The following is a 122,358-nucleotide window of genomic DNA, read 5'->3' as shown; positions in this document are numbered from 1 at the left end:
AGTTCTATGCAATCAGAACACTCTAATTGCTTAATCATACGCAACGGTGGTGCGGTGCAAGTCGTCTTCGAGAGAATTTGGGAACTGAAAAACGTAATAAAATGGGTAGGCCTATGCGGAATATAAAATATTTGAAGATTCCTCACGGTCTTGAATTTTATATTTTTCACAGATCTTCTGTCTCATAAAAAATTACATTTTAAGGTACAAGGAAAAAACAATGTATTGACGATATCACATTTAAGGTCTCAAACAACAAATTCAGCTAGTTGAAAATGACTATCGCCAATCACAAGGATAAATTGAGGGGAGAAAATCTTCGGAAATCCAGTTTTCCAAAATTTAAATCTCATGCTCATAGAATTTGTGCAACGTTTGCATCTTCATAAATATGAAAGCAGCTATTTCCAGTAATGATACTTTTAGAAAGCAGCTATTTCGTGTAATGATACTTTTAGAAAGCAGCTATTTCCAGTAATGATACTTTTAGAAAGCAGCTATTTCCAGTAATGATACTTTTAGAAAGCAGCTATTTCCAGTAATGATACTTTTAGAAAGCAGCTATTTCCAGTGATGATACTTTTAGAAAGCAGATATTTCCAGTAATGATACTTTTAGAAAGCAGCTATTTCCAGTAATGATACTTTTAGAAAGCAGCTATTTCCAGTAATGATACTTTTAGAAAGCAGCTATTTCCAGTAATGATACTTTTAGAAAGCAGCTATTTTCAGTAATGATACTTTTAGAAAGCAGCTATTTCCAGTAATGATACTTTTAGAAAGCAGCTATTTCCAGTAATGATACTTTTAGAAAGCAGCTATTTTCAGTAATGATACTTTTAGAAAGAGCAGTGTCCGAAAAAGATCAATAGGTTAACACCGCAGTTCAATTTTAAGAATAACTGAATAACTATGTCAAAATGTCTTAACCCAATTATGATGAACTGTTATTGAAACAATTGTATTTTCATGCATGGCAGTTTAATTTTAATATCGTAAAATCAAATACTAAAATTTCTGTATTTTTCTAGTTAAAAAATATTATTCACTGCCAAAATGTTTTTCTTTTAGTTTTTGGCCCGCTCTTTAAAAAGTTTGCCCATCACTGCTCTAGACTAACAATAATAAATCTGTGCGATTAGAAATATTTTTTACCAATTGTTTTTGTTTAGCGCAATTTCATGCGTTATGGTTTCAATACGCTATGATCCTAATCCTATCATTTTTCTGGATCAGTTGGGAAATGCGGTATGTGGAGGGTAGGAAAGAAAGGGGGTATCTCTGTTAATGCTACTGTGATGGCCTTTTAAATGCATTTTTAAAAACAAAGTTATACAAATCGTATTCGAAATCGAGTTTCGATCCTCCTCAAGCCAAGACACTAATCGCTGTGCCAGCGAAGTGCTTATGAAATTAGAGGTTTTATAGTTAACTTTTGTTAGCTTTAAATTTTAAAGCGGTGTTTTACAAAGTATAAAGGGGGCTAATTCAACTTATACCACCACATCTGTCAAGTACAATTTCTTTACGTTGTTTGACACGAAACAAAATAATTAATTACCAATAGTTAATTGGCTTTGTTGCGTTTATGCGTTTCATTACTTTGGTTTAAAACTAGAATTATAAATTGTGCCGGAGTACCCTTTTCCTTATATATCTTTAGCATTTTTCAGTTCTCTTTTTAAATTAAACTGACATTATTTTGCTATAATTTTAATTGTGCCTGATAGAGAAAAAAAATTCTGCACAAAAAATACGGATAGTTGGGATAAAACCCGATTGAGGCTATAAAAAGAAAAGACCTGGAACAAGCGCCTGAACAAGAAATAATTGTGCGAAATTTCAGCTCGATACGAGATTGTGTGTGGGAGAAATAATGGGTACAATTTTTTTTTACCAGACAAACAGACAGACAGAGTGAGTTGATAAAAGCTTCGGAAAAAGTAATACACATTAGAAAATATAATTGTCTTTGAATCAGACAGGAAAACCAGCAGACAGAGTGAGTTGATATAAGCTTAAAGCTTTGTAAAAACACAAAGCGCTTACTAAAAAAAAAATAAAATAAAAAATGAGTAAGCCTACATCTAAAAATTTTCACAAGTTTTCTCGTTGAAAAAGAATTTTCATTTATTAAATAAATAACAATTTATAAGATATACAAACGCTACGTCTATTTTTAAGTATCCTCTCCCGTGATTTGGTCTAATTTAAAACAGAATCTAGATCTAAGTTTAGGGCAGTTTAGGCTATACAATTTTTATTGTTTTGTTAGCCCATTATAAGTGCGTCATAAAGTATGCTTCTTGAACCTTCATTCTCAATGATCAGATAAAAGTCCTTTGTTACCCACAATAATAATAGCATTCTTTTTTGGTCCATAAAGTGGAAGAGAATACAGTTGAATACATTATCGCGAAAGCTTTGCTACAGTAAATTGTCTCTTTTTTTCCTTGGGCAAAAAAAAACAACAACAAACCTGAATGCCTGTTAGGAATATCTTTTTTTTTTTCAATATTGTTTCAAACGTGATTAGTCTAGTTATCTGGTAATTACAGACTAGGCAACACTGTGAATATGCTGAGAATCATTGTACCCAGACATTTAACGACTTTAGCACTGTGGAGCCGCGCCTTGCCAATCACTGCTATTGTTTGGTCTTGTCACCAGAAGTTGAAATGTAATGCACTCATTCAAGCATTGAGACATAGAATCTAGTTACTGAATCCAATTGACTGGCAGTAGTGGCAATCGTTAATGTGTCTACGCTAATCACAGGTAATGCACACACTTGCTCTCTATATTTTCTAAGTTTTGTTTTCTTTTTTTCCTATTGATTTTAAAGAAATTTAGGTAGACTTAAAATTATTGTACAGTAGGAGCTATGTATGAAGTTTTTTTTTAACTTTAAATTTAAGAATAGGCAAAGAGACTATTGAAATCTCATTGTTACTAGAGTTAAACCAAAATAAATATAATATATTGGCCAGGTGTATGTCCTAAACCCAAATAGATTTCTCTGCCCGACACTAGATCTATACATATTGGGCTATGTATTGCATAATTATGTTTACTTTGCCTATATCCGGTGCAAAATCAGCTGTAAAAACAAGAAGTGAATTTTCAAATTGCTTTTATTATCAGCAGGCTTGATTAAGACGTTTTTTATAAGTTCTTGCTCTGATGTTATGTGTTATATTTTTCAAAATGTAGTCTACATGTAGGCCTAAACTAACATTTAGTTAGGTAAAACTGGATGGTATGTTTTGTTTAATATTTTCAAACGTTACTTAAACGATAAAGACTATTAGGCCTATAAAACATCCAGGCCTTAACCTCCTGCAGGATGGCAGCCAGGGGATCATGGCAGGGGATGGCAGCCAGGGGATCATGGCAGGGGATGGCAGCCAGAGGATCATGGCAGGGGATGGCAGCCAGGGGATCATGGCAGGGGATGGCAGCCAGGGGATCATGGCAGGGGATGGCAGCCAGGGGATCATGGCAGGGGATTATGGCAGAGGATGGCAGCCAGGGGATCTTGGAAGGGGATGGTAGCCAGCGGATCATGGCAGGGGATGGCAGCCAGGGGATCATGGCAGGGGATGGCAGCCAGGGGATCATGGCAGGGGATCATGGCAGAGGATGGCAGCCAGGGGATCTTGGCAGGGGATGGCAGCCAGAGGATCATGGCAGGGGATGGCAGCCAGAGGATCATGGCAGGGGATGGCAGCCAGGGGATCATGGCAGGGGATGGCAGCCAGGGGATCATGGCAGGGGATCATGGCAGATGATGGCAGCCAGGGGATCTTGGCAGGGGATGGCAGCCAGAGGATCATGGCAGGGGATGGCAGCCAGGGGATCATGGCAGGGGATGGCAGCCAGGGGATCATGGCAGGGGATGGCAGCCAGGGGATCATGGCAGGGGATGGCAGCCAGGGGATCATGGCAGGGGATGGCAGCCAGGGGATCATGGCAGGGGATCATGGCAGAGGATGGCAGCCAGGGGATCTTGGAAGGGGATGGTAGCCAGCGGATCATGGCAGGGGATGGCAGCCAGGGGATCATGGCAGGGGATGGCAGCCAGGGAATCATGGCAGGGGATCATGGCAGGGGATCATGGCAGGGGATGGCAGCCAGGGGATCATGGCAGGGGATGGCAGCCAGGGGATCATGGCAGGGGATGGCAGCCAGGGGATCATGGCAGGGAATGGCAGAAAGGGGATCATGGCAGGGGATGTGGCAGGGTTCGAGATCGGGAGCTTAGTGAAGACAATTCTTTAACTCATAATACACGACCAGGTAGCCCCATGGGGGGGGGGGGAGCATGTACTCGCACGATCTCAATTTAGCTCTTAATACCCATTGATCGTCGCTAAGTATAAAATTGAAAATAGGTACATGCATGATTGATATATAGAGTTCCAGTAAGAATGGGAAATAAACACACGGTATTAGAGTGTAAGGTGCCTAATCTGAATCTGTAGAGTTTGTACTGATCAGAAGATTGATTGCGTGTTTCGGAACGCGTAGTATTACTCTTAAGTTCGTAGTAACAGACTTACAAATCAAGACATTTACAATAAAGTAAATCAGCAGGTGTAGTATCAAATAGGAATGTTTATTTCAGAAAGGGAACAGTCTAGTCTCAGTCACTATAACAAAGATGTTGCTCCTATGAAAGCCTAGCCTCAACTGTCTACCTATAATTAATCTACAGTCTCGCTTTGAATTAATGTCGTCACAATTGCGCGTTCAGTAGTGCGTCTCTGCCAAAGTATAAGATGTAATATCTCTATCTCATGTAACACACACTAATTAATTCAATATTGACATATTTCAATTTGGATAGGCGGCCAATAATTCATGAAGGTTTAATGGGCACGACTTGCCCTGAATAAAATAGGCTTCCATATGTGCCCAAACCGTAATCACAACTATTGTTACTCCGACCTTATATTGTTCTAGAACACGAATAGGGATATTTTGTGCTTATAACGATCTAGTCTTTAAGGTGTTTATAGCGTGTTTGGAAAGCAGGGTTAGCAGAAATACCACGTAACTTTTTTTTTCTAAAGCCGCCATTTATTTTTAGCGGCCCCCGAAAGGGGAATAGACGCTATTAGTTTTGTGTGGTTTGTCTGTCAGTCCGTCCGTCCGCCACGTTTAGATCTCGTAAACTGGAAAAGATTTTGTAAATCCGACATCATGATATTTAAGACCATTCAAAGTTCTGATGCAACGGCTATTTTTTTCTTTTCTGAAAACGAAAAAAATAATTATTAAAATCAACAATGCAAGCAGTTTTTTTTTTTTTTTCATAAAAATACACCATTTTTACAACTATTCACTATTAGGCCTAATAGTAGGAAACACGGGAGGCTAGTTAGTTAGTAAGGAAGAAGAATGTTTACCATACTTACAACACCTTTATGCTAACGGTTTTAGATTTTTTGAAACATTGTTTTTTTTTTTTTTACTATTGTATTGCTAAGTTTAGTAAGTTCTGTCATATTAACTACTACATTTACAAAAAAACAACATGTTTACTTAATTATCTAAAGGAATTTTTTTTTTACGAAATGTTTTTTTTTTCCTTGCCTCTTTGAAGAACAGAATGACCCTTTACAAAACAATTAGATCAATTAGATAATCATTACATGACATCAGTTAGGCCAGGTTCATGTTAGACTCCACCTTCACTTTCACCTATCCCTTGGTCTGTGGACCGCTGGGGCACCACACAAGATCCGTCAACCTTCTTTCTCCATTCTTCTCTGTCATATGTAATAGACTTTCATTCTGATGTTCTTTCTGAAAATATTGAAACCTGCCTTTTTACCTACCTGGGTGGACCACTTCGGGGACCGATTTTGAGTTTGTGTCTCCACACAAACTGTCTTTGTAACCTTGTTTTTTTTTATTTGCAAGTAGGCTATTAAAAACTATTGGGTTATGAAAATAGGCCTATATGTATATAAAAAAAATATTTCTGTTATGTTAAATAAATAGCCCTTTTTAAACATGTAGTACTAATTCTATGATTGAGGGGCGTATATACGACAATAAGCGCGATCTCATAAGTTGAACACTTTAAAAAATTCAAGATTGCTGAAATCAAATACAGGCCTACGACCTAACAACATTTCGACATGTACTTCACATGTAGCCTGCACGGATCTACAGTAGGCCTACAGCTAATTATTGTGCACCTATCATGGTTTATTGATAGCCCTGTGTTATATTATTTTTTTTTACAATGTGTTTGTGCTGGTGTGTTTATTGTTAGGGAGGATTTTTTATATATTGTTTTTAGGTAACTATTAAGCCAGCATGATAATACTATTTCTGAGCTTTGTGAAATAGGCATTGTAGGCTAAATACGCTATCAGGCTAATAATGAGGAGTCCATGCTTTGTAAAATACAATACTTCTTAGACATTCCCCCCTCTTCTTTGATTCCTTTCCACCTTTTTTTTCTCCTGTAGCGATTAGTCTCTATAAATAGAGGTAGGCCTTCAGTGTATAGATACTACTTGACTAATCGACCAAAACAAGAATGTATGTTATATGTTTAGTTTAAAAGGCTCTCGAGGCCCAGGCTATAGCTGTAAAAGTGTCTGTAATTTAATCTATATTTTTATCAGCAAAGATTCTGTAATCTTCTTAGGTATGGTAACTAACCGACTTAGCTGAACCGCAGTTGTTAGAATAGCATCAACGTTGTATGAAAGAAAAAGTACAAAAAACATTTTTAACAAGTTTTATCTAAAGTTATTGACAAATTAAAGGTGCAATTCTTGTCTTTTGAGACCAAGTTTCATGCTTTCTATGTTTTGAAATGTGTTCATATTTTCAAGCTCTGACTCTTTAGAGTGTTAATGTTTTAAGTTTCTGTCGTTTTTTTATTTTTACCATTCAATCCGAAACTTTCGAGCTAATATTTCGCCTGCAACTATAATGCAGAATGATATATTACGTGAACAGTGTCCCTTGCAGTCAAGACTAAGACGTCTTTAGTGATCCTTATTGGAAATTTGTTGTGATTAAAAGGGCTCTTTTTTTTTCTCGATTAAAAACAACAACACAATACAAAAGAGAATAAACACAACACACAGAAAAGTTTATTGAGTGGCTACACACAGAAGTCTTGATCTTTTAAACGTTCCCTAGTTAACGAGTAACGCTGATACATTCAGACAGAGTTAGGAACAAAGGAATTTTTGTACCTTTCGGTTCTTATCTTAACGGACAGAAGACTCCCCTTCGCAACGACTTGACGCAGTTATAATGGAGCGGGTGGCGTGGTCTTCCGAAATTTGTGAGACTTCGTTCTGAAAACGTTTGATTCCAAGATGAATAGGCCTATAATAGACGGTTATTTAAAAAAGTTTACCAAGTCTTTCTTGTATCGAATAATATTAACAAGAAAGATGCTCAAAGAATAGGTTCACAAATTCGATGATTACCAGGACATGAACTAGGGACGACACATTTAAATTGTTGCTGGAAAAAGTTTTGAAAGAAGAAGGAGGGGTACGCTGAAGGTGATGAGAGAGATGAACTCCAATTGGTGACAAGGCAGGGAGACCTAGGTCTCCCGTAGTGCCCTGGTAAGGAACTCTGCTGTTTGGCGTAGTGCCTCATAGCTTCCATACAAACATAGTGAACCACTGGATACGTCTTCAGGCAGCTCGCGGAGCTGCGGACACTCTAGCAAGACGTGCGCCACCGTCTCTTCTGATTCCCCGCAGTGTCGGCAACGGGCATCAAAATTTGGCAGGAACCGGGCGAAGTACGCACCTATGGGGCAGTGTCCCGTACGCCACTGCGCTATTGTTGTTTGTTCCGACCTTTTTAGCCTCCACCACGGGTCCTCTCGATTTGGGCGACGCATGTGCTGCCAGACTCCCCTGGCAGTGTTGGGAAGGTGATGGGAAGATTTCTATAAAGGAATAACGTGGCAGATTAGGATTTCGGGAACTAGAAAGGAAAAAAAACAACATTTTATTACTGCAAAAAATTAAATAAAGTAGGCCCCCTATTGATTAAATTAGCTAGTCGCTGAACTAATAGGCTAGTTACTGTTTTCAAAAGAGATTTTAAGAGATACCTCAAAAGCGTTTCACAACTCTAAAAAGGGACATATAGGTCTAGTTACTGTCAAGAAAGTTATTGGGAGGTTGAGCGGTATATTAATGTTGAAATGAAGAAATGAATGAGCTGATTGATTCCTAAATCATTTTTTTCTGGATGAGAAGAACAAACAGATAACAAATATGCCCTTACTGGTTAGGTGTATATTCACAATAATATGTAGATTGAACTATAATAAGAGTCGGCATGACAATATTTACTATCGGCTAGCCATAGATCTGTACAAGGATCAAATTTCGTTTTACCGTCTGAATCATATGGGTCAGGATATTTCTCTGAACGTTGAGATTGTTGACCTTCCCTCCCCGCCCCAACCACACCAACCTTGACCCTTGTCTTTTTTAAAAAATAATCCACTTTAAATTAGTAGGCCTATGTAGCCACTGGGATATTTTTCTTCGTCTTCTTCTTCCTTCCCATTTTTTATGTTGGACAGTTCAGACGAGTATTACTATAGCTGAAATGAACTGTTCAGACGAGTAGGCCTATTCCTTAGCTGAAATAAACTGTTCAGACGAGTATTACTATAGCTGAAATGAACTGTTCAGACGAGTAATCCTATAGCTGAAATGAACTGTTCAGATAAGTAATCCTAAAGCTGAAATGAAATGTTCAGACGAGTAATCCTATAGCTGAAATGAGCTGTTCTGACGAGTATTACTATAGCTGAAATGAACTGTTCAGACGAGTATTCCTATAGCTAAAATGAAATGTTCAGACGAGTATTCCTATAGCTGAAATGAACTACGCAGTTTCAAGACAGGCAGCTCTTCATATAGTTTTTCTATAGGAGGGTATTGGGGCCAGTGTCTTGTACGGCCTCTCGATAGAGTATGTAGCTATAAAGGACATGCTAAACTTTCTCTGGTGACTTTCCACTAAGGATAATCTCACTAGTCCTAATTTTTAGCTTCCGGAACATGTGTTGTCTCCTTCTGTTGTGCCCGGTTCTGAGTCGACAGAAATGTATGTTGGTCGTGTCGGGATAGCTTGTCCTAGTTGTGGTCTAATGACCAGGAGGAACACGTATTCGTAGCACACTTTTTTTTCAAACACACATACACGCATTGCTACGCAAGCACACATACACAACTAGACATTGAGTGACTTCCTTACGTTTTGTTTTGAATGGCGACGTCATTTGAAGTCTATACAAAAATTATATTATGGAATACTGACAAAAGTGTTATTATTGGTATTGATACATTTGGTAGCAAGGGGCTGCTGTTATTAATTGTGTACAGAATGTCTTTCTTTAAAGCACAAGTGCAGCGGATATTTAAGGGTACTGAGGTTGAAACAACGTGTATTGGAGGAGCTAGAAAAAAAACCTCACAAGTTTATTAACTTCAAAAAAGCTATAAAATAATATTTTGAAATGTAACAAAGTGTCATTAACTTTTAAGGCCTGCTGTTCAAACTCAGAACCATTGTGATGGCAGTGCATACAACTCGGCCTAGCAGCCTTACCTTATGGCGTGGCAGCCGCGTTACACCTATTTCTAGTTTTCTTTATTTAGTCTTTATTTTATTGTATTTTTAATGGTCTTAGAAAATTGAATGAAACAATTTGCAGTCAGCACGTAGGCCTAATCATTGCAAAATTTTAGTAGCAAAATTTTCTTAAATCTTCTTTTTAGAAGTAAGGTCTATATCATATAAGATAAGAAATCGTCAAATTTATGCAGTTCTGTTTCGATCTCACCTTTCAGTGACCAGCGACGACTAATGTCTTTGTAGCAGACGGGTACTATGGCAGTCACTCAATGGGAGTCCATTTAGTTGGGCAGTATAAATAGTTTTTTTTCAAGAGCAATAATCAAAGTAACTATTTTTGATAACACCTGACGTAATACACTTTATATTGATAGATGTGATGAAAATATGTATGTTCATTTTGCACTAACATCAAATGATTTTTCCTATTTAAACAAAAAAAAATGTTTCGTCTAACTGTCTTTCTTAGTCATTTGTTTTAAGCCATGTGTGAAATACACCGTGAAACATTATTGTTAGAAATATTTGTTTCATAGCATTCTTGAACAATCTATTTCACCATCTTAAACCTGTACAGCTTTAAGAATGTTTTTCCAAAAGTATATCTTTTGTGTTTCTCGAACTTAAGAGTACATATGTGTCAAAACCGATGTCACTATTTAAGTATGGACCAGGACCGGCCTTTGGCATGGGCAAACTAAGTAGCCGTCTAGGGCCTCCAATTGGTTGGGACCTCGCACATGAAAAAAAAAATGTGAGAAAAATTGCGAAACCTGGATGAAATCTCCAAGATAGCAGAGATCTACGTCTGTTGGCCTAGCTGTAAGAAGTGTCTAATTTAGCTCAATGTTTATTCGTGAATGTTAAGATCTACTTATTAGACTATCTATGTTAGAAGAACTCTGTTGTTTCCTATTGGTAATTATGTCAAAATGTTATAATGTTAGTCTGGTGCTACAAAGTGCAAACGAAAAACGGACAATGCAAAGACGTGCTTTATTAAATTTTGTTACTCGTCGGCATTGATTGCTTCAACCAAACAATTGAAATTGCGGTATTTTATTTGTATGGAGTTTATTTTTATTTTTCTATTTTATTTGGGGCCACCAAATTCATTTCTCATAGGGCCTCTCATTACCCAAGGCCGGCTCTGCTTGGACTCGTAAATATAATTTAATTGATGCATTCTAATATTATTAAACAGCCGTTCATAAAATTCACAAATGCCAAATATCTATTTGTGTAGGGCTGCAATAATATATTCTACATTTTTGGAAACAAGATCTAATTGGCTACGCAGTCTTTTTTTTTTTTAATAAGCCTGGCCTTAACTGCTTTCTACACTGTAGGCTACTATTGTGAGTTAAGTCTGCCTAAATCTGTCAAAAAGGAATTTTAAAAATACTTAAATGTTATTTCTAATCTATGAATTAGAAGACTAAGGCTATAATAAATAGACTTTTATATAAAAAAAAATAATTGTATTTTCCTTTTTTTTTTTTTTACAAAAAATAAATTTAGACAAAATATCATTTGATTGATTCTCCGCTTTGTCAATGTTTCTCAACCCGGCCTCGAACTTCGAAGCACTTAATATTCGATACCGATTTAGTATTGATCTGTAACGCAGCCCTGATCGAACTCGTGCTGCAAGTAGGCCTATAATATACTGCAACACAGAGAAACACAAAATCCTGTTAATTACATTGACCTCACCTGGATTACTGTGGACAACAAATAGTGTTTTTATTGAGTTCTCCACATCCTGTACAATACAGCGGCTCTCAAATTGCATTAAAAAATCAACACCACTGTAACGACCGATATTTGTCATCTGTGTTTCAGTTTACTAAATACATCGAGACAAAATATTGCATCAAAATATAAATCTGGTGAGCTGAACTTAAATAAACGTTTAGCTGTCGAAGGGTCTGATAAAGGCCTGATATGTTCTAAATTGAATAAAAAAAATATAGGACACCAATGGAGTCTTTAAACTTAGATTGTTACCTAAGATGGGTGTTAGAGAGTAATGGACGTATTTTAAGTATTTTTGCCTGTTTCACAGACCTCTATTAAACTTTAGATATGCCTGCATTTAGGTCGAAAGGAAGCTTTGTTTATTGACTATGCACAGTATACAGCTATTTTGTGCGTCACAACAAATGACGAAACATGAATTTAGATAAATCGATAAATCAAATGTTAAGTTTCTCATTGGGTTGGTTTACATGTAGCTCATCTGTCTGCATTTTTGGGGGTCCAAAAGATGTAGTTTTAGTTTTTATTGACCCCCAATCAGCGGGATCCGATAAAAGTAAACATTTGTCAAAACGATATTAAAGATCATAATTGGCAATAAACATGCAAAGATGTGGGGTTTTTTTTTATCAATAGTCATTTCTTAAATAGCCTACGTTAAAAACACAAAATTACTCGATTGTTTACAATTGTTCAAACTTAGGCACTTCTCTGTTGTGTAATGACATTGCAAAAACTCATGTCATGCCCAAAGTTCGCATTTAATGAAGGTGTTGACATTTTACCATGTAGTCCAAGAGTTGCCATTCCATCCTTTAATCAGGAAAAAAAATTCATTCAGCACAGAAATAGAATAGCTAGAAATCGCACCACTTATATAAGACTTGTTATTCCATCTTTCAACAGGAAACTAATCTCAATTCTGCACAAAAATAAACCTAGCACCCAATGCTATTGACTTGAGGAGGATGATGGATTACACTAGATTTAGGACGCATAAAGACTATTTTCATAAAGATCGTGCGTACTTCGACCCTAACAAATATGGTGAAATGAATTGTTTTTGTAAAAATCATACTGTACAGAGAGGGTTTAGCTCAACGTAATGTGCCTGTTGAATTGAAACTGTTTAATTATTTCTCTGATTTCTTTGTGCTGCGTTTCTTCTGTAACTATAATGCCGAATTGGATTTACTTATAGGCAACACAAGCTTAGCCAGAAAAATGGTTTCATGGACATTTTCAATCATTTTGAAGAAAAAAAGCAAAAGAAAAAATGCCTTATGCTGGTTACCAGGGGCCCTGCGGTCGCAGAGGGGCCCTGCACTTTCAAAAGGCCCCGCGCTAATTCTAGGTGTAAATTATTAAATTAAACCATTATGACTTTTACATATAATAAAAGGGTTTCCGCGGCCTCCTGTTTTTCTAGAGCCTTCTGGAAATCTCCTGTAATTGCAAAATATACGAAAAAGTCTTGAAAATATCCAGAAATTATAAAAATCTCCAAAGAACTCATAAAATCTCTTGAAAAATAGACAAAATTGTCAAATTTGGGGTGCCAATCCTACGCGCGATTAAAAAAACGGCATTGTCAGCTTTCATTTCATAAAAATTATTGCAAAGACGAATTTATTTTCTAATACAAAATCTTAATTTTGATATTATGCTTATCCCTACCCACACTGGGCCCCGCGCAATCCGTTTCGCATAGGGCCTCGCAATTGTTATGGCCTGCCCTGTCCCCAAGGGCATATATCTCAAATAGCTCAGGAAAGGAAACACACTGAAAGGCGTGCGTTTTACAGGGTGAAGTTTATAATTACGTTAGGTTGAGTTCACAAATCGAAAGACTACATTTTTCTTTAGCACCTTATTATCTCCCCAAAAGTAGATGTGTCAATCGCATTTAGGCTGCTTAGGGTCTATTGGTTTCTGCATTTTAATTGTAAGAACGTAATTTATCACCAAATGTAAGAGTCTAGATAGTGCAAGCTAGATCTAAGATAAAAGCCTTTCCCTGGACAAAGAGTCATAAAAGGGATAATTACTCTACTTTTCAATTGATGATGACACTTCGACGAGTCAGATCTAAGCGTTGCAGGCTATACTCTTTGTTTTAAATAGCCTGCACTAAAATGTGAAAATAAATAACCATATAATAATTTTCCGAACATTCTAAGTGACACTTATAAAACAGTAAACAAGTAAGCTAACATTAACTATTACTTTTTTTCCTCTTAAGATTTAACTGTCACCAAAACTTCCAACACACCTGAGGTTATAGCTCAAAGCAGTTCTAGTCTTGAGACAACAGCTTTATATGAAACGGTCAATGGATCAGAAAGCAATGTTTACACAATAGACTACAAAACAGTTGTTAAAAAAAAAAAAGATGGCTGTTAGAAATGGTAGTTCCCCTTTTCAAGAGGCTATCATCAGAGATCCAGTGCCTACACTGAGGCTGACTCATAAAGCAAAGAATGTCTCAAAAGACATCAAGTTAACTCTCGCCAACAAGTTTATACAAGCTATTATGTCAGGAAATCAAACGAAGGTGAGAGTATGGCGTGTTAACAACCACATTTCTAAATAGACTTTGTTCAGTTTTCAGATTTTAAAAAATGGGAAAGAGATTTAGAAAAATGAGAACAAAATCAACATTATTCAGCATAGTCTATCTAGCATTTTAAAATTTGTCATGTTTATAGCATGCTCAGTGCCTTATGGTCCAATCTCATTTGTGGACCAGTGTGGAGAGCAGGTATGGGAGGTTTCCATGCTGACTTTAGACACAACTCTGCTCGAGTCGGGATTCGAACTCGAGCCCCCTTTTTAAGTGGCCACGCCGTAGCCAGGTAGTTTTAGCCTTTCAGCCAAACATCTCATATTTTGACCTACACATTTTTTTTTATAGAAAATAATTGTTATAGATACTTTAAATGCAGGCCTAATATAGATACTGAATAATTAATAGAATTATATTAAAAAATGGAACGTTTAAAACTAATTGCAATAGACCCTACATGCTTATATTTCTAATAAACAAGATATATAAGCTATGTATGTTTGTCTATTTTAAATGGATTATGATATATTTATTTTAAATGGTGCTAATTGAGAGGGGAGGTAACTTATTCGCATTTTGAAAACAATTTTTTTTTAGATTCATGAACTGTTCTTAAATAAATGTGCAAGCATTTATCACTGAATACGATTATGTAACAGATTCAAATCTTGATATGGTTGATAAGGGTTTCTTTTTTAACAATATGAAAGACTTTGGCTGCGTCACATCTCTGTTGAGACGTTTTCATTATTGGTGAAAAATGAAGGCGTCTGCAGATGTGTTGGATGCACAGTAGAGCACACCACTACTTTGTAGACTGCTGCTCATACAAATTCAACTTTACAGGACTCACAAACCTTAATAGCACCCGAAAGGAAAAATATTTTTTTAAACAGATGTTTAAACATACTTTCCCCTTTTATTTAAACCACTTTCCTACTCTATTCGAACATAAAATCTTTTTTTTTCTTCGTTTAAATTCACGGCTTATTTGCCATTGTCTAGATCCAGCGCTTTCTAGACCGAGGAGTGCAGATCAATACTAAAAACGATTACGGCTTTGGAGCTCTTGTGGCCGCTCTACATATAGAGGATGAGAAAATAAGGAACCGCATCTTTCACTTTCTGCTGGACAACGGAGCATCTTACACCGCTAGAGATGATCAACACGACAGATCTGTTTTGCTCTGGGGTTGCGTTCTGGGACGAAATGAACAGGTAAGAACCAAATCCTTGTCTTTCTTTAGTTGACTATATTGAAGGACTATATTGTGCTTTAAAAATATTAAAGACCAACTGAAGAGGTTTTGGGGTCAGACGCGGAAACTGGTGTTATACTTTTTTTTAGATTCATAATGCTTAAAAAAACATACATACGAAATTTTAGACATATATTCTTTGTAATTATTTAGATATAAGCAATTTAATGTGAGTTTTAGGGACTATTAAATTTCACAATCTCGAAGCCATTCGAGATCAGTATTTCCCAGACAACCAAGGTCGATGACGTAGTTTAAGGGAAATTAGGTCAAATTTTTCAGTTTATGGCTTAGCGTATTTCCCTATTCCTTTTTACAGGAATGCTAGTTTCTAAAAACAAAGGCGACTAAAACACGCCAATTTATAAAAAGTGGATGTTAGAGTTGGGGAAATTAGGTCAAATCACGCAATTTATGGCTTTGCATGTTAGATCTACTGTTTGTCGGCTTATTCTTGATCTAGTCAAGCGAACAGCGTTTCAGCCCACGCAGTACCGCGAGCCTCAGTTCACATGTTTCGTTTTAGTCAAGTTACGCAATTTATGGCTTATGTTACTGCTTCAGGCTTATTCTAGTTCTAGATCTACTGCTTTTGATCAAGAGCAGAGTTCTTTTCTCAGATCATTAATGATGTATGAAGTAGACCTAAATTTAGATCTAAATCCAATTAGATGAAGTCTAGATCTAGTAATAGTAGTATTGGATATTTAGAGATAAGACCTATCTATTTAGACTGATCCGATCGAGGTGCTGGGCCTAGACCTAGAAAAACAAAGTTTAAAATTATATACTCTATCTATACACTTAATAGTGATTATTAACCTATAGTCGTCCCTAAATAGGCCCAATATGGGAAAAAAACAATTATTACAATGTGAATGTTGAGCTCATTCAATGTAGTTATTGTAGTATACGATTATATTTAGTTTGAATCTAGAGTCACAACCCCGTACAACACTAGGCAAATAGCTTTAACTTAAACCATAACTTAGACTTAAAAGTAGTCTGATTTAGATCTACTAGTAAAAAAAGTACTAGATCTAAATTTCTAAAAACTAATCTATAAGGCAAAAATTAGACCTAGATCTACCAATTCTATAATATTAATAATATACGAAATATGGATTTTATTACACTCTTATTTAAATATATTCGTACCGTATATTCGGTCCTATATACTTACATAGTTCTATAAATAAATATCTAAAAATTAAAGTTTTTATTTATCTCACGCTTGACTCATTTGTTGATTGGAATAGAATCATTAGATTATTAGATAGTTAAGTTAGCAAGTTAATCTGTAACTGTAGGTAACAAAGTTTTAAATTGTGTTTAGACTATAAATGAAAGAGATTATCCTACTGGAGAAGGAGTTGTCCTTTTTTTCTTTTCTCTGGGAAGTCAGGGAAGTGGAAAATAAATTATAGTATCAATATAATGTTAAGTAATGCATATAGGCTACTGTTGATGTAATTATGCAACTCATTTTATTAAATTTTAGTAACCCAATTATTGTCAGTTAATCACTGAATATATATATTTTTTTTATTGTTATTAAAAAATGCAGAGCTATTCATAATTTAAAGTGTTTAATAAATAAGGCTGGCAGTCGAGTCGAAAGATTAATGAGAAATGCAGTATTTTCCATGGCTACGCAGCCCAGCTGCAAACTAGATATTTTGCCGCGTCCAGCAAAGACATAACCATATTCAGCTGGTGGTCAATTTAAATGTTCTTTACGATGTCTACGTCTTCCCTCATCAGTGGATTTTCTTTTGGCCTCTAATATGTATTCCACGTTGCAATTTGTAATAAATAGCATCATTCGAAGAATGAGATCCAACTTATTTTTTAAAAATGTAACCCCTTTACAGATCAAGTCATCATTGCAATGGACATTCAGATCTGCATTAACCTAAAAATGATCAAAATTTGAATAGGTTTCGAAACGAAGAAAGTTGTGTGGTTTGCATTCCGAACTGTCTTCTCTGTGGTCTCAGGTTCAAACATTGACCACTGCCATTAACTAACATTCTGCTGGAGTTTTGGGCTATGACTTAATAATATTAAATCCTGATTCGAAACTTTGTCTAAACCTAGCAAGTGAAAAGGAACATACTAAAATAATGTTGTGTGTATAATGAAGAACTCTATTAAAATGTGATTTTGTATTTACATTTATTGGTATTTATTAGATAAAATAAAATTGTAGAATGTTTCTGTGATTTGTTTCACAGGGAATATTGTATTTCCAAAATGATGAAAGATCCATCTAGTAAACTTGTCTGTATGCCACATGTCATATATGTTTTCTGTAAAATAGATTTTAAAAAATTTATTAAAAAATTTAGTGACTAGTAAAAGTGTTAGAAGGCCTAGCTAGAATTAGAGATATAGAAAATAATATAGATAGATCTAACCATTTAGTTTTGTTATAATAACAATTATAATAGACTAATAGTGTATACTAGTAAAACTAGTACTATTAGACTTAGTATAGTCTAAGTATAGTATACCTAGACCTAGTCCTAGATGATCTACTAGTACTTGATGATACTAGAGACTACTACTAGTATACTAGCTAGAGAGTAGAGTAGACTAGATCTAGATGTAGATCTTATAGATCTAGATTTAGATACCAGAAAAAATAGATCTAAACTAGTGACTAGTCCTATTATTATAATCTATCTATAATTATATTAATTCAATAGTCTGCTCTAGAATTGAAGCTGATTTTCAAATCTCGTTATTTTTTACACTTTCAAATTACTTTTTCTAATATAAATACGCTTTTCTAAAACCTCAAATTTTTAGGAACTAACTTTGATGCTATCTACTATCTAAATCAATCGCTATCTCAATTTCGAAAAAAACCTCTTCAGTTGGTCTTTAAGGTTTTGAGCTCAGTTGTGTCAGAACGAAATCTATCAAATTACAAACCTTGCCTTTCAATAGCTTGTATATACATTTTTAAAAGCAGGGATATGATTTGTTCATGGGCCAATTTTGTCTTGCGAATAGAGCTTCGCTTTGTTCAACTTTAAAATTAGTTTATTAATCTATACGCTTATAATTCACACTTCTAGCAGATTTCCGAAAGAACACTGCTAAAATATACAATTGTTAATTAAGATCTAGGTTCACAGTCAGCAATATACAAACAACAACCATTAGTGTCATGGCGGAGAATGATACTTTATTATATTGAACGCGTGCACCTTTGCGCACCATATCAACATCCCCTTTTCTTTAAAAAAAATATTTAAAAAAAATAAAACATTTCGGGGAGTATCATAGAAAAAAAAAATAAAACAAAACCACAACATAAACAACTAAACATAACATACATATATACGCTTCAATGAATATGAAACATATCACATTTAAAAATAAACATTCAATAGTTCATTAAGACACATAGTCATTGAATCTTGTCGGTTTCTTCAACTGATCCCTTGGTCGCAGGGAATGATGAGTTGATGAGTGGCGAATGTGTTGATTATGAGTTCTATTGTCCTGTAAGTTGTCATCAGTATCGGGAAATATATCTTCTTCTGTTTCTCTGTTCGGGTTAATATGTACCCTGTTTCTTTGGTATACTGCACCATTGTCACCTCGAATAATGTAAGCTCTCTGGTTGACTTGAGACTGGATTCTTCCACGTCTCCATGTAGGGTCATTAGGAGATTGGAAATAGACCAGTTCTCAGCTGACTTAAATTTCTTGACTTCTTATCATAAGACGTTTTTACACTCATCTGACGTTTTTCTTTCCTTCTCATAATGTTCTCTTGACATGTAGAAATCTTAATGTTACTCTTTTTGTTTGGTATCAGTGTTCGAGTCATCCGACCAAAAAACATCTGAACTGGGCTTAGATTTGTGTCTTGCCTTGGAGTATTTCTAAATTCCAGAAGAGCTTCATAAGCATCTGACTTTGATTCTCTAGATTTATTCATTATGTTCTTCAAAATTTTAACTGCTGACTCAGCCTTTCCATTGGATTGATTGTGTCCTGGAGAAGATTTCAAATGAGTCACTCCCCATTCCATCATAAATTTGGAAAAATATTCCGATGTGAACTGAGGTCCGCTATCAGATATACAGACTTTGGGCACCCCATATCTTGCAAATAAAACTTTCAGTTTCTTTATAATTGCGTGTGTTGTTTTCAACTGCATGTTTTCTACCTCTATGAAATTTGAATAATAGTCCACTATAACTAGATATTGTTGGTCACACATTTGGAATAAATAAATTCCAATCTTGTCCCACGGATTAGAACCTATTTCGTGCTGTATTAATTCTTCTCTCTGATTTGCTGGTTTATTTTTCTGACAAATATAACATGAGTTGGCTATTTCCTTTATTCGAGCTGATAATCCAGGCCAGAAAACTGTTCCTTTTGCTCTTCTTTTCATTGAGTCTACTCCCAGATGTGCTGCGTGGAGTTTTTCTTCTATTTCCTTGCGAAGTGATATCGGTATGATTAATTGTTCTCCTTTCAAAAAGAGTCCGTCTTCGTATGTTAACATGTCTCTTAGTGAAAATATTGTTTGAGTTCAGGTAAACTATTATGTTTGTCTGGCCATCCATTTAGGATATACTGAATAAGTGTTTGCATTGTTCTATCTTTCTCTGTCTCAATTCTGACTTTCTCCAGCACTGCATCTGGTATTGCCAGTCCGACTGTATTGACACAAACATCAGGGATATCACTCTTTTCCTCTGATGGGTCTCTACTCAAAGTATCAGCTATGAACAAATTTTTGCCTTTGACATATTGAAACTGGATGTCGTAACGATAAAAACGCATCATTAGACTTTGTAGCCTTCTCGGAGCAGAACTGAGTGGTTTTTTAAGGATGTTTTTCAGTGGTTTATGGTCATTCTGAACTATAACTGTCCTGCCATACGTATACTGGTCAAAACGTTCCAAACCAACAACCACTGCTAACAATTCTTTTTCAATCTGTGCCCATCTTTTCTGAGTATCAGTTAATGATCTAGAAGCATATGCTATTGGACTGCCATCTTGTAATAACGCTGCTCCCAACCCATTTTGGCTGCTATCTGCTTGTAATGTAAGCTCTTTGTTAGGGTCAAAATATATCAATGTGCCATGAGTCGATATTTTCTGTTTTATTTTGTTGAAAGCTCGTGTGCATTGATCAGACCAAACAAATGGTGTGTTCTTTCTGATCAACTCTGTTATGGGCTGTAAATCTGTCGACAAGTCTGGAACAAATCTTGCAAGATATTGAACCATGTCATAGAATCTTCGGACCGATGAAATATCTTTTAGAGCATTCAAACTCAAAATGGCAGGTACTTTGTTCGGGTCTGATTTTATTCCTGCTTCTGTAATAATATGACCCAAAAAATTAATCTCATCTGTTCTAAAAACAGAGTTTTCGTGGTTCAGTTTAATCTTCTTTTCTTGACATCTCTTCATCAGCTCTCTTAGGTTAATATCATGATTTCTGAGTGCCTCTACTTTCGTTCTTCCTCTTCCTACCACTATAATATCATCAACGTAATTGAAACAGCCTTTCAGTCCTTCTAGTGCTAAATTTAATCTTCTCTGAAAAAATTCTGAACTCACTTTCAGACCAAAATGTAATCGTTTCCATTTGTATCTACCAAAAGGGGTTATCATTGCTGTCAAATTAGATGACGCTGTGTCTAGTCTGACATGCCAGAAAGCTTCTTGCACATCCAATTTGCTGAATATTTTGGCATCGTTCAAATCTGCCAATATGTCATCTAAAGTAGCAAGATTATAGAATTCCCTTAGTAAAACTTTATTCAGGGCTTGTGGATCTATGCAGATCCTAATTTTTCCATTAGCTTTTTCCACAATTGCCATCTGACTCACCCACTCTGTAGGCTCTATCACTGGTTCTATGATTCCTCTCTGCACTAGGGTCTTTAACTCCTCCTTAACTCTTTCTTGTAAAGCAATAGGGATCTTTCTACACGGCAGAACCTTGGGCTTAATGCTGCTATCAATCTTTAAAGACACTTCTCCTAAGTCACCCAAATCATCAGTAAACTTTGGATTACAGTCTTCTTCTTGGTTATTCACTAATGATGCTATGAACCTATCTTTATTGACTTTGATTAACTTCATTCTTGTTAAAGTTTCATGACCTAGAAGGCATGCTAGATTATTTGATACAACTATATATTCCACCTCAAATGTTTCGTTTGTTTTCTTATTTCTCGTCGTTAGAGTGGCTTTCCCTATGGGTCTCATTTCAGTCTTATTCCACATTAGTAATCTTTGCGTTGCCTTTTCTATCTGATTCTTATTTACGTATTTTTCCTGGATGGTGTTTACATCAGCTCCACTATCTCGTATGCTCTGCAAATATCTCTGCACCTTTCCAATGTGAGACTACTATCTTGTAACAATTTCATTTTGAGGTAATCAAGCTATCTTCCAGGCGTTCAAAACTACACTATTGTGCTAGTCTTCTCAGATTTGTTATGTACTTTTTAATGTCCTCGCCTTCTTGCTGTTCACGAGTATTGAAAACATAGCGCTCATAAGTTTCATTTGTTTTTCCAATGCAAAAACTTTCAAATTTGTTCACTATTTCTTCCATCTTTCATTCTTTTCCCTTCTCAATTTCAAGACCTTCATATATGTCCATCGCTTTTGTCCCTATAATTGTTAGAAAGGTGGCCTTTCTGACCTCCTCTGATTCTTCCGACAATTTAGTGGCTAACCCGGGCAGCTCCGGTGAAACTTTTGCCAAATAGCGGCCATGTTTCCCTCTACCTCGAGCGGCTCGGGTACAGGAAGGAAATTTCTAGCTGCCATTGCACGGCGTAGCCTTGAATTGTTGCCCATTTATTATTGCAAACAATAAACCTTTATATAGGCCTACTGATTAATGATTACTTCTGATCATTAATACACCGCTGCCACCATGTTAATTAAGATCTAGGTTCACAGTCAGCAAAAAACAAACAACAACCATTAGTGTCATGGCGGAGAATGATACTTTATTATATTGAACGCTTGCACCTTTGCGCACCATATCAACAACAAGCGTACTTTGTTTTAAAAAATCCATGATTGAATACTATCAATTTAACGTCACTGAGAATCCCTAAACAAGCTTAGACCATGGAACTATACTAATGGAACACCAGCTTCGAGTTTTTTACAAAGACAAAGAGAGTCGAAGTGCCGTCGCGCATCTTTTTCGCGCACCATACCATTTTGAAAAATCGATGAGGATGCCAAAGAAGAAATTTACTCCGAGAGCCACTTGGATTGACCTTCATTGAGAGTAAAACTTCCCCACACTATATTTTATTAGATCTGTAAAAACTTTATCCATTTTCTGACTATCTGATAAAATAGATACAATTTCCCTGAATAAGAGATCGTCACAAAAGTGTTGTTTTTTTTCGATCACCCTATAAAATGCCACTTATTTTCCAAAAAATAGAATCTAAATTCCGAAAATACAATCTTTCAGTGTTTCTGTGTTTGGTTTATTTACACTAAATCTGGATGAAGACCTGTCTACCGTTCCGCCAAATGCGTATTTGTTACGATATACCTACTAAATTGCACGAAATAAAAATAGGAGGCCTAATACAGTTTTGACACTCCAAGCTACGCATTTCTAATCGTTTTTTTTTTTTTTTTATTATCGAAAGGACTAGGCTATAGGCATACACGTCTCGTGAGAAACAAAGAAAAAGTTAATCTTGGTAGCCTAAATAAAATGACAAAAAAAAAAAAAAAAAAAAAACCAACAAAACAACTATAGCCTAATCTAAAATGAAATAGATCTAGAGCTAGATTTTCTTGGACGAATGATATAAAATAAGTATAAATAATAAGTCATATGAATCTGATAGATCTAAAACAAATACTGATAGAGTCTTTCATTAATTAATTATTAGAATTACTTGACTACCTACTGGGTATTTTTATCGCCAAAATACAATGTATTTTATGTGCATTTATTAAAAACAACAACCAAAAATTAAGCGTTTGACGCAACTAGATCTAATATTAGTAATATATAGATTCTAGTTCTAGATCCAGAAAGCTACTTCTCTAATTCAGTTTTCTAGTTTAATTCTAGTTAGATCTAGATTCTAGATGTCTAGACCAGTAGATCTAAATCTAGCCAGGGTTTTTGTCATGGAATAGATTTATAAAACTTCAGCCACCTACTGATCACGATATGACAGATAGGCCTACGCTCTCTACTACTAGAGTCGCTAGACTCATCTACATCTAGTACTAGTAGATCACTACATTTGGGTCATTTGACTAGATGATTACTAGATCACAGTAAAATTCAATGTGTACTTCCGACTTTAGCTCAACAAACAAGTCTACTCCAAAGTATAGATCTACTAGTAAAGTCACAAAGTGTAAAGGATCATTATATATTCACATAAAAAAATTATAGGCCTAAAATGAATCGAATAATCAGTCACTAATTTGACTAATCAGTAATCTAAATTGTTTTTTTTTTTTAAATGGCAAGTGTTATTGATGACTTCTGACTTGTAAACCAGTTGCAGAGATTCTAGTTTTTATTTTGATGACATGTTACGATATATCAATGATATTTAGATAAACCTAGTGGAACAGACAGAAGGACCATTTAATATAAGGCAAAGAAGTAAGATGTTTATAATCCATCAAACTCACAGAGGACTTGTGTCATTTGTGACGGCATTTCATGCATTTACAGAAGCTACAAACTATTCTACAAAAATGATAGGCTTGTCTTTGATTCCGAAGACTTATGAGGAATGCTATGTTTCCAGTGGCTACTCAGCCCCAGCTGTGACCTACATATTATGCCACACTGAGCACAGGCATAACCATTGTCATCCTGTGGTAGAATCAGTTTTTTTTTTCTTTTTGCCGTCTACCCTCGGCAATTAATTTTCATTGGTGTATACCACACCTTTGTAAGTGACCTCCAGCTGTCTCGCTCTGAAGCTGTATGCAACCAGGTGCTCTCTTATTCTATGTCACTTAAAGCAAGTTGGCGCCTAAGCTTGTCTTTAAAGCATTTCTGTGGTACCTCTTTATGTGCATACGACATGTTAGGCAAATAGGTTTTGCCTATCGGAAGGCCATTTCGGAATATATATAGGTGTTTAAAATGAAACTCCAAACATCTGGACTTCCAGTAACCAAGAAAATAAGCTTAGGATTCAAAGAGACGACACTGGCATTTCAGCTAAGACAATCAGTAAAATTAATAGCAACTTTAATTGCAGTCCACCAAACAAGATAAAAAGAAACAAGTGTGGCTTCAATAGCATTGATGATATTTAGTTTACTTTTATCTCATTTACTAGTATTACTATTTCATTGACTAAGGTTTTTTATTGTCAAATATGCATAAGTACATGTACTGGTTCCTGCAATTTGATGAAAAATAATAATTAAATTGTATGTAGTCTATATACAAATGTTTATAAGAGATCACAGCTTAGCTTAATTTACTTAATTTCAAAACTATGATTTTGTGTTCTGACTCTACTCTAAATAAATTATATTTTATTTTAAGAATGCAAAGTCGGAAATTCTGTTCTGATGAAAAAAAAATTATTAAAATAAAGTAGATGTTTATGGTTTCTTTGTATTTATTTTTAAATTATTTATTCATTAAAAATTAATTGTTCATTAACATTTACTTGAAGTAAAGATCAAAAACACAAATTCAATTCATGCAGATCACAGCCCATCACTTAAATGTATTTACTGTCAATTCTACACACTATTCATTTCAAAATGTTGCTTTAAATTGTTATATGACACAATCAAAGTACTGGTACCTCACATTGATGTAGGCCTAAAGCACCTGAAATAATGACAAATTTTCATTCAATAACTTGTACTGTCATTTATTATCAGACGTGTTAAAACTAATGACCTGTATCATCATCATTGGCCTCCTTCAATCGTAGAAATAGAAAGACTAAGGTTTCATCTCAGAGCACACTTCCTCATGTGGCTGTGGAGCCCTATTTTGGAGAGACACTCCCGTCCACAGATAGCACAGGTTAAGGTGGTTTTTGCTTCGGTGGTAGAGGAGCTGGCCGTTTTTCGGATTGTATGTTTTTCTTCCTGAGCTGAGACCTATGTACTTTCACTGTCCATAGCTTTCTTGGTCACTGTCTCTCCATCTGTTGCGGTCTAAAGCTATGTCTTCCCAATTGTCAGTATTGATGTTCACTGATTTGAGGTCACGTTTTATTACATCTATGTAATGGAAGTGGGGGCGACCAGTTTTTCTTGTGTCAATAGTGTGTTAAAACTAATGACCTGTGTATATAATTTATTAAGCAGGAGCATCAACAAATCTTGAACAATAATTGTCTACAGAAAAACTTTATTCTTATCCAAACAATATACATTTACAATGTATTTAGGCAAGTTAATTTATATTTATACAAATCTATATGGCCTAAAGATTATAGCATATTTCGATGTGTGAATACCAAGTTACATTATTACATGAAAATAGTATACTCATTTTAAAATATTCTGGGTAATAAAAATAAAAAACTAATGATACAATAAAATTGAAGCATTAGTCAAAAAAAGAAAAATTTCACTCAAGATCTACGTGAACTCTGCTTGAAAATTAATTAATTAATTAATTTTGAAATTAATTTAAAAAAAAAATTATGGTTCTTTAGTCAATGGAATGATAGCATCAATTATTTAACAATTTCATGATTATCCATTCATTTCAATATACTTATAACTGAAAAATAATTCATAAGGTTTAGATACAACCATTTGAAATAATGATTATAATTTTTTTCTTAATTTGCTTAATTCAAATCTAATATAAACAAGATTTCCTCTGTCAAGAAACTTATGAGGGAACAACATGCATGTTCTTCTCAGTAAGTTTTGCAAAGGGAATTAAGAATATTTAATTGATGTTGCTTTTTTTTTTGCCAACATTTTAAACCTTTGCACCAGTTTTTAGTTTTAAGGAGAATGCACCATATTTTATATGTTTACTTTTGTTAGATTCTTATTTTAATTTAAAAAAAGTAAAATTTCCCTTACCACTCATCCACTGCACTCCCTCTTGTTTTAATGGGGCTCAGATTAATAGTTTTCAAGTACAATATCAAACAGATTTAAAGAAATACTAAATCCAAACCTGTTGGCTGAATGACAGGATATACATAAATATGTATACAGCTTACAGTATAATAGATATATCTTAAATTAAAATTGGTCCAAGACTTTTATTTTGCAACATGATGGGATTTTCCTTTCTGGTGGTGCTATGCAGGAGTCCAAGAATCTCATCTTTTCTCATAACAGAAAGTTATCTAGTTATAAAAATAAATAAAAGGATTTAAAAAAAAATTAAAAAATATGTGTGACATATGTGTTGACCATGCTAAACGTATATATGTTATTAATTATAGTTATATAATTTTGCCATTCTAAAAATAGTCTGTACCTAAAAGGAGCTACTGCGTTAATGTGTAGACATGGCCCTGACCTTAATAGTTATGAATTATTACTATAGGTGAAGGCAGATGTTCAGTTAATTTTATGCACATTGAACTAATCTAAAAGCAACTATAACATATATTATGATTTACATTTTCATGGAAAACTAGTTTTTTCAAAAATACAAGTACTTCAGCTTATGAGAAAAGTACATGGGAAAAATTGCAGTACCTTACCTTTAAGAGGTGCAACCAATCATTGACTTTTCAGGAATGCATGCCTTTTTCTTGCATTTCCAAACATAACTGTAATTATACAATTAGGCATATTGGTTAATTTCTTTTGAAAACATTACAATTAAAAAATAATATTATTAAATTGAAAACGTTGTATCAAACATACAAATTATCAGACAATTTTGCCTAATTTCATCTAACAGTTTATTGTAAAGGAATGGCCTGCACAACAGCCAAGGTATATTAGGCATTCATGAAAGATGAATGTGCTTAAGAGTGTTATAAATAAAAAAATAAAAAAGTTAGAGAAAAATGTTAAATTCCATCCCAGATATTTGGATGTTGCTTGACCATGAAAATCACACAATTCATAAAACATCTATTAGATAACTAAAATAAAAATTGTATAGTAGTACTTACATTAAATATTGAATGGATGCCCAGAGAGTAGAAATAGTATAAGTATGATCCTTGAGCCATTCTGGTACATCATCAGAACTGGTTGCCATGGTTCTACTTGTTAATAACTGAAACATTACAAACATTTTTTTTTTATTTATAATTTATCACAGAGTCAGACTAGAATAGAAATGTTGCCAGGAAAAATACCAATGGTTAGAATACACCTGATGCTACTTTTGTAGCCTTATTACTGGTTAAAATGCACCAAAACTTCATTAATTAAATCTGATAAGAAACATATATGTATCACACAAGTCCAAGTTTATCAGAGTGTCAGCAAATAATTAACTAGATATGTGAGTTTTATATTAAAGTACTGAATTTCAGGGGATAGATCCAACTTGACACCACATCATTTATTATTTCATGAACTCATGGGTCTGGGTATGGCATGGAATATGGGGTGTAGGCAAGGCATGGATTATAAATTGTCTTGTATAGATTAGATTGGGTAAAACTGCCAATCGAAGGTAACTTTTACTGATAGATCTGGATCAATTATAAATTTATGGGACCTAGGCCTGCATAAATTTTATCTTTTATTTATATATTTTATGTACATATATAACTAGTCTAGAATCTATAATTATATCTTAATAAAAATTTTTGTAGATAGATGTCATATAATATCTAACATATTAAGTATAGATCAGTAGATTTAGAATTTTAGCTAGTGGAATATTTTTATATCATAATCTGAACTGGATCTATATATCTAGAATTTAGATCAGTAGATTTAGTATTTTAGGTAGTAAAAACTTGTATACTCTAAATCTAAACTGGATCTAGATCTAATTATTCTAGAAGCTTAGATCTAGAAGACTAGTTCAACTAGTTGTCAAGATTTGACTACACTATGGGTCACTATGGCTAATGCACTAGCTTAGTAGGCCTACTAGATAGATCAAGAGACAGAGTGCTAATAGACTCGTCTTGCCTCGTTGGGCCTCTCAAATCAGCTATAGACTTTAGAGACAATTTAGGAAGGAGAATATCGATCCAATTCAAAGATCTACAATCTACATGTTGTTAGAGTCTAGCTAGAGATGCTAGATCTAGTCTAGAAGGCTTATCAATAAAAAATAAACTCTATCATTTCTAAAGTTTGTAAAATTATATGTACATCTAATCTATCTATTTATAATATAATAAAAATCTATGTCTACTTTTTAAATATTTAAAATGATATGGCTGGTGATATTAATTATTTTAATTGAGACATTGACATACTGTCACATACAAAGTAACAACAAAATAATTAGATCTTATACTAACTCATAGACTCATACCATATTGTATTAAACCTTCGAGTTTACGTTCCACTACCTTGACTTGACTATATTGACTAAATAAAGGGCACTATGATTATAGATGTAGATTATTATCTATGAACTATGATGATGATGATGTTTATCAACTGGTAGATCTATAAGTAGTATCGTCACTTTAAGTATAATCAGTATAACCACTGCATTCGTTTCATTCACTGTCTGTATCAATAATCGTGTGAATGACTGAATGTGATGTGAAAGTGAAGTCTAGATTTAGAATAATTTAGATAGAATTGATAGATTATAGATCTACTATTAAAAAGTATTAACTATACTAACTATAGTGTCTATACTATAGTATAGCCAGTATGACTCGTATGAGTATACTCATATACTGTAAAAGTGTATAATAGTAAGTATAGCTATAGACAGACTAGATCATAGATGATCGATAGATCTAGACTCTAGACTAGAGTGACTAGATTTGACTAGATTGTGACTAGATCTATATTATTCTATAAATAATTAAATATTCATACTGACAATTATTGATCTCATGTATGGTCTAGATCTAGATCTAGATAAAATAGAGTGGATCTCATGACTGTCTATATTAGATCTATTGATTTTTTTTTTTAAACGTTAAATAAATCTAGACTTTAGTCTTTAACTTTAGTCTAGGCCTAGGTGTTGTAGATCTATATTATTCTAGATTATACAAGAGATCTAGATCAATATAAGTTCGGTTTTTTAAAAATTCGCATTCGAAATTTTAAATACCCAGATTTAAGTATTTATATACCCTTATTGGTAGGTCCGAGTTAATCATTTATTAGATCTATTAAAGCATGTCTATATAAAAGATTATTATTTAAAAAATATATTATTATATAAAAGATATAGTTATGAATATTTACTTTAAAAAATTAAAGAAAATGAATTTTTCACTTTTGCCAATTAACACTCTGGCTAGCAAAAAGGATGACTCCTCAATACTGTGAAAAGACGATAACTGCATGAGTTGGTTTGGAATTGTATTTTGTAAGACTAATTTTCAAAACATATCCTTCATGAGAGAGAACGAAAAAAGGTTGTCAAAAAAAAAGCTGGCTGGACTACGCAAATAATGGACCAGCCTCTCTCTCTTGATATCTTGTTAAGAACATTGGTGACCGGGAAAAGTGGATGGTTTGGTTGCGCGGGACAAATGATAAAAATGACATGTACATAAAAAAAATCCAGATTTTGTGTAAAATACCCAAATGAGGAAGTACTGGAAACACCTATTTTAATGAAGTGGCCTTAAAAAAAAATCTTTTGTGACGATCCATTATTCAGGGAAATTGTATCTATTTTATCAGATAGTCAGAAAATGGATAAAGTTTTTACAGATCTAATAAAATATAGTGTGGGGAAGTTTTACTCTCAATGAAGGTCAATCCAAGTGGCTCTCGGAGTAAATTTCTTCTTTGGCATCCTCATCGATTTTTCAAATTGGTATGGTGCGCGAAAAAAGATGCGCGACGGCACTTCGACTCTCTTTGTCTTTGTAAAAAACTCGAAGCTGGTGTTCCATTAGTATAGTTCCATGCTTAGACTAAGTAGTTTTTTAACAAGCTGAGACTAAGTTGTTTAAAGTGTTAGAACCAATTCGACTTAGTAACACGCACGGTTGTCTATTTCATCTTTTCTATTTTGTCGAATGTTTATCACGTTATTTGCTTTCTAATGTATAGGCCTACTACAATAAAACTTTTATTGTTGGATTTTAAAGTAGGCCTAAAAACAATCTTTAACTCAATGAGTGCGGAGCGTCTATCCCATAGACGGTCTGTCTGCCCTAAACGCACGGAACGTTCTTACCCTACCTTTGTTTCGTTGCATTTTTAAATTAAAATTTTTAACTAACAACAGTGGAACTATTTTTACTTTATAAAAGAGTTCTTCATCCTTTGTTTACATAGAAATTAGAAGCTTTTGGCTTTATTTAGACATTTATTTATTACTTTTTTTACAATGTAAAAAAACGTCGCCATGACTACGCTAGTTCAAGACACACCCACAATGTTGACTACCAAAGAGACTTTATAATTATTCTAAAATTTATCACAAATAAATAGTAATAATGAAGAATTTGATCTAGATATATAGATTAGATTCAGGTAGGTCTAAATTTAGCGTATTTATATCTATATTATTAGTATTTAGATCTATATCTATTATTGTCAGTAGGCTAGGTGTAGTCTGTAGATCGAGATTGACTAGATCTAAGCTTTTATCTCTAGACTTGGACTCTAGATCTAGATATATCTTTAGATCTAAGCTTCTGGTAAATAAAAAGAAAGGAAATGGTAGATCTACATCAAATAACCATCCACTGTGGGCATTTTTTCCCCATTTTCTTTTTTTTTTAGTATTGTTTATCTGTAAAAATCTACAACATCATGGCTATGCTTTTCCAAGACACACCCACAATGTTTACTACTGAAGAAGCTTTATTATTGTTTTATTTATACTTCTATGAATTGTAATAATGAAGATCTTGATCAAGATTTAGCATAGGATGAAGCAGACTTGGACATTATTAGCATTTAGATTTAGATCTAGATCTAGTATTGCCTTATACGCTTAGGCTTTAGCCTTAGACTAGGGCTAGGTCTTGAATGTAGATCAAGGTTGACTAGATCTATGCTTTTATCTTTACACCTTTGTAGATTCCTATAGATCTAACCCTTAGATAAATGAAAACAACAGAAATGGCAGATCTAAATCCAATATTCATCCACCATGCTGGGCCTTTTCTTGGTATATTTTCTAGCAATTTTTTTTAGTATTATTTTTTGGTAAAAATCATCACCATCACTATACTGGTTCAAGTTGCACTCCAATAGGTTTACTACTAAATAAAAGTAAAATATAAAACTATTCTAAATCCATAATTTATCACAAAGGAACAGTAATAATGATCTATTCGATGTCTAAATCTTAGGTAAAATGAATTAGGATTTTTATTGTCCTTCATCTAGTTAGAGATTTAGGCTTTGATCTCTCGCTAGCCTATGTCTTGCACTGGTCTAGTATTAGAATGAAAGATGTTCTATGCAAATAAAAAGAAGACAAATCTAGATCTATATCCCATTGATTCAAATGTACATAATATTTGAGTGCATTTGGTTGATAGATTTAGTACTGGTATCTATTGTTATTGGTAGTAATGAAAAGCGCAATAATTTTCACTTTTTTTCTGACTAAAAAACCAGGTAAAAATAATAATATAATCAATGATTCATCATCTTTTATTGACTGTTTTATCACATTTCTTTTTGAAAATATCACAAAGGAACAGTAATAATGATCTATTCGATGTCTAAATCTTAGGTAAAATGAATTAGGATTTTTATTGTCCTTCATCTAGTTAGAGATTTAGGCTTTGATCTCTCGCTAGCCTATGTCTTGCACTGGTCTAGTATTAGAATGAAAGATGTTCTATGCAAATAAAAAGAAGACAAATCTAGATCTATATCCCATTGATTCAAATGTACATAATATTTGAGTGCATTTGGTTGATAGATTTAGTACTGGTATCTATTGTTATTGGTAGTAATGAAAAGCGCAATAATTTTAACTTTTTTTCTGACTAAAAAACAAGGTAAAAATAATAATATAATCAATGATTCATCATCTTTTATTGACTGTTTTATCACATTTCTTTTTGAAAATGCTGTAAATAGTCTAAATATGCTGTTTCAACAGTAATACAAAGAACAAAATCTAAATTTAGGTCTCAAAAGTTCTAAAGTTGGCATCCATTTTTTTTTCTGAGTGTCATATTATTTAGATTATAATTTGTATCTTATATTTAAATAGAAAGATGTTTACATTTTCACATTCTCCATTCATTTACCTTTACTTTGATACCAAATATGTTACTATAGCATCATTGGTACTTAAACAATAAATTTTTGTTTTAGCCATGTTTGGAACATTTTCTTATTTTTTTAAAAAAAGTAGCATTTTTTTTAAAACAAAACACAGCAGTCAATGAGTTAATCCAGAGCTGATAAGAAACGACAGGCCCCTATCAAGTCGAGTGTCATAAATAGCATAGCTTTAAAATCAATGTGACTTTTGTAAAATTGATCTAAATGATTTATAGTGTCTCTTCATAGATATTTCATCATTAATTTAAAAATGGTAACATTTTAAATCAGAGTTACATCGTTAGGGTACCAACTGACCCGTTAAAATTAATTGACTTTTGGTGTTCTTGTGATAATTATTACGTAATATTCACAAATGTAACTATTTACATTCATATTGGTTACATTTGCAGGTTCGAGTCTTGTTGGAAGAAGCTGGTGGAGATATGAACTTAATGGACAAAGACAAAGACGGCAACACAGCGTTGCATCATGCAGTTCTCACGGGGAATCTTCCTTTAGTAGAGCTATTAACCCTTTTCCATAATCGTTTTGGCGTTTCTGTAGATGTCGAGGACAATCTGGGATCAACCGCATATCTTCTTGCTAGAAGACTGGGCTACAAAGATATTGCTCAGCACCTACACCGAAAAGGAATGGCGTCTTTAGGTCACAGCGATTCCTTGTTTCGAACTCCGCGAGAATGGTCCCAAATCGGAAAATTTGAACGGAAAAAGGCTGCAGCATTTAGACTTGAGGACATGATGAATGCAGCCAGAGTGCAAGGAAAGCCGACGTTACACCCAAAACGTAGATCAATGCAACGAAGTTGTTGTTCTCTTCCAGCATTGAATGAAGAGCTACACAGAGACTTGTCAGAAATAAGCCAAGTCCAGCCTGTACAAAAACATGATTTAATCTCTAACCATTTTTCTTCCAGAAAAGACAGACACGTGAATACTTCAAAACTTCAAAACCGCATTGATTCTCCCGAGACAACGCATTGCATTGTCACAAAAAATACCGCTGAAGTAGATGCAAACAAAATAAAACCAAAAGAACTTGCGAACATTGTTAGACCAGATAACAAAACAGAAATGCAACGACATTCATTATTGGTAAATAACAAACCACCTTGGCAAGCTAAAACTGCAGAAGCGCTATCTTTACTAGAGCAGACATCATTTACAAAAGGTCGAGTCGCTAGCCATTTTCACCCCAGCGAAGTGGATAAAAACAAAATGACAGAATACAGGCACATCTTAGGAAGTATTGGTGTCATTATGAACCTTTTGTCAGAGCAAAACACACAATCCTTTAGAAAGTCTGTGAAAATAATCAGAGCAGAGCCGCCAGAGATCGAGGCCAAGAAAGTGTCTTCTTTTGCCGCTTTATTTGGTAGTAAAAAGGGCACACAAGCGAAGAGGTCTTTATTATCGAGTAGATCTCCAAGTAGGAAAAATAAAGAGTTTAGACGAGACAAGAAAAAATAATAGGTTGTTGTTGGCAATGTGCAAGTAAAACTAGAGAGATGCTGTAAATTTTTAATATAATGCCAAGTTCAACTAAAATATATTTGTATATGTAATAGCATTCTGATAAATTATGCTCCAAAGAATTGTTTTTGTTATAATAAGGAAGTCTTTTTATATTTTCTTGCTTATTGTAGTTCCTTGGAGAAATTTAAATCCTCGTATAGAAAACGCTCTAGCAACGGGACAACTGTGATCAGAGTAAGCATACCAAATGACATACTCCATAATGCTCACGTAGGTCATATTATCAATTCTTTTGATGCCGGTCATGTCAGTGACTTTGATACGCTAGACAATGAGATGCTGATTTCTGCCACTTTGGTTTTTTCAAGATCTGTTCTAACGTGGCTCGGGTCCAGACCAAACGTTCCCTAACTGTCGCAGAAGTTTAATTGACAGTGTCATGAAGATCAATATTGAGGTTTGGTTTATCCCAAGGCTGGGTGCTTGACCCAATACTGTTTACCATTTACACCTAAGTCAGAATACCGGAATTTCATACCATTTTTCGCCAATGACTCAAAAGTTGTACGATTTCTCACCTCAGTTACCACCTCAGTATCGCTTCTGTCAAACCAAAGTAGATGATAATAAACCCAATATGAACGAAGAAACCCTACAAATGAGTTGGGAGTCTAGTTTCACTTCTCCTCACGAATTGCCAGTTCCCTTTGTAGATACACTTCGTTATCAGGAGTTCGCCAGTTCCCTTTGTAGATACACACTTCGTTATCAGGAGTTCGCCAGTTCCCTTTGTAGATACACACTTCGTTATCAGGAGTTCGCCAGTTCCCTTTGTAGATACACACTTCGTTATCGGGAGTTCGCTCTTGACGGTCTACACGAAGCTCAGCAATGCAAGGGTCTCAATCTGCAACTGTAAAGATTAGGTCGTATCCGACTATATTGGTATATTTAGTCAACAAAGAAGTTCTGTTCATACGTTCTCAACGTGACCCCCAACAACATGAGCTAGCTGGTACATCTGCCGCCCAAAGTGGTCAGCTGCAATGAATTTAGGACTGCGTAAACAGGTTAAGACTGGATCAAGTGGCCCCGTTAAATCAAGTTTTCATTCTTTCCGGTCTAGAAATGTGTGGGTAAAAGTCACATTCTTGTTATGGAGTGTGTGTGTTTCTATGTTGACGGTGGGAAGAAGTGATTCTGAGTTTAGACAGACGACCCCAGCACGTGAAACTGAAAAGACGTGTTATTGTAGTGAGTTAGATTTTGTTTAAAATACCATTTTATATTATTACTAACCCTTACTCTATTTATTGCATTTCTTCAAAAGTTTATTCTGTCTGTATTTTACTAAAAGTTCTATTTAGTTTTGTTCACCAAAAAAGTTATTCAAGTTCAAGCGTTACAAATGAAAATATAATATGCATGCATCGATTTTGTTGTCTACCAGCAGTTTGGTGCTACAAGTCATAATGATTCTATCAAAAAGATAATATAAGCTAGCGGTACTTTGCATTCTGTTATTTATTGAAGATTTGTTGGCTTTTAACACACAAATACAAAAGCAATAGTTCAAACATTGAAAACTGAATATAATTAAATAAAGAAGAAAAAAATCACTACACCCAAAAAAACTCGTGAAAATATTTTTGTACAAAAAAAAGAAAAATTGTTGATAATTGATAAAATGACAAAGCATTAGCAGTTCAAAGTGTTGACCAAAACCTCATGTGGTGTGATGAAGATAAGCTCACCAGTTCAGTGGGCACATATTATGCAAGGTGCAGAGGAGCCAAGTTATCCCATCTCCTTCATGTATCTTAGTCTCAGGGACTAATCACTTTAGTTCTCATCTACCATATCTAGTTCTCATCTACCATTTCTAGTTCTCATCTACCATATCTAGTTCTCATCTACCATATCTAGTTCTCATCTACCATATCTAGTTCTCATCTACCATATCTAGTTCTCATCTACCATTTCTAGTTCTCATCTACCATATCTAGTTCTCATCTACCATTTCTAGTTTTCATCTACCATATCTAGTTCTCATCTACCATTTCTAGTTCTCATCTACCATTTCTAGTTCTCATCTACCATTTCTAGTTCTCATCTACCATATCTAGTTCTGATCTACCATATCTATTTTACTTTTAGACTCAGAAGTAATGGAAATGGGGAAAATACAAAATATGCATCGATGCAATGATGATAAAAAAAAAAATACAAGTGAAATTTAAAAATGGAAAAAAAAAAAGACTTTTCCAACTTATAATAGAAGATTTTTGAAATAGAAATGACTTTGGAGGAAAATGGATTCAATAAACAGATCATTTATCTTAACTTAACTAAATAGAAAAAAAAGGTGGTAAAACTAAAAAGAAACAAAATAGTTTCTGGTTTCTATCAATACATTTATTTAGCACCAATATATTTTAATAGTACCAGGTATATCATATACTTTCATATCTATTAACCTTTATATTACTCAGCAGGTTTTTTAAAAATTCTGCATGAGCATAAAAATTGTAACCACACACTTGAGTTGATGCGTTACAATCATAACAAAAGATAATGCCAATATGTAAAACTGTGATTATGTATTACAGTTACAATAATATTGTTTGAAAAAAATATACAAATCACAAAAGGCATACAAAATGATGTTTGAGCAAAAGAAACTTTTTTTTTTCAAAAAAATATAAACTTAAACAATATTTTTTCTCTTTCATGTAAATTCTGTATCTGGAGAAAAAAAATCTTTCTACAGAAATTCATGAATATGATACATTGAAATGGATGTCTTTGTGAGTTAAATATGACAAAATGAAATAAAGTCCATTTTAAATACCAGACATGTAGAGGATTTAAAAGGAAACTAAAGATAATCACATAATATATAAAATGTTTTTAGAATTCAATACTTTAAAGATAAACTCAAATTACAAGTAAAATAAAGTTTCACACTGTTTACATATCACAATAAGAATATACACAAGTTTTTAATAGTTCTTTATAGTTCCATTTTCAATATTAACTGTATTTACAATACATTTACTCAGCAACCAAAATGTTTTTTTAGATTCATTTATTTTTAATATCAATATTAACCATTATTCTCTAAAAATATTTCTAGAATGAACAAAATAAAAGACAATGAGACCAGTTGGTCAAGTAACTAGACTTTATGAACTGGAAAGAAAAAATTTGGCATAAGGTTTAAACTTAAGGGAGGCAAATCTAGCATTTAAAAAAAAAAATTCTACCATTCCTACCCCACATTCCCTTATTTTATTTCTTTTTTGTTTGTTTGTTTGTATCACACTGAATAAAGAACAATATTTCTATGATTGAGGCAACTGTTAAAAGAAGTGTGTGTGTACACTTCTACTAACTACAAGGCACACAGAAGAGCTGACTACACATCAGTTCAGTTATGCACACATCAGTTCAAGGATGAATTACTGGTCAACATAAACGGAGACTGGAAAAGTGAGCAGGAAGAAACAGGCAACAAATAACATCAAAAGCTTTGAATTATTCCTACAAACATGAATTTACAACATGCAGCCCACATATTATATCAACTATGTTATCATTGATTTTCTGATTCAAGTGACCTGGTCCTTGTTAGAATTTGCATTGATTAGAACATTTCTTTATTCTTTACTATGGAGAAAAATGTTTGTTTTTTTTAAATTTCTTTGTATCTTTCTGAATATTTTATTAGATAGTTTTATTATTGTTTGTACTTATACATACATATATTATAGTTTACTATTAAATATTGTTTACAAAGTAACGTGAAAAGGTAAAGAAAAAAGGTTTTACATTAGAATTAATTCAACTAAACCTTTTTCATGTAAATTTTCTTAAAGCTGGAAATCCACTTTGCCAACTTCTGTACTGATCTGTGGGCAATCATTGTACATTGCAAATATGAAAGAAAATTTAATGAAATTTTTTTTTGGCCACTTTTATTTTAAGAAAAACAAAATGTAAGATGAAAGACAAGTATATCACTTGGTGGACCAAAACTGTATAAAGTTTCTGTCAAAGAAAAAAAAAATCAACAACACAAAACTTAACAAATCCAAAGTTAATTTCTAATATTACCAATTCTTAGATCATTTAGGTCATTCCTTGGGGTAAACCCCTCAAATAAAAAAAAAAGTCAAGGAAACAGCAACAACAACAATACCAATAACTTAAATATTGCACAAATAAAAAAAAACTTTACATATCATAAAAGAAAGACATCAATTTAGTAAATATACAAATCAAGTGCAACTCTATTTCAAAGGAAGGAATCAAAAAAGGGAGTTATAACAAAAAAAAAAAAAAAAAAAAAAGTGTGTTAAAAATTAAAATAATAGAAGTTTCTTTACTAACTATTTTTTTTTCCAATTAAAATATCAGTCCCCATTGTTGATATTTGAAAATTATACTCATAAACTTACAAAGTTGAATTAAAGAACATTAGAAGCTGTCTTATATAAAAAGGCATAAAACCAACAACAACAAAATGTAGTAAGCAATTGAAAAGTTTGTAAACATTGAATATAGACTACCCGAATATAAATTATTACCATGAAGAATAGACTACCAAATATCATGTCATGATTCAAGAATATACTTAGAGGTAGATGCATATAAATTTAAAAAAAAAAAAATGTTCACATTCACCTCTTTTTCTTCTCTTTCTTCACCTATGAATGGCCAGAACTCAGCTTTAGCAAATACTTACAAGATTGTTATTTTTTTTTTTTTAGCTCCTGTAGATGTCTTTTAAATCAGAAGAATGGAGAAATATTTGGGCATATTTTTACAACACTCCAAATAAACAAGTCAAGGATTTAATGAGGATGATAAGGCTGCCTAAGAAGCTAATTGTAATGCTTCATCCATTATATAATCATAACCCATTACATCTCAAATCCTTGAGCTTCATTTCAATTGAATATCTTATGTATAGGGCATAAAATCTCGCTTATATCAAGATCTTTGTGTGTGTATAAAGAAAAAAAAATCAAATAATAGGTATTGTGCTTTGAAACAAACATTGCACTTTAAAGCACCAGTACCACCCATAAAGATGTCTATTCTAAATAATGAAGTTCCTGATTCGAAAGATGAGTATGATATCTTTGACAATGTGTTTGAAGATTGCTATGATTTCTCATTCTTGCTTTGAATAGCTTATTATATTCAAAGTCTTGGCAGATTAAACCAAGGCCAACTTTGATCTACAACTATACTGTGCTTTATTGTTGATGCTTATCTTGTACTATTAGTGGACTTTTATATTGTGTTTTGTTGTTGATTATAAAACATTGACTAAAAGTAAACAACAATGGACATTTCATACAAAGGGTTCATGAATTGGCCTTGAACTGGTTTTTAACAGTCAAATTGGACAATAATCATTCCACCAAAAATTTAACATAAAATTGATGAGATTAGATGTTCTATAATAAAAAATTAAGTAGACAGCTCACAAAATTTTTTTTAAATGTTGACCAGCATCCTACATTTATTGTAAAAACAAAGACTATCAGGCACAAAGAAAAGTTTTGCTGTTGAAAGCTTGTATACTGGTACAGATACTTAAAACATCAAGAGTGATTAATTTTGTGTCTTTGTGACAATATTTTGCTTTTCCATAAAAGGTTTGAAAAACAGAACTGCTATCCTAATTAAAACTATTACATGTGAGTCCAAATTTAGTACATAAGAATAAAATAAGATGCATGTCACTCAAACGCACTCTGTAGGAGACATCACTGCACACTAAAAACAAATTATAATAATGATGGTATCTTTTGATATAGAAAGTGACCATCAAATGCAGATTTTTCTAGTATTTTGAGCCACACAAGGCATTATTTCCAGTAGAATCTCTTAAATTTAATACCATAGTATTACAAAGAAATGGAATTTTGATAATAGAGAACTGAACAAAATACAACTGAAAAAGCTGTACAAATACACTGTAAAAACTTTGGATGCAAACACTAATTGACAATAAGTTTTAACTGATGTCTGTCAAGTAAGATAATAAGAGAATGAGTCCTAGATCTGCTTTGTTTGGGGACTTATCTTTGGTAACCCCTACAAATAGAAATCAATACCAGGTATTTAATAAAGCATATGGTCATTTTGAATTTTGTATACATAAAAAAGGAGATCCCATGGATGTTGAAATAACAGTTTAACAATAAACATTTTAGACAAAATAAAACTGTGCTATAAAATACACAAATACTCATTCCAAGAATTGTAAAATATAACAATATATATATGTATATAGAGATAGATATTAAAACTATAAAAAATGTATAAGGCAAACTTAATACTAAGACAAGCACTAAAACATTATCTTCGGTTGCATTCATATCGCAAATGCTGCTTACTTATGGCTACCTTCATCCAATGAGAATCTAAAAGAGTTCTAGGAAGCTTATCCCAGAGTAAAACATATTCTTCTTTTGTCTGAGGGTTCCAGGACAAAACCAGAATTTCATCATGAAATTTCGGAGCTGCAAGTTGCAGAATGAAGAAGCAACCATGATGGTTAACAACCCTGAAATGACGATGGTCAAAAGATTTTAGGACATGTATGATTATTGGGGTCTTCTCTTCTGAGAGGGTCAATATATTTCCATTAGGACTGAATATGTAAACAGTGTCATCAACTGTAAGAGCTTGACTTCCAACAGTGATAGTTGGGATATTACTGTACAAGCAGGATGTATTCGTCTTTGTATTAAAGCTATGAAATACTGTGGGCTTGGAGTGAATGTCATTATCTACATAGTCATAGCAATTCTCACTTCCACCAAACATGAAAATAACATCCCCATAAGATGCAGCTGATATCTTTCCAGCAGGGTGAGCTATTTCTCCAACAGTAGTGATTTCATTAGTTGCAGGATCATACCTCTCAACCGTTACTGGGTTCTTGGCTGAGTTTTTTGTATACCCCCCAAGGATATAGATGTAATCTCCAAGAGACAGCATGACATGAAAATATCTAGGTTCTATCAGATCACTACAATTTTCCCATTTGTTCTGCTCTGTAACAAATTTTACCATTTTTGTTTGTTCATCTGACCCTCCAGAAACATAGATGTCCCCTTGATGAACGCAAGCTGCTTTAGCATTGGAAAAATAAGGGAATTTGGCCAAGAAATACAATTTTTTACTATGTAAAGTAAAACAAAACACTTCCTGTCGCCTACCATCTACCATCACTAAAGCATGCTCTTTCCTGAGTTTGAATATACAAGGATTAAGTTCAAGTCCCAAAAAATTTGAATTCTGATTAGCTTTCACAACTTTCTGGATAAATTCCAGGCAGGTTTTATTTGATTGTACACATAGGCTTTTCTGACATGTTCTATTCACAAAATCTGTTTCCATTAATGGCAAGCGTAAAAATTTGAAAATTTCCAGCACATGTTTATTGCCTCTTTCCAAATCATAATCTAACCAGGTAGTAACCATTTCTAATACATCTTCTTCCTTCTCTACATTTAAATGATCAGCATCAATATATCTGATCAGTTCATCTTTATTCAACTCTAAAAAATCTCTTGATTTTTTTAACTCTGGGAAATTTTCTGTCATAAACCAAAAAGCTTTTTCTTCAAGCAATGGACTGTTGTATGATAAAGCCAATTTCCAATTTATGATACAGTTTTGAATACAAATATCATTGGCTAAAAACTTTTCACAAATTAGTTGCAAAGCCTCTATTTGGTACATGGATGAGATCTGAAGGAGATCCACGACAGAGTCGTAGGTCAACTCAATGTTGCCAGTATATAAGAATTCTAAGACTTTTTCAAAATGAGTAGGTGAAATTCCTTTCAGGGTAATTACCTTCTCATGGCTCTCCTTCATTCCGGAACTGAACATGGCACAGAAATAAGTGGACATGGCTGCCAGCACTGTGCGATGACAAGGAAAATTACAGTCTCCAACTACAAGGATTGTATCAATATGCTCTGTCGATGATTTTAATTTAGAAAGACCTCCACAAAGATAGCGATGGTGAATTTTTTTGTGCGAGTCCATTTTCAATTATCATATATATTTGTTTTATCCACACACAAAAAAGTTATTATCTTACTTAAGAATGTACAAAGTTCAAGTAACTAAGTAAAAGATTTGAAAACAATCCTTAGATTGACAATTGTAGAGTTTCATCTGATCATTTTGAATAATTTTGTTCATGTTCCTCCGATAAAATAATGACTATAATAATAAATTATATATATGACCAATAGCAGAGGTACTGTACCGATAAGAAACAAATGATGTGGACTTGTGCATTTCTGTAATCACTTTATCAGCTCTTCCAGTATCTGCAAAGTAGAAAATGTCAAAAATACTAGTTAAAAGAAAACCCTTAAATTTTTTTTTAAAAGACCTCTAAGGTTATCTTATATAATACAGATGTTACTTTGAAATAGAAGATGATTACGCCCTACACGTCATGCAGGTTAAAATGAAAAAAAAAAAATATAAATCTTCTCATATTCAGTACACTGAGTGAGTCCTCACTTAACGATGGGTCTGATTAACGAGGGGAATTTAATAAATAATCATTTCTGTATAATACCGATATATGACCACATTTTAAAGATATGACGGATGGCAGAGTGATAATTTCTTGTGGTACATGGAGCAGTGGCAGCACAGTGGTGTGATGTGTATGATAAGCTGGGCTGACACAGCTCATCTCGGCAATGCAATTGCTCTTTCTCACACTTTGTTAGTTTTTTTTTTCTAAATTTTACTATCAAAAGTATCCCATCAACATGGCTGACAAAAAGGTACAACTCCTACAAGCTCTTCCGCTAAGAAACTCAGAAACTTGCTTTTAGCATGGATTTCCTCATTCAGCCAGTTCAAACATACTTATAGAGAAATTGACAGAGCAAAGATTACTGTGGGATATATGGAAGTGTAAGAGCTGAATAAGCAAGAAAATGCCCTTTGGTCTCCATATCATAAAGATCAAGGCACTTAGCATCTTTGCCATGCCAAAAGCACGTAAGGGAGAAGAGTGTACCGAAACATTCAGAGCAAGCAAAGGTTAGTTCTATTGCTTTCAACGCTGATACAGTCTACACAACATTCATGGTAAAGCAGCAAGTGCCAATATGGAGGTAGCTGGGGAATTTTATTATGTGCTGGATGAGATAATTGAGCAAGGCGCCTATCGACCAGAACAAATTTTCGACCATGACAGACAGGTTTGTTCTAGAAAAAAAATGGTTAAAAGAACATACACTCATAAAGAAGCTGCCAACATGCCTAGTTTCAAGGCCTTTAAAGATCATGCGACATTAATGTTAGGCAGACGTGGCAGGGCATAAATTGAGACCTTTTTCTAAATACAATGGTTTAATATAATAATTTATACACCTAGAATTAGCGCGGGTCTAATGAAAGTGCGGGGCCCACTTCGGTTGCATAAGTGCGGAGCCCACTGTGGTCACATAAGGCCGGCCCTGCAAAATAGCAGCGTATGCTAGTAATGCTACGCCACTGGTTGACTAGTTAATTATATTTAGAATAAGATTATTTATTAAATTTTATAAAAGACAAACTTAAACTTACTGAAGTGAAGTTACTTCAATGCTTGACATCTTCCTTAGTCAGAGCCAGAGAAGTGTCTTAAGTTCTCATACCCAGCACCAGACTGTTGCTTACACTTTTAAACCTTTACAAAGTCTAGATTATATTTTATATTATCATAGTTATGATAGTAGATTTAATCTAACTTGATTTATTCTAAGTCAGCAGCCGGGCTAGAGGCTAGATAGATTGATTCTAGATCTAGAAGTAGAATCTAGATCTAGATCTAGTAAGTAAGTATGAACAAGTATCTAGTCAGACAAGTCTATGAGTCACAGTATTATGAGTATGAGTATGACTATGAGTACTATGACATGTCACATAGCCATAGTGGCATAGAGTATCATACTAAGTAATTACTATGAGTATGAGTACGAGTCTAACTAAGTCTATGTGATTGTGACTATCACTATGTCAAAAACTATGTCTAGATCTAGAAATCGAGTTCGTAGGCCTAACTAGGTAGTCACATGCCCATGGTAGATCTAAAATCTATATCACTCTAGATTTAGATCTATTATTATCTATTAACATTATGATATATAGAATCTAGACTCTTTATTACTATAGAATAGATGAAGTCACTTTGATCAAATAATTATGTAAACAAAAAGTGTTAAAAGGGGATGCCACTCTATTTCAAAGTTGAAATAAAACTGCAAATTTGAACTCGGAAAAAAAATGTAAATAAAAAAAAAAAGAAACTATACAATGGAATAATCATATCATCTGTGCTCTGTACAAAGTGTATAGAATCTATAAGACTTGTAAGAAGAAACTATACAATGGAATAATCATATCATCTGTGCTCTGTACAAAGTGTATAGAATCTATAAGACTTGTAAGACTATATAAATGCCTAAACCTGATCTTACCATATATTTATAATTTATATACTCTATTAGTTACTATTAGTCTATACAGACACAGTCTTGCAACCCTAACTCTTGCTAGATTTATACTACTAATACTAGACTAGATCTGGATCTAGCTAGTAGAAGCTAGTCCTACCTCTACTCTCTCTAGTAAACTCTAGTTAGATCTACATCTAGTAGATCTATCAATCTATGAATTCTATGTAATATGTAATATACTGACTAGGTAATGAGTATATGAATATGATATATCATATATTATAATATTAAATATATAATATAGCCTAAAATAGGTAATATATGAGTGTTTCTCCATTACTGGTGACAAATAGGTACTGGGTCACTAAAAAGTCTATAACTCAAAAACTTCTTATTAAAATATCACAATTTTCTTTTCATTTCACTTAGAAATGGTTTATCTATAAATTGTGATATTTTTAGCTTGAAAGGTGGATTGTGGAATTTTAAAATTGTAGAAAATGTGTGAAATAGTGCACAAAATGGCATCTTTTGATGTAACATGGAATACCAGGCTTAGGTTGAAGTAATATTCTACTAAAAGCAAAGATTATTCAACAGACATTTTTGCTGAAATAGGTTAACAATATAATGTTATTGCATTATCTATTCTATATCTTTTTATTTTATAGTTACTTTGGTATTACTTAGATGTTGCCATAAAAAATGCGTCACAGGTGCATCACATATATGGTGTCCCACTTAACTTGAAATTTTAAACCTTTATCAATAGTAGACAAAGTAAAGGATTCTGCTCCCAATTGTTTCTCTGTTACTAAAAGCATCTATGATTAATTTACACAGTGTAATTTTTCTTTAAAACTGTAAAAATTTATATAATTTGAGTAAAATAGGTCTTGGTGTCCCAGGTGAAGCACCCCAAACGCTCTTAACAAAAAGAACAATATTTTTTTAAACAAAGTTATTAATGAGATGGGAATTACTTAATGGTATCTCTGATACTGCTTAGTACACAATAAACTCCATTTTCTTGGGAAAAGGCTACATAGTAATTAACAGGAGACATTAATAGACATGGTGTCCCACATTTTTTCATTGTAGCACCCGAAACGCCTCATGTTGAATGATACCAGAAAATCTCAGAGATCTAGATATAAGTAGTTTTCTCACCAAAGTTTTGAATTATAATGAGAATTAAGCTTATTATTCTCAAGTTTGATCTAAAATACACATAGAATACTATTTTTTAATCTAAGTTAATGTAAACCTTATTGTTTTATCATTGTCTGTGGTGCTTCACGGGACACTAAACACGTCTTGATCTAGATATATATAGGTCTTGTGTAGATTTAAATCTACTCTATATTTCAATTTATATGTAAATCTAGTTTTGGGTCTTGTTCTTGGTGCATTGAAAGTCATAAAGCTGCTTTAGTCTATGATTAGGTCATGTTTGAGGCAGTTATGTCTAATATATTTTTAAATGATTATTGAACACACACACACAAAGGTCTAGTACATTCATTTATGGTTATAGAAAATTATTTTGTGAATCATTGATAAAAGAATAATTGGTTATGTATTTACAGACTTTAAAAAAATTGTATTTCAGCATGTATTAACAAAAAAAAACATATATTTCATATTGGTGTCCCGTTGTAGCACCCGCAACATCTTGTGATATAATAGTTATGTTATAATAAATGCTTGAATTATTGTTGAGATATTGCAGCATATAATAGCCTATATATTTAGCTACAATGCAAGTATAGCATAAATTCTATTTTCTTATAAAAAATTTATTTTAAAAACTTTTACCAGTAGTGTTACAGGTGCTACGGTGTCCCATTTTTTAAATTGAGCGCAAACATAACGTAAGTGCTAAAGAACTACAATTTCTCTATCTAGCTGCTTAATACAATAGAAACATTCAAATTATGCTAAGAAAGCAAACAAATTAACAGTTAGTTGTACTTTAATCATCAAATGTGTCCCAGTGATGCACCTGAAATGCAATAGTGGGTACCCCTTTTACCAGCACTGCTGAGGAAATGTATGTATTCCAATTCATTTTCTATTGATAAATTCTTAAAGTACAATGGGTGAAGAAATGAATACACTTAAAATGAAACCAAAATCTTCCATTTTAATTTTTGACCTAATGTGACACTTTTTGATACCAGTACTGGAGAAACACTCATATATAGAATTAGTAGAATTCTAGAGTCGTCTAGACTCTAGACCCTAGCAGTAGCTTAGTAGCTAGGTTAACTAGGTAGAATTACTTGAATTAGTTATTACTAACTAATACTTTAAGTAGATTCTAGATCTAAATCTAATAATAAATATTTTAATATAAGTTAATTTAATAACTTATAAAATAAGGCTTGTCTCATGACTCATGTCTGTGTCTTCAAGTCCGAATATTAATAATTAAATAATGAAGAATGCAGTATTTCCCGTGGCTACGCAGTCCCAGCTGTGACCTACATATTTTGCCACATCATCATCCAGGGCAAGCATAACCATTCCATTGTGATTGTCCACCGGTGGTCGATTAAGATTTTCTTTTCATGTCTGTCCTCGACAGCGGATTTTCTTTTGGTCTCAAATGTGCAGCCTTTGTGAGTGACCTCCAGCTGTCTCATTCTGAGGCCGCATGCAACCAGGTGCTCTCTTATATGTCAGCTAAAGCTAAGTCAAGTTTGCACCTAAGCTGGTCTTTTAAGCGTTTCCATGGGGCACCTGTTATACGTCTACCATCTTTAGCTCTCCAAAAAAGACTGCCTTTGGCATACCTTCGTCTCCCATATGAGATACATGCCCTGCCCAGCGTAACTGTCGAACCATAGTTAATACACTGTTAGTTATTAAGATTAAGAGTAACATAAAAAACTAAAGCAAATAAATTCCACTTATATTATTTATGGTAAACCAGTAACTTAGACTAAAAACGCTATATAAAAGAAATTTCTATAAATCAAATAACATTTAAATTAAAATGTTATTTAACCTTGGTTAGGCCAATAATTTTTAATAGATTATGCATCCTCTAAATTTAGAAAGCCTTCAGGAGAGAAGACTCAAAAGTAAAGTAGCAATTATACAAAAACAAAATATAATGAAATACTCAGAAAGACACAAAGGTAAAGGCACATTCCTTGTTCCATATGCTAGAATAAATTTGTACAAATACTCCTTCTTCCTTAGTGCTATTAGAGCATGGAATGGGTAACTAGAGCCAGCCAGGAAAAAAAAAAAAGGTACATGGTCAGCCATCAACTCCTGATTAGCCTATTCTATTTTATTACAATAAAAGCTTATCCTTACAACTGTACTTCAGTGGAAGCACTACTTGTACAGTTGGTACTTAGAAGATAATTTTTTGATGGTGCAAAAAATTGGCTAGACGTTGTCTGCTCAGAATCCAGGAGGTTGCAAGTGAACCACCTTGCACCCCCCTGCAGGCGCCCATGTTTCTCAGTCTAAGTGTGAAAATGATTCTTTCTCTTGCTGTTTTTTAGGAGTCATTTAACTACTTATTGGGATAAAAATATGCTATATAATAAATAGAAGTGTGAATCATTGAGTTTGGAATAGACTATTTGGAATAGCAATTAAAATTAAGCAATTAAATTCTCCACACTGTTGTCAATTATATATGTTTTATACATTGTAATTTTCCTTGTTCAGTGCACTCATATAAAAGTGTTAAATATTTTTTTTCTTGTAACAGTATTGTAAATGAAAGGGAAGGGGTTAAAAACACTGGTATCGATGAAGAATCATTATTGCATCATCTATGATTTTATTAGGGCATGTAAATGGAACCTTTATAAAATATTCTATTGGTGTTCAGTTTAGAAAATGTGTTGTTGTTTTTTACATCTCCATATATTATAAAACATCCATCCCAGTGGCACTACAGCCCATGGAGGGCCCTAGCCTGCTCTAGAACATCTTTCCATTCTGATCGATCTTGGGCTTTCCATCTCCATGCCATGCCTGGGCTCTTAGCTGTTGTAGATCTGCCTCTACATCATCAAGCCACCATGCTCACTGTCGCAAAACAAAAGTCATGTTCATTTGCAGGCATAGGTCATTTTCCATTGTGATCTGTCCGGTTTTTCTTGTGTTTTATCTTTCATAACAATATTTATTTATATTTAGTTAAAGATTTAAAGTAATAAGAAATCCTTTGTTACCAACATATTTTCACTACCGTGAGTCCCCACTTAATGACATTGTTAAGAACTAGAAACTCTTTGTTAAGCATGTTTCATTGACCACAAAAACTAGCTTTTTTGTGCATTTTTAAAATTTATTCTATGGTTTTCTTTCTTTTATATTTATAACCATTCACCAGTGAACCATGTCCTTGAAAATCACCAATTTATATGTTATGGGATGTTCTAGTTTACAGATCAAAATAAAAAAAGAATTTGCAGAGTTTTTAACCAGTAGGAAGTTTAGGTTATTTTTTATTTTTCATAAAGATTAGAATTTTTTTTTGGTATGTGGGTTGGTAGTTAATTTGTATCGTTATTATAAATTAAAGTTAAAAGCTTTAAATGTATTTAGCTGAGTGGCATAAACAGCTAGGCTACCTATCAAGGGGGCTCAAATTAGAATCCCAACTTGAGCTATAAGTTGTTTTTCCTGAGAACACGAAGTCAGCATGGAAACCTTCTCTTAACTAACACCCCCCTCCCCCATGGCAATACCACAAAAGAGATTGGACCATACTGCACTGTGCATGCAATAGCATGAAAGATGCACTATACAAAAGGAATATTCAAAAATCATGGTCAAGACATTCCCTCAAATCTGATGGTGATATTAGTTGAAACATATATACCTGTCACTTGGGAGCAAAAAATAATTGCAACTTTTTTAACCTAAGGTTATCAAAGTTACCTTTTTGAAACAAACCAAAAAAAAAACTGACATTAGTAATTTTATATACACCTTATCTTTATTTCATTATTTTTTTGTAGTTCCCATTAGGAAATAACAACTAAAAATGAGTAACCTTGATGTCTCAGGTGTCTCTGGAATTGAAACTGAAACAGGTAATAAAACTTGCAGTGGTTGATACGATTTGTTACCTATTAATGTTATAGCATTGGCCAAATCAATTTAGAGCCATAACAATGACATTTTGATTATTCTAGGCTCTGTATCACCTCACTATTACTCTGGGTGTGATACTGAGTATATAAGTCATTTACATTCTTTGATTACCTTGGATTCTGGGTCAAAATAGCAGATGCTTCTGCATTATCCATTGCAGTTTGATTAGCTAAGAAATGTTGAAATGCTAGCCAAATTATAGACTTTGTGGCCAGCATTTCTCAGTATAAGCAAAGATGACACTTGGCGCAAGATTGCATAGTTTCCAGTACCGTACCATATTTTCATGCATACATCTTGCATACACTACAATCCACACATGTTTATACTCTGCACAAATGACAAAATAAGTAAAAACAAAATCATACAACCTGCACCCTTATATACCCCACATGTGAAGAGTTAATTTATGACCCAAGAGTTGCTGCCAACATACTTCACCTATTGGAAGAAGACAGTGGCTTCATTAACCAAAGCAAGGACAGTGACATTTGTGAGACTGGAGACTGGCAATTGAGTGCGGATGTATTGCATGCATTGTAGTCTATATGTTGCTTACTTACTAGTCACCATTGATTACTGGTATATTAAATATTCTCTGCCATATTGGTACTATTTGTTTTCTTGATGTTTATAATCAGATGTTCATAAAGCTTTTTAATGGACATTTCACAACCACACAGCGAACTATAGGAGGTATAAAGGCCCACCAGTATGTCCATAGTTTCCATTATGCTATGTTTATGAGTAAAATATATTTTGCAAACCCCACACAGCTATCATTGGATTATATAAATTTGCATAACCTGTGGGTTATATGTACGAAAATATGGTATCTCACTAATAGGTAGATAGTTGCTATAGATTACTTGTGACTTGGTCTACTAGTTTAAAGTAAATATCTGGGACCCTCTTAAGGGAGTGAAACAATAAAAATGCTGGATGTTCTGCAGATGAATAGGTAGGCTAGCTTTATTCATAAGTCAAGTTAACTGCATCAGAATAGGACATTCATTATGCTTGTTCCCAACTTACAAGATACTGATTCAGGAAAGTCACTGGTTCTTAACCTGTTTGGAAACATACAAGCACACTAACCAGGGCTTTTTAATGGGAAACTTTAAGACTCTCAAGCCATCAGTCAAAAAAGCCCAAATTATTATATTGTCTATTGAGTGTTTCTATTTTCACTATTTGCTATAGTGTGGGACAATACCTTGCTGACTACCCAACCTGTGTGATGACCACTCTGCTATTCGGTAGTGAAACATGACCTACTCTCAGAAGGAAAAAAAAGCTGAATATCTTCCACTGCCTATGCTTAAGGCAGATTTTTAAAATAACGTGGCAAATTAAAAAAAAAAAATCAATGAGGAAGTTCTGCGAAGAGCAGGGTGCCAGGACAACCACATTGTTATGAGCAGTAAATGCCTTGGCTGGCTTGGTTATGTTCACTGAATGCCACAAGGTCGACTCCCACCAGACATTCTGTATGGTGATCTACTGGTCACCCACATTGAAGGTATTCTGATGTATGCAAACACCACATGAAGCTCTTCAAAATTAACACTAACAGATAAGAAAAAGAGACACTGGATATATCCACATGGACTCCTGGACTGCAGATGGCATACACACTAGAAGTAGAAAGAAGGGTGAAAGTGCAAAAGAACCTGGTGATTACAGATTCTATGCCTAACCTATGGCGCAGATGTATATCAAGTATTGACCTCTTTAGTCACATGAGAAGTTGCAAAGGGAAAAGACAGATATGTACAATGCCACACACAGTTGCTTCATGCAGATGTAAACTTTATCTCTCTATCAACAGTGTGTTTCCTGTCCAATTTTTAATAGTGTGCTGGTGCAGGGCAGAATTACAACAATATTAATTAAATGTGAAATGATTTATATTTATAACAGTGTTAATAAGTAATTTCTTTCTAATAATATTTTCAGCCTTTCATAAATCTGGCTCTAGCACTGACTTAAACCCAATGAGTAATGAGATTTTCCCAAGCATGTCACAGTTTTCAGCGGCTAGTGATGAATTCAAGACCATCGGAGCTACAAACTATTTCCGGGGCTATGATTGGTCAATGGCTGAGTTACTTCAAAAGCTTCCCAGCAGACAATTAGGTTTGAAATTTTAAATTTAGTATTAAGTCTTTTAAAAAAAAAAGTAATTTTTGTAATTCTTTTGTCACTAAAGAGTATTAAAAAAAAAATGTATACCTCTGTTAAAAAATGGAAGTGTAGTTAAGATTATGCTTGGTTATGTATTATACCTTACCAGAGTTAAATAAAGTAAAGCTGATGTATATAATAACCCCCTTTATTTGCTGCCTAGCTGAGGCTGGATAGACATTAGTTCAGAAAAACTATAGGATTTTTGTCAAGGTTTCTGATACCGGTATCCCTTAAAAATTCCAATGTTTAAGAATCTTTTCAGCCAAACACTATATATAACAACAAGACTTAATGAAAGTAATTAGCAAACAAAGCTGTACATTGTTTATACACTTTAAAAAAACTCTTTTAGAAAACGTTGCTGACTTGGCAGCAAGAACATTGCTTCGAAAGAAAAGTTTGAAACCTCATCGTATGACTCTGAGATTGAGCAGAGAAGACAGCCTAGAGGATGACATTATGGGCTCCCTTGATCAAGATCTGCAGTCTGCTACTGACCTGAGTGGGTACCTGGACAGTGCTGTCAGAACATTTCCTACCACACTAAGCAAAAAGAGAAACATCAAGTAAGGAAATGGTGGCAATGCTAAAACTGTGAATACAAGAGTTGTTTTTTTAATACAACTTTTTCTTTTCATTTTTTTTTCTGATGCTTTTATGCTTTTTGTCCAGCAAATCATTAGGTTTTACAGTTTGCTTGCATTGTTTGTTTTCCCCCTTATTCCATAATGCTAATACTAAAAGTTTTTTTAATGCTATATCCTAGCCCAAACATCCCCTAGGACTGTGGGGGATGGTAGTGGATAGGGTATAAACTAAGGGTCACCAAGAGGACAGTCCAGAGCACATAGCACTCAACCAGGCAGCCATCATCAGATAATGTTGATTGTACCAGAGTCACATTTTTTAAATGTCACCTTTCATATGCAGAGGTTCCATATATTGAGGTTTTCTTCACATTATAATGTGTTTGCAAAAATTATTTCTTTATAATACAACTATGACTAGCTTTATTTACATTAGTTTTGTTTCAGACACAGTATATTGGTGAAAGTGAAGAAACCTGAAAGAGGATTGCCTTTATTAAAATACAGACTTAACAAAGTAACTATTCATTTCAAACATAAACACTTATTTCCTTACAATGATGGGAAAGAGATTTACAATTAAGGCCTTTTGAATTCTTTGCTAGACTACAACATTTTTTTTTTGTTTCAGGTCTCAAAGTATTTTACATTAAAATGGAGACAGTTCAAAAGGTTACTAGATTTGTGGCGCTCACATCTACTGATAATTGAAGGGAGCTTTGGAACTAGTGTTGTCTCTTATTTTATTTTCCTAAAGTGGGTGCTCCTTATCAATGTCCCAGTTTTTTTGTTCACATTTACCTTGCTAGTAATTCCTGCTCTTCTCTATAGCTGGTATGGTTCTCAGAAATTGGAGGATGATGTGTCTTTCTCTTTTTTGGATCTCTTTACTGGATGTGTAAGTAATCCCTCTTTTTTTTTTACATTATTAAACAAAAATAATTTGTTAGTGAAATGATCGTAACAATTTTCTTTTCTTTGTCTTCTATGTTGGGGTTAAAAAAGGCTACTAGTTTTATACTTACTTACTTTATTACTTAGGTCCTCCTGCGCTGTTCGGCGCATTGGGCAGCAAGCTGTCTCCACAAAGATCTGTCACACACAATGTCTGAAGCCTCCTCCCACATTGTGTGCACTGTTTTGCGGTCCTTCATGAAAGTGTGGCACCAAGTTAGACTAAGACTAAGACTGCTTTATTGATCCTTACAGAAATTTGTTGTGATTACAAGGACTCGTTTCTCACATAAAGACAACATAACAGAAAAATACACATAAATACAACAGACAACATAAAGAATTCATTCAGCGACTACACACAGATATCTTGGTGCATTTCATGCTTTCCTCATATTGGCCTCTATGTCATCGCAACTCTTAGCATACATAGTTCATTTTGTCGGAGAACATGTCCCGCAAACCTCATGCGACACTCTGTCACAACCTCACTAAGTGTTTGACTCCCAGTTCGGCATAGGATTTCCTTGTTTGAGACCCGATCTATATAACTGACTCCCAAAATCTGTCTTAGACATTTTTGTTGAGCCACATTTAGTCTTTTCTCAATTTAGGCAGATGACTTCCATGTCTGACATGCATATGTTGCTTTTGGGATGACGATTGTGTTAAGAAGGTGTATTTATGATTACATTCTATTTTTATTTAATTATTCTTTTAGGGTTATCTGGAAAACTCCATCATGTATTATGGATTCTACACAAACCAAACAATGGAATTAGTACCAGGCCATTCCTATGAGATGAAATATGTCTACCTGTTTACTTGTGCTGGTTATTATATATTGTGTCTTATTATTTTAGGATACAGGTAAACAACATGTATGGTTTTTTTTGTGTGTGAACTACTTCACAAAGTACTTGTTTTACTCAGCCTCAGTTTAATTTGTACACTTTGATTAGAAAGTTTATCAAGTGTTTCTATATAGAAATTATTGCTTTAAATTTCAGCTATCTCAGGTCTTATAGAATCTACTACATTGAGGCTGGTGGACCAACTATCAACTGTTACTTCAATATGTTTGTCAGCGGCTGGGACTATGGCATTACAAGCAATGAGGCTAGCCTGCTGAAACACAAGAGCCTGTACAATGAATTTAAGGTCTACTGTCTTTATATTTCCTCACTATTTCTGTTGACTACTTTCCTTTTCCTTTTTTTTTTACAAAGCTTATATCAAATCTGTCTGTCTGTTTGTCTGGTAAAAAGTTTGTGTATGTTATTTCCAAGACACCCAATCTCGGATCAAGCTGAGCACAATTATTTCTTTTACTTGACAACACAATAATCAATTTTAAAAAATTAACCAATTAGTTGATTAACTATAGGTAATTAATTATTTCATTTGGTATCTTGAACAAAGGAAAGAAATTGTACTTGACTGAATTGGTATGACTGAATTTATGTCCCCCTTTAAAGTAAGTTTGAAACAAACAATAGACAATTATACAATCTTCTATTTACATAAGCACCTCACTAGCAGAGTGGTTAGTATGCCAGCTTGAGGAAGTTTGAGCCATGAGTTTGAATTCAAGTCGTTCCCCCTTTTTTTATAAATGCTTTTAAAAAGCAATTATTGTAAGATTCACCCAGATATCCTTTTCTTCCCCCCATTTTTCCAACTGGTTCAGACAAGTGTTAGGATCATAGCATACTGAGAAATCTAAAAGCATGAATTAACTCTAAACAGAAACAATTGGTAAAAATATTTTGAATCGCAGATTTATTGTTGTTGGTCTAGATCTATTACAAATTTAATTACATGATGATCCAGACTAATTGCCACAACTACACTTTGTATAAACTTTTTTCTAAAGTGTTTTTTTATGTTTTTCTTGTTTTTTTTTTTTTTTTAAGTGTAAGTTGCACTTTATCAGGAGATTAAGCTATTACACCCTTAATAAATAGCAGCATTATTTCTGAATAAGTTTAGACAATTTAAAAAGTGGGGATATGTCTTCTAGAGAAAAAAATGTGACTAGCTGCTTGGCTGTGGAAGAGGTAGGGGATAGAAAAAATTGAGTAGTGTGGACTGATTACATATTTAAGTGGATCAAAATAAGAATTAAATACTATTTTTGAGACTTTCTATAATTGAGATTATCATAAGCTGTGTACATATATTTATTAAAAAACACTGTTCTAATCAATAAAACTTTTTTTCTTTCCATTTGCATAATGAATAATTAAAAAGATACTTGCATAGTGCCTTGGTTTTCGTATGAAAAATAATACTGATAATACATTGCAAATCTAGATATTCAGATAATACACTAGTAATAATACTGACTTGCCAAGAAAGCTATAGGCATTCAAGTAAGTACATTAGTAATTGATAATATTGACCTGTCCTAGTAACTGTAGCAATGCAAGTAATACACTGATAATTGATATGATGTTTGAAGATAATGATTATCTGTTGAGATATAAACTTCTCTTCCTCCTGCTTGTAGGAAAACTTGTACAGTCATCATAAAAAGAAGTCATTCAGAGACAAAGATGAACTCACAAAGCTCTGGTTGATACGAACCTTGACGTGGCTACTTGTGATTGTGATGTTAACATTGAGTGGATATATCACTTACTTTGTCTCCACTGAACTGTCCATTACAAATAAGCTGGCTGAAGAATCAGTGAGGATTCTCTTAATGTTCAACTCAAGTTTAGCCTTTGATTTTAATCACCTGCTAATATTTTCCATACGATACTTCTTTCCTCTCTTTATCTAATTGTGCTGAATGCTGTTATAGATCTACTTAAAACTGGGAAGCAAATTATTTGTCCTTCTTTATTCGCTTTCTTGGCATTAGTAAATCTGTTTTCAAAAATAAAATTTTTACGCATAGTAATCTAATTAACAAAATAAATATATTTAATAAATTTGTAATTGTAATAGTTAAGTCATGAACTCTTGAAACTCCAGGCCAACAGAAGCTCCTGTCAGCCTGTTTGAACAATTGATCCCTCTAGGAGAGATTCAAGCAGATTTAAATAGATCACGTCTCTGTTTCCAGTGGTTCTTATCCCAAGTCTCTCGGGACTAGTGATGGGCCAAAGGCCAAGCCATAGAACGCTCTTAGAAGAGCATTATGTGGATTGTGACTGGGATGTTGGGGCTCTCTTTCAATCTCTGCCAGTGCAATGAACACAGCCCTTAGGCGTCTCAATGGGAGTCTTGTTTTTCTTCGTTATTGGCCTAGTCATTTCTATCCGGTTGCCACTTTGAGGCTGGGTAGCATAGCCTGGGACTTTTTTAACATCTTCTTTCTTTCATTTTGGTGCTGAACTAAATATGTCAATAATATTGAATTTTTAATCTTTTTTTTAGAAAAGTTATTCAACTTTGAAAACTCTGGCAATGCCCATTGTTTTGTCTTCAATTCAACAATTATTCCCCTTGGTTTTTTCTTTTCTTGAATCATATGAGGAGTACAGCTCGCCTAAAAAGCAACTTTATGTACACATGTTTAGGTAAGTATAATCTATCTTCTTGACATCCATACTGGATAATACCAAGAAATTAAGTTTAATTATTTAGATTAAATCTGTGACAGTCACTAGAGTTGAGACTAGGTTTTTTGAAACTGTAGGCCAATGGAAGGTCCTCTCTTTTGGCCTGAAATGAAAGCAATCTTTCTGTCTGCAAAGATTTATAGCACAAGCAAATTAGTTTCTCCCTTTTTTTCCAGAGGTCAAAATCATAAGGCACTACTGTTAGAGGCAAAGTCGAATGCTAGCACCTAGTAAAGTAAAGTTCCCTTTTCAGACCTTGTGGTCTATAGGGCAGATGGTGTAAAGATCATATGTTTCTGTGGCCTACGGTTAACTAGGGTGTCATGTGGCCAGCACAACGACCAACCGCCTTTACTTTTCCCCAACTGATGTCAGGTACCCATTAGAGCTGGGTGGACTCAGAGGCGCCCGAAGATCCCGAAATTAAAAATCCCAGTCTTCACCAGGATTCGAACCCCGGTCTCCGGTTCGGAAGCCAAGCCCTTTACCGCTCAGCCACCGCGCCTCCCTAGCACCTAGGGAGACCATTTAATTTTCCTTCTGTACCACATGAAACAACTCCACTGGTGCATCCAAACAGATTCTCTAGAGGCCTATTGACCTCTGATCTCTTTAAAATAATTGTGTTCAAGTCAGTTAAATTGGTTAATACTATGACAAATATTAATTCATAACTCTTCACAAGACACATTTTTTGTCATTGAAATTTAGAATTAGCAACTTTGTCCCTCTTTGAAAGCAGTAATACAAAAGTTAATGAAAGTTAATTAAGAATTTATAGCTAGCAGTAAATGAAAAGTTCATAGCAACATTGATTTAACAGTTGTAATAAAGGAACATAATTTTGTGGTTATGAAGCAGTGATTTTTATTTTATATCAGGGCAATGGCTTTTAAAGGAACAATGCTTGCAGTGCTTGTTTATTTTTGGTTTGCAGTAGCAAGTTCAAATATAGAGGTAATGAATTTTTTTTTTCTGTTGTGGATACTACACATTCAATTTTTAGTGGCCCCCAAAAGGGGAGTAGACGCTGTTAGTTTTGTGTGGTCTGTCGGTCCGTCCGTCCATCTGTCCATCCATCCCTCCCGTTTAGATCTCAGAAACTAGAAGAGAAAATGAAATTCTGACATCATGATATTTTATATCATTCAAAGTTCTGATGCAATGGCTACTTTTTCCTTTCCGAATGTGAACCATTTAATTTTAAATTTTATATTTTTATATTATTTTTATATCTTCTATTAATTTTGCAAATTTTCTATATCTTACTTTTAATTTGCCTTGCTATGCCCCAAACAGCACAGGAAGACCTAAGTCTGAGTTTAAGTAAGTACCTTTAATTTCGTTTAAAGAACTTATAACACTTTTTTTCAAGATTTCTGGCATAGCATTGTAGAATGAATAGGACTTCTTTTTGATTATATCATCTTTTGAACAATTTGCAAAGTCCAATTTTGTGAAAATTATAACTTGTATTATTTTTTTAGCTTTTATTAATTTTGCAAATATTCAGGCTTATTTTAATTTTGTGAAAATTTTAGCTTTATATTAATTTTCTGAAAATGTCAGGTTACCATATTGCATTTTTGCAGATATCCAAACCCTCATTCATGACAAATTTTCCCTTTTTAGATACAGGGTTCGTATAGCGCTCCTAAAAACTCCTAAAATCTCCTAAAAAATGAAAAGTCTCCTAAAATCCTAAAATTCTCCTAAAAATTGCTGAAAGTCTCCTAAAATTTTGTCCATTCTCCTAAAATTTTTACCCAATATTTTTTTAAAATATAATTTTGCTTATTTCTTGCTAAAATGCGGGGAAAAAAACAACAACAGCGTAACTAGGCATTCTGATCGCATGGCCTTACAGGCTGGCTGTGTTAATGAGCTGACCAGTGACGCTTCTGCACCGCCTTTCACCCACTTGTGAAGCGCGACCTCGTGATTGAAGATGGCGTTGGTTTAAGCAAGCATTTCACCTGGCAGTATTTTTCTGAAGTCAGCGTAGAAATGTTTGTTTCCATTTATTGTTACCACTAAAGAGGCGCTAGATCTAGTCTGTAGTGACTATTACCAGACTAATTAAGTAATTTGTAGGCTACACCCCTCCGGGCCCTCCCTCACCTAAAATCTTCTTGTTGTAAGAGTGACTTCGCGTGGAAAGTCGGTAAATCTTCTAGATCTAGCTAGTATCTAGTAATAGTATCTAGATTTAGATTTAGATCTAAGTTAGATCTAGTGAAGATAATTCTCACCTTAGTCAATTTAATGATTTCGATACATCTAATATCTAGATTACTCTAGAAATACGCGTCTAGACTCTAGATCTACGGTATATCCAGTGAAGATAATTCGCATACTGCCGCGAAAAGTCAGCAAACTTTAGTGACTTAGATCTAGACTCTAGATCTACGGTATATTCAGTGAGGATAATTCGCACACAGCCGCGAAAAGTCCGCGAATTTTAGTGACATATCTAGATTCTAGATTTACTCGAAATCGCTAGAATCTAGTGAAGATAATTCTCACACAGTCGTGAAAAGTCCGCAAAATTTACTGACTTAAAGTCCGCGAATTTTAGCGAATTAACTTTAGAGTCTATATCTTCTGTAAATTTAGTGAAGATAATATTCACACAGCAGTGAAAAGTCTGCGAATTTTCGTGACTTTGATCTAGACTCTAGATTTACGTTAAATCACTAGAATATATAGATTATAGGCCCTGCCACCCTATATTTGTTTCTCTCACAGCCCTGAAAAGTCAGCGAATTTTAGTGACTTAGATCTAGAGTCTAGATCTACTGTAGATTTAACGAAAATAATTCTCATACAACTGTGAAAAGTCCGTAAACATTATTTCACTCGTAAAAGCCAGGGAAACTATATGGTTAAAAAAGATTCTGCTAGGAAAAAAAATGCGAATAGGTCTAATACCCCCCCCCCCCCCCAATCCAAAAGCCATTTTTTAGTAAGCAAATGTCAACTAAACATTCAAATAGGCCAATATTGCCCTATATATTACTGGCTCTGTTTATGAGAAGGATTTAAGTTAGTTAATAAAAGAATAAAACATTACCTCAAATGCACACCATGACTCTAGTATCTATAAGATAGGCCTACACATAGGAACTAATAATGTACATTTTCATCACAGAGAATACACATTATGAAGGCATCTCTAAGAATGTTTCTTATTTAAAAAAATGGAAAAGCAACCATTTGTAATGTTTTTAAATAAATCTTTGAAAAAAAAATGGTTGTTTGAGGTTTTGGGATGTCAGTCAAGTTGTTACTTGATTAAAAGATAACTTTCATTACATTTTCTGTGGACATACCACAGCTGATAACATTGTTTCTGTGGCATATTGGCAAGATATTTATTATTTTTAAAATCAAATAACAATAGGCCTAATTGATTTGATAAATGCTTAGTTTTGTGTATGTTTTACTATGTATCACACAAGTGGATAGGAAAAACACACACACATCATACATTTCATCCTTAAAAAACCTCCTAAAATCTCCTAAAATTTTGTCATGGAAAGTACTACTAACCCTGTAGATACCCCCATAATCTAAATTAATTTTCTAGTTTTTTTTTAGCAGTTGTACCACTTGCCTTTCTTATAAATACTAACTTTTAGAAAATGGATCTAGTATGCTGCTATGGGTAAATTATTAAGGTCAGATGTAGTAGCGACCATTATCTTACAAATGGCAAGAGTCGCTTAATATACGTAATATTTCAATTTAATTTTGAGCGAATTAATGTAATGAAGTTTAGGGGTATACAAATTTGTTAAGAATTGTTTGCTGTTTTGTATTAACAGTTCCATAGTTATTCATATTCCAGCTGTTTCATTTTTCAGCAAGATATGTCACCAACTTTTGCAGGGAAGGTGAAAACAGATTAATATTTTATTTGATAACATTTTGTTAAGCCTTTCTGTTAACTCTGTTTACATTTTCAGAGACCCAAAAAATAAATTGAATATTATTGTTCTTGGGTTTTGTTCTTGTTTTTTTTTTTTAGTAATACATTTTTTTATTTATCATTCAAAAAGTATTAAAAGTAATTAAGATTTCTATAATTTCATGTTAGAAAATCAGAATGACTTCCCTAGTGCTAATAGGGCATGGAATGGGTTGCCTGAACCAGCCAGAAAAACCAATGACTTGGCAGAATTTAAGTCATTGGTTAACATGCATGACTAGATGCATGACGCATAGGACGTAATCATCTTCTTTTTTGAAGTAACGTCTGTATTTTATAAGATAAGAAGATAAGATAGTAGTATTTTTAAATTGATAAAACGAAATATGTTCAAGCTTGAATTTACTTAACTACAATTTTGAAAAAAAAAATTTAAAAAATATACATCTGTTCTTTTTATTTTACAAGTGTTGGGAAACTTTTGTAGGAGAAGAAATCTACAGACTGGTTATTGTTGATTTGATCTTCGTATTGGGTTATTCTTTCTTCATGGAATTTATGAGAAAGTAAGTTTCATGTTTTGTCCCACTATGCATAGTATTAAACTGTAAAAGATTCTATCAAGGAACAAGAAAACTTGTTCCCTGATAGCACTTTCGATATCTGCAATGTACAAATACCAATACATAATTATGATCTAATCTCTGTTGTGGGCATTCTAAGAGCATCACAATACTGTTTCACTGCTATTATGCTATTATAAAATTTGAATTTTTCACTGCTATTATAGAGTTTAAATGTTTCACCACTAATATCAAGTTTTAATATTTCACTGCTATTATAAAATTTTAATGTTTTACTGCTCTATAACAGTTGAGTTTTTTTTACTGCTATTATACTGTTTTAATATTTCACCACTTTTATAAAGTTTGAATGTTTTATTACTATTATAAAGTTTGAATGTTTTACTGCTATTATAAAGTTTGACTGTTTATCCACTATTATAAAATTTGAATGTTTTACTTCTATTAAAAAAAATTATAAAGTTTAAATGTCTCACCACTAATATAAAGTTGTAATGTTTCACTGCTATTATAAAGTTTGAATGTTTGACTGCTCATATAAAATTTGAATGTTTTACTGCTATTATAATGGTTGAATTTTTTACTTCTATTAATATTTCACCACTATTATAAAGTTAGAATGTTTTACTCTATTATAAAGATTGAATGTTTTACCTCTATTGTAAAGTTTAAATGTTTTGCTGCTATTGCTGTTTATTGAAACCTGCTTTTTATCTGTCAGAGCGGACCACTTCGGGGATCGATTTTCAGTTTGCTTTGTCACTTGCCACACAAACTGTCTTTGTAACCTCGTCATAACTTCATTTCAAAATTTACTAGCTTCTTATAACTTTCTTGCTTATTATAACTTATCAAATTATGTGATTGTTTAAAAAATATTTTTCAACCTCTATTAAATTTTAAACAAAGTAATGGCTGCCTGGTCATGTGGTATGTGCTCTGGATTGTCATCTTTCAAGAGATTTGGGCTAGGATGTAAGGAATATCTGAAATTAATCAATCAATTATTGTTAATTATACATTTTGTTTGATACAAAAAGGGAAATAGCTTCTACATTATTGTGAGATATAGTTTTAAGTTCTTCACCTTAGAAACATTTTGTTTAAAAAAAATGTTTTTTATATTTTGCTTGTTTCTTCTAAACTTTCACATTTTTCATGTGAGATTTCATCCAGTGACTAACCTCATAAGCCAGAACACAGACCTGTGACATGACAGCCCGCTATAACGATAAATGGTCTTTATAATAAAATGACTAACCAAGATGGATCTTAAGATGTAAAATGTCTTTCACTTCAAATACCTTTCTTTAAAATCTCTTCTTGTTGTGTCTAAGTTCACTCTCTAATTCTTAGCATATTATTTCATTAATTGGAATGAGTTTTAAATATTAAGGGTCATTCATTCAAGCAGTTTAAGACTAAAAAAAAAGCCACTGAGAATCCAAAATGGAGATTTAAAGTTAACAATTTACATGCAATATAAATCAGTGAGCCCTTTTGCGTTCTATTGGCTTACATTTTTTTAGAATGGGGAGAGGGATTAATATGATGTATGACACAGTGTTTGGTAAACAATGATTAATATGATGTATGACACAGTGTTTGGTAAACAATGATTAATATGATGTATGACACAGTGTTTGGTAAACAATGATTAATATGATGTATGACACAGTGTTTGGTAAACAATGATTAATATGATGTATGACACAGTGTTTGGTAAACAATGATTAATATGATGTATGACACAGTGTTTGGTAAACAATGATTAATATGATGTATGACACAGTGTTTGGTAAACAATGATTAATATGATGTATGACACAGTGTTTGGTAAACAATGATTAATATGATGTATGACACAGTGTTTGAAAAACAATGATTAATATGATGTATGACACAGTGTTTGGTAAACAATGATTAATATGATGTATGACACAGTGTTTGGTAAACAATGATTAATATGATGTATGACACAGTGTTTGGTAAACAATGATTAATATGATGTATGACACAGTGTTTGGTAAAAAATGATTAATATGATGTATGACACAGTGTTTGGTAAACAATGATTAATATGATGTATGACACAGTGTTTGGTAAACAATGCGCTGCTACTTTATTCTATTTCTTATTTAATATTTCTAGAATTTGTTCACAACGTTGGGAACGGATAAAAAAGGCAGAGTTTGCTATAGCTCAGCACACACTGGAATTAATTTACTCTCAGTCTTTGTGTTGGTGAGTACCTGTTTTACAAATATCAAAATACAATAAACATACAAATAGATAACCCAGCCAGACCTAATAGGAAAAAAAGGGCGCTTGGGCGACAAGGTCTTCATCAGCTACAAAACAAACAAAAAAGACAATGAACACAAAATACCTTTCTGATGTGGTCTATCAAGGGAGAAAAGAAATGAGCTGAGCTGGTGTAAAGGCATGGGAAATTGGAATGGGGGTGATGTCTCACTAAGATTTATATTTTAGATATATGAGCTTAACTTGAGGATTTGCTTCAGAAACTTGACTAATTCAGCTACAATTCTAATCATTTTACTTTACTAACCCATGTTTCCTTCTTTTTTTTTTTTTTGTGTGTGTTTTTTGTGTTTTTTTTTTAGCTGTTGTTTTAATTGAAAGGAAAAATTAAATAAAAGTTATTGTAGCTTTGTAACAAGAATGGTTATTAGTATAGGCCTACATTTATTCTTTTTTTTTTTCATTTTGATTGTATTCCGAAGGAATTTAAAATTAATTGCCAATTCTCCTGCACAATATCAAATAATGCTAGAAACACTATGGCTATTTTTTTAAATTATACTAATAAATAATAAGTTATTGGCTTTTGTTGGTCCTTCTATGTATCAAATATTCAAATGATGCTAGTAAAAATTGTTGGAATCCTAAAAATATTTTTTAAAATGTTTTTTTTTCAAAATTTTAGATTCCTTAATAAAAGAAAATACATTGGCTGTAATTCTTGATTAAGTTTGACTTCTAACATTTCTTTATCTTTCCACTAGGCTTGGTTTATTTTTTGCACCTTTACTGCCCCTTGTAGTAATTATGAAACTTGTTCTCATTTTTTATGTTAAACGGGTGAGTTGTGCTTTTTGGTACTTGTTTGTTTTTACAACGCTTATATCAACTCACTCTGTATTTCTATAGTCTGCCTGGTAAAAAGATGAAATTAACAATTATTTCTTTTACCTGACAACACAAGAATAAAAAAAAAAAATTAATCAATTAGTTAATTATCTATAGGTAATTAATTAATTTGTTTGGTATCTTGAACAAGGGAAAGATTTTGTTCTTGACTGAAGTTGTGGTAAGCTGAATTAGTCCCCTTTATAGCCCCTCCCCTTTAAAGTAAGTTTGAAACAAACAAAAGATAATTATACAATCTTCTATTTACATAAGCACTTCACCAGCAGAGAGGTTAGTATGTCAGCTTGAGGAGGCTTGAACCATGAGTTTGAATTCAAGTCGTTCCACTATTTTTTAATAAATGCTTTTAAAAAGCGATTATGCCAGATATCCCCTTCTTTCTCCCCCATTTTCTCAACTGGTCCAGATATTGATAGGATCATAGCATATTGAGAAAGCTAAAAGCATAAATTAGCTCTAAACAGAAACAATTGGTAAAAATATTTTGAATTGCACACATTTATTGTTGTTGGTCTAGATCAATTACAAATTTAATTACATGAGTGATCCAGACTAATTGATACAATTACACTTTGTGTAAGCTTTGTTGTTTTTTTTAAAGTATTTTTTATGTTGTTCTTGGTTTTAATTCCTTTTTTTTTTTAAATAGATATACTTTTAAAAAGTATGGTACAAATTTAAGATTTGATTAGGCCTGAAATTTTTGATTGTTTCTATCTGTACTGTTAGTTTAGTTTGATGAACAACTGCACACCTTCAGTGAAATCTTGTCGAGATTCAAGGGCACATACTATCTTTGTTGGCTATTTATTTATTTTTTTCCTTCTTTGCTGCTTAGCTGTTGGATACAGTATAGTTCTGTAAGTAACATTGTGTATAATTGACCTTGACCTTATGTTTAATGTTATAGGCAAAATCTGTTTTCATGCAAAGTAGGGAAATAAATTTGCTATTTCTTACTTTTGCTATGCATTGTATTTTAGCATTCTAACCTACTTCAGGTAAAGAATAAAATGTTTTGCCTACAAAAACATTTATAAATAAGACTTTATTTAAATGAAAAATGAAAGCAAAGTATGCCTTACATATAGACTAAGTAGGAAATAACTTGAGTACTAAATTATTCTTATACATATGTTAACATTAAAATAGATATGATAATATATTAACTATATTAACCATATATTTTAAATTTATGTCTTTATTTATGCAACAAATGGTCTTCTTCTGTCCTGGTTAAACACTGATGATAATAAGGCCTTGTCATTCTAGAAGAATAGATTTTATTAATCTATTTTCCTAGTTACCATAAACGAAGCCAATTACTGCAATACAAGAATCCTTGTCTTCACATTTCTCTGAAAGAAGTTTTCCAATGCTCTTTAAGTGCTCGATGTCCTGAAGCTGGAATCCATGAAACATTATGTAATCCCTTACACAGGCATAAGAAGGAGGTTTTTAAAAGTGCTGTTTGACTGTTTGATGAGCTTTTGTGAGCTCACTGCTTTATATCTAGACATGTATCATATTCTGACGGCTCTAACACTTTCTTAGTCCTAACTGTGATGTTGCAGATTCCGACAATAGGGTAGAATCATTATTAAACATGTCTTTTTTTTTTTCTTTTTTTTTAAGTTGATTCAATTTTAGCAAATTAATTTTTTTTTATATAAATCTAGCATCAAACCTAGTAATGTTTGTGGCCCCTATCAAAATTATTCTGCAATTTATGAAGTTATCAACACAGATATAATTAGCAGATGGAGGAATGATAGCCCAGCTTTCGATGAGATATCCCAAGTGGTAAATTCCCCTGGATTTGTTGCAGGAGTCTTAATATTTATGTTGTAAGTTGTCATTATTTCAGATGTTTGCTCTTTACCAGTAGAAAATTAAGCATGAAATTTAGAAATTTAAGATTGTAAGTGAAAAAAAATAAATTTTAAATACAAAGAATCTACTTCAAAAAATGTGTTGTTTGTTTGGCTTTTTTGTAGTAGCTTAAATTTTAAGGAAGAACGTTTTAAACTATAGATTTTTCCATAGTGTCTTTACAAATTATAACCTTAAGACCAATGTTTGTATTTATAGCATTACTAGGTTGTCCACAGCAGCACTTGCAAAACTCAAAACCCTATGGAAAGACAAAATCATACCTCTCGACACTAAAATTAAACTGAAACACTCCCTGGTCATGGCCACATTTTTGTATGTTTGCAAATTTCGGATGCTGACTACAGAACTAGAGAGGAGGATGCTAGCAAATGAATTGAGATGCTACAGAAAAATTTTAGGTATCACATACAAAGACCGCATCACAAACAAAGAGATTAGAAACAGGATTAATATAGTAATCGGACCCTATGAAGACCTGCTACCTACTGTTAAAAACACAAACTAAAATTCTTTGGCCATATTACAAGGTCCTCAGGGCTTGCAAAGACCTTCGTTCATGGAACAGTACAAGGAAAAAGAATAAGAGGCAAACAGAGAAAGCGATGGGAAGACAACACTAAAGAATGGACAGTCTAGCAAAAGACAGAGATGAATGGAGAAAGACCGTCAACAGATCTTGTATGGTATATCAAGGGTCCAACAGACAACCAGTCTGATTCCTGACATGTGGCACAGATATTGGGTCCAGAGTAACTGTTATCACTGACATGTTTAGGCAAGCATCTGGTGCCTAAACCAGTAAACTTTTGTCAGGAAGGGCTTGTTAGATAGCTACCTGGCTAGCAGAAGAAAAACTCCAAATCCAAATTTCTGCTGCTTTACAGCTATACCAAACATGGGAAAGGCTTCGGGAGTCAACACAAGGAAAAATCATTAGGCAGCTTCCAGCACAAAGTGCTACATCCTGGCAGAACCTGCAAATCCCTGATCCAAAACTGTATTGGGTACTTGCCGTTCCTTTGTACACATCACCTTTGTGGATAGTTGGGGAACTGCTGCATGAGTGACATCATTCCAATCATAAGTAATGCCCAGGCTTTCAACTCATGTTTATGAATAAAGCAGATCAACAGAACTGAGATCATTTATACCTAAGAGAAAATAGTATTTATATGATTGCAAGATATCCCAAGTGTTTTCTATCTTTCTGAGGTGTAAGCATCAATTATAAATTTAGTGTTATTTTATTGGAATGTGACCAAAAATTATACCTTTGGCATTATGAAAATAATTAAATTTTAATATACTAGGATTTGTCAAAGTGAAATGATGTGTTTTCTTTTTATTCATTATTTGATCATCATTTTCAGTATGGTATTATATTACACTAGAACTATAAGTATTAGTCACAGAGCTATGGTGGAACAATTACAGTTGCAGCTCATTTCTGTAAGTCTGTAATAAAATTATTTTGTAACCATACAAATTATTTTATTTTTAGTGAATCAATTTTTATTTTTAATTTAACAACAATAATAATAAAAATAATAAACAAAAAAAGATATATTTGTAAAAATAATTATAACAATAATATCTTTTCTAGAAATTGTTTTTTTTTTCTAAATATCTTTTTTTTTAATGATTGAACAGGAAGGGAAAGATAAAAAGTTTTTAATGAATTTACTAAATCAAGTAAAAATTAGGGGACATAAACAAGGCATTCTTCATCCAGGTCCAGTACTGCAAAAGGCTTTGGCTGACTACTCTGGACCAGCAAGTAAGATTGTGTATTGAAATTACACTAACTGTTTGCATTGTGGTGTGAACGGGTAGTGTACTCTATAATTTCAAGAAACATATATCTTACTCTAAAGATAATAGTTGTGGGGGTTGTGCTGTAAAGCCCTTTGAAGCTGATTTAAGCATTTTGAGTCTCCATCATGTTGGTTAGTTTGTTGTGGCTTTTTCCAAAATTTATGAGATTTATGAGTCTGATGGGGACAATAGTTAACGAAATGTAAAGTCAGTCAGTTTGTCTTTGTGCTGACCACTTAACACTCTTGTACATAGAAAGAGGTGAACTCTAGTATCACCCATCTCATGAACCTCTAATTTTGAGTAATTTAAAAGGTAATGGAACTTAATATTCAGGTTGCAACTGGGTTTGCATAGTCATGTGAAACACTGCAATCTACCTTAATCGTAGAATTGAAGACATTGCCATTATTATTATAATGGAACTTGTTTGTAAAAAATATTTTTGATCTGTATTCATTTTTTTCTCTTTAAATAAATATGTTAAAACAGATTAAAAAAAACTATATAAAAACAAGTGATAATAACTTATCTTTTATTTAAAAGTGCTAAACTAAATTCAGAAATGAAAAAAAGTATTTTAAAATGTATTTAGTAAAGTAAAAGTTAAGTACACTTTTCAGACTTTGGGATCTATAATGCAGATGATGTAAAAGGTCATCTGTTTTTATGGTCAACAGTTAAAAAGAGTACCATGTGGCCAGCACAATGACCAACCACCTTTACTTTCCCCAACCAATGTCAGGTACCAATTTAGAGTTGGATGGACTCAGGGACATCCGAAAAATCCCAAAATTGAAAATCCCAGTCTTCACTGAGATTCAAACCCAGCAGAACCCCTCAGTTCAGAAGCGAAGCGCTTTACCACTCAACCGCCATACCCCTTAAAATTATTTAATATTTGATTTATCATCATCTCCCGTTATTAATCTTTCAGATATGGATTAAAAAAAAAGGGCATTTTACAAGGTTTTTCTTTGTCTTCAAAAGTACCTTTGAGTTTTAAACGTTATGCACTATCATTGTTGTAAACATCTAGCTTTAAAGACTACAATGTTGCTTTGATGGTTTTAGAGTGTCAATTGTTCTGGTAATTCTGGTAAAAGCACATTTTAATACAATTCCATCTCTATTACTTTTAGATTTCCACCAATTATTTTATCTAAATGTACCTTGAACTTTAGGGGCGAAGAAAAAAAAAAACTTAATTTTTGGAGATAAAGATTTTTATTTTCAAAATGCATAATTTCTCCTTATGTGTCCATTAAAAATCCTTCTAAAAATATTTTCAGTATCTTTGTAGTAGTTTCTGAAACTTACTGTTGTCATACAACTAACTCAAGACCCTGGGGCCTGATTGTCCATTTAATATTGATTGTAATTCAGCATTCAATTACAGTTCTTCTGTATTTTGAATAATTATCAACTCTTTGTAGATGTTTAAATTTGTGTTCTACTGGAAATTGTGATTATGTGGATAGGTCAGAAAGATTCTAAAATTGTGTTTCATTTTTTTTTAACAGCTGCCAGTGATGCCCATGGTAAGACTATAATTTCTTTTCTGGTCTCAATGTATTCTGTTTAACTCTTTGACTACTTAAGGTTTAAGTTCAGTTCTAGACCTTTAATCATTTCAAGAAATTTAAATGATTCTTATTTTCATTTTCTTATTGTATTTTTTCTTACTTCTATTTTCTTTCTGTTTAGTTTAGTTTACACAGTACTTGATGTTAGAAGCAAGCAGTATCTAAAGCTCACTGGCAATATTTTTTCCAGTCAACACCATTTGTTTCTAATTTGATTTGATCTATTTTCCCCCAATCCCATCAAAGTGATTATGCATAGACCTGGTTTCATTTACTTATTTCAGATTTCAGACAACTTTATAATTTTAAAAATTTCCACAGCATGACTTGCCCTCCAGACTCTTTTTCTCTTGTGTTTGGTCTTATTGTTATTGTATGTCTTTGCTGCTAGCATAGTCTGTATAAAATGCTCATAATAAATGTGTAATTGTGGTGATTATGTTTGTATATAGGATTGTAAACAGCAGTTGATACAACCTGGGTTATAAGATTCAAGGAATTCTATGTTTATTTATTATTTTACTATTTTTCATTGGTCCATTGGTTGAGACAGAGTGACAGCGCTTGAGTTTTGTTATTGTTGACAGGGGACCGGGGTTTTGTGATAGCATAGTAGGAGCCATTATAAGGCAGTTTTGATAGTTAATGTATATTTAGGAATTCAGCTTTTGTTGGCGTTATCTACAGTTATAATTTATTCCTATTGCTTTATTAAATATTTCTTATTTCTAATGCATCCCTGGTGTTTTTTGAAGTATTGTACACGTAATGTATCCATGTCAAAGTCATAGGCTAGGAGTTCACAACAGTAATACATTTTACTGCATAATTTTTTGCTTATAGTGGCTATAGTGTTACTAAGAGTTTGGTTTGGAAACCAAAAAAAAATAAAAAAAATTGTAGCTTGATTCTTGTAAATTATTTAAATTTGTCAAAGCTATATTTTCAACATGTTGCAAAAAAATATTTTATCTCCTGGTAACGAAATTAAAGATTTCTTTCAATCTTCCTATATCAGTGCAGTTCAAGTGCTTTACTGCCTTGTGGTTAAATCTGTGAGAAACACTGACACTGCTTGTATCTATTGGTCCAAATTATAATATTGGGCTAGTGCTTAAACCACTGATCATGATCAGAGTAAAACTCTAATGATTTCTAGCATTACAAAATACTAATGACATGCAAAAAAAGTCCAAGTTTGATATTTAAAACAATATCTATCCATTTTATACACCTTTTGTTGTTTTGGTGTAAATAGTAATACATTTCATTGCTCCTTTACTTAGCAGTTTAATCAACATTTGGTAAGTTTTATATCTGAAATACCTAAAAAGTCAATCTGCATGAATATATGCTATGCTTGTAACAGTACTCACATTATTAAACAAAGTTGGTTTTCTTTTTTCAAGAACTACTTACAGACTTTTATTTTTTCCTTTCTTTGTTAATTCATCATAATGGCTTTTCCTTTTATTTACTTTGTCACTGAGAATCTATTGTCTATGCATGGTATTTGATTTATATGTAGTATTTATATGCATGTGTTAGAAGTAATTTTGATCTATTGTAACATAAACATGAACATCCATCTGGTGTTTGGCTATTGCAACCCTTTTTTGGTTAAGGCCACCTAGCAAGAATTACTTGATGTTTGTTGAAATGTGCATCGATAGTTTTTCCATGTTTAGGTCATATGAAAGTGTATTAATAATTAGATGAATTTGCAACCATCAGTCTTATGAAGAGATAATTTACTAAAAAAAAGCATGGTTACAAATGAAGATTATGTTACACACACACACACTTGTAAGCTGGTCAGTAGTGCTCATGTAATAATCATAAGTTTTTACAAAGCCTATATCAACTCTGTCTGGTAAAATGTTTGTACACATTATTTCTCTGACACCCAATCTCATATCAAGCTGAAATGTTTCACAATCATTTCTTTTACATGCCAACACAAGAATCACTAAAAAAAAACAACAATTAGTTAATTTAGTATTGATAATTAATCATTTTGTTTGGTATCTTGAGGGAAAGAAATTTTACTTGACTGATTAAGTGGTATAAGTTGAATTAGTCCCTTTATTGTTTGTAGAAAGAAAATAATAATTAGCTATAAAAAATATTTTCATAAGCAGCTCAATGGCACAGTGGTTACCATATTGGCTTGAGGAGGCCTTAGCCATTGGAATTCAGGTTGCTCACTTTTTTTTTTTATAATGCATTTAAAAGTGATCACCCAGATACCCACTTCTTTCTTGCCCCTACTCTTTTCCATCTGGTCTAGACAAGTGATATAATTATAGCATATTGAGAAAGCTAAAAGCATGAAATTGCACTAAAAAAAAATTGGTAAAAATATTCCTAACTGCACAGATTTATTATTGTTACTCTAGAATAGATCTATTACAAATTTAATTACATGATTGATCAAAACTAATTTAATTACATGATTGATCAAAACTAATTGCTACAACTATATATAAGCTTTGTTTATTTTTTTTAACTATTTTTTTTACTTTGCTTGTTATGCAGTACTTACATCATATAAATTATATATATATATATATATATGCAATCTATAGGGCAGATGGGCAGATGATGAATAGTTCATCTGTTTCTGTGGCCCATGGTTAATGAGGGTGTCATGTGGCCAGCACAACAACCAACCACCTTTACTTTTTGCCAACATATGTCAGGTACCCATTAGAGCTGGTGCCCAAAGATCCTGAAATATATATATATGTGTGTATGTAAATACTATATGCAAAATAATTTTTTGTAAATAGTAGGACTTGCTATCTGATGACCATAAGTAATTGTTATAAACATAATTTAAATAAAGGACATAATGAAATCTCATTTTTGGTAGTTGTATGGGTGAAAATACTGTGTGAAACTTTTTTTTTTCCATCTTGCTCTAAAAGGAGTTTATTTACACACAGACAAATTCACATAACAAAAAAAAGTGCTGTTGAAGTTTTATGTCTTTGTATTTGAAAATATCATGCCCTTCCCTTGAACCTTCTTTGTTTAACAACAGTGGCTGCCTTTAAGCTCATATGAAAACACTAAATTACTTTATCTTTTTCTCCCTTTTTTTTATATCTGGCTAATGAATTTTTCATTAATACTTTATACTAAACGCACATTATGATTTGTAACACATAATATTTTGAATGAAGCTAAAATGGAATCAAAGAATATATAAAAATATATTACTTGTTTTTCTTTGGCTTGCTGTTCAATTCTCTGTGTTTTATTGTTGACTGCTAATGATCAAAAAATTATGTGAGATTTGTATATTAATTAAATATTAATATTTGTTAATAAATAATAATGCTTGAAAATCATCAATGGTTTCAAATCTGGTTTTGAATATTTTAGGAATGATTGAAGAAATAGTACAATGAAGTAATTTACTAAATAAATTATAGAGTTGTTTTAGTTTATTACACTAGATTCATTGTTTATTAAATATATTCATGCTAGATGGTAATTGCCTTAATTAACTTTATTCTCAATCATTCGAGTGAACTTATTAAAGTTACAGATTAGTTTCCAGATTCAATATATATATATATATTTATAGTATGTTTACTTTGTTTCAGGAGGTAAGGTGTTTATCCGCATGGTTGCTGACAGCATATTGGGCTCACCATTACCCACTGGTAGGAGTTCACCATGACAGCAGTATTAAAATGTTTACATGACTGATATATAATAATTAGTTGTAGGTGACTGATTAAAAGTTGTCCTCAGTGACTGATATGTAAATGTTCTCATTAGGAATTATTTTTATTAGTATGTATTGACCTAAATCAAAATTATTGAAACTGAAATTAATTTTTGTTTTTAATTTGGCTATTATATTTATTGTCATATGAAAAAGTTCAAGACATGTAACATGACTTTTTCAAATGGTTTTGTTTATCTACATATAAAACCAGTCTGATGCTTATTATTTCTGAAATGATCCATTTTTCTCCCACTAGTTACATTCCATGTTCAGCATTCTCTTATTTTTGACACATTACTTTCAATGTTAAGTTTGGGCTTGGTCAGTTAATACTTCCTCTTCCTTGAATGTTGTACGTGTCACCTTTGACCTTGGCCTTCATGAATGGCAGTGTTCTTATCTTCTTAGAACTTGTCAAGATCATTGTATATGTATATATTGTTAGGTTTAAGAGTTTAAAGATACTCATTGATTATTCAGTTGTGCCCCCCCCCAGTTTACAGCCAGCTTTTCTGGACACTTAAGTCCACCAGTTCACTATTTGAGTTCAACATGAATGAAGTAATCTATATTTATAATTCTCATCATGGCTCAAGTCACACTAGAGTTACCCCACGAAAAAAAAAAGAGGGGGAGGGGAGAACAAGTAGTATTCAGCCATCAATAAATAGCGGGCTGGGCTTAACCATTGTGACCAAGAAGTCATGGAAAGATCACTCTTTTAATTATTTCTACCCCATGTAACTTAAGCGTCAAAAAAAAAGAAAAACAGGGGGAGGGGGGAGAGAGGATTACTCTATATTCACCCATTACTTAATAGCACGGCTCCACCATCTATGCGAAACAGATTTCATGGGGCCAAATTTGGGTAGGGATACGAATAATACGTGAAAATTAAGAGTTTGTATTAGAAAATAAATTTGTCTTTGCATTTTATTCATTTTTTTACTATGTACAGAATTACTTTACGAGTCTTGCTTGTAGCGAAATCATACATTATATCATCAAAATTCTATTTCCTACATAGATCATGCTTAATAGCATGAATTACAATATTGAATGACAATGAAAATGTTTGTCTATATATTTCTGGAGATTTGTATGAGTTTTCAATAGATTTTAATAATTTTCAGAGATTTCCAGGACTTTTAAAAAAATATATTCTGCAATTTCAGGAGATTTCCAGGAGCTCCTGGTAAATCAGGAGGCCACGGGAAATCTGTTAAAAGTTATAAAATGGTTTAATTTAATAATTTACACCTAGAATTAGCACAGTCGCATATGTTTTAGTGGCCTAAGGCCGGCCATGCAAAATAGCAGGGTATGCTACGCCGTGGGTCGACCAGTAATGTAATAAATTAAGTGTAACTGAAAACAATTCACAGAAATCATAAAAGAACTTTAAACAGTAGTTCTAAGCTTCTCTCCCTTTCTCTGTTCTTCTACACACTTCCGGTGTCCAATTACTAATTGCACACATTTTCCATAAGCAAAAATCATGTAATCATTTTGATAAGTCTGCACAGTACAATAAAAGGGGAAGTTATACATTAATTCAAAAATGTTAATCAGGGGGATATAACAGGTTTATATATAGAGAGAGAATTACATATGTAGAGAGAAAGACAGAGAGTTACAATCAGTTAGCCTTGTTGTTTTATTTTGGTTAAAATAATGATTGTTTTCAGACATTTTTGAAAGAGAATCATATCAGCTACATTTTTTTTACTATCTTCAATGTTTCTCTGACTAGACCAGTGATGCCCAACCAAATTTGACCTATGGGCCATTTTTTTTCCAACACTCATATTGCGGGCCACATGACCGAAAAGGTACAAAAACTAGACTAAATTGACCTGAAACTATTTTTATTAGTAACCTGTGGATCTAGTACTTACCTTAGTTAATGGGATATTTGAATCTTAACTTTTTTACGCATCAAAAAATGACCTCATTTCTCTTCTTCAAATGTGAGCAACATTGTAGCTAGCTTTACCACCAACTTTTTTTCTTGTCTCTGGTAAATATTCTAATAAATCCTCCTATCTTCAGGCATAGTTTAACGATCTTTTATTCCCAACTCAAATAAATAAGTCGTCTCATTTGTTTTATAACGCAGTTTATATGTTGTTGTTTTTTTAAAACAGCCAGACTTTCTTTATAAAACAATATATTTTGGTCTATTATCGTGTTCCTCTAAAAGTAAAGATTTGTTCACTTTTCTTGGTAGATCCTAAATTCAGAGTCCCATTTCATAAATGCACAAATGTTAAATGTCATGGAATCCTTCAGAGAAAAGTTGGGGCCCTAACAAGGGTGAAGATACATTTTTCAAGTTGTTTTTTTCAACCTTTTGTGCTAACGTTTCGGCAGGCCAGATGGAACCATGTCTGGCCCACGGGCCGTACTTTGGGCATCACTGGACTAGACTATAGAAGTCCACACAAAACAATTTTTTTTTAATGAGTCCAAAGCACTGCTGAATGATTCATTGTTCAGCGATCTTACACATGTGTTACACTTGATAGATTGTACAGTGTTTAAGTGTTGTTTTTATAGTAAAATATTTTTTGTTAATGGGTATCACAGTAATTTACAGCATTCACCTTGTAATCATAAACTTTGTAATGATTTTCACTTAACTTTTTCTTTAGACTAGTCAGCACAATGTAATTCATTAATATGTTTAACTAATTGTTCAAGTGGATCCTTGCATCTAGTTGGCAATCCCTTTTTCTATTTACTGACCTCAAATAGTTCTACAAGTATTTAATTTTATACAGAAGTCACTTGAAACTCTGATTTGTATTTTTCTGTGCGCATAGGATGTAAATCTTGTAATCAGAGATCAGCCCAGGAATACAATTAAGATGGTGGTATTCTAGTCTGATATTACAATGACTGATAAACACAAAATGTGTTTAGCAGTTATCTGGGTACTGACTGAACATAAAGCAATCTCTGAACTAGTCAATATGTTTTTTAACAGCATTTATCAATGCTAGTCTACTTATCTACTTGATATTACTATTGTTAATTTACAGTTTGGCTACTCTATTGGTAGTTTATTTATATAGATATATATGGATATATACCCACTGAAATATATTTATTTACTTACTAAAGCTCCAGTTGTATGCCTTTTGTATATGGTATATTTTCACATATACATTTGTTTTACTGTTTTCATTTTTTTCTAAGTTTATTATATTTTTGACTGCAGCAAACTGTTTTTTTTTTACATGCAATGCTAAAAAAAATGTTTTTTTCTGTTTATGTTTACAAATGAAATGATCCAAGAAAATGCACTTGTTATTTTCAAACCTCAATTTGTAACACATCCTCTTTTAAAAATCAAAAAACAACAAAATGAGTAAAACTGAATTGGAGAAATGTTGAAATGTATTCTCATCTTCCACAATTAAAATTGTATCCTACCAAAAAAGATTCTACTTTTAAATTTATTTATTCATACTTGTTTTAAAAACTTTTCAGCTGGGTGAGTTTAATTTGCTTACCAAACATTTACATTTATGGAAATGTTATATTAAGTGAAATTTCATCAAACTTGTATAGAAAGAAAAAGTTGATTACCTGTTCATTCACAATCTTCAACTCAATATTAATTGGACTCAGGATTGTACCAGTTGTAAAATTGATGACAAAAAAAATAATATTTTTTACAGTAGAGAGTATGCAAAATTAATTTTTTTTTAAATATTTTTTTGATGTATAAAACAAAGATTATTATGTCCTAGTTCAGACCTGCAAGGAATGGTGCTGATAAGTTTTGAACTTGGGACCATTGTGATGACTGTCAGGAGTGTTTCATGTGACAACAAAGTGATCAAATTTTTAAACCATTCTACTTTGTAATTAATGTAAAATGTTATGTGATTTTATTTTTGTTAGAAATAAATATTTATTATGAAGTTGGTAAATAAAAAGTCAACACAATCTTGAAAGTCAAGAAATGGAAATATACATGGATAACAAAAAGTTTAATATTTATACATTACAAAAAAACTTTTTTTTTACATAATTAGTTTATCATAGCTGGAAAGCACACTGAATTCAACATATTAAAATCACTATGCGATATTGAAAATGACAATATTTGTATTGGTCATGAATTTATTAAGTGTTGAATATTGCTCTGAAACATGATGGATTATAGTTTACATTGTTCTAAGGTTCTGCTGTTGTCACTCTCCTGTTTTACAGGCCTGGGATTCAGGTTGACGTGTTATACATATTGTGATATTTGAGGCATTGCATGAAAAAGCCAGTCTTGATATAAAAATATACATGCATTGGGAACACATGAAGGTCATTATATTTAAAATTTCCATAAATCATAAATAATTTATAATGTTAAAAAATTAGTATTATGAAATCCCACACAAATTCCTATTTCTTCTTCACATATTATCTATGTAAAATAATGGAGTAGCAATCCTTCACTAATCATGGCATCACAGAACAGGGATATGAGAAATTCTCCATAGTTGCGTGGCCTCCATTTGATTTATAGGATTGCTAGACCAGATGTCCAAGGCACAATGTATACAGTGTGACCTAGTAATGGTCACATACAATGTGGAACCTTAAGACAGGACTTGGGGGTGAGAAAAATCCTTCTCAGTGGTCAATGGGATAAAGGGACACAGTGCTCCAATTCCATAATAGATGTTTTCCAACAATAATAAAACACTGTCTGATTTTAGTTGGTATATCATTGAAAAAAAACTCCTTTTAGTAATTTGTGTAGTAAGTACTCTTGAAAATTTCATATCAGGCCAATTTTTCTCATTGAATCTTTACATTTCCACCAGATTTTACTGTTAGTGCTGAGGGTCAGAATGATTAGATCCTGGAACTTGCTGATAAGAATACACTATTAGCTATGAATACTAATAAGTAGTTTTATGACATTAACAATGGAACAAAAAAAAATCACATAGTTGGACATTCCATTTACAATAATAACTAAAGAAAAATCTGGAAATTATTAAAATTCCATTGCGTTTTTGTACCTTCATGATTTCTTTCAAAAATGAGATAGTGTTTGGTATTTAAATTTTTTTTCAGGTTAAAGAAAATGCATATAATCTTTAAGGCACCTTTTTTATTTTAATTGGTCAAGCTCAAAACAAGGTCAATATTTTTAAATTAATCTCTTACAATTAAACTGTAAAAAGAAAATACTCTTATGATGCACATCTTTAAAAAATACTTAGTTAATATTTATGATGGTATAATTATGTAATGCTTTTTTTGGTGATTAAATAATAATAATAAAGTTACAAGTGATCTTGAACAAATGAGCAGCTTGTTAGCAGCAGTATGGTATTAATGTTTCAACAAACATTCAACAACATACATAATAAGTCTGGATTACAATAATACATTTAACATTGGAAACATTAACAAAGGTATGTTTGTTACTGAACAGTCATCTATCTATTCGTTTTATTATAATTATTTTGAGTACAAAATATTCAATTATTATAGATGTTTGCCTGTCATGCTAGCATCTATTATGGCTAAGCTGTACATTTAAAACAAAATATAATGACTTGATCATTACGAGCCTAATGAATACATATAATATATATACAATTTAAAATAATATTAGTAAAGAAAAAAAAGCAGACTAAAAATTATATTTTTACAAGTTAACTACACTAATATAAATTTACAGAATAGATTTTAAATGACAACTCTGTTGAAAAAAACAACAATATATGTTACTTTTGGCACCATCCTAGCTTGAATAAAGATTCTGAAAAAAAAAGTTTATTATATTCTATTAGCTTACAATACATGCACTAATGAACATGCATGCTAAATTATAATAATTAAGATGTTGTTTTTACAATTCATATGCATTAACTTGCAAATAGGTCATGGGTGGAACCATAGATATAGAAAATAGCTCTAATGATTTTCCTAGAAATTTTACTATATTCTGTATATCTTTGGGGAAAAAATAATAATAGACCACAATTGTGAAAACTGACCATTATAATTTTTCAAAATATAGTCATCATAAAATTAAATTTGGCTAACATATTTTTATTTTGAACATGTCAGTGAGAAATCCAGCAAATATTCAGTAAAGAGTTGAATAAATAGACATTTTTCTTATGCAGAAATCATTAGCTGTTCTGCTATAATTAGTTTTTGACAATATACGTATGAATATAATGCTTGTACTAGGCAATATCAATACTGTATTTATAACTAGATCAAGTATTCTATTCTAGACAATTCTTTCTTTTTTTTTTTTTTTTTACCAAACTAGAATTTTCTATACTCTGACTAAATTTATACATTATTTGCATAGCCAGGTTTTTTTTTTTTTTTTGAGGGGTGGGGGGGGGGGATAAAAAATAAGTTTTCTTTTTTTTAATCTTTCATTAGTTAACGGTATTAAGAGTGAGTGAAGTCATCGCTTTTACAAAACATGATCCAATTCATAAAAGAGAAGTTGTCTTTTGAACACAACTTTTTTTTTTTTTTTTTTAAAGTATTTTGCTTTGATAAAAAGATGGTTTGAAGATGAGAGACTATACTTAAATATTGACCATCTGATGACATTCTCAAGGCATGAATTGTAACTTTTAAGTAAAGATGACAACATAACTATTCATGATATTGTGAAACTCAACTTAAAATTTATTTTTGTTTAAATTCTAGGCCCAGTATTATATTTTTATGATGGATGGTTACATAAATAAAAAGAAACAACAGTGGTTGAACATTAATTATTTATAAATATGGATGAAATCAATATTTACAATCATACAAATATTAATTAATTGTCCTTTAAAATAATCACCTGAGTTTTGACTTTTCTTGGTGTTTCATGCAACACCGAACTACAGTCTTCTGTAATGGGAGTCAAACTGCTTGGACAGATAAATGTCAAAAGTATAGATCAGATATATTTAAATAAAAAAGGGAATTAACTAGATTGAAAGAAAATGATACATTTATATTTGTATTTATGTTTAACTTCAGTCCGAGGAAGGTGGATGTTTTTTTTTCCTCATGTGTCTCCCTTGTTCAAATGTTCTGTGTGTTCACCTGTTTTTCTCATGTGTTATTAGTGTGTTGGTAGTCATGATATAAAAGAAAGTTAACAGTTATACCAAATTAAATTCAAATCCAATATATGATAGTTTTTAGTTCAACACTTTTTTTTACAGAACTAAAATAATGGTCCATTTTGTTTATGGCTAATAATTAAGATGTGAGGCAAATATTTTAGTGATTGCCAGCCATAACCTAAAAGGAATCACTCTTCCAATTCTTAGAATAATTTTTTTTGGCAATAGCTAACATTATGTAAATGTCCAAACAGTATGTATAGAAATTAGTGCCATTATCATAATCAACATGTATCTATGTCACATCTAAGCAGATTATTACTTACCTATTTTCAATTTCATTTATCTGGTAAAAGGTACTTTTAGGATTTCTCACTTCTTGTAGGCAGACATTTAGAAAGTCAGCACACTGATCAAAGTGGTTGTCTTCTGCTAGCTGGCCAGCTGTTTTACCTTTGTTGTCTTTCTGAGTGATGGATGCCCTGTTGGCTACTAGCCATTTGATACATTCTAAGTGGCCACTTAAACAAAAACAAAATTAACATTCGAAATCATGCAATATAACAATATTTTTAAATAAACATTTTTGTTATATTTAATATATATTTCTCAAAATTTAAAGTTGGTTTTAGAGCTTTTCTTAAAAATTAGTATTTAAAAATGTATAATATATAATGCTGATGTTATGGATACATTAAGAAAAAAATTTTTATTTCAATCACCAACATTGTTCATTATGAACAGCTAGATAAATAAATAATTAATCAAATTTATTAAGTCTATTGTTTTTTAACTTTTTACTTTTTAGAAGCTAAATGAAGAGCAGACTGTTTGTCTAATGTCACACTTGTTATGGAACAGCCCATTGCTTGCAGAACCTAAAAGAAACCAAGAAAAATCAATCAATAATTAAAAAAAAACAACATATATATATATATATATATATATGTGTGTGTGTGTGTTACTGCAACAATTTTACATAGCCAAACCACTTTAATTTTGTGGAATCTACAGGTCAAGGGTCATCAAAAGTTATGGCCAATGAAACATGTCCCAAATCATTATCGTAGACCTACAGGAGCTTACAAGGAGCTCTTTTGTTTTTGTGTAAGATTGTTCTCTTGGTGCAGACATATTTCCAGAGCAGAACTCTGGTGTAGATTTTTAGGTAGCTTAAGAAAGAGCAGTATGTTAATTATGAAATTGTTGATTTATAGAGTAGTTTGACTGTGTTCATAGTTGGTACAAACTGAATTACAACTGTATGTGGACAATAAAATGGCCAATTAATGATCATTATATATAATATGGTGCAAAATGCAATTTTATTTGTATTTGTTAAAAAAGATGTGACAATGCTAAATTAGATTGAAAACTATAGTCATTATCTATAATATTATCTTATATGCTAATATTTATTAAACTAGAAAATTTTTATTTTTTAAGTATATGTGTTTTGATTACACATTTGTCCTTAATAATTAATTGATATATTATTTCTTGTAAATAAGCATAAGAATAGTAAATCATAAATTTAACTCAAGTTGTTTCATTATTTTGTTTGTGACTGTATGTATAATGCAGCCCAGAACATGACAAATTAGAAATCATCATTTATTGGTTATTTCGTTATACATAAGATTTTGACATTTCTTTAGAAATGAAGATTATTACATGCTAGCTTGAACCTCCTGAAGGATGTCAGGGGATGAAAGCAAGCAGTGTTCGAACTCAGGACATCTGATGACAGTCTGAAGTGCATACTACACCATCAGGCAGCCATATTAAAGACTACTTGTTCGCAAGATGTCATTGTTAGAAGTGGAAATGGATATAAACACTCCACTACCTATAAAATGCTTCCTAATGGCATGTGTCTCATAGCCCCTGACAACCAGTCCAACTCCTGGCCTTCATGTGTGGCTCAGATATTGAGTCCAGCAGAACTGTTTTCACCAACAGGAGAAGGTGCAAAGGTGAGACCCCCTAAGCCAGTAAGCTTTGAGCAGGAGGTACTTGTTAGCCATGGATGGCTACTCACCAAGGAGGAAAAATCTGGATTCCAACCTCTACTGCTTGCAGCTATACCCAATAATGAGGAAGACTTTGAGAGTCAACCCTAAGGAAAATTCAGTGCTACATCCTGGCAGAGCCTGAGATGCTGCTGAATCTAACCTGTATCAGCACTTGCTGTTCCTTTGGATACATCAGCTGCGTGGAAAGGGATGTAACTGATGTGTGGTCAACATCGTTTCAACCACAGCTAATACCAAGGCATTCATCTCATTTTCATGAGATGATTGATAGTCCCTTCGCAACTGAAGGAGCCATATGTAATAAAGACTTCTATACATAATAAATATTTTAAAAAATATTAAAATTGTTACTAAACTGACAGTTTCTGTTTAGGGATAAATTTAATACATTAGTAAAGCAGTTGATATATCTTAGGGGGGAAGAATTTTTATTTTTAAGATTTTACTTCAGATGATAAAAAAAACTATACCAATGCATTGTTCCCATTGAACACTTTTCATATGAATTGCAAATGTAAGTATTCAACATTGATAATTAGTACTTCTATTTCTTATTTGGTCAATTTCTGTCAATATATGTTGTTTTTTTTGTAAAAATTTTTTTTGTGTTTCACAGAAATTAGTGCCATTCTATATTTCTTACCATCATTGAATTCATATGACCATGCATAGCTGCAATATGCATAGCATTATAGCCAGTAGGTGTCACTGCATTGATATCAGCATCACTTGTTACTAGCCATCGTAATATATCAATATTCCCCCTGGCAGCTGCTAAGTGTATTGGTGTCCATCCATTTCCATCCCTAAAACTTGAAACAGAAAATGATTGTCAGATACTTATGTTTTACCAATGTCTGTACATTTAAACATAATTTTATATAGTCACATTAGTAATAAATATGTTTTGATTGTTAAATTATCTAAAAAATTAAAGTAATAAAATCTTTTTCTTTTTGTGAATAAAGTTTAAATCCATGGCTTCTCAAAAGAAAGTGTTCCCTAGTTAAAATGTTTGTTTTCTTTTTTAAACAAAACTCTAATTGACACAATAAATAGCCAATAAGTCTCATATAAATCTTGACCAGAGCGAAATCCTTAATATGCAATGACTTTCTGTTCTAAAAATAGGTTAAAATAAATATACTTATACTTAACTCTTTCATCTCATTGAAACTGTTAATCAGATCTTTAACTCTCTCCAAGTCCCCAGCACGTACTGCATCATGTATACCTTTACCTTGAAGCATTGTGAGCTCCATAGCCCTACCTCTCTCCAACTGATGCTTTTTTTCAGTTTCATTTTCAGATGATGCATCCTGGTAGTTTGATGTAAATCAAAAGCTTGCTGTCAGAGTCACTCATTTTATCACAGCATTAACTAGCATTATTTTATTATTATTTATTTATTTTATTTTAGCTATTTCCCCATCCTATCCCCAACTTCGTCGCCCGCTCCACCTTTTCCTCTCCATGCTAGACTCAGCCGACCACCTTGGGACAACTAGACCAAGGCTTTAACTTACCTCCCCTTGATTGGGGAAAGATAAACACACAGTCTCTTTGGTCTTACCCACCGGATGTCTGACGATTGCAGTTGACACCACCTTGGGCCTTGGGTGGAATGCAAGTCACTCTTTCTTCCCCCCCCCCCCCTTCTACGTCTCTCTTTGATCAAAGAGATTATTCGGGTCAACACGCCTCGTGACACTTCAAGGTGCGACTCTTGTCGAATTCACCCATGTGTAAGATAATTCTTAGCCTAGGACATTTCCTGTTTCCGCCCGTCTCTCCCAGGCCTTTATAAAGTAGATTAAATCAAGCCAGACTCTCTCATAGTTCTCATTCTAGCTGAGCAATCGAGTCTGGACTATTTCATTTATTCTTACTCTTAGAGGAATACCTGGTGGTAAGCCGAACTTAATCACAAGTTCTCTCTTAATTACTTTGTGCATATTTCTCACTGGATTTTATCATGTGTATTTTATTATTTCATTTATATTTAATTAGTGCATTGTGTGTTTCTCACTGTCATAAGTAGAAAACATAAACATGTCATATGTATATATTTGTGTACTGCATTAATCTATTAATGCTACATTGCTCAATTGATCGTTGATGCAACCAAGTATATATTTGTACATCTTATTTTATTTCCTTTATCTCGGCTGACCGCCTTGATAATTTTACTAGCGCACTAATACTGCGCTTAGAGAAGATATATGAATTATCTCCCCTTTACTCATTTTACTCTAATGAGAGTTGCGCCCCTTGAACGGATGCTCTCCCCATTCAAGCTCGCTCCATTGTTCTCGGCAGACGGTCGTATGTAAACAAACCGTCATGGTCGCTGACCACCGCCCATTTCTCCCCCCCTCCCTTTTTCTCTTCCAACTTGTGTTGCTTATTTTAGATTATTATTTCCCCCTTTATGTACATTCTATATTGCTACTATCAGCCATCTATTTTCCAAATCCCATTTGTCATCATCTCCCTATTGTGCTCAAAAACAATTTTACCAATCTGACGAATGCACCTCAGATGAGGGCATCAATAAGATGCATGACAGACATGTCCTAACTTGCCTTTATTTATCCACAGCCTCCCTCAGGTGTCTGCCTATTTATCGGATCAATTGCCTATGTGCTTAGTGCTATTCAGCACTGCACTTGTCTACTCGACACTACTCAACTATTTGTTTGGATCTATTGCCTTTGTACTTAGTGCTATTCAGCACTGCACACTGGCCTATTTGCTATTGAGTATCATCTCCCACCTACGTGGATCTACTCAGCTCTACTACTTGGCGCTATCGGCTCTACTTGCCCGCCTATTCGACAGCCCACCTGTCAACTTATTAGGTGCGACGTCCCTATAGACCCAGAGTCTGTGTGAGACGTCATAGCTACGCCAAACCCTCCGCAACTCACTGGACTTATCCTGTTCACTACACTGCCCATGGCAAATCAGCTCTGCCCGCAGTACCCTTGTGCCCACGGTAGCCGGCCACCCGCCCTACTGTGCCCACTACAGATATCAGAACTGTGGATTGAGACTCCACAAGAACTGTAACACCGGCGTCCCTCTACCCGCTAGAGTGCCACCTCCAGCTGCAGAACCTCAAGCCAGGATCACAGCCAGCTGCGACATCAACAGGACAACCAGCTAAGTTCAGAAGACAAAGTGACATACTCTCTTATTAAGTGCAAGAGTGATGATTAAATATAGTATAGATTAGAGATAGATGCAACCCCCCCCCCCTTTATTCCTCTATGTAAATATTTATGTAAATAAATATTCTTCATTTTTAACTTTGTATCTTTCTTTCATTGCTTGTCTTGTTGCATGCCTACTCCCGATTTATATGCTGATGGGTTGGTGTGTGATAGTTTCAAAAATAATCATCCCCTAGACATTAAACACGCCAAACACACGTCACTTTCGCTAACCTATCACAATACCATTAGCTAATCAATTTATAATATCAATCAGTCTGAAGTAGATGATGTTTTAAACTCTTTTATTATATATTAAAAGCAATAATATTTTGAAAGCTATATTTCTTTCAATCATTGTTAAACAAGAAAAGTGGCTAATAAAAACCACAATAAAATAATAATTTTGATAAAATCAATATTATGACTTGAAAGACTCAAATTATAGTCCTTACCTTGCTACCTTTTTGCTCATTCTGCCTAGGTTTATTTGTTTCTTTTACAAGCTCTGAGGTTTTACTTTTTCCTTGTGCCTCCATGTAAATTTCATCAACCTGTTTGTTGTCATGTGCAGAAAGTAGTCTAAAGACTGGCCCGGATCTAGATCTATCCTCTCTATGCTCATCATCATCTATTGTCCTGCTCTGAAAAAAAAAAAGCTAACAAGTTGATTTATGATAACCAATCTTCTGAAGCAAACATATTTATAAAATTAACTAATCATAAAAAGCTAATCAGATGCTCAGGTAGTTTGACAGACCATGTCCTCCAAGTTTATGCTTCTGAACAAGCAGACATGGCCTAGACATTGGCAATCCAAATGAAAATGCCTTTCAAAAACAAAAAAAATAATTTGATAAAATAGTGCTGCTAATGAACATAATGTAAGCCCAAAGGGCTTAAGGAGCATGACAGACATAAGAAACACATTAAAAACTAATCTAGGTAAGTTTAGAACTGTTCTTCCTGCATGTAGCAAAGCATGTAAATTGTCTAAGCTCATTAGAGTGGGAGTTCCAAACCTTCAATTTGTGTTTTGAGGGGAAAACAAGGCCCAACTTGAAGAAAGAAACCCATTGAGCACAGGGAGATCTGAGGAACATTTGGTGTCATCAGTTCACTAAGGTAGGAAGGCATTTCATCATTATACATGTAGTGGGGAGGACATAATATACGGGTCGGCTCAACTTGACCAAGCACCGGTCAGCAAAGGGTCAAGTTGACCTCTGCCCCGGTAGCTGAATTCCTTTTCCTGCTGGCGTCCTCGATTGAAACTTGCTGCTACGCACCTACTCCAATACCACCTTGTCTGATCCTGCTGTGTTTGTCCTAAGTTCATTGTTTTGACCAAGGCTGCAGGTAAACACATTTTTACTGTTTCTTGTACATCACATATTCTTGTTTATTTTTTATATATATCATATTGCTACCCAGGTTTTGTCCTCATTGTCGGACTACCTTTGTTCTATTTAATTGTCATAGTTTTTGTAAGAAAAGGTAAGAGCGAAGCTCTTCAATGTATGTTAGTTTTCTATAGAACTATTTGATTTATTTTTTATTAATTACTTTGTCATTTATTTTATTAATGTTTGGTGGTGTTCCATATCTCTCTTATGTTCATAAAAGAGATGATTGGTTCACACTATAAGATTTTCTTTTTTGTTTTTGCTTGATCTAGTATTTATACCTGATGTTGTGTTTACATTTTTTTTTACAAATTGGTCTGTTCATTTAGACCATATAATTATGTTTATTTTATGCTCGTTAGTAATCATGTTGTATGTTTGCCTTGGCAGGTTTTTTGTGTACATTAAACTTATAATAAGCCTCCTGACTTGCTTCGTCATTTTGGTTGTTATAATTCTGTGTCGAACCCACCACAGAATCTTTTGGTGTCAGAAGTGGGATCCGAAGAAAGAGTCTACCAGACCTCCCTTTCAGACGATAAGTGGAGCCTTCGGAACCTTGCAATCAAGTCAGAAGCTGAACAAGTACTTTTTTTATTATATTGTACCATTTGAGATATTCCGGTTGTTTTTTTTTTTTTTCTTTCAGGGTAGTTTAGGTAGTTATTATTTAAAGTATATAATTGTATTAAGTTAGAGTATAATTGTATTAAACAAAAACCTGCAGCCAATGGAGAACAGGACAAAACACAATGCAGTGGATTGGGGTGAGGTCGGTCCTTTGGGCAGCGAAGGAGAGCCAGAAGGAGGAGCAGGAGTGGACCAAACTGAAGTCGCTGCCCTCCGGGCTCAGTTAGAGGCCCTGAAACTGGCCTGCCAACGGCCTCTCATAATCTCGGAACAGACAAAGCGGGTGCGCCAGTTCAGTGGTAGGGGCACTGCCGATGAGCCAACGGCCGAGGACTTTGCAAGGGAAATAAGAGAGGCATGGGAGCTCAGGCCTTATTCTGCACAGGAAAAGGTGGCAGTCATTATGAGCAATGTCAGCGGCCCCGCCAGGAAGGAGCTCGATTTGCAGACCTCAAAGACAAAGAGTGACCCAGAAGCCTTGTTGGAAACCCTCCTTGAGGCGTTTGCCCAGACTATGCCAGTGCGAGAAGCTGAGGTGGTCTTCCTGAGATCACGTCAACAGATAGCAGAGTCCCTTCGAGACTTCTCACACCGGCTCTTCTGCGAACACTCGGTGGCGGTAAGCCAACAAAGGCGGGAGAGAGTTGAGTGCTTCAGCGAGGCAAGGCTGAGGGATCAATTCGTCCACGGGCTGAACGACTCTGCACTACGTAGGGAACTGCTGAGACTGGTGGAGGAGGAACCAGCAATAACATTCATTGCAGTTAGAAACCAGGCCCTCAAATGGGAAAGCCAGGACCGAGGAAACTCCCAACTACAAAACCAGTGGTGTGAACTGGTAAGTTCCCAATTGAACAGGTTTGGGGAGTTATTGGAGGCTTTACAGCACACTCCACAAGCAAATGGGCAGAGCAGCCCATACCAAGTTCAGTGGGCAGTTAACCGCCCCACAGCACCTGCAGGACTGATTTGGGCGCAAACAAGTAGGGGATTCTTCCCATATGCTGAGGATGGAGCACCAGTCTGCATCAACTGCTGGAAGTCTGGACATGTGGCGAATCAATGTCTGGAATTGTCACAACCTGAAACTCTGATTCACTCAAGTGCTATTGGTTGTTCTGTCAATGGTCTATTGCCCCCTGTTTCAGAAAATCCACCCACAATACCTAAAAGGCAGAAGTTAGGAAAATGGTGTAATTTTCACAACAGCCGCTCACACAATTTGTATGAATGCAGATCACAGCCAATCCACACAATTGCTGCCCTTTTTCCTGGATACACAAACAACCCATCTTCATCTGGACGTAATCCGCAAGTTGAAGAGGAAGTGCTAATCAATGGACGTAGGGCTAAATGTCTATTAGACTCTGGCTGCTCTTTTGATGCTATTGTCAGTAGATCTTTTGTAAGACCTGAAGACATTATGGATGTATCAGTGACCCTTCAATCTCTTGACTTAGACATCCCACCCAAAACAGTACCTCTTGCTAAAGTGCATGTCAAGTCCCGTTTTGTCCATAGTACTATTACAGCTGCTGTTTTAGAATCCTCATTGTATGACATTGTACTTGGATCAAGATTTATAAAGCTGGAAATTCCCCAAAACTCCACTATTAAGTTGCCTTCAGTGCATCTAACCGCATCCTCTCGACAAGGAGTAAGAGACACCCAAGACGTTTTTAAATCCAAGCACACTATAAGAGATATGATGCCATCACACCTGCCTATTAATGTTAGCTCTCAATGTAGAGAGGCCCTGCAGGTTGCGAGAGAAACAGTCAAGTCTCACCCCTCCGAATTAGTTAGCAGGAGCAAACTTGCCATTTCACCTCAAGTCAACCAAGTAGGACAACGGGCCAATAAACAGGCTAGGCGCATTCACACCCGTGGTGCAAGTCACCTTACCCAACCAGGCTCTACATCCAGAGACGGAAAGTTTGAGGCTTGTCAGTCATGCAAGTCCCGGATTGATAAGTTCTGCAGACCATATTCATTCAGGAGAAACAAACAGTGCCACCAGCAACAGAGACTTTTTGGTTCACCCCTCACTACCGCACTACCATCAGGTTCCCAAACATCTATGACAGATTTTAGTGTCCTTGATTACCAGATGGAAAGCCCACAGCACCAGCTACATTCTTCATACAAAGAGAAACCTGATAGGCCACCCTGTAGAATCCAAGGTTCAAGTACACTACAGTCCGGAAACATATATGGCGTCCAAGAAAATGGCTGTTCAGAGAAGAAACAGTTGTTTCTGTTTCCAGAAACGTACTAGGCTAAACGCCCCGAGACGGGTCGTTTCAAGCTAGGGGCTCTGTAGTGGGGAGGACATAATATACGGGTCGGCTCAACTTGACCAAGCACCGGTCAGCAAAGGGTCAAGTTGACCTCTGCCCCGGTAGCTGAATTCCTTTTCCTGCTGGCGTCCTCGATTGAAACTTGCTGCTACGCACCTACTCCAATACCACCTTGTCTGATCCTGCTGTGTTTGTCCTAAGTTCATTGTTTTGACCAAGGCTGCAGGTAAACACATTTTTACTGTTTCTTGTACATCACATATTCTTGTTTATTTTTTATATATATCATATTGCTACCCAGGTTTTGTCCTCATTGTCGGACTACCTTTGTTCTATTTAATTGTCATAGTTTTTGTAAGAAAAGGTAAGAGCGAAGCTCTTCAATGTATGTTAGTTTTCTATAGAACTATTTGATTTATTTTTTATTAATTACTTTGTCATTTATTTTATTAATGTTTGGTGGTGTTCCATATCTCTCTTATGTTCATAAAAGAGATGATTGGTTCACACTATAAGATTTTCTTTTTTGTTTTTGCTTGATCTAGTATTTATACCTGATGTTGTGTTTACATTTTTTTTTACAAATTGGTCTGTTCATTTAGACCATATAATTATGTTTATTTTATGCTCGTTAGTAATCATGTTGTATGTTTGCCTTGGCAGGTTTTTTGTGTACATTAAACTTATAATAAGCCTCCTGACTTGCTTCGTCATTTTGGTTGTTATAATTCTGTGTCGAACCCACCACATACATGTAGGCCAACTGATGATGAAGTGTGGCCACCTTGTAATCCATTCCCAATTCTTGCAGGAGATTAGCAGAAGAGTGATCCCTTGACTTGCTATTACCAGAACAGAACATTCATGCAGCACCGTAGTGAATTCAATTCACCTTAGCAATTTCATCAGCAATAATACACACCAGCACAACATTGCATGTGGAAGAGAAAGACTATGTCCTATGCATCATGCTTATTAAAAGGCACTATAGGAAATGTATTTGCAAAACTACAAATATACCTTTAAGACATGTCTCTGTTTAGTTCTTGGTGTTTCATGCACTATACTCTTCTTATCTCTGTCAGAAATGTAATCAGAACTAGAGGTATCTTTAGACTTGACTTTGTTTTTGTAGCTTTGACCATTGACTAAGATTTCAGAACTGTCTGAGTCAGAGGAATCCTTGTATCCAGGTGCTTGAGAAGATTTGGACTTTATTCTATCCAAAGCTATTTTGAAAGAAAAATGTTTTAAGTTGGAATATCTGTTTTTTAGTTTCTATTTATATTTTTTAAATAGCCAACTTTAACTATAAAGAGAATGTCCATTTTATTTTTTGAAAAATATCAAATCAATAACCTTCCATAAAATCTCTTTCTTTGTCAACATCTAAAATCCTGTAGGTTTTTTTATCGCCATCTTGACCAGACAGCCATCGTTCACATGGAAATTGAAAGATCTGCTTGGCGTAAATATCAAACACAGTGACACCTTCTAAATACCAGGCATAGTCTGTGAGTTACAAAATAATTATCATTTGAATGAGTTTATAATAAATGTTTTACTTGATTCAATATACAAAACTGTTTATAAGCACAATTTATGTTTGTATTTAATGTGAACATTATACTGTCGATACTCAAAAAGAAAATAAAAAGACATTGTAATTATATGGACTTGAAATCCACTGGCCTTGCTTGATTATCATCACAGTAAAAGGTGAGAGGTATGCAGGAGAATTAAATAACAGGTAATGTGACAAGGAGCCCACTATTAAAGAAATTGTGTTATTCATTGAATATTTTTATAGTTGGTATTAAAAAGAATGGGTTATGGTGACTGAGTGGTAAAGTGTTTGACCTCAAAACTGATGGGTTTGGTGTTTGAATCCCTGTGAAGACTTGGATTTTGAGCTTCTTGAACCCACCCAATTTTAATGGGTACCTCACTTACATTGGGGAAGAAAAGGGTATGGTCATTGTGCTGGCCACATGACACCCTTATTAAACAGATGAGCTTAACTTCATCTGCCTCATAGATTGCAAGGTCTGAAAGGAGTGTCTATACTTTGGTATAAGGGAGTAAATATCTAGTTACATGTGGACATTGACCTTGGTAATAAAAAGTAATGATATACTCACTTAGTTCACTCCTGTCATGACCTATTTGTATTTGTTTAATTTGTCCAATGTGATGAGCAGTCAGAGCAAACATATCTTCCTAAAAAGAAAAAATAACTTTAACATAGTGATTTTTTTCTCAACATAACTAAAAAGTACAGAGTAAAAAAAGCAGACAAACTGCCTGATTGCTCCTAGAGGGAATAATTCATAACTTGAGAAAAAAAAAGATCATTTTTGATATTATTTTAAAGTAAATAGAGAGTGCAGCCAGTAGAATTTACAAATGATAATAATTTTTAGACTATAAAAAAATGGAGCTGTCCTTGTATCCATTTAGAAGACACTTTGCTTACCCTTCCTTTCTGGAATGGTATTTTATGTTTTTTGGAATCCTTTAGTACAAACTCTTTGGTTCGCCCCTTCTCTCCATACATGATCATTTTAATAGATGCTTTGGTACTAGCTCCCAGGCGATTCCCAGTACGCACATACACTTCATATTGACACAATGGTCCAACACATACTTCCTCTTGACTCTGAAAAAAGAGGAATTGCTTGGAAATGATGGTTTACCATTGATTTTGTGCTGAAGAAAATTTTTACCCCCCAAGAAGGAGATAACTTAATGCAGTTGCACATTTTTAAAGATTTAAGTGATACCATGAATTTTTTGATTTTATAAAAAATTGTTCTATTTTTCCCCTACAATAAGCATCTTGAGTTATTAAATATTTTTGTTCATCCATCCAAAAATGTTCATGTTGTTTGGACCAAGATAAATATTAATTACAATATACTTTAAAAAATGAAATATGATTAATAAATAAAATTGGTTAAGCATATCTTTAAAATATACTTCAAATATCTGATTGAACTCTTGTTTTTATTGAGTATGATTAATTATTCAATTATGATTTTCATATTAATAAAGAAGTGGTTTAAAAAAAAATTACTAGAAGGCATTATCAATAAAGTAATAATTAGAATACTATTTTCACAATAGTCCTAAGTAACAAGAAAATGAAGCTACAAGGCATTTTTACTGTTGAATATTGATTAGGTTCTGTAAGGCTGTGGTTTTGGTTACAAGCACTCCACTACTTATTGAATACTTCCAATGCCATATCAGAGCTGTTAAAAAGAAGAGAAAGGGTAAAAGTGCCTAAACCAGAAAGCTTTGGGCAGGAGGGTTGTAAGTCTTGATTGGAAAAGGAAAAAATCTAAATCAAAATCTCTGCTACCATGAGGAATTACAATGTTAAACCTAGCTAATGCCCAGGTTTTTATCTCATCCAAGCTCTGAGATGAAATATATTCATTCTAACAACATCATTGTTTCTCTCTGAAATGTCAATTCAAAAGAATCTTAAGCCTTTCATTTATATTTCCTAATTACCTTTTTCTGTTGTTCAGCAGGCTCACTGATGAGGTCAACAGTCTGTGTGGACTGGACAACTTTAATCTCCTCCTTTTGCTCTGTTTCAGGCAAAGTGATGAATGCCTGAGATCTGAATCTTGCTGATGTTGGGGATGGCTTATCTGTAGTGCTAGATGATCGATTAGACACAACGCTACTTTTTGTGTATCCACTAGAACTTGATGATGAAGAAGACCTAGAGGAACTGTGGGAGGGTGTTGGAGAATGAGGTCTGGATCCTGAAGACCTAAAAATAATTGATTTTTTGCATCATTAACTTGACAAGCAAAGCACAGTGACATACATCCAGAAAATATTTACAACAAAAGATTAAACAAAGCTTACCTACTACTGTTACTCTCTGTATCTGAATCATCAACAAACTGTTGGAGAAAAACACAACTATGTTAGTGAAAAATAAGAGACTATTGATATAATGAAAAATAGTTTTCTGTAAAATATGTTCATTTCAGCACAAGGCAATGAGACCTACATAGAAATGCTTTCAAAGTATGTATAGGGAGCTTTTAAAAAATGGGTCAAACAAGTGATACCTTTTTCTGCTGCCTAGATAAAGCTCTTTCTTTCCTTGTATAAACAGGAGAATATTTGGCTGTTATTTGTTTCTTAGGCTGATTCTTCTGGAGATAAAAAAAAAACTCAGCCATTTGTTAACATGAATGAGTTAGTGTGATAATTATGAAATTTAAATGGAAATGAACATGTAGTTTTATCTAACTATATACAATGAACATTTACATTTAAAAAAAAAACTTTTAATTTTAAATACCTTGTAAATGCATTAAAATGATTAAACAAAAGAATAATGTTTTTACAATACTTTCTACATCAGAACTTTATAGGGCATGTCACATAGATGATATGGTATTATTATCACTTGCCATAAAAATAATATGATTTTTGACTTTTTAAAATATAATGTTTGAAAGAAAATTATATCTATATATATGTAATGCATATAATTCAAGAGTATTTCTATTATTTTTAAACCATTAAGCTACCCTCAAATTTAATGTTCTCTTTTGTAAAGCTATGGTCTTAGTTATCAATTACCGTATATAAACTTGGATCATATTTTACCAATGTATAATCAACAGCTCCAGGATAAAGGCCTAAATTAGTCTAGAAAAAACAATTACAAAATCAGAGAACACAATGTTCAAATTAGTAACAGTTCTGTAAAGCATGTAGACATGTACACATGAGACAGCAGTTGGTTTTAGAACAGACAGGAAAATATTTGGAGTAACTGAAGCTACCTTCTCCCAGAAGTGCACACACATCACACACTGTTTAGTCTTTCAGACATTGCCTGAGGTCTCTTATACACAAAGCATAGATCTCTACCTATCTACATGTGCAGGACTTTATTTCTCCTATTTTAAACTAATTTACTCATTCTATAATTTTTTTGACCTTGTTTGGCCAACAGTGTAATTCTTTGGGTTATTTCAATTTTGTATTTTAATTAAAATTTTGTTTTAAGGAAGTTGGGCACAATTCATAAAGTAAAATACTAAATGTGAATTGAATAAAAAAATACTTTTATTAATGTTTATTAATAGACTATAATTTATATTCAAATATTATAGCTAAGGCCAACAGAATGGCTCTTTAACCATGTAGAAATTGTGGGTTGGTAATTGATATTTTTTAGTTTTTGGAACATCAGCACAATTTAGGCCATGTTGTGCCCATAATCGCTCAAAGGTTACTTCCCCTTTATAGCTTAAGTGATAAATATTATACAACTAAGTTATTAAAAAATAAGGTCCATTCACAATTCAAATAGTAAAAATTGTATAATTTAATAAAGATCTGTTGTAAATATTTATATATTTACAATTACTTTGCCCAATCTCAAATCAAATAGTCAACCCCACCTCCCATGGGTTGGACAGGCAATGAACAAAGGTCAATCCCTGTGTGCTATATTCCAAGATTCACTGCATGGGCATAAGAGTGCGATAGTCAAAGCAATGATGTAATAAATTTCATTTTAGAAAGACTGTGAAAGTCAAAGCAAAATGAAAAGGGTTTTTGTCCATTAAAGTTTATGCAGATGTAATAAAACAAATCTAAGAGAAATAAGAGATTTTTTTTCCAGTTGTATTTGAACTATTGGCCCATCAACCCACACCAATGAAGGTAGGATAGGAACATGATCATAGGGTACATTTTTTTTGTTAAAGCTGAGTAATCAAATCACAGATAACAGACTTACAGTGGCAGCTAATATTTTTGTAGCTGAATTAACCAATCTAGTTGCTTCCCCTCTGGAGATATGTTGATCAGGCACAGATCTCAACAATGGCCATCCTCCTACTATGTTTCTGAAATTAGAAAACTGTATTATTTCATCTTGGATTTTAACACTTGTAGCAAATTGTAGTTTTATTGTATAATTTGTATAGTCTACATGAATAAAGGATCTTATAATCAGTATTATAGAGGTTTCTAATAGAACTTCATTAATAAATAACAAGATTTTAAAAAATGCAGTTTTTTTTAAACAATATACCTTTGTTTTTTTCTTCTTCTAAGGCCACTAGAAAGTTTTAACCCATGAGGACACTTTTTAGCTTGGTGAAAGCAGTAACAATTTGGAAGGGTTTTCTAAAAAAAAAAAAATACTGACATGCTATCACCTTATGCAAAAACATTCAAAAGTCCATATAAATCTTATGAAACTGTGGATTAAAAAGATGAAGTATTATAAACTTTGTATAATAATCATTTCAAAGAAAATATTTCATTGCAAACCAGTATAAGATTTTAAAAATTTCATTAAATTATTTTTGTTTTACTTTACTCTTTTATATTATTGTTTCAAAGTCTTTCAGAATGATCATATTCAATAGGGGAAAGAAAGGAAAAAAAAAGAATGTGTTAATTAAAATAAATGGAGAGAAGAGGTCACAACAATTACTGAGCTTTTTTAACAACTATATGATTACAGACAAAAATGAGAAGTCTCTTTTATAGGTATGGCAGCCTTGACTGTCATCTATACTCAGTTTATAATCATAAGCATTGGTTCTTTTTAAGCTTTACATATTTTGATTGAGAGAAAAGTCCACCAAATAAAATTGTGACAATTTATACCCTAAAATTTATTTAAAAAAAATTAAAAAATATATATATATATATATATATAAATATTGAAACATATTATTCACATTTTAAAATTGTTTCATAATTTTTTATTTTTTTCACACAATTACTTACTCCAAGTTACAAATTCTTCAGTATAAAGCGTAAAAAAAATTAAGTTTCTTTTATTGACATATACATTTTTATAAAATATTTATATATATTTACACAATAGCATATTTTTTTTCTTCATGTCACTGCCATGATTGTAATTTTTACTATGTCAAAGAAAATTCTATTCTAAAAGTTTCAAAACAAATGTTACAATAACACAAACAAACATGTAGGCTACATGTACACAAATCATTGAGTTTCCTCTGTGATTGAAAGTGCATCTATAATCTACATGAAAGGGTGCTCTCTAGAGTAATTGTTAATATTTTTGAAAACTAATAGTAAACAATATTAAAACTGAACATAGTGAAGATGTGTATTCAATGATAGCACAGGATATGTCAATAACTGAGTTGTCCCAATTTTTGTTTTGAACTACTATTAAAAATATAATTTCAGTCTTTGATGGAAATGAGTAAAACTTAAAAAAAAACACAAAAAAAAACAGAATAACTGAAAAACTAAGAAGAAAATTAAAGATGAAGGAAAGTAGAATCTATGCTGAATTGCCTTTCTAGAAAAGGTTGGATTTACCTTCCGGGCTGGTAGCATTTTTGAATGACTAAAGCAAAAGCAATCTTCCTAGATAAATAAATGTTACAAATAAGACATATTAACTTCCCTTACAATTTAACGTCATTGATTATATAAAGCTTTCAGATTTTTAAATTTCAGCATCCAAGTGTTATTTATTAGTGAATTTAAAAAATAAAAAGCTTTTGTTTAATTGCAATTTTTTTTTTCCATTATTTCTTGATTGCTAAATCTGATCTTGACTTTCCCAAAGCTATTCTGTAAGCACTACTTTTCTAATTTTAGTAACAATTACTTTAATATCCTTATAAACCTGCAACACTGTTTTCATTTAAACTGTTTCACAAAAGCATCTTAACCAAATGTATTACCTGAAAACAATAACTTTTCATGTAATTTTCCAAAAGTTTTCTAACTTGTGCTTCTTTTTTGGATTTAATTGGTTCTCTGGCATTTTTCTGGAGATGGTATTACTTAATTGAAATAAATTGAACAAAAATTCAAATCAAAACAATAGAAAAGTTATATATAAGCAGAAAAACAACAAGATGGTGTTTAAGTTAGTTTTATTTCAAGAAAGGCCTGAATAATTAGAACTAACACACAACTTTCACTTCATTTAAAATCTGTATTATAGTCAGACAAATTCATATCACATTGCTGGAAAGACTCTTTAGCTTCCATTTTTTCTGTCCAGTGTTACAGACAGCAAACTAATTTCTATGTTGTTATTAGGCAACTTTTTTGGGGGGTCACTGGTTTCTTGAAAATAGGGATGTGCAAGCTAATGGAAGCAGAATGGTAAGTGCAGAAGATGGAAAGGGGCAAAATGGTTACTGTGGAAGTTGATAATGTGATGTTGAATAGGAATGGTTACTGTGGAAGATGACAAAGTGATGTTGAATAGGAATGGTTACTGTGGAAGTTGATAATGTGATGTTGAATAGGAATGGTTACTGTGGAAGTTGATAATGTGATGTTGAATAGGAATGGTTACTGTGGAAGTTGATAATGTGATGTTGAATAGGAATGGTTACTGTGGAAGATGACAAAGTGATGTTGAATAGGAATGGTTACTGTGGAAGTTGATAATGTGATGTTGAATAGGAATGGTTACTGTGGAAGTTGATAATGTGATGTTGAATAGGAATGGTTCCTGTGGAAGTTGATAATGTGATGTTGAATAGGAATGGTTACTGTGGAAGATGACAAAGTGATGTTGAATAGGAATGGTTACTGTGGAAGTTGATAATGTGATGTTGAATAGGAATGGTTACTGTGGAAGTTGATAATGTGATGTTGAATAGGAATGGTTACTGTGGAAGTTGATAATGTGATGTTGAATAGGAATGGTTACTGTGGAAGTTGATAATGTGATGTTGAATAGGAATGGTTACTGTGGAAGTTGATAATGTGATGTTGAATAGGAATGGTTACTGTGGAAGTTGATAATGTGATGTTGAATAGGAATGGTTACTGTGGAAGTTGATAATGTGATGTTGAATAGGAATGGTTCCTGTGGAAGTTGATAATGTGATGTTGAATAGGAATGGTTACTGTGGAAGTTGATAATGTGATGTTGAATAGGAATGGTTACTGTGGAAGTTGATAATTGATGTTGAATAGGAATGGTTACTGTGGAAGTTGATAATGTGATGTTGAATAGGAATGGTTACTGTGGAAGTTGATAATGTGATGTTGAATAGGAATGGTTACTGTGGAAGTTGATAATGTGATGTTGAATAGGAATGGTTACTGTGGAAGTTGATAATGTGATGTTGAATAGGAATGGTTACTGTGGAAGTTGATAATGTGATGTTGAATAGGAATGGTTACTGTGGAAGTTGATAATGTGATGTTGAATAGGAATGGTTACTGTGGAAGTTGATAATGTGATGTTGAATAGGAATGGTTACTGTGGAAGTTGATAATGTGATGTTGAATAGGAATGGTTACTGTGGAAGTTGATAATGTGATGTTGAATAGGAATGGTTACTGTGGAAGTTGATAATGTGATGTTGAATAGGAATGGTTACTGTGGAAGTTGATAATGTGATGTTGAATAGGAATGGTTACTGTGGAAGTTGATAATGTGATGTTGAATAGTAATGGTTACTGTGGAAGTTGATAATGTGATGTTGAATAGGAATGGTTACTGTGGAAGTTGATAATGTGATGTTGAATAGGAATGGTTACTGTGGAAGTTGATAATGTGATGTTGAATAGGAATGGTTACTGTGGAAGTTGATAATGTGATGTTGAATAGGAATGGTTACTGTGGAAGTTGATAACGTAATGTTGAATAGGAATGGTTACTGTGGAAGTTGATAATGTGATGTTGAATAGGAATGGTTACTGTGGAAGTTGATAATGTGATGTTGAATAGGAATGGTTCCTGTGGAAGTTGATAATGTGATGTTGAATAGGAATGGTTACTGTGGAAGATGACAAAGTGATGTTGAATAGGAATGGTTACTGTGGAAGTTGATAATGTGATGTTGAATAGGAATGGTTACTGTGGAAGTTGATAATGTGATGTTGAATAGGAATGGTTACTGTGGAAGTTGATAATGTGATGTTGAATAGGAATGGTTACTGTGGAAGTTGATAATGTGATGTTGAATAGGAATGGTTCCTGTGGAAGTTGATAATGTGATGTTGAATAGGAATGGTTACTGTGGAAGTTGATAATGTGATGTTGAATAGGAATGGTTACTGTGGAAGTTGATAATGTGATGTTGAATAGGAATGGTTCCTGTGGAAGTTGATAATGTGATGTTGAATAGGAATGGTTACTGTGGAAGTTGATAATGTGATGTTGAATAGGAATGGTTACTGTGGAAGTTGATAATGTGATGTTGAATAGGAATGGTTACTGTGGAAGTTGATAATGTGATGTTGAATAGGAATGGTTACTGTGGAAGTTGATAATGTGATGTTGAATGGTTCCAGCTTTTAAAGGGGGCTGAGAAGTGAAACTTAAAGAGGGCTGAGAAGTGAAACTTAAAGGGGGCTGAGAAGTGAAACTTAAAGAGGGCTGAGAAGTGAAACTTAAAGAGTGACTATCACCAAGTCAGTCATGAAAAGTGTCGTCATATAAGAAATGGTCATTAGAAGAGACGACTAGGCCATTAAGGTAGTCAAACAAGATTCCCGTTGGGGTGCCTAAGGAATTGGTTCATTGTACTGGTCGGGAATTGCATGCCCCCCCCCCCTATTACGATCCACACCACGTTCGGCCACTGCGGTACATTTGAGGAGTATGAAAAAGTTTATCGGTGTGCCAGGCCGAAGTAGTCCCGAGAGTCTTGCGAGCCACTGGGAATAGATGTGAAATAATGTGATTCATTTACATCATATTTGAACCTTCCATGGCAGAGCAATTGTTCAAACAGGCCGGCGGAAGTGAGCTTTCATTGGCCTAGACTTTCAAGAATCCACGATTCAAATCTTATGTCAATTGCGAATTTGGATATGAAAAGTTCAGTGAAATGTACATCATACAAAGCTATTGATCTCTAAACTGAAGAACTCTATAATGAACACTCAACATATTTATAATCAGGTTGAAGTGAACAACTATATGAATAATGTTTTGGTGTAGAATTTTAAAGTCTCTGTCTAGAATCTTCCCCCCCCCCCAAAAAAAAAAAGTAAAGTTCCCCTTTCAGACCTAGTGATCTATAGGGCAGATGGTGTAAAGGTCATCTGTTTCTGTCGCCTACGGTTGCCGAGCGTGTCATGTGGCCAGGTCAACAACCAACAGCCTTTACTTTTCCTCAACTAATGTCAGGTACCCATTAGAGCTGGATGAACTCACAGGCGCCCAAAGATCCCGAAATTAAAAATTTCAGTCTTCACCAGGATTCGAACACGGGACCTCCGGTTCAGAAGCTAAGCGCTTAACCGCTCATCATCCCCAAAGTATAGACTAAATAACTAGGATTAAACTACAGTCGTAAAAATTTTTCCAGTAAATCCTTCATCAGGATGTATTATATTACGGGCAATCAAACCTCGGCAGTGTAGAATCATAAACGAACAGGTACTCATTATTCATTTGTTAAATTCTAGTTTAACTAGTGAAGCGAAACATTTTTTTTAGAAAACGACTTGGGGCTTCTTAAGAGTATTTCTGGTAACCTACGTTGTCAGTGCATACTGCGAAGTGTCCTTGCTATTGTAGCTCCATGCATGTCAACCTTTTTTATTTTTAAATCAATATCTAAATACATTACTTAGATTGATTAGCACTAGATTATGTAGGCCCTCAGCCATATTTGATCACTGACATTGTAATGGACAATACATTTGATAGAGTTACAAAAACACAACCTAATAAAATACTCAGATATAATAATAAGGGCACATATATTATTCCATACGCCAGGACACATTTCTTCCCTTGTGCTATTACAGCAAGAAATGGGTTGCCTGAATCATACAGGAAAATCAACGACTGTGAAGATTTCAAGTCGCATGACTTGATTGACACGTGGGTAGGATCGAGGCCAATCGTTATAGTCGATTGGTCTCGGTAAGCGACGCATAAATACGCCTAGGCCGTAATTGTCTTCTCTTTTGAAGTAACGTCTGTCATTTATAAGATAAGAAGATAAGAAAGATCTGTTATGTTATGACAATGTCAACCCTAAAATAGAAATTACACAAACCAAAATCCCCAATCTTGACTTACGAAAAATAGGTCACAAAAAGAGCTAATAAAATGCTTGAATCAGTGAAGTATGACCAAGTGTGTCACAATACTTCCGCCTGACATTTTAAGAAGACACAAACACACACATCGAGACACACGCGCGAGCAAAGGCAAAAGTCTATTGTTTACGTTTCAACCCGAGCTCTATGTTCCAACAGCCTCGGGAACATTTTAAAGGAACAATTTCCCTCAATCAGCCACGTCTACCGCAAATGCAGATTTGTGAGGCTTGGAAAACAATGGGCCTACTAATCTTTTAATCCTAAGTCACACCTACTTGTTAACTTTCTGAACATAATGGATCTAGCTTCAAGGTTAGGGGCGTGTGTACGTTGGGGGAGGGGGAGGAGTGCTCACACCGCTTCTTTGTATTTAGTATGCATCATGCTATCTATAATTGTATGGAGCCACGCCTATATGTCGCCTTTTTATCTTTGAAAGTATTTGTCACAACCCATTTTATGATATGACATCATACCAAGCACTACCAGAGGATGAAAACTGGTTGATTTCTACAATAATAATGATGATAATAAAAGACGAAGCGCTAGGTTTTGTGGGTGCGGTTCAGATCTCTCTTTATATATATGCCTAAATTACATCTAAAATCGATTTCCTACGACCAATCAAGACAGACTTGTTTTCCAGATTGTAGTTTCTGGGATCGCCCCATCCTTCTATTCCAGTTTTGCTTCAAACAAAACCTTCACCCAATCAAAATAACAACGCCTCTTTGATGTGATTTTTTTGAAGACACAACATTTTGGGGTAAATATGGGAATATAGGGCCTACAGCAATTAGTCTGATAAGCACGCCAGCTGAGAAATAAATTCTAGTAACTGGTCAACGTCGAGTCGGTTGTTCTTTTAAGAAAAAATGCATCAAACATTTTGCTATGTAGTAAACACTAAACCAAAGTAAAGATGAAATAGGTCTTTAGAGAGGGGAAAGAGTGACACAATACAACCAAACAATTATGAACGTTCTTCTGTTGGCCTTCCGAAATAGATAATTTAACAAACAAATGTGGATGCTCAAACTGTGTAGTTGAATTATTGCTCACCGAAAAATAAAAAATAAAATAGTTCAGAAGTTCATGCATAGTCTCATGAAACATTTCTAATTCCTGAGTAGGCGTACTCCTCAGATTAACTGGCTGATCAGTTTGGTATGAGAGGTGAACTTTGTAAGGATTGTCAAAGTTTCTTGAACAACTGACTGTGTGATGTATGTAAATATTTGAAATAGTAGAGAGGATGAGTTTAGAAATGTCAAGTCTAGCCAGAAAGATCCATAGAAATGTCAAGTCTAGCCAGAAAGATCCATAGAAATGTCAAGTCTAGCCAGAAAGATCCATAGAAATGTCAAGTCTAGCCAGAAAAATCCATAGAAATGTCAAGTCTAGCCAGAAAGATCAATAGAAATGTCAAGTCTAGCCAGAAAGATCCATAGAAATGTCAATTCTAGCCAGAAAGATCCATAGAAATGTCAGGTCTAGCCAGAAAGATCCATAGAAATGTCAAGTCTAGCCAGAAAAATCCATAGAAATGTCAAGTCTAGCCAGAAAGATCAATAGAAATGTCAAGTCTAGCCAGAAAGATCCATAGAAATGTCAATTCTAGCCAGAAAGATCCATAGAAATGTCAGGTCTAGCCAGAAGGATCCATAGAAATGCTAGGTCTAATCAGAAGGATCATTGGGTTAAAAAAAAAGAGAGATTGAGAAACGCTGGTTAATCCAATTGTGATTTTCAAACTCGGAATTAACAAGGTTACAAAGACAGTTTGTGTGGAAACACAAACTCAAAATCGGCCCCCGAAGTGATCCATCCAAACAGGTAAAAAGGCAGGTTTCAATATTTTCAGAAAGAATATCAGAATTAAATCCTATCAAAGGAAATGACAGAGAAGAATGGAGAAAGAAGGTTGACAGATCTTGTGTTGTGCCCCAACTGTCCAGCAGACCAAGGGATAGATGAAAGTTAAGGAGAAGTTCGATGTGAAACTGGCCTAACTAATGTCATAAGGGTCAATCTCTTATTCAAAGCCTAAAAAAAACCCCAACATTTTCGTAAAAAAAAAATTCTCCCCTTCCTTTAGTTCACATGCCCAGTAGTTCATGCAATAATATGAAAAACTACTTATTAATTGTTGTTTTAAATTATGTTTCACTTAAATGCATACTAAATAGATTTTTCTCTTTAAAAATAAAAGTAAAAAACTGCCTGCATAGTTAATTTTAAAAATTAAATTTTTCGCTTTCCGAAAAAAAAGTAGCAGTTGCATCAGAACTTTGAATGGTCTAAAATTTCATGATGTTGGATTTCAATATCTTTTCTAGTTTACGAGATCTAAACGGGACGGACGAACGGACAGACAGACCACACAAAACTAATAGCGTCTATTCCCCTTTCGGGGGCCGCTAAAAAACAATCAATACAACATGCCAACGCAGAAAAGAACGGCATGATGAATGGTTCGTAAACATGTCAGAAGTGTCGAAAGATTACATGTTCCAAATTACCGACTGTTACCAGGAAGTCTTACGAATACAAGCAGAAAGAAGTAGGGGCTACTCGTTGGAGACACTTATAATTGATAGCCTTCGCCTCTAAATTGATTTTTTATTTGTTTATATTGTACGCCGATTCGTCATCCCACCTATTTAGTTTTGATCCCACGACCCTGGATGCCCGGTGTTTCACCTCAGTTCTGGACACCCTAGCACTGACACAGAGTGGAGGGGGGAGAGGCCAGTCTAATACAACCGTGTTCGGTAGTCAAACGATGAAACAGACATTTTTTTGTTTCTAATTCAAATAACACAAAAAATAGACGATTCTCGCCCGAACATCCCCCGTACATCCAAATAGGAGATATTGTGAAAGCCAGTAGACTTAGTCACAAGCACATGTTTGTAAGACGATCTAAAAAAGCAGAAAGATTTTTTTTTAAAACGATGCACGGTGACGGTGTGTTCGAGAAATAAATGGAGACGTCATTTTCTTTTTTCTTAGAGGTATTATTAAAAAATAAAAGCGCTAATTGATCTATTTTTGCACTTGTCTAGTAGGAGAGACATCCCAAAGTTGCCCTCAACTGAAAACCCATTAGAAAATTAGAAATAAAATGACTTATGATCACATAAGCAGACCATGTTCGAGAATGGCCATCAGTAGAATGACATAGATCAGGATAATAGCTACTACTTGGGAGTACAACGTAGTATGCTGATTGATCAGAAATAACAGACACTGCACCGAGTGAACGGAAAATAAGATGTGTACGGTCATGTGCTCCTATTTTATTTTTCTACTAAAATATATTAATATGAGTTCAATTTTTCACATGATAAACGAATGCTTCTAAATAGCACTATACAAAATGTACATTTTTCGGCCAAGTCGGGAAAATTAATTTCTAAATTGTATTTAATACAATACAAATAATACCCCTCCACCAACATTTTATATTAAAATCTATTCATATTACTAAAGCTTATTACCCACAGAAGGCCAGGACCTCACACAATGCCGGTTACTCACACACGCCCAGGATTCTCTTAGGACCCAGTCTTTTCTTATGACCTAGTCTTTTCTGAGGACTCAGTTTTCTCTTAGGACCTAGTCTTCTCTTAGGACCTAGTCTTCTCTTATAACCTAGTCTTTTCTGAGGACCCAGTCTTCTCTTAGAACCTAGTCTTCTCTTATAACCTAGTCTTTTCTGAGGACTCAGTCTTCTCTTAGGATCCAGTCTTCTCTTATAACCTAGTCTTTTCTGAGGACTCAGTCTTCTCTTAGGACCCAGTCTTCTCTTAGGACCCAGTCTTTTCTTAGGACCCAGTCTTCTCTTAGGACCCAATCTTCTCTTAGAACCTAGTCTTCTCTTATAACCTAGTCTTTTCTGAGGACTCAGTCTTCTCTTAGGACCCAGTCTTCTCTTAGAACCTAGTCTTCTCTTATAACCTAGTCTTTTCTGAGGACTCAGTCTTCTCTTAGGACCCAGTCTTCTCTTATAACCTAGTCTTCTCTTATGACCCAGTCTTCTCTTAGGACCCAGTCTTCTCTTATAACCTAGTCTTTTCTGATGACCCAGTCTTCTCTTAGGACCCAGTCTTTTCTGAGGACTCAGTCTTCTCTTAGGACCCAGTCTTTTCTGAGGACCCAGTCTTCTCTTAGGACCCAGTTTTCTCTTATGACCCAGTCTTCTCTTAGGACCCAGTTTTCTCTTATGACCCAGTCTTCTCTTAGGACCCAGTTTTCTCTTATGACCCAGTCTTCTCTTAGGACCCAGTCTTCTCTGGGACCCAGTCTTCTCTTAGGACCCAGTCTTCTCTTAGGACCCAGTCTTCTGACCCTGCTACTCTACACTTATTATTTACCCCGTTCAAATGAGTCAGCTGAGCTCGTACTTCTGGACGACTAAAATGATGCTTGATGGGTTTATCTCTTAGCACTCCAGTCTGTAAAGCAGGTCGCTGTTGAGAGACAGACATTCATTACTGACTCGAACAGTTTATATTTCTTGAATACGATTTTACGCTTTACAGTTAATACAACTGTAAATTATCATAATAATGATGAAAAAAAGGGAATTTTATTCGCATATAGTCTAACGAAATGTACAAACATAAATTAAGTAATTCTAAATGTTTGTCTTCCGAGGGCTGAATTTGGTATAATACTAAATGGCAATTTGTAGAAATTAAAGACTTGAAGAATTTGAGGCATTATTTTTTCAAATTCACCAATCACTGTATCATCCAAATTACAAATAAATAATTTGTGTGTCAGGAAAGGGGAAATGGCGGTTAAGTGCAACCAAGCCGATGTCATGTAGCTTGCCATACACTTCATTATTTGTTTTGACATAATATTAATGACAATTATCTATGTATCTACAGGATTCACTCTCTATCAAACAAGATTCGCTCTGTTTCTCCTATTTTAAACTATTTTACTTATTGCATAATTCATCTTCAGAACTATTTTTTAAAATCCGACACTCGGCTTGAAATTCTTGCCTTTCATTGACCACTAGACATTGCTGTTGTTGTCTCAGAATCCAATCATCACAAAATGCTTATTAAAAACGGAAGCACAAAAAAAAAGCTTTTTTTTGATGAACAAGAAATACGGCAGATAAAAATCTAGAGAAAAACTTAAGAGATGCAACTAAGTTTAATCAAGTTTAGTTTAATCGAGTTTAGTTTAATCGAGTTTAGTTTAATCAAGTTTAGTTTAATCAAGTTTAGTTTAATCAAGTTTAGTTTAATCAAGTTTAGTTTAATCAAGTTTAGTTTAATCAAGTTTAGTTTAATCAAGTTTAGTTTAATCAAGTTTAGTTTAATCAAGTTTAGTTTAATCAAGTTTAGTTTAATCAAGTTTAGTTTAATCAAGTTTAGTTTAATCAAGTTTAGTTTAATCAAGTTTAGTTTAATCAAGTTTAGTTTAATCAAGTTTAGTTTAATCAAGTTTAGTTTAATCAAGTTTAGTTTAATCAAGTTTAGTTTAATCAAGTTTAGTTTAATCAAGTTTAGTTTAATCAAGTTTAGTTTAATCAAGTTTAGTTTAATCAAGTTTAGTTTAATCAAGTTTAGTTTAATCAAGTTTAGTTTAATCAAGTTTAGTTTAATCAAGCTGCTAGACAGAAAAACGAACTCTGTGAAAACCGGCGCGTGTTTTGTTTTTAAAACGTATCTCCTGGAAGAATGGACAAACATTTCTTGCGGCTTGTTTATTTTTTTCTACATCATCGTACCTCTGTATTATTATTATTATTATTAGTTATTATTCTAGATTCTGTTTCTTTCGAACTTCTGATAATTTATATTTAAGATGCGTAGACTGAAAGTCTACTAAAACTTTTTACATTTAAAATGTGTTGTTTTTTTTTTCATTTTTTGTTGCTTTGTGCAATGCAATGGAAAGATTCCCAAAATAATTTGAGATTAGCAAAATGTAAGAGACATTTTTTTTTATCTTCGATACTTTATAGCTCTTCGTAGTCTTTCGCTGACATACTTTGTAACTATTTGTCAGCTTTTACTTTGTAACTCTTTGTGTACATTTACTGACATACTTTGTAACTCTTTGTGTACATTTACTGACATACTTTGTAACTATTTGTGGGCTTTTACTATTTTCCCAGGTGGACCATCTTCTCAACCACCAGCTTTAACTCTCATCCTTGAAGCTGTGCGGTCAATCCATTTCAAAAACTAAAAAGTGTTGTGTATTTGTGACAGGAATTAAATGAACAATTTCCTTCGTTTGAACATTAGCCTATTCAATAAGACACCATATGTAGCACATATAAAGGAATGCGTCTTTCTGGGGCGATTAATAGCTTTAAAATAGCTGTAAGGTTGTCCTTGCCGATCAATAAATCTATTTATCGCATGCAAATACAACAGGCCGGCTGATATTAAGAGCACTTTCTCTGTGTCAGAAGTGAGATAGTATGAAGGGAAATAACTTACATGGAATATCACAATGAATGAAATACCATCACAATATAAGTATAACTTTAAAAAAAAAAAAGATTATTCTTATTATAAAAGCTATCTTTATGTTCGTGTGTGCACTCACATATAAGAGTTAAAAATCTTCGCACTTTAAAAAAATCTGTTATAAATAATATAGTCAGACTCGTTTCACTTTATTACCACCCTTTTTTTTAACTGCCCAATAAAAAAAATGCATTAACACACCTAAATATTACAGAAAAAAGTAATTCAGAAAAGGTAAATAGCCTGATAACAACTTCCTGATTCCTTGAAAACGGACAAAATCGACCCCCAGAACTGCTTCTACTCAACAAGGATAAGTGATTAAGTGATTACTTTATCTAACGTGGAACAGTCGACCGTCACACAATTTATTATAACATATGCAGTCATGCTCTTAGCAGCCAATTGATTTGGTCCTATAGGACATTTTAGCTTCTGATATTGCGTTCTCTGAAGTGATTTAGTGGCCACTTAAATAGATCACAAAAAGTGCACTTTCTGTCAATGAGCTCTCAAATAAACACAACTGGCAACAATCAACTTCCTAAATGGAGCATATCAGTGGTATTTAAAAAAAAACTTTTTTGAAACTTGCACTTTGTTACAATAGGCTCTTAAAGAGGAAGAATACTTAATAGTAAAATTATATAGGCCCATAATTATACAAAGGGAGGGGAGGTAATTTAAGCTGTCGCGCGCGATAACAAAAGAAAATGATAGATGTGCCTGTTTAAATTGTGTTGACGATAAGACCTTATCATTCATACACGTAGTTATAATTGAATGGACTTAAAAATAGTGCTACGTTACAGTATTACTAAATGAAAGTGATGATTTTTTTTTACATGAGCCTGTTAATTAATTTCTGACTCTTTAGAGAGTAAGAACGAAAAAAACAACTATAAACAATAGAATATACAAGATATAGGGGCTACTTCAAAAAAGGGCATATATAAAAGTGACAAAACTATACTTTTTCAATCATATCTCTCAATACTGTCACACTTATTTTCCTTTTTACTTATCAATTAACATTTTAAAAAAAAATTAATCTTTCTTTAAGAGATAATGAATAATCTGAGAATAGGAAGTGAGAGAACTAACTGTACCAGACAGACAGACAGACGGAGTGACTTGATATAAACTTGGTAATAAAAACTAAAACAAACGAAAACATTTCTTTAGAGCAAAGACTTGACAGACACACACACACACACACATTTAAATGTTGAACACCACATGTAAGACCACAGCGGCATGATTCACTCATTAACTTGTTGTTTATTTTTAGGTCAAAGTCTGTTGTCTTTTTCTTTTTGCTGACGTACTGCTTTACAGCCCTTTGTAAAGTGTCCATAAGGGTTGAGTTTAAGCTCTTTTATGATCCTTGATGTAAGGGAAGGATTTTACCCATAGGCCCAGAATGATTGTTTGTTTGGAGGTCTTCCATCGACTAGAAAGTCACTTCCCAGTGAGGCCAGAGGCCAAGCCCTTGAGATTCCTCCATGTTCCTATACACCCCTGCCATCCAATTCAAGTTCTAATGCAGACTATCTTGAGATATTTGACTCGAGCTACACAATTTGTTTCAATGAGAAACGGAACTAAAACTTGAGAGGAAAGAGAAACAAAAACACCTTGTAGGTCTAGAGCTATGAGATTGTTATTTTATTGTGTCTACGTTTCGCTTCTGTGAATTTCAATAACAAAAATACAATATAAAAATACCTTACTTCTCTATGATAAATCAATTATTGACAAGAATTACATGCACTGTCCTGATTTATTGAAAGCTGGTGAATATCAGGGGCCTCAATAAAAAAAACCCAGTCAATTATAACATATTCGGTCATGCAGAATTATTGGTCGTAATATCACAGCCAGTTCAATTTTATCTTCTTATTAAAACCTGATGGAAGTAAAGCCAGGTGAAAGTAAAACTTGATGGGAATAAAACCAGACCTAAAATGTGACAATTTTTTTTAGCTTTACACCATTTTTATATAAATATAACTATAATGTGTTAGTTTAGTCAAATAATTCAAATAATGTAAGAAATTGTATGAGTAGATCTGATGTAAACAAAAACAAATCAAACATTCACACATATAACAAATTATTTAGTACTGAAAAATAACTGCACACTTTATTAAACACTTATTTTTGTCTGTATTTAGATGTTTTAATGTAGTTTCAATTAAATCAATAAAAAATTCCACTATTATCAAATGGAAAATGGAAACCAACAATTGAATACAAATTTAACATTGTATTGTAAAGAATTAAATATTGTAGGTTTGTAATGGCCTATTAGAAATTAGAAATATTAATGCTTGAGTTATAATTTCACTATTGTGAAACTTAAAAACTTATAATTACAATTTTTTTATATTATTATTTATTGATCTAGCTTAAAAATTACAGATGTTCATTGAAATGGGATTAAACTATTCATTTTAATGATTTTCTTAAAATAATAACAGAAGCTAATGTTGAATGTAATGTGATAGACAAAAGTGAAAAAATAAGAAAGAAAGAAAATAATATCATATATAATTTTGATTTGTTTGTGAAGCACTCAACGCTGATGTTGTAGTCATGCCGATTTCAAATGTTTACAGTAATACAACCAAACACAAATATATATTTTTAAAGATTGTCAGGTTGTCATGACAACAAGTATTCTTAATCTTACCATATTATATTTTGATGACCATCCAACCTAAGAGTAAATATTTATAATGTAGGCCCTAGTATGTGAATTCGTTACATACATACACAATATCTCTTCAGAAATATTTTAATAAGCACAAATTTAATCATTTTTATTTTACAGAAGAAATTTTTTTTTTAGATTTTCCATGATGAAGCTGGCCTCTACTATAGCAAAATAGTTAATGTCAGAAAATAATTAATCAATTGATCTTCTTGGGGATATTTGATGTAAATTAAACAATAACCAAAGTTTCTAAATGGAAATTTGATAAGATAGTATCACTTCCACCTCCAAACGAATTAAATAACAAAAGTTTAATTATGCCTAAGGTACAAATGTTTGTATTTTGTATATAAGTCTTTTTTTTCTTTTTTGTGCTACATTATAGAGATATTTAGGATTGAGATAATTATGTAAACTAAATTTTGAAAAAAAAAAAAGATTAAGGTTATGTGCTACAGTCTATTATATATAATGATGCTCTATATTATGCAATGATTGTTTAGCAAGATATTACTTTTAAAATAACGTTATGGCTTTTTCAAATTTAGTGTGAAACCTTACAATATACTTTCTGAATATCATTTGGGTTTTTAATTCAGGGGTTGTTTAAACTAAAGTGTATTGCACAGACAGACACAGTTATATCATTTACCATCATTGAGATATAAATAAAAGTACAATCATATTTTTTTATTTTTATGTTCTATATGAATCGAATTACCTGAATTTTAAAGTATGTTGCTAAATTTAAAAAACAAAACAAAAGGGTTTCTTAATATTGACATTTTGTTATGAGTAAGTGAGGCAGTGTCAGGATAAAAATATGTATGTGAAGCCCAACCTTCAGATCAACATGTCATGTAAATGAAGTTAACTTTTTTGTCAATTATATGTACAATAAAGAATCAACTTTTTATAGTTTTTAGCTGGGACAAAATCAACACTAACAGGGTTTTCAACATTTAATACATATTTCATGATTGCAGCTATATAAAAGAAGAATTGACAATAAATGTATATTTAAAAAACTTTTCAAGGCCAATAAACAATGTTGGTAGTAATGATGGATGAATTGATGTTTTTATAGCAAAAATCCTTTATACATAAAAAACAAAAAAGTTTATAACTAAATTAATATTCTCTTAAAATGAATTAATTCTGTAAATTATTGTGAATTCTTACCACTTTTAAAGGTGGATGATCTAATAGTGGTTGATGTACATCTGATAAATCAAATCCATCTTCTAATCTTTGAATTTCAAAGTAATATTTTCTTAAAAGAAAAAGGAAAAAATTCTTGTAAGGTGCATTTTAAGCCAATTTTCTTTTTAAAAATATCATTCTAAACCCCAGCAGTATTAATATTTTAACGCTAAACATTAAATGCATTTATCAATAATTAAAAACTGCAAAATATTAGAAAATAAATATATTAACTTTTAATTTCTTGTTTTCTATAAGCTTCTGGCATAGTAAATTTTTATTACATTTAACATTTGGCCCAACCCTAAATATTAATTTACATTTAAATCTGAAACTATTATACCTTTTCTATTAATCAATTTCTTTTCAACCAACATTGAAGATTTATGAAAAGCAAAGTAATGGCAATGCTCACAATGATGTAACTCATTAAAAAGATGTGTGTCAATGTGACTCATTGTACTACTTATTTATAGCAAGTATTATATGAATGGTTATCTATTAAACATGAAGAATAAATACACACAGACAAGATGTTGACGTTTTAATTAAATAATCAACTGATAGGTCTGATATTGATTAAGAATATACTTTTCTGATTTTGTTTTTCCATTTTTATATAGGTCTGGAAAATTTGTTTCTAATGAATGAAAATGCTACAAAAATCCTTTCAATGCACAGATGAGAATATAATGGTATACTTTATCTTATCTTCATATCTAATTTGTTACAGATGTTATTTCAAAAAAGAAGATAATCACATCCTACACGTGTCATGTGTCAATCTAGTCATGCATGTTAATCAATGACTTTAATTAACTCTGCTAAGTGGTTGGTTTTCCTGACTGATTCAGGCAACCCATTCCATTCTCTAATGGCACTAGGGAAGAAGGAGCACTTGTACAAATTTGTTCTAGCATATGGAATAAGAAATGTGCCTCTATCATTACGTCTTTCTGAGTATTTCATTATGTTTTGTTTCTCTATTTGTAAGCTCTGGTTCAGTGTTTTATGTACTACACCTACTAAAGTGTTTCTAAGACTAAGTTTAGTGATTTCTTATATAATACAGACATTACTTTAAAAAAGAAGATGATTACGTCCTACACGTCATGCATTTAGTCATGCATATTAACCAATGACTTAAATTCAGCCAAGTCACTGGTTTTCCTGGCTAGCTCAGGCAACCCATTCCATGCTCTAATAGCACTAGGGAAGAAGGAGTGTTTGTACAAATTTGTCCTAGCATATGGGACGAGGAATGTGCCTTTATCTTTGTGTCTTTCAGAGTATTTTATTAAATTTTGTTTTTGTATTTGAAGATTATGGTTCAGTGTTTTATGTATGATTGCTACTTTACTTTTGAGCCTTCTGTCCTGAAGGCTTTCTAAATTTAGTGATTTTACTAAAGGTGTTACTCTAGTCAAATGTGAATATTCGTTTGTTATGAATCTCACTGCTCTATTTTGTGTCTGTTCCAGTTTTTAAATGTTTTCTTGAGTTGAGGGGTCCCAAACGGAGGATGCATATTCTATTATTGGCCTAACCAAGGTTACTCTAAATAATTTTACTAAATCTAATCAAATTATCAGTTATATAAATCTACATTTTAAATTCATAGAAATAAATATACTTTTAATACATTTTCTACAATAAATTAATTGGAGCGAACTAAAAAGTCTAGATCTAGACTGAGACTCTAATTATTTAATTTTAATAAATATATAAAATATAATAAAATCTACTTTAACTTGACTTTAACGTCAAGTCACACAAGTCTACTTACAGTCTTTTCGCTACACTTTTTATCACATCATTCGACGACATGTTATAGTTATTGTTAGTTTCCTCAACATCTATAATCTAGTTAAATCTAGTATTTTTTCTAGTAGTCTAGATTTAATGTCAAATTCGTACAGATATGTAAAATATATGTAACTATATTCTTCCTTCATTGGCCTTCAATAATAGGACTAAACATTCTAAAGCAGATCTAATATAGATCCAAGTACTGAAGTAGACTTCAAATTTAAACAACACAGTTCTTATTCCTATTGCCTAGGCACAACGTTGTAAACAATGATAACATCACGTATTTACATGTACAAAATATAGTCCAAGTCATAAATTTAATATGTAACTAGTATGTCAACAAATAGTTTAAAATATATAAATCTCTGGGTGGTATAATAACTTTTAATTATTATTACGTTTTTATCAATACATAGAAGCTTTTTATTACGATAATTTAAAATAACAATAATTTGTTTGGTAGCTAGGACAGCGAATAAATACAAATGAAGAGAGACGACTCTAAGAAACATTCATATTTGTGTGAAATGTTGTAAGGTACTTATTCCCCTTTATTTAATACTTTTTTATTGAAGGGAAAGTTGGGATATTACGTAAAGCCAAATATCACTTTTTAAATCCCCCTCCCCCTCTGTAACAAATCTTAACCAGATTCAATACCCCCCATTCCCCCCAAACACAGTAGAGAAACATAACAAGAAAATTCGCATTTTACAAAACATTTTTTATTATTCGGCCAACTTGCTTGAACTGACATAGAAGAGAGCACTTGGCTGCATGCAGCTTCGGAACGAATCAGCTGGAGGATCACTAACAAAGGCCGCAGAATATACATTTGAGGCCAGAAGAAAATACATTGGCAAGGACAGACGTAGATGGCGAAAAAAAATATTTAAATCGACTACCGGCGGACAATGGTTATGTCTGTAGCGGATGTGGCAAAGTGTGTAGGTCGAAGCTGGGGCTGTGTAGCCACGGGAAATACTGCATTCCTCATTAATATTCGGACTCGAAGACAAGCTTTATTATTATAATTATTTAATAATAATCATTTTCCCAAATCACATCTTTCTTTTCAGTATCGCTTTAAATGATTTAAAGGATAGGAAAAGTTTCGACTTCTGGATGCGCTACGATGACGTGCTCAGTTTTTCCCAATACTGGACATATAACTATGATGGTGGTGATGTAACTATGATGGTGGTGAAATAATTATGATGATGGTGATGTAACTATGATGGTGGTGAAATAATTATGATGATGGTGATGTAACTATGATGGTGGTGAAATAAGTATGATGATGGTGATGTAACTATGATGGTGGTGAAATAATTATGATGATGGTGATGTAACTATGATGGTGGTGAAATAATTATGATGATGGTGGTGAAATAATTATGATGATGGTGATGTAACTATGATGGTGGTGATGCAACTATGATGGTGGTGTTATAACTATGATGGTGGTGGTGTAACTATGATGGTGGTGAAATAATTATGATGATGGTGATGTAACTATGATGGTGGTGAAATAAGTATGATGATGGTGATGTAACTATGATGGTGGTGAAATAATTATGATGATGGTGATGTAACTATGATGGTGGTGAAATAAGTATGATGATGGTGATGTAACTATGATGGTGGTGAAATAATTATGATGATGGTGATGTAACTATGATGGTGGTGAAATAAGTATGATGATGGTGATGTAACTATGATAGTGGTGAAATAATTATGATGATGGTGATGTAACTATGATGGTGGTGAAATAATTATGATGATGGTGGTGAAATAATTATGATGATGGTGATGTAACTATGATGGTGGTGATGCAACTATGATGGTGGTGTTATAACTATGATGGTGGTGGTGTAACTATGATGATGGGGATGTAACTATGATGGTGGTGATGTAACTATGATGGTGGTGATGTAACTATAATATAACCCGTGTTGCTAAAAAAAGCGCGGAGTATTTTTTTCATATTTTTTTGAAAACTAAGGTACAGCTATTCCTCGAAAGTAGAATCCATGAAGTCAAGAAAACTCTGCGCCTGTAATTTCATTTCAATATTTTTGTGCTTTCTTACATAACAAATCTTCAGACGCCGGCCTCCTTTTTTAGACTTTATTATTGACCAAAAATAAATGCGTCCATTATAAAAATGCAAACATAGCACAAAGAGTGAAATTTTTTCGTATAAGTCAGTAGGTTTAACCCTTACACAGGTCTATAGGTTGAACTATAATTTTATTAAAATGATGAATATAAAAAAGTTAAGAAAAAAAATTATTTCATATTTACTCTTTTCACCTCATTATCTTTTCACAAAATTAAACTTCATTTGTTTTAGACGTCCAGAACTAGGTGTGTAGGCTAGACGTGCGTGCTAGTGCGTGCACGTATGTGTACAATCAGTGAGGTACAGCTGTTGACACTTTAGTCAATATCCAGACGGCGTTATGAAAAGTTGTAAGTTTATATCTGTGTAGTGTGAGCCGATCTAACATGGACTACCACATCAAAATAGTATGTGTCTAATTAGTTTATTAATTTGTTAGTAGGCTAATTATCCATTCAATGTTATCAATTACTCATATCAATATATCAATAAATCTTTTGAATCCTGTTGCTAGATATTCTGGTGGAAGTCAGAGGGTTAGGGTGAACGTGCGTTAGTTTTGTCTTCATTCAAAGGATGTTCCTTGTTCTGTTCATGATATTGGAGAGACTCTGTGGGTAAAATAGTTCATGGAGTGGGGAGTGCATTGTAAATGTGTGAAGTTTTGGGTTGCATTGGGGATGTGGGATGGAACAACCCTAAATAAAGTGATCGTATTTGTGGATTAGTGAGTACATTAATGAGAACATTAGTGAGTTCATTAGTGAGTACATTAATGAGTACATTAGTGAGTACATTAGTGAGTACATTAATGAGTACATCATAGTGAGTATACTAGTGAGTACATTAGTGAGTATATTAATGAGTACATTAATGAGTATATTAATAAGTATATTAATGAGCACATTAATGAGTACATTAGTGAGTACATTAGTGAGTACATTAGTGAGTACATTAGTGAGTACATAAGATTAATATAACGAGTGTGATGCTTGTGGTGTGTTAGTGAATATTTTGTTTAGCCGCAACGTGGAACTTGTATTTTATAACTTGAAACACAGACCTAAACCCAGTGGCCTAGCTAGGGATTGGGGGACCTGGGGGCTTGACCTCTTTAGGGGCCCTGCATTTTGACGTTCGACATCATGACAAGAGATAATGGCGTAATATTTAATGTGAAAATTTCGGACACTCGTTTGGGGAACCCCTAAAGTGGAGGCCCGGAAGGATTTTCAAATTTGGCCCCTTCCCCCCCCCCCCCCCCACCATAGCTACGCCACTGCCTAAACCTAAACATGTATCTTATAACGTATAGCACAAACCAAAGCCTAAACTTGAATCTTTTAACGTATCTTGTAATTTAAAACGTAACTTACAACCTAACTTGTAAAATATAACCTAACTTATAGCTTTATTTGTAAACTTAAAACTTGTAACTTATAACTTAACTTTCGATGTATAAATTGTTACTCTGTAACTTATAACTTACCTTAAAAATAAACTTGTAAGTTATAACTTAAATTGTAACCTAACTTTACTTTTACTTTACGTGTAACTTATAATTTAACTTTTAGCTTAACTTGTTAATTTGTTACAACTTAACTTGTAAATTAACATGTAACATATTACTTAACGTGTAAGCTGTAATTTATAACTCAGCTTATATATTTTTTATATGCTATACCTTTAACATTACAGCACCCTGCGCTTCCCCTCTCTCTATTTTGATCAGTAACTTGTTAACTGTTTTATTTAATGTGTATGTGTATCTGATATGTGTCTTTTGGTCATTGAGTGTGTATTGTTAATGTATTTTTAGGTGCAGGATTAACTGTACATTCAACATTCTTTTTAAAACATATCAGTAAGCACAGATTCATTCAACATGGACATGGAAGAGTAAGTGGCTTGGTCAGGTCTCTAAACAAGTTACCTATAATGAACTACCTTTATTATTTCTTTGGGGAGATGTAATACTTTACCAGTGCTCAAATTGTATCAGTCATGTTTTCATACAGTTTCTTTCATTCACCCTCTCACCACATGACTGCCTCATGAACAAACTCGTACTCTTTGTTCAGCAACTAAGAGAAACAAATTTTATTCATAAACTACAAGCCTTTATATAGATCCTAGGTGTACATGTTCCTAATATTACTAAAAACAATATCCACAATCAAATACTTCAATTAATTATGCTAGAATCATCTCTCTATAAGTCCAGCCTGTCCCATTCCCCTCTTATAGTTCATAAAGAGCAGACAGTAGACAAACACACGTATGTCTGTCATCACTACTGCTACAATGATATGGTATTGCTTTCCAGTCCGTAGATTCAGAAGGAGTGATGTCAGCAGGGGCTCGACGCCCTTCGTCTTTTTTCACCATCTTTTTGACGTAACGCTAAATAAAAAAAGGCGTTGACAATTTGTGCTTTGACGGCAATGTAATCAACCTACGATGCTTTCTGTCCCATGCTAAAACTATAACTACATAGATGAAGATCGTTACAGAGCTTCTCTAAGCGGATAAATGATACAGAGCTTCTCTAAGCGGACAAATGACGCTCTGTTTGCTCACTTTATAAATTGGTACTTCAGTTTGCTGAACCTTAAAATCTTATCCATTGACTTTTCTTTTTTCTATAAATATTTTAATATTTTTTCTTGTTCTGGGATGTTCTATTATTATCTGCATCAATGTTGTGTTTTACAATGTAGAGTGTAGAATACTCTAGAACAGGGGTTCTCAACCTGTGGGTCGCGACCCCTTTGGGGGTCGATTAACGATTTACCAGGGGTCGCCTAAGACCATCGATAAATGGGTGGGGGTCGCGGAAGAGTGTGTGGTTGTAAAAAGGGTCGCCGAGCTTAAAAGGTTGAGAACCGCTGCTCTAGAACATAGCGTCCATACTGCCAATAAAATGTTGAGATTTTCCTTTAACAGTCTAAACAATGATAAGTTATTTTTTTTAAGATTCTTAATTTCTTAATTAACCTATTGTTACGTAACATCAAAAGATGCAATATATTGATTAGAAAGTACACCAGTCCATTGGAGTAAAAGTGTCCAGACGTCCTGCTTAAATATGTCGTTATATTTATACATTAAATAATTTGTTTTGTTTTATCTTTTAATTGAAAAATGTATACTGTTGCTAACAAAATTACATTTCACTTCCAGTTTCAGAATTGGCACCTTCAGCTTCGGCAATCTTTTCTTAGCGTTTGTGATCTCGGCGTTGTTCATGTTTCTACTCTACTGGCTGTGGACATGGCCTTGCAGGTAAATGAAACAGTGGCATAAAGTTGCTTCATGATGTCCACATGTTTTCTTAGATATTCACATAAATAATGACAAACGTATTAAAGTGACACGACTGTATTTATTTGTTTAAACATTAGCGGAGAGACTGAGCAGAAGCTTCTACCTTCACGAACGATTCTGTCCAGCCAAACTGTCAAGCCGTTGTACGCCCTAGAAATAGAACCAGGAATTGTCATTCTGCAGAGTGAAGATGGGGAGTTTTTTAGGTATGTGACTGACGATTATAAACTTATTAGGTGCATGCTTAGAAATAATATAAACTGATAAAAGAATATGTAATTTAAAATAATGTCACAATGTAATCAGGTCGCCTGCCGAGGGCGTCCCGGAAATAGTAAATAGATTACTTTTAATCAAAATATTTTTTTTAAAAATCCAAGCTTAAACAGAATACTTGAAGAATAAACGAAAAGTAATCAAATATAATTTTCTAATACGATTTATAAATATTTACATTGTTGTTAAAATGTATAATCCATTTAGACTCACTAATTATAAACAAAATATTTTCATCTAAATAATATTTATTGTTTTGACATTTAAAAAAAAAAAAAAACTCAACAAAAAAAAACAACAACTCATTTGATCTCTAGAAAATTACTTTAGTAGAATTGAGAAAACTTGTTTCTTTCTCTTTTTCTTTCTCTTTTTCTTTTTTTTTCTCTCTCTCTTTTCTTTCTCTCTGTCTCTCTCTTTCTCTTTTTCTCTCTCTCTTTTTCTTTTTCTCTCTCTCTCTCTCACTCTCTGTTTATCTTTTCTTTCTCTCTCTCTCTCTCCTTCTCTTATACACTTTAATGTTTATATCAAACTGTCTGAACCAATAGGATTCTCCGAGAGTACGATTCTGCGGATAGAACCGGCAGTGGCAGCAGAGCTCCAGAACTGCCCACCTGTACACCTGAGAACAGGTACATCCCATCCTACACCAGAGGCTACTACCAAACCCAGCCCACAGCCCCCATGCTCAGCGAAACAGAGGCAGGCCATGGCCATGACCCATTCGGTAGTGCCATGTGGACGCCAATCAGGACTTTGAGCACCAGTTCAAGAAACTAAAACATTCATATACACTTTCTCAACAACTACACTCGCATGCAGACACACACACACACACACAGACAAACAAACACTCTAGCTTGTATTTCAATTACACACGTATTTACAAATACATAAAATATCTTATATTTCTAACATTTACCAAAATTATCATGCATACAAAAATATGTGACTCAGTATAAAAAATAACGATTTTTTTTTTTTATTTATGTAAATAAGCCAAATTTTATTTAATTATTATCTGCCCTAAATATTTTTTTTATTAATTCTTTTTTTTAACCTAATAAAAAAAAAATGAGGCATCAATTTTGTGGCTTAATTCAGTTTCAGTAAAATTTTAATCATTTGAGGCAATATGAATTGAGAGTTACCATTTCTATATTATCTCGCCAATAAGCCATGGTATTCTTCCATTAAAGAGTCCTAATGATTATTTTAGCTTATTTTACTTATATACTGTATCTATTGGAATTGAGACATATGAAGTACATTATCTCATGTCATGATTACTCATGATGTTAAATGTCAAAATGCAGAGGCCCCTCATATCCCTAGCTACGCTACTGCTCTACCATAAAAAAGAAAACAATCTGAATTAGAGCCAAAGTCCCAAACAGTAAACTCTTTTCAATCACTCAATGAAAAAAAAAAATGGCCATTACAAAAACTATTTCACTTCAGCATTCATCGATTTTGATTATTTTTTAGTTGGCACATTTTTGTTTTCAAGCTAATTTAGACCATTTCTGAGCTCACGACTTTCAGAAGGCTATTCTTTTCATGCATACAAATGTATTGCTGAATAATAAATGGATTGCTTCTAAACTATGATGTTGTTTTTATTTCATGTTTAAGTTCCAAACAAACACAACTATTGTGGCGTTCTTGTTGGAGACTTGATGTACGACAATATAGGAATGGGTTGCCTGAGTCAGCCAGGAACACCAATGAATTTAAGTAATTGATTAACATGCATGACTAGACTGATCTAGGAAGACGCGTAGGACGTAAACTTCTTTTTTGAAGAAACGTCTGCATTTCATAAGATAAGAT

General features: G+C 33.3%; 6 protein-coding genes and 1 long non-coding RNA gene across 25 annotated transcripts; 4 read left to right on the top strand and 3 right to left on the bottom strand.

Moving 5' to 3' along the window:
• Positions 1 to 2,428: 2,428 nt before the first annotated feature.
• Positions 2,429 to 35,613, top strand: LOC106068822 (uncharacterized). Of its 2 annotated transcripts, none has more exons than XM_013228312.2 (4): positions 2,429 to 2,777; positions 13,654 to 13,965; positions 14,983 to 15,195; positions 33,020 to 35,613. In XM_013228312.2, the coding sequence occupies exons 2-4, from the start codon at positions 13,804 to 13,806 to the stop codon at positions 34,097 to 34,099; spliced, it is 1,455 nt and encodes a 484-aa protein (XP_013083766.2). In that variant the 5' UTR covers positions 2,429 to 2,777; positions 13,654 to 13,803; the 3' UTR covers positions 34,100 to 35,613. The 2 variants fall into 2 exon arrangements, with proteins under 2 accessions (XP_013083766.2, XP_055876649.1); XM_056020674.1 differs by lacking the exon at positions 2,429 to 2,777 and adding an exon at positions 12,344 to 12,458.
• LOC129924614 (uncharacterized) lies at positions 25,610 to 29,411 on the bottom strand. Of its 3 annotated transcripts, XR_008776618.1 has the most exons (5): positions 29,230 to 29,411; positions 28,705 to 28,953; positions 27,374 to 27,480; positions 26,954 to 27,022; positions 25,610 to 26,590 (listed from the first exon to the last, which is right to left on the bottom strand). It is a non-coding gene; the product is annotated as an uncharacterized LOC129924614 (long non-coding RNA). The 3 variants fall into 3 exon arrangements; XR_008776619.1 differs by having other exon boundaries at positions 26,949 to 27,022; positions 28,705 to 29,410; XR_008776617.1 differs by having other exon boundaries at positions 28,705 to 29,409.
• A 2,882-nt stretch (positions 35,614 to 38,495) lies between the features above and the next one.
• Positions 38,496 to 44,371, bottom strand: LOC106068821 (kelch-like protein 24). Its single transcript, XM_013228311.2, has 2 exons — positions 43,736 to 44,371; positions 38,496 to 42,474 (listed from the first exon to the last, which is right to left on the bottom strand). Exon 2 carries the CDS (start codon positions 42,182 to 42,184, stop codon positions 40,481 to 40,483), a length of 1,704 nt encoding a protein of 567 aa, XP_013083765.2. The 5' UTR covers positions 42,185 to 42,474; positions 43,736 to 44,371; the 3' UTR covers positions 38,496 to 40,480.
• Positions 44,372 to 44,449: 78 nt separating this feature from the next.
• LOC106068823 (transmembrane channel-like protein 5) lies at positions 44,450 to 77,776 on the top strand. 5 transcript variants are annotated; one of them, XM_056020671.1, is made up of 22 exons: positions 44,450 to 44,594; positions 49,605 to 49,679; positions 51,700 to 51,879; positions 52,283 to 52,496; positions 52,965 to 53,034; positions 53,149 to 53,273; positions 53,349 to 53,415; positions 54,193 to 54,341; positions 54,482 to 54,632; positions 55,984 to 56,163; positions 56,859 to 57,001; positions 57,925 to 58,000; positions 60,910 to 60,939; positions 61,443 to 61,540; positions 63,710 to 63,802; positions 64,588 to 64,663; positions 65,462 to 65,592; positions 66,412 to 66,579; positions 67,999 to 68,077; positions 68,279 to 68,405; positions 69,967 to 69,984; positions 73,644 to 77,776. In XM_056020671.1, exons 2-22 carry the CDS (start codon positions 49,631 to 49,633, stop codon positions 73,718 to 73,720), a joined length of 2,301 nt encoding a protein of 766 aa, XP_055876646.1. In that variant the 5' UTR covers positions 44,450 to 44,594; positions 49,605 to 49,630; the 3' UTR covers positions 73,721 to 77,776. The 5 variants fall into 5 exon arrangements, with proteins under 5 accessions (XP_055876646.1, XP_055876645.1, XP_055876644.1 ...); XM_056020670.1 differs by adding an exon at positions 71,319 to 71,333 and having other exon boundaries at positions 53,149 to 53,415; XM_056020669.1 differs by adding an exon at positions 71,316 to 71,333 and having other exon boundaries at positions 53,149 to 53,415.
• LOC106068824 (uncharacterized) lies at positions 77,752 to 115,202 on the bottom strand. Of its 11 annotated transcripts, none has more exons than XM_056020660.1 (23): positions 114,772 to 115,202; positions 112,965 to 113,055; positions 111,759 to 111,785; positions 106,934 to 107,029; positions 98,207 to 98,293; positions 97,836 to 97,883; positions 96,556 to 96,650; positions 96,259 to 96,367; positions 95,088 to 95,156; positions 94,568 to 94,651; positions 94,359 to 94,396; positions 93,993 to 94,260; positions 92,950 to 93,132; positions 92,615 to 92,693; positions 91,833 to 91,985; positions 91,494 to 91,702; positions 86,593 to 86,781; positions 84,081 to 84,241; positions 83,566 to 83,734; positions 81,688 to 81,764; positions 81,213 to 81,407; positions 80,616 to 80,682; positions 77,752 to 79,556 (listed from the first exon to the last, which is right to left on the bottom strand). In XM_056020660.1, exons 1-23 carry the CDS (start codon positions 114,810 to 114,812, stop codon positions 79,539 to 79,541), a joined length of 2,553 nt encoding a protein of 850 aa, XP_055876635.1. In that variant the 5' UTR covers positions 114,813 to 115,202; the 3' UTR covers positions 77,752 to 79,538. The 11 variants fall into 11 exon arrangements, with proteins under 11 accessions (XP_055876635.1, XP_055876634.1, XP_055876638.1 ...); XM_056020659.1 differs by having other exon boundaries at positions 94,568 to 94,654; positions 114,772 to 115,200; XM_056020663.1 differs by lacking the exon at positions 95,088 to 95,156 and having other exon boundaries at positions 94,568 to 94,654; positions 114,772 to 115,201.
• Positions 87,272 to 91,221, top strand: LOC129924613 (uncharacterized). Of its 2 annotated transcripts, XR_008776616.1 has the most exons (3): positions 87,272 to 87,496; positions 87,934 to 90,699; positions 91,137 to 91,221. XR_008776616.1 is itself a non-coding variant. In XM_056020672.1 (2 exons), the coding sequence occupies exon 2, from the start codon at positions 88,274 to 88,276 to the stop codon at positions 90,449 to 90,451; it is 2,178 nt and encodes a 725-aa protein (XP_055876647.1). In that variant the 5' UTR covers positions 87,272 to 87,496; positions 87,934 to 88,273; the 3' UTR covers positions 90,452 to 91,130. The 2 variants fall into 2 exon arrangements, 1 of the variants encoding a protein (XP_055876647.1); XM_056020672.1 differs by lacking the exon at positions 91,137 to 91,221 and having other exon boundaries at positions 87,934 to 91,130.
• A 1,978-nt stretch (positions 115,203 to 117,180) lies between the features above and the next one.
• On the top strand, positions 117,181 to 122,130 carry LOC106068825 (uncharacterized). The gene is made up of 5 exons (XM_013228327.2): positions 117,181 to 117,329; positions 118,742 to 118,821; positions 120,106 to 120,207; positions 120,327 to 120,455; positions 121,074 to 122,130. Exons 2-5 carry the CDS (start codon positions 118,808 to 118,810, stop codon positions 121,303 to 121,305), a joined length of 477 nt encoding a protein of 158 aa, XP_013083781.2. The 5' UTR covers positions 117,181 to 117,329; positions 118,742 to 118,807; the 3' UTR covers positions 121,306 to 122,130.
• Positions 122,131 to 122,358: the final 228 nt, after the last annotated feature.

Source organism: Biomphalaria glabrata, chromosome 2 (genome assembly GCF_947242115.1).
Source record: "Biomphalaria glabrata chromosome 2, xgBioGlab47.1, whole genome shotgun sequence".
Classification (NCBI taxonomy): Eukaryota; Metazoa; Mollusca; class Gastropoda; family Planorbidae; genus Biomphalaria; species Biomphalaria glabrata.
Note: the sequence above shows the minus strand (reverse complement) of the source record. Positions and strands in the feature narration are given on the sequence as shown.

Coding starts and splice junctions, on each gene's coding strand:
- LOC106068821 (XM_013228311.2), bottom strand. CDS start 42,184: ATGGACTCGCACAAAAAAATTCACCATCGCTATCTTTGTGGAGGTCTT.
- LOC106068824 (XM_056020659.1), bottom strand. CDS start 114,812: ATGTCGTCGAATGATGTGATAAAAAGTGTAGCGAAAAGACT. Junction 94,397..94,567: donor TATCTAGGCAGCAGAAAAAG/GTATCACTTGTT, acceptor TTTCTCCAACAG/TTTGTTGATGATTCAGATAC. Junction 92,694..92,949: donor TACCATTCCAGAAAGGAAGG/GTAAGCAAAGTG, acceptor TTTTCTTTTTAG/GAAGATATGTTTGCTCTGAC.
- LOC106068823 (XM_056020667.1), top strand. CDS start 49,631: ATGAGTAACCTTGATGTCTCAGGTGTCTCTGGAATTGAAACTGAAACA. Junction 51,880..52,282: donor GCTTCCCAGCAGACAATTAG/GTTTGAAATTTT, acceptor AAACTCTTTTAG/AAAACGTTGCTGACTTGGCA. Junction 65,593..66,411: donor GTTGGATACAGTATAGTTCT/GTAAGTAACATT, acceptor ATATAAATCTAG/CATCAAACCTAGTAATGTTT.
- LOC129924613 (XM_056020672.1), top strand. CDS start 88,274: ATGGAGAACAGGACAAAACACAATGCAGTGGATTGGGGTGAGGTCGGT.
- LOC106068822 (XM_013228312.2), top strand. CDS start 13,804: ATGGCTGTTAGAAATGGTAGTTCCCCTTTTCAAGAGGCTATCATCAGA. Junction 13,966..14,982: donor TGTCAGGAAATCAAACGAAG/GTGAGAGTATGG, acceptor GCCATTGTCTAG/ATCCAGCGCTTTCTAGACCG. Junction 15,196..33,019: donor TTCTGGGACGAAATGAACAG/GTAAGAACCAAA, acceptor TTACATTTGCAG/GTTCGAGTCTTGTTGGAAGA.
- LOC106068825 (XM_013228327.2), top strand. Junction 120,208..120,326: donor CTGTGGACATGGCCTTGCAG/GTAAATGAAACA, acceptor TTTAAACATTAG/CGGAGAGACTGAGCAGAAGC. Junction 120,456..121,073: donor GAAGATGGGGAGTTTTTTAG/GTATGTGACTGA, acceptor CTGAACCAATAG/GATTCTCCGAGAGTACGATT.